The sequence below is a fragment of the Sciurus vulgaris genome (genome assembly GCF_902686455.1).
Source record: "Sciurus vulgaris genome assembly, chromosome: 1".
Taxonomy (NCBI): domain Eukaryota; kingdom Metazoa; phylum Chordata; class Mammalia; order Rodentia; family Sciuridae; genus Sciurus; species Sciurus vulgaris.
The window spans coordinates 97,428,380-97,546,763 of NC_136461.1; the positions used below are offsets into that span (position 1 = coordinate 97,428,380).

A 118,384-nucleotide genomic window follows, 5' to 3' on the forward strand; every position below is an offset into this window, starting at 1 on the left:
GGCTCAGTGGCAGGGTGCTTGCCTAGCATGTGAGAGGAACTGGGTTTGATCCTTAGCACCACATAAGAATAAAAAATAAAGGCGTTCTGTCCACCTACAACTACAAAAAAAAAATGATATAAGAAAAAGAAATACAAACATGAGAAAAATGTGTTGTGTGGTTTATCCAAGAAATACATCATAAAGATGACCCAAGATCTTTTATCAACCACCCTAGGAATGAAACATCCCACCACATAAAACCTAGAATATCTAGTGGTGTCAAGGGAAACTACTTACTCCATTTCTCTACCTGGGGACTCATATGCCTAGAAGTTGACTTCATATGACTATTGTCTAAAGTCAAACAAAGTGTAAGACAAAAACTGCAGCCCTGTTTTTCCTACTTTCAGAAAAAGCAGTTACTCTTCTTACAGGGTCTATGACATAGGATCCTGAGGATAACAGTGATAAAAAGAAGCAGAGACGATACACATGCAGTTTTCTCAATAACTAAACATAATAATTGTAACAGAATTTCTACTTGGAGGCTTATCTTGGTTTGTATTTTCCAAGTAATTTTTTCAAGCCCCAAAATTCCTTTAGATCTTTCCCAACTGATCAGGAGCTTCTCTTTCTCTCAGTAGTGAATAGCAGTTCCTGGTCAGTGGTGACTTCATGTTTCAAAAGTAAAACTTACCAAACATGTAGGAGACTAGCATAGTCCTAAATTATCACACACCTATTAAAATGATGAATGCCAAGTCTTCATCACATGCATATTATTGAAAATTCTACCAAAGCATTGCTTTATAATGTTTTATGGTAATATGCATTTTCTTTGCACTTTTTAATACAAATATTTTATTTGAAATGAACAAAAATGCTTACACAGTTTTCACTTGGAAGCAAACTCTTGCTTGACTGTATTACTGAGCAAAGACAAAGCAGAAGCACAAACACTCTTTTTGTTTGACATGTATTTGGAGACAGGTAGGAAGACACTACTTGGTTTAAAAAAAAAATTTTTTTTTTTTTTTAAAAAGACCTTCCCTTAAGGTCTGGTCATACAAATGTAAACAATGTAAATGAACCATTACCAGTTGTCCTATCATATCTGTGTCACCTGTGTATTCTGAGATCACACATACACCTGCCAATATACCTGGGAAGGGTTGCTATATCACAGTTACACTTGATTTCTTGGCAGACAGGACTGAGGAAGAGTAATTTGGAACAGGTTTCATATCCTATTTAGAAGAAAACACTAGTATTCCCTTAAACAACAGGTTACAATAAAAAGATACTGCCTGGAAGTTATCTTTTCACTTTGGTTCATCTTAAGTTTTTGTCATTTACAGAGTTGCTTGATTCATTTGCTTATAGTACAATCCTGCCACAAATACTGAAGCACAAGATGCCTATTATTCCTTCAGCATCTGCGTTTTTTCAAGTTTTATACTCTACTACATCCACAGTATGTCAGCAGTTCTTCAATATTTAAAAAATAATAAATGGATAAAATTCTCTTAAAAATGCAGATTTTTGTAACTACAATAGTACTAAATGGGAAGGAGAAAATGAGGGAATGAAAAAAGCAAACATGTCCTGTGTGCAGGGAATGCGGTTCAAGGCTTTGGATTTTAAAACGAGTTCTCCCAGAGAAGTTGACTGTCATGAAATTTCCAGAAAACTTCCCCAAAATGGACCTGAAAAGCCTCACTCCAAACTTTTGAAAACTGCAGTTATGAGATGCTATAAATGACAATCAAAGCAGTCAGAGGGAGAAGGATGAATGTGTCTTCCTTTGGGCTACGAGCTGTATGTAGCATAGCCTCCTTTGTTGGTGGATCAGAAGTGCTTTGGAGAACAGGGGTAAGCATATTGAGCATCTGTCTAAATCAGTAACAGGACTTCATGGCAAGAAAATTTTTCTGAATAGTAAAATGACTCCAAACTTTATCAATCTCTCTCCAACACTAAATGTAGCAGAATTAACCAAAAAAAGGAAAGAAAGAAAAGAAGAAAAAAAGATTTGCAAGTAGATATAGTGGTAACAGAAAAGTACAAGGAAGAGAATACAAAAAGATGAAGTCAATGCTATAGGTTCAACAGTATTCCATGAGGCTGTTAACTTTGAAAGTCCTAGCAAAATATCACTCTTGTTTATAAATCACTTATTTATTGTATGACCACATGTTGAACCCTTTTCTTTATACATACTGAAGAATCCTACAGTCAGCCTTTACGCATTCTGCATTTCTTTGCCAATCTTGTAGTTGAGTATCTTGTTCCAGTCAATTTTGATGAGGGTAACTGGAAGCTGCTGGCTCAAGGCCTTGAATGTGGTATCTGACATTGTTTGATAGTTTTCACTAATGGCTGTCTGATATTCATTTTCTGCACTCTCTATGATTTTAATAAACTCTTTGGAAATTTGGACTTCATTCAAAACAGTTACTGAATCTTGTTCATCTTTACGACTTACCAACTGAACATTGCCATCTTCATAATAGTGAATGTGAATCTTGAGCACTCCTACCACCTGGACTGTAGGTGGTGTGATAGTGAACTTCCCACTCTGATTTCCAATGACCATTCCAGAAATTTCTAGGTTGAAACTGGTGGTTTTCAATGTATGCAATAACAGCCTGCTGCCAATCTATAATTTTAGCATTAACCTATTTTGGGGAGAAATTAGACGAGAAAAACAAATTTTATCTAAATGACAATGCACAAAAGCAATGTGCTAAATCCTTGAGCTAGACAAAGACTCAGACAGAATAAGCTTAAGACCTAGCACTCACAACATAGATCCTATTAAATTCTTGCATTTTCTTTGCACTTGATGTAAAACTCCAGTTTGTGGAAAGTAACCATAACCCTTTCCTTTTCCTTTATTAAGGACAGCTAATCGTGTCTTTTCCTTCTCTTACTTCTCCTCCTCCCCTATCATTTTCCTCTTCCTCTTCCCCTTATCCTTCTTATCCTCTTCTTCCTTCTGCTCCTTCCTCTTTGTTTAAGCTGTCAAATAAGTAAAGATTGATGTCAACTTAAAGACCTACTATAGAATTAGTAACCACAGCTACAAAATTTGTCCCTCTTCAATTGAATTTCAAGAATGAGTTCTGAAGTGCAAGAACCCTCCAGATACCCTAACCCCTCTCCCATGCCTATTTCCACCCAAATAAGAGCATGTATTTCACTAAGGACATCCCCCAAGAAACAGGGATAATGCTGGCAAGTGGCAACTTTCACCAACCCTCTCTAAGTGCTCGATCTCCTCAGGCACCCAAGATTCCACGAGATAGAAAGTGATGTAGTGGCCAGTCAGTCCTTCCCCTTAACCACCTGGAAAAATCCCCTTTACCCTATGTACATGTATGATTATGCAAACGGTGTGACTCTACTTCATGTACAACCAGAGAAATGAAAATTGTACCCCATTTGTGTACAATGAATCAAAAAATAATTTAAAAAGACATATCAAAAAAATTCTCATCAACAAAGACTGCTCTTTGCTAACATGAAGCATCTACTGCTTCAATCTCAGCTGCCCATGCCAACTCTCTAGTCTGGTCCATGTATAGTTTATTACCTAAAATATAGAGGTACCTAGAATAGGATAGGATGGGATATGATAGGATAGTCAGCCTGTCACTCCTATCTATTTCTCAGGCACCCTCCAGTCATCTATCATTTTTCATATCAACTTATTTTACAGTGCTGTGGATTAAACCCAGGGCCTCATGAATGATAGGCATAAAGCTCCACTGAGCTACAACCCCAGTCCCAGCTATCATTTCTTGTGCTTTACCAGCACCCATACTGAGTCTCCTCCACACCCACCCACAAACTCAAACATTTTTCAATACCCTGTCACTTATCTCCCATCCTACTACCCCTCAGAATATTTTTCTACCTCTCCATTGCAACATTCACACCATTTCCCTTCCTAACATCTTCCCCAAGCTTTTTCCACTATGATACAAATACCAGTTGTATTTTATTCTATCCTTCTCGGTTGCTAATTTCTACTGATGCCAGGATCACAATCCCACCCCCATCTCACACTGAAGACTTCAGAATTTTGTCATCCTCATGAATAACTTCGAACTCCAAGTGATCCATTCAACTATGAGATTCAAAATGTGTTAATATTCTGACTTATTCTCACACAATTCTTCATTCACACACTACTTCAACTGACCACTCTAAAGAATATTCTGAATGAGCATTTGATTGTGAAGTTCTAGCAAAATAAAGTTCATGTCCCTTGACTGTATCCATCCTATCATTTTCAGGAACTAGATGGGGTACAAGGTGACAGGTTGATTACTCAGAGTCAGACTCATGACCCAAACAACCATCTCTCTTCCATTAAAGAACATAAATAATCACTTAAAGAAGATTCCTCCCTCTGGCCAACAGAATTTAATCAGTCACCAAAATCCTATTGAATGTTTCTATAACATTTTCCTTGTTCATTGTCTTTATTTTCATAGAATTAAGATCTCATTATCTGTTAATCTATACTACTTACATGAGCTTCTCACTTTTCTCTTGCCTCTATATTTCTCCTCAAATCTATTCTCTAATTAGCTAGAAGAATGATGCATCTAAAAGTAAATCTGATTATGCCACTTTCCTACCTCAGTGTTGTTCTGGAAAACATAACCTTTGCAATGAAATGAAGTAGAGAATTAAGAATTGTCAGTGCCTGCTGCCAGCTCCGGCCCGCCCGCAGGTTGCTTCAGAGACCAGCACAGAGCGCCAGGGACTCCCCCAAGCAGCCCAGCCCCCTCCGGTGGGAAGCGCCTCTCTAGGCTAGCTTCCCGGAGCAGACCGCCCAGTGAGAGCCTCTTGACGCAGAGCCAGCCACAAGTCCCCAAGCCAGTGGAGATATTCGACACGCAAGCAGCTTCTGGGACCAGAGCTGGGCAGCCAGAGACCTCTCCAGGCAGCATTGTCCCCCTCCAGCTGCAGGCTTTTTCCACAGGGCGATCCAAGATGGTGGACTAGAGGGTGACTGCATCTCCAGTTGCCCAGAACTCAGGATTCAAGAAGGACAGGCATTGAGAGACTCAGACTAAGATAGAACCACGGGGTGAGTCTCCCCTACCCAGCGAAGCTCAGCTGGGCAGCAGGCCTGGATTCGAGTGGCTTATTAGAGTGGGACAGGGCAGATAGCGTCTCCCCCAGGCAGCTCTGTGCACTCTGGCGGTGGGCTCCGCCCACTGGGACAGATACTCCAGCCTCTCGGAACAGGCCCCCCAGTGAGAGCCCTTCTGCACAGAAGCAGCGCGGCCAGCTCCGGCCCGCCCCGACCAGCTCCAGCCCGCCCCACTGCCAGCTCGAGCCCGCCTGCAGGTTGCTTCAGTGACCAGCACAGGGCGCCAGGGACTTCCCCAAGCAGCCCAGCCCCCCTCCAGCGGGAAGCGCCTCTCTAGGCTAGCTTCTTGGGGCAAATCACCCAGTGAGAGCCTGTCTACACAGAGCCAGCTACAAGTCCCCAAGCCAGTGGAGACCTCCGACCTACAACCAGCCTCTGGAACCAGGGCTGTGCAACAAGAGACCTCTCCAGGTCTCTCTCCCTGGAACCAGTAGCGGGCTAGGGGCAGCGTTCTTTGGAAGCACTGCATTATCAAATTAATCCAAGACTTCTGGCTACTGAAGGCTGGTAGGTGATACACTGGAAATCTACAGGGTCACTATATGCCAATAGAGGAAATCTACAATATCACAGAGTCCCATTGACATCTGACCAATATGAGAAAACAAGGGAAGAAAATGTCCGAAACAAACCTAGATACTATATCAATAAAACCCAATGACAGCACAGCAGAAGAAATGTCCGAAAGGGAGTTCAGAATGTACATAATTAAAACAATCAGGGAAGCAAACGAGGAGATGAAAGAACAAATGCAGGCATTAAATGAACGCACTAATCAACAGCTAAAAGAGCAAATAACGGAAGCAAAAGAGCATTTCAATAAAGAGTTAGAGATACTGAAAAAAAAACCAAACGGAAATCCTTGAAATGAAGGAAACAATAAAGCAAGTTAAAAAAGCCATAGAAAGCATAAACAATAGGATAGATCACCTGGAAGACAGAACTTCAGATACTGAAGACAAAATATTTAATCTTGAAAACAAGGTTGACCAAACAGAGAAGATGGTAAGAAATCATGAACAGAATCTACAAGAATTATGGGATATCATGAAGAGGCCAAATTTAAGAATAATTGGGATTGAGGAAGGCTTGGAGAAACAAACCAAAGGAATGAACAATCAATTCAATGAAATAATATCAGAAAATTTCCCAAATCTCAAGAATGAAATGGAAAACCAAGTACAAGAGGCTTATAGGACTCCAAATATGCAAAATTACAACAGACCTACACCAAGGCACATTATTATGAAAATACCTAACATTCAAAATAAAGACAGAATTTTAAAGGCCGTGAGAGAAAAGAATCAGATTACATTCAGGGGGAAACCAATAAGAATATCAGCAGATTTTTCAGTCCAGACCCTAAAAGCTAGAAGGGCCTGGAACAACATTTACCAAGCCCTGAAAGAAATGGATGCCAACCAAGAATTTTATACCCAGCAAAACTTACTTTCTGATTTGACGATGAGATAAAATCCTTCCACGATAAACAAAAGCTAAAGGAATTGACAAAAAGAAAGCCGGGATTACAGAACATTCTCAGCAAAATATTCCATGAGGAAGAGATGAAAAACAACGATGTAAATTAGCAACGGGAGGAATTAGCCTAAAGGAATAGCCAAATAAAGGAGAAACCAAATCATGTCAAAAAAACAAAAATGAGTCCAATGACTAGGAATACAAATCATATCACAATAATAACTGTGAATGTTAATGGCCTGAACTCATCAATCAAAAGACATAGACTGGCAGATTGGATTAAAAAGAAAAATCCAACAATATGCTGCCTGCAAGAGACCCATCTCATAGAAAGAGATACCCATAGAATAAAGGTGAAAGGATGGGAAAAAACATACCATGCACATTTACACAGCAAAAAAGCTGGAGTATCCATCCTCATTTCAGATAATGTGGACTTTAAGCCAAAACTAGTCAGAAGGGATAAAGAAGGACATTACATACTGCTTAAGGGAAGCATAAATCAGCAAGACATAACAATCATAAATATCTATGCCCCGAACATTGGCTCATCCATGTACGTCAAACAAATCCTTCTCAACTCCAGAAATCAAATAGACCACAACACAATAATACTAGGTGATTTTTACTCACCTTTCTCACCGCTGGATAGATTGTCCAAACAAAAATTGAATAAAGAAACCATAGATCTCAATAACACAATCAACAATTTAGACTTAACCGACTTATATAGAATATACCATCCAACAAAGAACGAATACACTTTCTTCTCAGCACCACATGGATCCTTCTCTAAAATAGACCATGTTTTATGCCACAAGGCTACTGTTAGCAAATACAAGAAGATAGAGATACTACCTTGTACTCTATCGGATCATAATGGACTGATATTAGAAATAAATGAAAGAGTAAAACACAGAAACTTCTCCAATACTTGGAGATTAAATAATACACTATTATATGATGAATGGATAACAGAAGACATCAGGAGGGAAATTAAAAAATTCTTAGAAGTAAATGAGAACAAAGAAACATCATATCAAAATCTCTGGGACACTATGAAAGCAGTACTGAGAGGAAGATTTATTTCATGGGGCGCATTCAACAAAAGAAGTAGAAATCAACAAATAAACGACTTAACACTACAGCTCAAAGCCCTAGAAAAAGAAGAGCAGAACAACACCAAAAGTAGTAGAAGACAGGAAATAGTTAAAATCAGAGCTGAAATCAACGAAATTGAAACAAAAGAAACAATCAGAAAAATTAACAAAATAAATAGTTGGTTCTTTGAAAAAATAAGCAAAATTGATAAACCCTTAGCCATGCTAACAAAGAGAAAAAGGGAGAAAACTCAAATTACTAAAATTCGGAATGAACAAGGAAATATCACAACAGACACGAGTGAAATACAAAACATAATTAGAAGCTATCTTGAAAATCTATACTCCAACAAAACAGAAAACCTCGAAGACATCAACAAGTTTCTAGAGACATATGAATTACCTAAACTGAACGAGGAAGACATACACAACTTAAATAAATCAATTTCAAGCAATGAAATAGAAGAGGTCATCAAAAGCCTACCAGCAAAGAAAAGTCCGGGGCCAGATGGGTTCTCAGCCAGTTCTACAAAACCTTTAAAGAAGAGCTCATTCCAATACTTCTCAAAGTATTCCATAAAATAGAAGAGGAGGGAACCCTCCCAAACTCATTCTATGAAGCCAATATCACACTGATACCTAAACCAGACAGAGACTCATCAAGGAAAGAAAATTTCAGACCAATATCCTTAATGAACATCGACGCAAACATTCTCAACAAAGTTTTAGCAAATCGCATACAAAAACATATTAAAAAGATAGTGCACCACGATCAAGTGGGTTTTATCCCAGGGATGCAAGGTTGGTTCAACATCCGGAAATCAATAAATGTCATTCACCATATCAACAGACTAAAAGTTAAGAATCACATGATTATTTCAATAGTTGCAGAAAAAGCATTCGATAAAATACAGCATCCCTTCAGGCTCAAAACACTAGAAAAAATTGGGGTAGTGGGATCATTCCTTAACATTGTGAAGGCCATCTATGCTAAGTCCATGGCCAATATCATTCTAAATGGTGAAAAACTGAAAGCATTCCCCCTAAAAACTGGAACAAGGCAGGGATGCCCTCTTTCACCACTTCTATTCAACATTGTTCTTGAGACTCTAGCCAGAGCAATTAGACAAACCAAAGAAATCAAAGGGATACGAATTGGAAAAGAAGAACTCAAACTATCCCTGTTCGCTGATGACATGATTATATATTTAGAGGAACCTGGAAATTCCACCAGAAAACTCTTAGAACTCATTAAGTGAATTCAGTAAAGTAGCAGGTTACAAGATCAATGCTCATAAATCCAATGCATTTTTATACATAAATGATGAATCTTCAGAAAGAGAAATAAGGAAAACTACCCCATTCACAATAGCATCAAAAAAAATAAAATACTTGGGAATCAATCTAACAAAAGAGGTGAAAGACCTCTACAATGAGAACTACAGAACACTAAAGAAAGAAATTAAAGAAAACCTTAGAAGATGGAAAGATCTCCCATGTTCTTGGATAGGAAGAATTAATATTGTCAAAATGGCCATACTACCTAAAGTGCTATATAGATTCAATGCAATTCCAATTAAAATCCCAATGATGTACCTTACAGAAATAGAGCAAGCAATTATGAAATTCATCTGGAAGAATAAGAAACCCAGAATAGCTAAAGCAATCCTTAGCAGGAAGAGTGAAACAGGGCATATTGCAATACCAGATCTTCAACTCTACTACAAAGCAATAGTAACAAAAACGGCATGGTATTGGTACCAAAATAGACAGGTAGATCAATGGTACAGAATAGAGGACATGGACACAAACCCAAATAAATACAATTTTCTCATACTAGACAAAGGTGCCAAAAATATGCAATGGAGAAAAGATAGCCTCTTCAACAAATGGTGCTGGGAAAACTGGAAAACCATATGCAACAGAATGAAACTAAACCCTTATCTCTCACCCTGCACAAAACTCAACTCACAATGGATCAAGGACCTCGGAATCAGACCAGAGACCCTGCATCTTATAGAAGAAAAAGTAGGTCCAAACCTTCAACTTGTTGGCTTAGGAGCAGACTTCCTTAACAGGATTCCCATAGCCCAAGAAATAAAAGCAAGAATCAATAACTGGGATAGATTCAAACTAAAAAGCTTTCTCTCAGCAAAGGAAACTATCAGTAATGTGAAGAGAGAGCCTACAGAGTGGGAGAATATCTTTGCCAATCATAGTTCAGATAAAGCGCTAATATCCCGAATCTATAAAGAACTCAAAAAACTCTACACCAAGAATACAAATAATCCAATCAACAAATGGGTTAAGGAAATGAACAGACACTTCACAGAAGAAGATGTACAAGCAATCAACAGATATATGAAAAAATGTTCAACATCTCTAGTAATAAGAGAAATGCAAATGAAAACTACCCTAAGATTTCATCTCACTCCAATTAGAATGGTGATTATCAAGAGCATAAGCAACAATAGGTGTTGGCGAGGATGTGGGGAAAAAGGTACACTCATACATTGCTGGTGGGGTTGCAAACTAGTGCAGCCACTCTGGAAAGCAGTGTGGAGATTCCTCAGAAAGCTTGGAATGGACCCACCATTTGACCCAGCTATCCCACTCCTTGGCCTATACCCAAAGGACTTAAAATCAGCATACTACAGAGATACAGCCACATCAATGTTCATAGCTGCTCAATTCACTATAGCCAGATTGTGGAACCAACCCAGATGCCCTTCAGTTGATGAATGGATAAAGAAACTGTGGCATATATATACAATGGAATATTACTCCGCCATGAGGAATGACAAAATTATGGCATTCGCAGGCAAATGGATGAAATTGGAGGATATCATGCTAAGTGAGATAAGCCAATCTCAAAAAACTAAAGGACGAATGATCTCGCTGATAAGCTGATGAGGACATATGGGGGGGGTAGGAGGGGTTAGTGTTAGGGTTAGGGTTAGGTTTAGGGTTAGGGATAAGGAGGGTGGTAAGAATGAGGAAGAAAGGAATGTATAGAGGGAAAAGAGGGGTAGGAGGGGAGGGGGGAAGGGGAAAAAATAACAAAATGAATCAAACAACATTGCCCTATGTAAATTTGATTTTTAATTAAAATTAAAAATAAAAAAAAAATTGTCAGTAATAGGATAAAGTAGTCACTACTTTCTAGTATAATTGTCTATTGAGAAATTAGAATCAACTGAACAACTATTATAACCAATAACAAAAGTCACTAATGAGGCCAATTATATGCATAATTTATAGAAATTAATAGCTTTCTTATATATCAGCAATAGCCAGATAGGGAAAAAAAATGAAAGTAAGGCACACTATTCGAATTAGCAAAATAGATTATAAAATACCTAGAATTAAATTTTTAACTGAAGGTGCATGATGTATATGAGAATATGAAAACATAAAAGTGTGTTTAAAAACATAACAGAATAGCCAAGTAAATGGACATTTAAGTACTACTTCAGGTTAGAGAGATCTGATATCATAGCAATATTAATTATTCTAATTTGCATCTACAAATTTCATAAAATTAAATCAAAATATAGATAAGATGGAGGGTGTGCTGCAGAAACTGCTAGTTTTCTACCCCAATGCATGTTTTCCTAACCCTCTTTCTTAGAAATAAAACTTCCAAACTTAAGCCAACCACATGGCCTCTTAGAACCAAAAATATATTTCCAGGTTTCAGGACAGTTAGTTGTAGATTCAGGACCAGGTTCTGCCAATGAGATGTTAAGTTCAAATCTCACATGTCAGGAACCAGGAAACTCCCTTAAAAGAAAGCTGGCCTGCTTTATTTGCCTTTTCCCCCCCCTACTTCTTCCTCCACAGGTTATGGTTGAAGCTTGAGCAGACACTTTAGACCATGGGATAGAAGCCAAATGTTGGGGATGTCAAAACCAGAGGATAAGAGATACTGGTACCCTACTAATCATGGAATCACCTGTCACCCTGGTCCAGTTTCGTTTGCAAGATAGGGAAATACCCTTTTGTCTAATTTGATCACGGCGGACTTTGGGCTTTCAGCAGAACATGATCCTGATTAGTAGAATGCATAAGAGTGAATGCACAAAAATAGCCAAAATAATTTTTTATAGATTTTTTTAAAGCATCATAATTATACATAGTAATTGGGTTCATTTTGACAAAATCATACATGCAAGGAATTTGATTTCAACAAATATTAAGAGAACAGGACTCATCATCTCAGGTGTTAAAATACACTCCAAAGCTTAAACAATGCCATGAGAATACAGAAATAGACAGAAGCTCAGAGAAACTGAATGCAGAGGCTAGAAACAGGCCTACATATGTGTGGGTATTTAGTGTGTGACAAAGTAAACATCTCCAAATAGTGGGGGGAGGGGAATCCAATAGGGAAACAAATATCATTAAGTCCACCTCTCATAACTTACTCAAGAATTTACTCCAGATGAATTTTTTTTAAAAATTTGTAAAATCAAATGGTACAAGAAAATATAGAGGAATATTTAAAATTGTGAGATGAGGAAGGCTCTTTCAACAAAATGTGAAACCCAGAAGTCATAAAAAAGTATATATAGATTTCACTAACTTTAGACTGGTAAAAGATACTATAAGCAAAGTCAAAAGACAAATGACAGACTGGAAGTAAAGATTTGTGATATGCTTAACTGGTAAAAAATAAATGTTCATAATACAAAAGAGCTCCTATATATTAATTTTTAAAAATTAAATAGAAAAATGTCCATGGTAAATAAGTAGAAAATTTATAGATACACAATGATAATCAATAAATACTTCAAAAAATCATTCTCACTTAATGAGGTAATATTCTAACTGAATGCAATATTTTTGCCCTCAATATTGGCAAATATTTTTAAAGATTGATAATATTCTGAAGAAGTCAGTGCTCACTCACTACTGATAAGAAGTAAAACTGATCTTTTTAAAAGAACAATTTGATTTTTTCTTTTAAAGCATTTGTATTTAACTCAAAAGAAATTTTCCTCTTAGAAATATCACCACAACTACCCCCAAACATGCATTTAAAAATATTCTCCACAACACTATTTGTAAAATTTGGAAGCCATGCTAATATATTTTGCATAGAAATGATTAAATACACTGTAGAACACTTATACCTTGGAACACCAGGCAGCAAGTCAACAAAATAGAACCACATGTTCTAATGCAGAAAGATGTCCAGGAAATATTACTTAACTCAAAAATAAAGCTGTACAGCAATATGTGTGTAACATAATCCCATCTTGATAAAATTATAATAAATATTTAAAATGTGGACTATGGAGGAATATGGGCTAAATGTTGACAATGGTCTTTTTTTAAATTTTTTTTAGATGTTGATGGACCTTTATTTTATTCATTTATTTATATGTGGTGCTGAGAATTGAATACAGTGACTCACACAAGCTAGGCAAGTACTCTACCACTGAACCACAACCCCAGCCCGACAATGGTTATTCTTTTATCTTTTTAAATATATTTTATTTACTTTTTGCTGTACCAGGAATTAAACCCAGGGCCTCACATATACTAAGCACACATTCCACTGAGCTACAGCCCCAGCCCAATTTTAAATTAAAAATTCCAAATGTACTACAGTTTTTAAAATTGACATTTACATCAGAGAATTTTGAATAAAAACAATTTTCTTCCTCGTCAGTGGGTTTCATCCAATCAATTGAATGTCTGAATAGAATAAGAAGACCAGCCTCCTCCATGCAAGAGAATTTTCCAGTAGACTGCCTTAGGACTGGAACCCCACCACCACCTCTCCTGGGTCTCCAGCCTGCTTCTTCACGCTGCATATTTTGCACTCATCAGCCTCAATGATCATGTATGCCAATTTTTGTCTTCCTATTGGTTCTGCTTCTCTGGAGAACCCTAAGATACAGAAAGGAACTAAGGCTTACCATCAAGTTTTGTTCATACCTTGGCAGAAGACTTCTTGCTCACCAGTCCTTCAGGGTTTGAGGTGCACTACCAAGGCCTAATGTACCAGCTGCATACCAGCTGTTGCCCAGGGCAAACCAGGAACCTTTCCATCATTGATTGGGCTTCTGCCACACCCTTTAATAGGCCTGACTCCATCATGGGGAAGGAAAGACCCTTGCAAGGGTGGACTTTTCTTGGGTACTCTCAGTCCTAGGGTACTATCTCTCAGTGTACTGAAAGTTCATTTTATCCCTGCTTGTTAATTCTATTATCAATTCAATTAATGATATGGCTTCTGTCTCCTGACTGGTCCCTAATATGGTATCTACTGTCATATTTCTATTATTTTATATTTTAAGTTTCTCAAAATAGTTAAAGAAATTTTTTGATTAGGTATTTTAAATATTTAAGTATTTTAAATAAAACAAATGACTTCGTGTGCTTCTTGTACAGAAGAGTGCAAGATTTACAACAGCAGTCATGATTATATATGTTTTACTAATGCATTGAGGGAGATCTACATTAATTATGCATTAAGAATATGCATATTACTTCCCATAGTAAAAACTTTGTTTTAAAGAGAATACTAGCGAGTAAGCACTATTGATGTGCTGTAGAATTTTCCTAAGCTCATAAAATACTTTAATAACAAATCAACCTAAACTTTTTTGGAAATAATTTCTAGTAAAGATTCATAATCTGCATAGTCCTTCAATGAATGTATAAGTCCATCCAATAGATAATCTCCTTGCATAAAAGTTTCAAGACTGGGCAGTGATTTGTGTATTCTGTGATCTGCAACTCGGTTCTGTGGAAAATTGTATATTCCTGTTTTCTCTGATCTTCCTTTAGTTCCAACCTGAATCTTCCTAGCACTGTATCTTCTACTTGTTTCTTCCTCTAGATGCATATTGTACAACTTTGCCCATAACTTTTTCATAGCCATCTCTCTATTTTTCAGTCGAGGCCTTCCTTGTTGACATTCATAAATAGCACCTGTTGGAAGATGAACGATCCGGACAGCATTGTCCATGCTGACCCCCAGCTCCACTGGTTTGCTTATTATCAATTCTCAAATCTTTAGGATCATTCATCAGATTAATCTCAGTGGGCTGGGGTAATATTGCCCTTGTCATGGTGCTAGTAAGGATGGCCTTGCTTCTCTGTCTTTGGCACTCTCCCTACTCTGTGCACTCCCCCTTCAAATTTCATGTCTTTATAGGCTTCTGAACCGCTAATGCTGGCAGATGCATGTCTAAGGCCACCTATTTCACTTGGAAAGTTGTATGCAGCATGCTGCTGATACACATCAAACATCTCTGAAGTAAATAACATTGCCTCCTGACTCCCAACTCCTGCAGTTACCTCCAGAATCAAATCATTTTCATCAGTTTCTTCTGAGGGAACCAAAGTAAGACAATCTGATGCTTCAATTGAGCTATTTCTTTTTGACACAAAGTTATTTCATTCTCTGCAAGTTTCCTTAAACCTTTATTCTCATCATGCTTGAGCAAGTGTTTGGTCTCCTACAGCTCCCACTCCTTCTCACTTAGGAATTTGGTGACCACTACCAGCTCTGGCCCTCTAAATCGCTCACTGGGCTTCTGGCCCTGCCTGGTGCTCAAGGATGGTCTGTAAGGGCCCATTGCAGGTGAACAGCTCCTCCAGCAGCCATCTACTACAGGTAGGGGACCGGTGGCCTGTGCCAACAGTCCAGTCAGCCCACAGACTACGGGCAGCGCCTCACAGAAGTCCCAGTGGTCACTCTTGATGGATCTTAACTTAGTGATGTGTTTTGCTAATGTTTGAATATTTGCCTGTGTGCTGTATTTGTACTCAGAGGGGAAGAAATGGCATGGCTTAGGAAACCTTTCATGATCTAGAAACTCTACCTTTCCAAATGTCTTCACTTCTCCCTGCTTGCCAATAACTGCTACAGCAATATGGAATTATATGTGGCTCCTCTTATGCAATCTGTTTCTTGCATCCTTACCTTTGTTGATGCAGTATGTCCCATCCTCCACACCATGAAGTCTCAGCTGCAAAAACACACTCAATTCTTCTTCATTACTCCATACTCATTTGAGCAGTGTCCATCTCCAAAAAGCCTCCCTTACTCCCCTGGCTGGCCTAGGTGTCCCTCACCAAAGCTATCACAGCATGTTTTTATGTTACATTCAACATTGTTTTATAATTGCCACTTAGTCTGTCAATCTCCCCCACTAGACTAGGAGGGCCTTGAGAGTAGGGTTCATAGTTAATCCAATCCCCAGCAATTTAGATGTGCTTGGAACTCCTAGATAATAACTCAGGAAGGCATGGGCCAAGGCACTTCACTACTATATCCTTGATAAATAATCCAGCATCTGGTAGACACTAGGCATACTGATGATTTAATAATATATCATAAATGAATCAACTGGCCACCTGGCTGCACCTTTGTAGTCCTCTCTTGAGTTGGCCTGAGTCAATGCCCAATCCTGATTCAAAAATTCATTTTTCAGGAATCTATGTGACAGACAATTCAGCAGAGGCACAGAAATATAAATGCACAAATATTGTTCAGAACAATATTTCAAATAATATGGTAGGAGAAGCACAGGTAATAAGAGAACCAAAATATCCAAACTTAGATACTGATTTCAATTGAGCCAACATTTCTGTTAAGTATCTATTCTGTAGCAAAAGATAAATAAGATAGAGTCCCTGAGATGGGTTAAGTCATGTCTTCAAAAAATATATGTTAAAGTCCTAACGCCACTATCTTGGTGACCTTACTTGAAACTAGGAAGGATGAAGAAGTAATTAGTTAAAAATAGGTCAAATAGGTCACACTGGTATCTTTATAAGAAGATAAGAGAAATACAGACTGACCCCCATGTGATGTGAGGAAAGAGGCAGAGACTGGAGTGATGCAGGTGTCATCCAAGGAACACCAAAGATTGCAACCACTCCCAGAAACTAGGGAGAAGCAAGGAAGACTTCCTTACAGATTCTGGAGGGAGTGTGACTCTGCCAGCACCTTGGTTTCAGATTGATAGCCTCTGAACCACAGGGAAATAAACTTTTATTGTTCTTAAGCCACCCAGTCTGTAGTACTTTACTACAGCAGCCCTAGGAAACCAGCACAGTCTCTAGCTCCAGAAGCTCATAGTCTGAGACAAACATACAAACATGGGTGATAAAAACCAATAAAAAATTAAGTAAAAGATTCAAGGTAATACAGAGTATGGGTACCTCCACTAGAGATCCAGGTGGAAGAGAATTCAGGTAGGACTTCACAAACACAGCGAAATTGACTTTGAGCACAGAGGATGGCTACATGAAGACTGCTGAATTGGGAAGGAGAGGGTATTTGTCCAGACACGAGATCTGCAAAACCTGAAAGATGTGAAATAGAATCACAGGTCCAAAACTGCAAATAATCACTACTGTTATAGTGCAAGTATAAGTGTAATAGGCTGAGAAAATTTAGAACAACAACAACAACAACAAAAAAGGGCAAGAAGCAAGGATCAGATCCTGTAGTACCTTGTGTGTGGTGCCATGGAAACTGAAATTTAGCCATCCTGTGATGGGGATCACTGAAATTTTGAGGAGGGTAGCATATTAGAAAGGTCACTCTGAGCAAAGCAAAGAAGGACTCTAATATTTCACAAGACACGAGATCTGCAAAACCTATTAGTGCCACAAGCCTGACACAACCCATTGCTAGGTTGACTTTCTTTTTTTTTTTTTTCCTATCCCTCATGACTCCCTCTTTCCATCCACACCCTCTGTCCATTCCCCACCCTCAATCCTTAGTGAACCATCATGCATCAGATGTACTGTGAAAAGGAGATTAGTTGTCTTTCTTTGTCATTCAAGGTTATAATTAAGACTAATTGGTGTGTGAGGGAAGATCCAAAAACAAAAATTTTACTCGTTATAAAAAGCTTTATGATTATTGCAATATTTTCCCAAAACCATCTCAGAACACTTCTGTGACTAGAGGGAAAAACATGCTCCATGATGAACTATTTGGATAATTCTGGATAAAATAAAAATTTTTCCTCCTCCTCTTTTATAGATCTCTTATTGTGCTAATTTATTTGATGGTTCTCTAAAGGGGACAATTTTATAGAATACTTCCCTAATGTATTGGAACTCAGAAACTTTCTGCGAATGATCACATCCCAAACTATAGCACAATTTGGAGGGCAGTTAGAATTTTTTAATGGTGAAGTTAGAATTTTTTAATGAGGTACTGATTCGTCCTTTTGCTATAATGCTTAGTAACAGATCAGTTCTCTTAAGAATGACATAAAAAGAGTTCTCTATTGAGTAGGATATTAGATTAAACTACTTCTGAGGTAATTTTAACTCAACATGCCATTCTCTGTGGCTCTTGATGATTTCCTCATGCCAGAAATCTGATTTGTTCTATCTTCAATATTTTATTTTACTATTGATTTTTTTTAAAGGGAGAAGTTTACCCATTAATTAAATGGCAAACCAAACTGAGCAATAGGGATTGGATTTTTCTCCCTCAGTAGTAGTCTATTGGATTCACTCCTAATAGACTACAAAGAGCCTTCTTAATCTAGAAATGCAATCCTTGCCCCAACAGAGAGATGCCTATTCCAACACCACACCCAATAGTGTGGTTTCCTTTCAGACCTACACCTCATAGGACTCACAGTAACTTTTGCTGCTCTTGATTTTTTTTTTTTTTTTTTTTGTGTGTGCAGAAATGAGAATCAAATACTTTCTCGAAGGAATATTGTCATCAGTGATGTGTGGAGAACTGGAGGTGGGGGCAATGAAAAAGATAGTCACCAACTGTGTGAGGGCATGCTGCGAGGACATACCTGTCCATGCCAAAGCAACCAGAGAGGATATAAGGATTGGAATCATCTAGAACTGAGGATGAGGGCACAGGAAGAAGTCAAGGAAGAAAAATAATTCCCTACTCAATAGCAAAAAAAAAACAAGGTGGTGTTGAATATACATGTTATTTTTAGATCATTTGACAATTCATGAAAAATTTTTTACTAATTTCTAATAATTCTCAAAACATTACTATGTGGTAGATAATATTCATCTCATTTATAGATTAAGAATGAAGAGATTTACCCAAGGTCCTACAAATAAGTATCAGAGTTGTAATTTGAACTGAAATCTTTTAATTCCAAGTCCAATGCGCTTTCTACCACACCTTAATATCTTGATAATGTCTATTGTATCAGGTTAAAGTTCACTGTCTACAAAAGAACATACTCCAGCTAGTTTAACCCCCCAAGATTTCTGTTTCCAAGTGTAAAAATATCTTACTAAATTCTAAATGTGGATAGGCTGAAGATGAGCTTCCAGAATAACTTCCAGCCCGAGTTATGCTGTCTTGGGGAAGCTGTTCCCTCCAACTGAAAGGACTCACCAAAAGAAGTCTCATCTGAGGAACCCTGATACTGCCAAGTCCCTGACAGCCCAGTGGATGTTACCTAGTGCATCTGATTGGAAGAACCTAAACCACAGCCTGCCGTGGCATGAATGTGGTTTGTCTCCAATGTCATGAGCAAGCTATGCCATTAACAGACCAAACACATTTGTGTTGTAGTTGGGACTACAAGCACCTGCCACCTCACCCAGCTTGTCATACATCCCTAAACATTGGGGCTACATTCTTAGAAATGCAGCATGAGGTGACTTTGTGGTTGTGTGAACATCAGAGTGTACTTCACAAATCCTGATGGTATAGTCTGTTCCACACCTAGGCTATATGGTATGCCTATTGTTCTTTGTTTACAAACCCGGAGAGCATGTTACTGTGTTGAATACTATATGCAACTAGTACACAGTGGTATTTGTGTATCTAAACATGGAAAAGGTACAGAAAATTATTAGGTAAAAGATAAAAAATGTAGTACGTACATTTCTTAAAAAGCTAGAAGAAAGGATTTTGAATGTTTTTACCTCAAATAAATGATAAATATTTGAGGACATAGATATGCTTACCCTGATTTCAACTTCCACAATATATATATATATATATATATATATATATATATATATATATATACTGAAAGATCACATTGCATCTCATAAACAAGTACAATTTTTATATATAATTCCAAAAAATAGGTTTAAAAAAAAAAAAACCTAGGTCTATATGTGTAGGGCACTTACCATTAATGGAGCATGTAGAACTAAGTTGCTCTGGGTGAATCAGAGAACAAGTGGTGAGTTAATGTGAAGCCTAGGATATTACCATATCTTTATAGAATTTATAAATACTGCACACTTAGGTTACACTAAACTTATTAAAAATATTTTCCTTTCTTCAATAATACATTAACCCTTAGTTTACTGTGACAGTTTTTCTTTAAAGGGTTTTTTTTTTTTTTTTTTGGTTTGAACTTTAAAGATTTTTTAAACTTTTGACTCTCTTATAATAACAACTGAAAACACAAACACCTGATAGACCATAGGAATTTTTCAGCTCCATTATAATCTTATGGGTCCATTGTCACATATGTGGTTCATTGTTGACCAAAATGTCCTCATGCAATACAAGACTGCACAAAACAAAAAGAGCTAAGTGACAAGAAATAATCCACTACAGGAAGCTCCTGGGGATTAATCCTCAGTCATGCTTTAGTTGAGACAAAGTAAGGATGGAAGATACATATAATATATATTCTTCTACTTTTTTCTTCCCAATTCTACAGCAGACATTGAATCAATCACATCACTTTTAGGCTAAAACTAGTTCAATTTCAGATTCCTTTTCAGAATAATGCATCAGGCAGCTAATAACAGTAACTAGAATTAACAGGCAAGCTGAAAACCCTTCATTTAGATTTACTTTAAAAACAAAAACCTGCTGATCTCAGTCTGCTATTGCCACAAAAATGCTATTTTTAAAAAAATTCAGTGCTTTAAAGCAACCCTCATTCATTACTGTTGACACAACTGCCAAGTAGCTGACCTAGATTAGGCATGGCTGTGGCAGCTCTGCTCCATATGTTCCTTGTGGGCTCCTGTACCAGTGGGCTAATCCAAGCAAGTTCTTCTCAAGGTGATTGGGGAGACACAAGAGGGCCTGCAGACACACACAAGGTCTCTTATGGTCTGGGTTTAGAATTGGCGCACTGTCACTTACACACATATGTCAGTAGCAAGAAATCACAAAGTTGAACACTAAGTCAAGGGGACTGGAAATACATGTTGACACCATCGCAAGGTAGCAAAAGCAAGGAGTAGTTAAGAACTGGGTCCAATTTTGCAGGTCCTCATGGAGAATCCTTGTCAGCCCATAATAAGATCTCTAATTTCCCTTGCCAACAACTTTGGAAAATTCTTCCCTACTTCAGAATACATTTGCCCTTGTCAATTAAAAATGTAGATGCACAGAGAAGTGTACACTTGACCTTGGGCACACTGAGGGAAGCATGAAATTTCACTGACTGTGGAAGTGGTACCCTTGGAACTCTCAGCCCACACATAGAAAGTAGCAGGAGTACATGAGTTTTTGAAAGCAGCCAAGATAGGCTGTGTGTATCTGGAGCAGCCGTTTGCTCCCAGCAGGTGCTTACCACATTAGAGGCATGTGCAACATCACTTTCACCCAGAGGCACCAATTTGCTTCCATTTTTCCATAATACACATGAAGGAGGTTGATATGTTTAAGTATGTGATTTTGATAGCCTTTTTTACAAATATAACAATGCTAATCATAAGTACTAGAGGGTTTATGGTGCTGTAATTTTGGGTTTACTGATGCTATGACTAAAAGAATCACTAACATAGAATGTTTTAGCAATATAATAATGTGAAAACATGGTATTTTAACCACAAATCTTTACAATACAAAAAGCAATTGTATATTTACAGTCAATTTTGTATTCACTGGCACAATTTTGGCACTAGTTAGAAGAAAATTGTGAATGCATTTGCTGGGTTCACCAATACGACAAAGGCCTTTAAAATTTTTTCTACCAAGGAAACTAAATTTTTTGAACTTATACCATAAATCCACACAATTTTTAATTGTCAATTTAAAATTTTTTAAAGAAAGATAAATTTCAAAACATTTGGTGTTCCCAATTCCTTTCAACAAAGCTTAGTCTCAGTGTAACTGAAGATTTTTCTTTCCTCTCTCTTCCTTCATGCTCCCATTTCTAATCACTAAAGGTCATGTAGGGGAGGAAAGGAAGGAGGAGAAAGATACTGGTTTGAGAAATTAGGCAACAGAATCCTTCTAAAAGAAAAAGATCTTTCATTATAACATCTAGACATGCTTTAAGTTGTAGAAAGATATAAGATGGGTTCAGGAAATGCCAGGAGTGAAGTAAAGACAACTAAATTGCTTTTTATAACAAATAAAAGTTTTTATAGAAGAGGAAGAGGGAGTCTGAGAAGAAGATATAAACTGGGGGAGGAGATAAAAGATGTAGAGAAAGAAAGCAGTAGAGTGGCAGGAAGCCGTGACCAGAGAAGACACGTGGCTATGGAGAAATTCCAACTTGTGGGCAAGGCTCATGATCTTGAAGAACAGACATAGCTAATGTCCTGTTTTAATTCCTTTCTGGGCTCTGCTTCAAGGTCACACAAACCTGACATCAACCATCACATCATCACTGAAGCCTACAACATAATTCAAAGCAATCAGAAAAAGAAACTGTTCTTTTCAGGTTGACCAACACAAAGAGAAGGGAATACCCATGAATGATGAAACAAGAGAGGAAGAATTTGATAGTAGCAGAAAATATGAAAAGAGATGACTAGGAGAGAGGTAAATAGAGCTGCTAGATAAAATAAGGTGTTTTCAGTTAACTTTATTTCAGATAATAGTGTTAACATAAGTATATCCCAAATGTTGCTTGGGACCTACTTGTGTTTTGGAAATTACTATCACTATTTGCTAACTCTGGCAACATTATAAGCAAGCCTTCTCCCACTCTTTTAAGAATCTTCAGCTCTATTGCAGGGAGTGTGTATTTCTCTATTTAATTTGAGAGGGGGTTTCAAACCATTTTATTTCAATTCTTTAAACACAACTTCCTATCTTCTAGCAGCTAGAAGGAACTAGGAAATCCCAGACAAATGACAAATATATAAATGTACCAAATCACCTTGTTACTAGCTAGTAATAAACATTAATCAATTTATCCACAACTAAGTATATTTTCCATTTCCCATGTCTTTTTTTTTTTTCCTCATATGAAATTCTTTTTTTTTTTTTATTGTAAACAAATGGGATACATGTTGTTTCTCTGTACATGGCGTAAAGGCATACCATTTGTGTAATCATAAATTTACATAGAGTAATGTTGTTTGATTCATTCTGTTATTTTTTCCCTTCCCCCACCCCTCCCACCCCTCTTTACCCTCTTCCCATGTCTTTTTGATGTAGTCATGGCACATTAAAATAAGGACTCTTCTCTGAGTGAGTTTTGTTTCTTGTGCTACAGGAAAAAAAAAAAAAAAAAAAGTAAAAACAAGAAGTAGGCTTCCTTTTGATATTACAAACAGAGTAGTTACCCTAAATAACTCTTCCAACTGAATCAACAACAATCAAGAATAAAATGGGGTTTAAAAATATAGTTTAAATTCATCACTGAGCTGGTAAAAAGGAATCCATAAAGTTCAAAAATGAAATGCAAGCAGGATTTTTGTGGCAAGCAAGTCCCAAATCCTACATCAAGGGTTCATGGTACACTCTAGAGACACATCTAGTAAAACTGAATAATGAACAGGCAGTGAAGATATTACCAGGTACTCCCCAAGGTAGGGAACCAAATGGGAGACTCCTCCATAAAACTGGAATCTCAGAGGGCTACCCTTACAGTAAAAGTAACGAAAAATAAATAACTCTCTGTAGAAGGAGAAAGTCTGTCTCCATTTGATGGTAGGTACAAGGGAAAAACCCAGAGGGATCCCATGGGGTTCATAGGCTAAATTCACACTAACTCTATGGTCCAAGTTCTCAGGGAGACAATTTGAAGTGGCCTGGACTTCCTGAAAAAGAATGATGACAGCAACATGAATTTACTAAAGCTCTCCAAAAAAAAAAAAAAAAAAAAAAAAAAAAAAAAAAAAAAAAAAAACATAGAAAACCAAGTAGACAAAAAATAAATGCTAGCCAGCACCAACCCCCAAAAGAAGACCCTAACCAAGTGAAACCCTGGGCAGCACACTTGAGGAGAACTGTTGAACTTGAGAGAATTCCTCAAAGAACTCAAATCATGGTATAACTTTTACACATGGGGATAAGAGGATCAACAGTATTATAGTTTTCTTCAATCCAATTTGCAGAAATTTGCCATCATTTCCCACCAGTGTCTCCTATTCGCAAACCCGTGAGGAGTCAGTTAATGTGGGAATCTGTGAAATAAGGTGTCAGCTCTCTGCATTATAGATCAAGGCAGTGGAGGGAAGAATAAGTGGCCCATGGGCAATCAGGGCACATGACCAGCATAGTCACCTTCTCCTCATTGCTATGATCATGGAAACTTGTCAAGGAGTAGCAATGAGCAGGGCCTCTGCTGACCTGAACTGAACTTGTACTGGTGTGTTAAGTCACTGAAATTTTGAAGTCATTTGTCCTACAGCACAATGATGCTTACCTCTATGGGTTCAAAATTTGGTATTGAAAGAAGAATTTGAGACAAAACTCAATTCTCCACTTCTGCTGTGGATGGGGTCTGTGAAGATGCAGACCTCTGCAGCCAGGAGAGTCCATTTTAATGTTAGTAGCTAATCACAGCAAGGGCTGCTTTCTGGATCATTCTAAGGATCACAGCCTGAAAAGTCAGATTCTCCTCCACACTATTGAGAAGCACACTGCAGTTATCAACTTCGCAGCTCTAAATGATGGGCTGTGCCTTCCAGTGCTGCAACAGCTTCCAGCAGCTGCCAACTTCCTTCTGGATTCTTGTCTGAATAATCCGAAAAATGAAATTCACAGGATAATGGAAGGCAAGAATGAAAGGAGTAGGATTTATTCAAATGTGAAGAATAGAAACAGAACTCTTACAGAGGCAAGAGGGACACAATAGCATGTTACTGCTTAAGTGTGCTAACCTATGGGTTTATATAGCACTTGGATCAAATTTATGCTAATCAGGGTTTGAAAAAGTACTAACACTCTTGGTTAACTCTCGAGTCTGAACTTTCGTTCAGGTCTACCCCACTTCTGTTTTCTGGTCACTTGCCTGCCATCCCAGCCTCCCAGGAGGTTGAGGTCAGTGGATTGTGGATGCTCAAGGGTTCACAGTTGCAGTGCTGCCAAGCGGGAGTTTGCACCAGGCCCCTGCTGGGCTGCCGTAGGGTAACAGAGACATGTCCTGACTTGCCTCTGCCCTGGCTCACCACACCCCAGGCCTGGGCTGGCATGGCAGTCTGTTTGCTGCCTGCACTCTAGCCCACCTTGGCCTCTATTCTGCAGCTGTGTGAAAAGGGCTTGGCTTTAGTGTTAGAAGTAGGATTCCACTATAACCAAAACTTTCAATGCATGACAGTGTCGCAGTGGTCTGCAGCAGGGAAACTGTAATTAGAAGCTAAAATGGCAATCCATGTTATACAGTGGCAAGCATTTGGTAAAACTGTCACTATATTAAGCTGAAAGATCATTTTTCTAGCAAATTTATAAACCTCAAGGAAGAGTTCAGAAACCCAAATGTTACTTACATGTTTTGATTATAATTGACTGCTTTCAAAAAGAAGCTATAGGGATAATATGAGTTGAGAGATTTAGTTGGCTTGCAGAAAGGAGGAAAAGAGAACAGAATCTACCAATTCAAGCAGAGGGCAATCATTTCCCAACCTCAAAGAGTAAAATATAACATTAAGGAAGGTTTTTGCACAAAAAAGACCAATTAAAACTCGGTTTTGAGGCAAAAATCTGGTCAGAGGTATGAACATCTGGATTCAGAGATCAATACCTTCAAATTGATTAAGGGGGCTGGAGCAGAGTTTGAATTAACAGTGTGATAACAAATAAATCATTTCACTGGAAAAGTGGCTCAGCACAAAAGTACTGTGTTTTGTGATTTGGGGCATTTTCTTAAAACACAAATTACAGACACATAGCATCCATGGCACCAACCCTCAAAATTAAGTGGAAAAGATCATTCAGACATGAATCTATGAATCTAAGTACCGGAAAGAAGAGTTTTTTGGACTTACCACTGAACTTGTAGTGGATAAAGCCATGAAGTTAAGGTGTGTGCCTGGCATCTATGGTAGAAACGTAAAACCAACTCCCTTTTTGTTTTTAACCTTTAAGATGCTTCAAACTCCACTCTACATCATTGTAGAATTTATAAAAAATGAAGACTTCAAGTATGTCCACATGTTTGGGTCACTTTACATGAGACTGATAGGCACTGAAATTGATTGCTACAAGTACTTGGAGACTTTGTACAATGACTATCAAAAAATCAAGAGAACAGACATGGGGAGTTTAAACTGATGCATGTAGATGAGTTTATTGATGCACAGTGAGATGATCTGTGATATCATTCTGTTCTGGCTACAGAAACACTATGTGCTAGAGGAAGATGAGCAACTGGAGCCTCGAGTTAGTGCTCTAGAAGAAGATATGGATGATATGGAGTCCAGCGAGGAGGGAGAAGAAGATGAGAAGTTGGAAAGAGTGCCATCACTTGACCATCACCGGAGAAGCTATCAAGACTTGGACAAGACCCTTCACTTTCCCACACTGTGATATAGGAGGAGTAGGAGTCAGTCTCCCAGAAGGTGGAGTAGATCTCCCTAAAGAAGAAGTCCCTCCCCCCACCAAGAAAGGCATCAGAGCAAGAGTCCAAGATGTCACTGGAGCAGGTCCCGAGACAGACGACACAGATCTCACTCCAAGACCCCAAGTCATCACCATAGTCAAAGACATAGAAGCCACTTAAAATCTCCTGAAAGGTCTAAGAAAAGCCACAAGAAGAGCCAGAGAAGGAATAAGTAGTGAACTCAGCTTGGTTTGGTTCAAATGCCTCCTGTGACTATGAGGGTATCTGTCCATGTGGAAGGATTAAGATCTGCTTTCCAAGCAGCTTTAAGAGCATTTTAGTTTCTTCTTATCAAGTTTCTCCACTTTTTTTTTTTTTATGAAAAAGGTGCTGAGTTTTCTTGTCTTTTCTTTCTTTCTTTTTTTTTTTTTTTTTTTTTTTTTTTTTACTGTAATCAATGTCTTTGAGGGGTGATGTTTTTTTCAGGTCAGTTTTTGACCCAAATAACTATAACTGTATTCAAATTTAAGAGGATAGAAAGGATCTGGGGATTGGGAATATGAATGAGAACAGAAGAATTTGGCCACCTGTTGAGTGATCCTTTCCATTTTTGTTATTAAACCTGACATAGCCATTTGCCTTTTTTTTTTTTTTTTTTTTTAAGTAGTTTAGTTTTTGGTTTTATCTGTGATTAGAACTACTTTGAGAGTCCTGCTGCTGTTATTGAAAGGTCAAATCAGTAAAATATAGTAACTTTTTTTCCAACAGTAGAAAGTTACAATGAACCTGAAAACTGACTGATTAGCAACAGTTTTGCAGGATTAGAACACATTCAAACAAAATTCTTTGTCTGGATCATTCAACCTAGTTTCATCAAACATTTCAACCCCTGACACTCTTTACACAGCACATCCCTTTGTGGTGACACTTATTGTTCCTCAAAAGTCTTGAATTCCAGGTTCAGATCCTTAGCCTTTATCCTATGAGTACTATTCAGTAGCAGGAGGCCTAGAGAACTGAAAAAGATTTGAAGGAGAGGAGAGTAGTAACAATCTTGGTTTTGACCTGAGTTGCTCAACATTGGTGCCATTCACAAAGTCAGAAAATACAGTAGGAAGACAGCTTTTTAGAGGGGCAAGGAATGAGGATAAATCAAAATGATAATGAAAATGATGCATTCAGTTTAACAAGCTTAATTTGAGGCATTTATGGTGTGTGGTGTAGCTAGATAAATTCTGGATGGTTTAGAAATAGGGACAAGAGTTCAGCATAGTAATGCAGGCCAGAATTGATGATTATATAATTGTGGAAGAAGTAGATGAGATTGCCCAGGGAGTGCATGTAGATAAAAGATGAGCAAACAACAGCACCATAGGCAATGCCAATGTTGGTGACAAGAAGTTCAAGTCACCTACATAAAACTGTAATGAATCATTCACAAAGAAGAATTAGGAGAGAGTAGGTCAAAGAAGACAAGAGACTAAGGACACAGAAGCAAAGTAAAGACTTTAAAAAGTCCCTATTGGCACTGATAGTCAACAGAGTATTAGGATGTTTGCTAGGAAATTTCCTTTTATTGTACTTACCTTTCCTCCTTTAAAAAGGAAAAATGAGCTCCGAAGGCTGAGACAGGAGGATCGTGAGTTCAAAACCAGCCTCAGCAAAAGTGAGGCACTAAGCAATTCAGTGAGACCCTGTCTATAAATAAAATACGAAATAGGACTAGGGATGTGGTTCTGTGGTTGAGAGCCTCTGAGTTCAACCCCCATATCCTCCCTCAAAAAAAAAGAAAAAAATGATTGAACGACTTCCTACCATTCTAGTCTCAGGAGGAATTGTGAAGACCAGCCACCTTTATAGATCTAGCTTCTTGGAAAGTCATACTTAGTCATAGAATAAACATTTCTGTTCCTCACTATTGAATTGAAGGACTTATATAGCAATATTAAAGCAGTTTTTTTTTTATCTACTTGAGTTTTCATATTCTTAAGTAATTCCTCTCATAATACCTGAATAAAAGTTGTCCATGAGAGTTGTTATGGCTTATGATACAACTATATATGAGACTGTTTTAAAATTAAATATAATCATCTCTACTTAAGAATATTATGGATTCCTAGCAGTTATTTCTTTACTAAGATGATCTAGGTGAAAAGAAATGTCTTCTGACTAAAGATCCATGGACCAACCAAGTCATTATTGGTATAGCATTAAAATAAAAATTTAATACCAACCATGAAGGTTGAGGTAGGAAGATCATGAGTTTGAGGCCAGCCTGGTCAACTTAGTGAGACCCTGACTCAAAATAATTTTTTAAAAAGGCAGATATATACACACACACACACACACACACACACACACACACATACTGGGGACATGTGTGTGTATGTGTGTATGTGTGTGTGTGTGTGTGTGTGTTTGTGTTTTAAGTGAAACCCCCACACTCACACATAAAAATCCCCACAAATTTTTAATAAAAAACAGCCTTCCCCAAATATAAGTCTTAGAGCACAGTTATTTAGACATATAATGAATTCGGGGTGCCATTTTATAGCACAGAGCAGAGTATCTCTACTCTTTAATTAGAAAAAAGAGATAAAAGTGAGTAGGATTTGTTGAACATATTTTTCAAGATCATTTTGACAAATCAAAACTGAAGTGTTAAATTGTTTTTGGCTACAATCTGTATTAAGAAATATATTTCACAACTTATCTTTCTACAAATGTATACTTTGGACTTAAACAAATTTTAGGAAAAAATTCTTACTCCTTATGCAAAATGCATATTCAGTATCAGCTTTTATTATTAGGTACAAACCACTGAATTGATTTCACTTTCCACAATTTGAAATAGTGTCTTAAAAGCTTTACCATCAGGTACAATGACCTCTTAATACTAAGAGATGAAGAAAGATGTGTTCTCAGGGACAAAGGAAATAACAGTTGGTAAGAGGGTTGCAATATAACAACCCAACTTAAAGCCCATTCCACTAATCTTTCCTGTTATTCAATAAATTTAGATAAGCATTAATCAAGAAAGAATGATCATAGATGACTGTCACTCCCTCAGGAAGTTTAAAAGTGAAACTACACACAAAAAAGTATATACTGTAATCATAGCAACTTTGAAGGCTGAGGCAGAAGGATCACAAGTTTGAGGGCAGCCTGGGCAATTTAGCAAGACACTGTCTCTAAAAAATAAAAAGGACTTTTGGGGGGGGCATAGTTCAGTGGTAAAACACACCTGGGTTCAATTTCCAGTACCAAAAAAGAAAAAAAAAATGTAGAAAACATAACCTGCTTACAAGTATATATGTAATATACATATATAGGCTCAAAAAAATTAAAACATAAGAGATGGAAAATAAGATTGGTGGAGCTTAAAGAAGTTAAAATTTTATAAATTGGAGAAATGAAAGCATCAAAATACAGTCAGGTGTAGTGGTGCATGATCAGAGCTACTCTGTAGGCTGAGGCAAGAGAATCACTTGAGTTCAGGAGCCTGAGGCCAGCCTGGGCAACAGCAAGATCCTGTCTCAAAAAAATAAAAAATAAAACAAGGCATAGAGAAAATAGTCCTAATGAAATAAAAACTAGAAAATAAAGCTACAGAAATAAAACCAAAAAACATATGAAAGGAAATCCAGCATTCTCAAATATCCTGATGAATTATAAAGGCAGTAAATTATGTTGGAATCCAAGCAGAGATATCAAATCATAACAGGGATAAAGGAAGATGGTCTCAGCTCATGTAACAAACTTATGGAGGCAGTAAAGCAAAAGGCTCCAAAGTCTGAGAAAAATATTGTGTCAAGAATTTCATATTTGGACAAAAAGTGGGTTCTTTGAAAAAAATCAATAAAATTGATAAACCCGTAGTCACACTAACAAAGAGAAACCTAAATTACTAAAATACAGGATGAAAAATGAAATATCATAATGGACACAACTGAAGTACAGAAGATAATTACAAACTATTTTGAAAATTTATACTCCAATAAGATAGAAAATATTGAAGACATTGACAAATTTCTAGAGACATGTGACCACCTAAACTGAATCAGGAGGTCATACACAATTTAAACAGAACAATTTCAAGTAATGAAATAGAAAACATCATGAAAAGCCCACCAATTAATGAAAGCCCAGGACCGGATTGATTCACAGCCGAGTTCTACAAGACTTTCAAAGAAGAATTAACACCAGTACTCCTCAAATTATTCCATGATATAGAAAAGGAGGGAACACTTCCAAACTCATTCTATAAGGCTAGTATCACCCTGATACCAAAACCAGACAAAGACACATGAGAAAATATGTTGTATGGTTTATCCAAGCAATACATCATAAAGATGAGCCAAGATCTTTTATCAACCACCCTAGGAATGAAACATCCCACCACACAAAACCTAGAATATCTAGTGGTGTCAAGGGAAACTACTTACTCCATTTCTCTACCTGGGGACTCATATGCCTAGAAGTTGACTTCATATGACTATTGTCTAAAGTCAAACAAAGTGTAAGACAAAAACTGCAGCCCTGTTTTTCCTACTTTCAGAAAAAGCAGTTACTCAAATCTCCTCTTACAGGTCTATGACATAGGATCCTGCGGATAACAGTGATAAAAAGAAGTAGAGACGATACACATGCAGTTTTCTCAATAACTAAACATAATAATTGTAACAGAATTTCTACTTGGAGGCTTATCTTGGTTTGATATTTTCCAAGTAATTTTTTCAAGCCCCAAAATTCCTTTAGATCTTTCCCAACTGATCAGGAGCTTCTCTTTCTCACAGTAGTGAATAGCAGTTCCTGGTCAGTGGTGACTTCATGTTTCAGAAAGTAAAACTTACCAAACATGTAGAAAAGAAAACTTCAGACAAATATCCTTGATGAACACAGATGTAAAAATTATCAATAAAATTCTGGCAACTTGCATACAAAAACATATTAAAAATAAAGTGCACCATGATCAAGTGGGGTTCATCCCAGGAATGCAGGGTCAGTTTAACATATGGAAATTAATAAAAGTAATTCATCATATCAATAGACTTAAAAACAAGAATCATATGATCATCTCAATAGATGCAGAAAAAGCATTTAACAAAATACAGCATCCCTTCATGTTCAAAACACTAGAAAAACTAGTGATAGTAGGAACATACCTCAACATCATAAAAGCCATATGTGCTAAACCCAAGGTCAACATAATTCTAAACAAAGAAAAATTGAAAGCATTCCCTCTAAAAACTGGAACAAGACAAGGATGCCCTCTTTCAACACTTTTGTCCAACATTATCCTTGAAACTCTAGCCAGAACAATTAAACATAAGAAATAAATTAAATGTATATAAATAGATAAAGAAGAACTCAAACTATTACTATTTGCAGATGATATGATTCTATATTTGGAAGATCAAAAAGATCCCACTGAAAAATTTCTAGAACTAATAAATGAATTTGGCAAAGTAGCAGGACATAAAATCAACACACATAAATCAAACATGTTCTTATACATCAGCAATGAATCCTCTGAAAGAAAAATTAGGAAAACTACCCCATTCACAGTAGCCTCAAAAAAAAAAATAAAATAAAATACTTGGGAATAAATCTAACAAAAGAGTTGAAAGACCTCTACAATGAAAACTACAGAACATTAAATAAAGAAATTGAAGACCTTAGAAGATGGAGAGATTGCCCATGCTCCTGGATAGGTAGAATTAATATTGTCAGAATGGCTATACTACCAAAACTATTATACAGATTTAACATAATTCCTATTAAAATCCCAATGACATTCTTCACAGAACTAGAAAGAGCAATCATGAAATTCATTTGGAAAAACAAGAGACCCAGAATAGCCAAAGCAATCCTTAGCAAGAAAAGTGAAGCAGGAAGCATTACAATACCAGACCTTAAACTGTACTATAGAGCTATAGTAATAAAAACAGCATGATACTGGAACCAAAACAGACATATAGACCAATGGTACAGAACAGAAGACACAGAGACAACCCCACATAAATACAGTTATTTCATACTAGACAAAGGTGCCAAAAACATTCACTAGAGAAAAGATAGCCTATTCAACAAATGGTGCTGGGGAAAATGGAAAGCCACATGTAACAAAATGAAATTATACCTTTATCTCTCACCCTGCACAAAACTCAACTCACTATGGATCAAAGACTTAAGCACTAAAACACAGATTCTACAACTACCAGAAGAAAAAGTAGCCCAAATCTTCACCATGTCAGCCTAGGACCTGACTTCCTTAACAAGACCCCTAAAACGCAAGAAGTTAAATCAAGAATCAATAAATGGGATGATATCAAACTAAAAAGTTTCTTTTCAGCAAAAGATACAATCAGTAATGTGAAGAGAGAGCCTATAGATTGGGAGTAAATCTTCACCACATGCACCTCACATAAAGCATTAATCTCTGGGATATATAAAGAACTCAAGAAACTTAACACCAAAAAGAACAACAACAAAAAAATCAATAAATGGGATGAGGAACTGAACAGACACTTTACAGAACAAGATATACAATCAATCAACAAATACATGAAAAAAATAGTTAACATCTCCAGCAATTAGAGAAATGCAAATCAAAACTACTCTAAGAGTTCTCACTTCAATCAGAATGGTAATTATCAAGAATACAAGCAACAAAAAATGTTGGCAAGGATGTGGGGAAAAAGGTACACTCATACATTACTGGTGGGACTGCAAATTGGTGAAACCATTATGGAAAACAGTATGGAGATTCCTCAGAAAATGGAGGAATGGAACCCACCATTTGACCCAGTTATCTCACTCCTTGGTTCATACCCAAAGGACTTAAAATCAACATGCTACCATGACACAACCACATCAAATGTTTATAGCAGCTCAATTCACAATAGCTAAACTATGGAACCAACCTAGATGCCCTTCAACAGATGAATGGATAAAGAAAATATATATTTTCATATATATTATATATACATGATGGTATATTATTAAGCTTTAAAGAAGAATGAAATTTTGGCATTTGCTGGTAAATGGATGGAGTTAGAGAATATCATGCTAAGTGAAATAAGCCAAACCCCCAAAGACAAAAGCCAAATGTTGTCTCTGATATGCAGATACTAATTCACAATAAGAGGGGGATAGGGAAGAATAGAGTTACATTATAGTAGGTAGAAGGGAGTGAAGAGAGGGGAGGGCATATGGTGGAGGGAATGATAGTAGAGTGAAACAGACATTATTACCTCATGTACATATATGACTGCAAGACCAATGTGATCCTAAAATATGTATAATCAGAAAAATGAGAGATTACACTCCATTTTTGTATGATCTATCAAAATGTATAAATGCATTGTACTGTCATATACAACTAATTAGAATAAAAAAATTAAATTTAAAAAATGGAGTAAAGCATAAGAAAATTTGAGAAAAAAAATAATTTCATATTTCACCAAAATTTCCTTAAACCATAAAGTCAATAAGGCAGGTGTTGTGGCACATACCTGTAATCCCAACTATTTGAGAGGCTTGGGTAGGATTACAATTTGAGGCAAACCTCAGCAACTTAGACTCTGTCTCAAAAATAATTCTTTTGTTAAAGTAAAAGAACTAGGGATATAAATTCAGTGGTAAAGTACCCCTAGGTTCAATTCCCAGTATCCACTCCCAAAAAATATGTATATAAAGGGAGCAAACATTCTTAAATATGTAATAAAGGTATATAGTGGGAACCTTGGGGGGAAAAATGACTGATAATAAAATTTAACCAAACAAGAAGAGAAAAAAAAAGGGGAATAGTAATAAACATTTTAGAAACTTGAAACAAAATAGTAAACAATTATAAGGTTCAAATTTAATATGACCATGCTCTTATGTAGAAATAATAAACAGAAGTAAAGAAACTCAAGTTGGCTGGTTTCATCTATCATACAGGACTCTCATGCAGTCTGTAATTAAAACACAAAGCTAGAAAACACACCAACCTCTTCAGTTTTTTCCATAATTGTCCTCAATTTTAAGAAGAATCTTTTAGAATTCAACTCTTATGGGGGGGTGGAATTTAAGTTTAGCATTTCTTCAATTTCATATTTGTTTTCATATGTTGAATTCAGGTGAAATTGATTTGTTGTATTTGTTAACTATAGTATATGAGTCTGTTTTTGTCTTTGAGAGAGATGCTAGAATGTATGAAGTTTACAAGATACTAATAGTACTTATTTCTGGTTGATGGAATTTTGAGTGACTTTTATACTTTGTACTTCTATATAAGGCTTTTTTCTTCCTCGATAAACACATTAAATTATTTTTTACAAGGAAAAAAACACAAATTACATACACACATATATTTCCTACACATACACATATATTTTGTTCAAGTTTGCAAAAAGGAAAGGCAATTACTTTTAAAAAACAGTTTGTTATTAGAAGGAAAGGAGGACGTTGTTGGAAAGAAGATTTATCTCAAAATACATTATAGTGTAGTTTCATTTTATAATCAAACTGTGTTATGTACTCTAAAATACATAAGTTGACAAGCAATTCCTATAAATGTAGCACAAACTAAAACAAATGATCTCAATTGTATATCAAGTTAGTCGTATAATAGAAAGAAAAGTATTTTTTCAGGTGACTAGAATATATAGCATTTTGATTGTAATTAGTAGAATATATTCTAGGAACACATAAGAATGCAGGATATCTTAAACTTCATTCATTCAATAGTATCATTGTTAGTATTGCTATTATTTGAAATTTATTGATATCTGTAGGATAAAGCAAATATAGACTTAATATTGTTAGTAATCAAAATTCTCACAATATTTTTAAAATAAAATTTAAAAAGTCGAAGAAGAAAAACACTGTGTAGTAAATTAAAATGAAAATATCACTTTGAATTTATATTTTTCATTGTATTTCAAGAACACATTTTTCCTAGCTGGGTCTTTTAAATTACCTAAAGTCAGTAAGACGTTAGTAGCAATATGCATGCCTGCACTCAATTACGGCCTCAATACTATACCATTCCAGAGAAAATTGAGTTCCCTAGAAATACAACTGATTTCAGACCTAAGATAGGAAATATGAAGCTACTAAGAGGAAATGATAAGCAAGTATTTATAAATTTGATCACCAGTTGAAACAGATAAATCCCTAAGGGGGGAAAAATCCTTATCAACAATAACTGGAGAAACAGAAATTCTGAATATTCCTACAACCCTTAAATTTACAATCCATCTTCTTGTTTCTTTAATTTCTTTCTTCAATGTTCTATAGTTTCCAATATGATTTTATTCACCTCCTTGGTTAAACGTATAACTGGGTTGTGTTTTTGTTTTATTTTGTTTTTGAGGCTACCATAAATGGGATTGCTTTCCTGATTTCTTTCTCAGCAAATTCAATATTGGTCCATAGGAGAGCTATTCATTTTTGTATGCTGAATTTGTTTATTAGTTCTAGCATTCTTCTGAGGATAGGATCATATCATCTGAAAACAGTGATAATTTGATTTCTTTCTTTCCTATCTTTATTCCTTCTATTTCCTTCTCTTGCTTAATTGCTTTTGGCTAGAATTTCTAAAACTATATTGAATAGGAATGGTGAGAATGGACAGTGTTGTCTTATTACAGATTTTAAAGTAAATATGTTTAGCTTTTCCCCATTCATTATGATGTTGGTTTGGGGTTTGTCATATAATGTTTTATGATGTTGAAGAATGTTCCATCTGTCCCTAGTGTTCCTTCCATCCCTTCAGTGTTCTTATCTTGAATGGATACTGAATTTTGTCAAAGGCTTTTTCTGTTATCTATTGAGATGACAAAGGGATTTTAATTCTATTAATGTGGTGAATTACACTTATTGATATCTGTGTTTTAAAACATCCTTGCATCCCTGGAAAAAAAAAACAAATTTGGTCATGATGTAAAATCTTCATAATATGCTGTTGAATAGGATTTGTTAATATTTTATTAGGTATTTTTGCATCTAAGTTCACTAGGGATACTGGTCTGGCTTTCCTTCCTTAATGTATTCTTACCTGGTTTGGATATGAGTGTGATACTGTCTTCATAGAATGAATTTTGAAGTATTCCATTCTTTTTATTTCATAGGATAATCTGAGAATCATTCATATTAGTTCTTCTTTAAAAGTTTGGTAGAATTCTGATGAGAGTTCATCTGGTACTGGGCTTTTCTTTGTTGGAAGACTTTTATTACTGCATCTATTTTATTGCAGGTTTTTGGTCTGCTTAGGTTTTTCATATCCTCTTGATTCAATTTTGGCAAGTCACATGTGTCTAGAAAAATATCTATTTCTTCTAGATTTTCCAATTATTGGAGTAAAAGTTTTCTAAATATTTCCAGCTATCCTTAGTTTGGCTAAGGTTTTATCAATCTTATTTATCTTTTCAAAGAACCTACTCTTCATTTTATTGATCCTTTTTATTCTCATTTTCACTGATGTCTGCTCTAATCTTAATTATTTCCTTCTTTCTACTGGAATTTTGCAATTGGTTTGTTCTTCTTCATCAAGGGCTTTTCATCATTAGGTTGTTTATTTGGAATCTTTCTGACTTTCTTACGTAGGCACTCATAGGTATAAATTTTTCTCTTATAACTGCCTTCACATGTCACAGAGATTCTGGTATGTTGTACCACCGTTCTCATTTGATTCTAAAATTTTTTAATTTGCTGCCCTGATTTCTTTTACCACCCATCCATCATTCAAAAGTGTATTGTTCAAACTCCATGCATTTATATAGTTTCTGCAAGATTTTTTGGTGTTGATTTCTAATTTTGTACCATTGTGATCTAATAAGATGCAAGGAATCATATCAATTATTTTGGTTTTGCTACATTTTGGAGAAGATTCCATGAGACACTGAGAAGAAAGGATATTTGACTGTTGTTAGATGTGACAGTCTATAGAAGTCTTTAAATCCATTTGATTTTTAATATTTTTCATATCCAAAGAGACTTTACTGAGTTTATGTCCAAATGACCTTATCTATAGTAGTAGGGTCTGCGGGTCTGTAGAGGGTCTGCAGTAGGGTCTGCAGTAGGGTCTGTAGAGGGTCTGCAGTAGGGTCTGCAGTAGGGTCTGTAGAGGGTCTGCAGTAGGGTCTATCTGAGGCTCTGAGTACTGTCACTTTTGTGTAATTAGGTGCACCAACATTTGGGTTATAAACATTTATTATTGTTATATCCTCTTGTTGAATTCTTCCCTTTACCAGTATGAACTGACCTTCCTTGTCTCTTCTGAATAATTTTGGTTTGAAGTCTGCTTTTTCAGATATGAGAATAGCCAGTCTTCCTTGTTTTTAGGTTCCATTCCCATGGTGTATCAATTTCTATCCTTTTCACTTTCAGCCTATAGTTGTCTTTGCCTGTAAGGTGAGTCTCTTGCAAACAACATATAGTTGGGTCTTGTTTTTTAATCTTTTCCTCCAGTCTATGTCATTTAAGTGAAAATTTGAGACCATTTATATACAATATAATTATAGAGAGATGTTTATTAATTCTTGCCATTTTGACTTATTTCTAATGTTTGATTTAGTCCCATTTCTCATTTCCTCAGCAAATTTTCAAATGAGATTTGTTCCTTTGTGAGCTCTGGGGTTTGTTTTTTATTTATTCTGAATGAAGTATTTCTTTGAGTGTCTTCTGTAATGCTGGTTTAGGGGTCATAAATTCTATTAATTTCTGCTTAATCTCAGAAGGTTTTGTCCCCCGCCCCTTTAATTCTGAAGAATAGCTTTGCTGTACATAACACTCTTGGTTGACAGTTATTTTCTTTCAGGGGTTGGAAAACATTATTCAAAGCTCCCCTGGACTTCAGAATTTATGTTGAGAAACCAGAAATATTTGTGATTGGCTTGCTTCTAAATGTGACTTGTAATTTTCTCTTGAGGCTTGTAAAATTCTATCCTAGTTCTCTATATTAGGCATCTTAATTATAATGTGTTATGCAGAGGTTCTTTTTTGATTTTGTCTATTTGGGGTTCTGAATGCATCATGTATCTGAATGCCATATCTTCTCAAGGCCTGGAAATTTTTCTGTTATTATTTCCCTGAAGAGGTTTTCCACGCCATGCCATTAGACTGCATCTCACTACCCTCTTCAATTACAATTGTATCTAAAGTTGGCCTCTTAATGTTGTCATTTATGTATTTTGGTTATATAAATAACCAAAATATTGTTATCTTATACATTGTTATCTTGTGTGTGTGTGTGTGTGTGTGTGTGTGTGTGTATTTTTTTCTTTTCTTTTCTTTAATATTTCTTTAATATTGGCTGGCCACTTTGTCTTCCAGCTCTGAGATTTTATCTTTAGCATGGTCTACTCTATTAGAGAGACTTTCAGCTGAACATTTGATTTATTATTCCTTTCATTTCCAAGGTTTTTGTTTGTTTGTTTTTCAATATCTCTCTCTTCTTATTGAATTTCTCACTCATATCTTGTACTAATTTCCTTAATTCATTCAGTTGTTTTCCTGCATTCTCTTGGAACTCATTGATCATTTTTTTAAATCATTCTTTGGAATTCTTTATCTGATATTTAATCCATTTCTGTGTCTTTGGACTCAGTTGCTGGTGAATTATGAACTACAGGAAGTGTTATGTTACTTGTTTTTTCATATTTCTTGCATTCTTCTGTTGGGTTTTATCCATCTGTTGGGATGGATTTCTCTTCCATGCTTATGTGTGGGCCTTTTTAGGGCACAGACTTCTCTTGTCAATGCATCCTACAGTGATCTAGATTGAGAGAATTCCCATAGGTGTGGTATCCATAGCCCTTATGTTAATTCTGGTTTTGTTCTATGAGTGAATGATGATGGAGACCTGAGACCTTCCCACCAGCCATCCCTACTTGGAACATGGTTAGTAGTTTGGGGTTTTCATCTCTTCTCTTCTTTGTATTAAAGTATTGCTGAAGTTTGAGTATGGTTAATTTGTGTGTGGAATAAGATGCACTGTGTCTCGGTTAGGTTTAATTTGGTGGCAGATACCCTACCCTATGAACTTGTAGCATCCTTGTTAATCCCCAGCATCTCATAGAAAAGGGGGAAATGAATAACAACAACCAAAGCAAACATAATACAGAATTAAAATAAATACAGTGCCTACTATGCCATCTACAATAACACTAATTATCACAAAAACAGGAATAGTGAGTTCATCAATTGTCAACAGCAAAAACAATAAATAGCTGTGAACTGTATCTGGCATTAAAGTAAATAGCAGGTATCAACTATGAGACTTGCTGTACTAATAACTGCAACAACATGCCTGGTGGGAGCTTTACAAACCAAAGAGTTTTAAAAGCTGGTAAAAGTACAGTTTGTTAAAAGATATGAAAATATGATATGAAGGTAGAAGAGAATTTACAATGTTCAAAATGTGAACAGGGAAAATTCAGAAAAGACATTACAAGTGATGGTTACAAAGAAGGAGGAGAAAAACAGAGAAAACAAAGTAAAAGGATAGAAAAAGAGAGAACAAGAGAATTTGACATGAGAAGAAAGAGAAACAAGCAAACAAACAGACCAAATAATAAACAAACCAAAACCCCCGACCCTCAAAAGACAAGGAAAAATAACTACATTTTAAAATGCTAAAAATGATGGGGGGGGGGCAAATAAGTATGTGTGTATACATCCATGAATGAATCAGCACAGCAAGAACATTTTTTAAAAGGAAAAAACAGTCAATAAGAACGGCTGAGCACCACTTATGTCAAACTGTTCTTTTTGTTTCTTCTCGGGCTATGGGGGTGTGGGGGCAGCTTAAGGGTGTTACCCCCTTCCTCTTTTTGTGTGGCTCAACCAGCTGCCAGTTGGAGTGGCCTAAAACTGAAACTGGTTGAAATAGTTCTTAGTTTCCCTTCTCATCTGTGGACGGTAGGAAGGGATGGGAAATACTATTTTATCTGCACAGATAAGATAGATGCACTCCTAGGGTGGGGCTATTGAAGAGTTCTATAAGGGGAGTTCTGGTGCTGGGGCTTAGGTCTAATCAGGTCTTAAAAGCTTCCTTGAATGTAATCTGCTCTGGAGAGATTAGATCAACATAACTCTAGAGTCTGGTAGATGCCAATCTCTGCCAGGAGCATAGCTCTCAGGAGACACCCAAGAATTCTACTCACTGGGCATGGGAGCCAATACTTCACACACACTGCTGCCCATGAGCATAGATGTCCCAGGCTTAGTCCCTGAGTGTATTCACACCCACCTATGCAGAAACTGACCCTCTTCAGTTAGTACACGAGCCACAGACTTAAAGGGAAAGCAGGTTCAACTCCCCTTCACTTTTCTGACTTGAACCCCCCTGAATACAATCTTCCTTTTGCCTGTTTCACTCACATTCTGCTAAATGCACCCTAGGCCACAAGTTAGGCTCTTGCCAGAGCAGTATGGCAATGTTCGCTACAATCTCCTGGGTTCCCACAGCAGCAAGCCCCCACATGGCCTCCAGAGAACAGCTCCCATTTAACCAGTTGAGAAATACAGAGCAGGCTTCTAACACCAGTTCAGGCTGCTCTTCTGATTCGTAGGTTTTTCTGTGCCAAATGTATCTGTTGTGTTTCATCTCTGTATTATCCCTCCCATCTGCAATGAACAAGCAATGCTATGACTGCCACAACTGTCTTATTCAATGTATTCTTTGTTGTTCAATACACCCAAATTTCTGATTCTCTAAGAGACTCTGACTGTCTAATTTTGAATTTCAGTGAATTACCACTTTCACCCACCCCCTGAGAAACAGTACTCCCACTGAATGAATCCTGAGAAATGAAGAAACTAAAAATGTAATCAACCTCTATTCTGCTACCTTTAATCTCCATCAGATTCAGTTTTATAAGCAAATTTTAGGAAATATTCAAGTAGAAATAATTAAAATCTTATGTAAAGTCTTCTACAGAACAGAATGAAAACATTTCCCAAGTGAAATTATGAGGCTACCCTAATTCCATACTCAAGTCAGACAAAACCAGCACAAGAAAGGAATTTATCCCCAGGTCAGGTCCTACTCAGAAACATAAATGTAAATATCCTCAGGAAATATTAGTACCCTGAATCCCAAAGCATAAAATGATAATGCAACATAATCTTGATGGTTTTTACTCTTGGGAGTGAAATATTTACTTAAAATTAAGCTTTGGTCAATCTAAATAATCATTTCAATAGATATGGAAAAAATGTTCAAAAGATTTCTATATACAAAGATAAAAATGAAAAAACTTCTTAGCAAACTAGAAACAGAAAATCCCCAACTTATTAAAGGACACTTAAAAACAACAGATAGCAAACTTCATACTTGAAAGGAATGTTTTTGGCATTTCACAGTCAGACACTATTGGGCACCAAAAAGTTCCCATTCACCACTACTTTTATTTCGTGTGGTACTAGAGATCTTAGCCTATATAATTAGACAAGAAAAATTTACAAAAAATAAAAAGACAAGAAATTTTACATTTGCAAATTATATGACCAACTACACATAAATTTTAAAAACTATCACAAATTACTAGGGTTAATTACAGTTTAGAAGTTGCCATTTACAAAGTCCACATGAAACTGTTAATTATACTGCTTTACATTCTAAACAGTCAAAACTAATAACTTTAAAAAATACATTTAAGACACTTTTTTCTTAAAAAAAGATATATTTTACTAGAGGAAAAGCTTTCAAAAGATGTAAAACCTTTTACAGAGAAAAACATAAAGCTTTATTGTAAGAATTTGTGGAAGGCCTAAACAAGTTAAGAGATATGTCATATCATTGAATAGACAGATTTAATATAACAATGTTAATAAATAGATGTAATATCATAAGAATGTGAAGAAGTATATCACATTAAAGATTTCCAAAATATTGTGCAGAGACATACAAAAGGAAAAGAACCATAAGAAAGAAAATTGTTAACACAACTTATTAACTTTATTATGAAATTAATCTTTCTATTCAATAATATAAATAAAATAATTATAAAATGATAATCAAATGAGGGGGAAACCAAACATGTATACACATATACATCAATTTGTTTAGGTCTTCCATGATTCTTACAATGAAAGTTTATGTTTTATTCTGTAAAAGGTCTTACATCTTTTGTTAGTTTTTCCTCCAGTGAAATACTGTAAAGTGAATTAAATTGGGAAGGGTTTCCGGGAGACTTCTAAGTTTTAATAATGTTCTGTTTCTTAGACTGAGGCATGGCTATGCAGGCATGTGCTTTATTATTTAACTATTCACTTGGTTTTATATACTTTTAACTCTACATTTCAAAAGTAGATATTATGAAAATGGTTATGAGTAAACAATTTACCCCAACTATCCACTAGCCCATGATTGTCTAGAAAATTGGTGATTCGTGTTAGCTTTTTAGACTTATAAGTACCAGGAAATGAGGCACTAGATTTTGTTCTTCATGTCTTTTTTCATTGCCTTGTACAAGTACCCAGAATGGAAAACAGCTCCCTAAATATTTTGAAATGAGTGATAAACAAGGCCTCATTAATTCTTTAAAATGGCATGAATCCAAGCCAAACCCGATTATTCTCATCTTTAGAACTATACTTTTCATGCTCATGTATCTCTAAGCCCTGCTGGTGTTCCTATTTTTCCTGCCCACTGTCTTCTGGATTTCCTTTCTGCTGAAATGCTTGACTCACTTCCTCATATATGTTTAATGAAGTTGTCAGTGAAACCCTCTCTCATCAGTCGGCCTGGCTTGTGTTTCACTTACGGTCTTATTAGGATGCCTAATTCTATTTGCAGAAAACACTGTTAATTAAAATTCCAAATCTGTGAGAATGGCCTGGTATCACTCTTGGCATTTAGTTTGCATTTATACATCTATTCCCGTTCCTGGGACTTGAGTAGCAAGACCCAAGCACTGGGACTTTTCCTCGGGGTCCATGGTCAGAGTACCAAGGAAGAATAGGGTCCGACATGAGGAGCAACAGTGATAGAAGCCCATTCACAGCAGCTCCTCACCTCAGTCAACTCCTGGGCAACACTGAGGCTCAGGGCTCTGAGCTCAGTCCCTATGAAAAGCTGACATAGTACAGAGTGTTTTCCCCCAGGAGGTTATTGAATTTTTTTAAAAGAACCTACATTCATATCTCCCTAGGACTCATGCTCATGAATGACTAGCATAAAGTTTCTTTTGGTGACTTTGAAAGTAACACTAAGCAACTTGGAGAATTCTACACTGTTTAGGAGGAACAAAGGTTCTAGGGACATGAAACAGAATTGACACACAGCCAGCTTGGCCACTCTCAGGCATCCCAGAGAGCCTGTGACTCTGTCACAGCCTTGTGACTCTGCTAATTAATAGCGGTACAACCTAAAACAACCCTACAACTCCATACCATTCTACCCTCCAGGGTTCAGGCCCACATATATAAGTTGAGTTCCTGCACTGGCCCAGAACTCCCTAGGAAAGATATTAAGTTAAATTCTAAATGTTATTCTGGGATATATGTATATAAAACAAATTCAGAGTTGAAAAGCAATAGAGATCTAGTTCTTGGGTCTCTGCTGTTTCCCAAGGCAGCTTGTGGAATCACAAACTTGAGTCAATTCCTGATTTTGAGGACATTTCCTGTAAACAGCACCAGCACATAATGGCCCTGGTAACAGGGAAGTCAGATGATATCATGTTGCCTGATAATCAGGCAGCCTTCCAGACTGTGAAGCTTGCATGACTGTGTGTCACACAACCTCTCTCAGCCTCACTTTTCTCATCTTACATGGGGATCACATAGCCCTCCTTCTGTAGAGAGGGTTAATAATATGACATAGATGAGACAGGATTATAGGATATCAGAGTGTGCCTCAACAAAATGTGGAACCTAGACAAAAGGAATATTTTGACCTGAAAACAAATATGAAGAAGCACACAAAATAAAAGCTCTCTACCTCCTTTTATTTGCCTAAAAGCAGGACATAAATTTACAGAGATGTCCCTCTTTCTCTCTCTACCATGAAGGACAGAAGTTAATCACCAAAGACAACTTCAGACCATTAACAGCCTGGAGATGGCACTGAGGGATCTATATAAACTTCACCAACAAGCCTCATCTACCATTGGTATTCCATGTATTTACCTTCAGGCAATTTGCTTCCCTTAGAGCCTCAAGGTACTTTGTCTATTATTTCTTTGAGTTTATCATTCCTTTGCTAAGATACTCTCTAAACTCAGGTTACTCTGCGTTACTCGTCTCTGGGTATGTCCACATGTTACATGTGATACACATTATTATTTTTCTTTCCTTGTAGGTTGCATGGAGACACAGCCAATAAACCATAGCTACCTATATTCTGTATCACTGCTAGGCTACTCCCCTCTCACACTGACTCCAGCCTTCCCTTTACCACTACTCCTATGATCCCAGAAGTGTTCCATGAGCTAAAACATAGACTTATGGCATCAGAATATCCTGAATTCCAATTCTGGCTCTGCTCATTAATAGAGGTACAACCTAAAGGAGGTCATGTACCATCTCCAAACATGATGAACCAATGATAGCACGCACCTCAAAAGATGTCCATCATGGAAACTGGTCAGTTCTGCACTCAGCAAACAATTATCATTATTAGTTCCTCAATTAGCTCAAATTTCTAGTATCTCAATGCTTGTCTTTCAACAACTGCAGTTTCAAAATTAGGAAAACTATCCCATTTACAATATTTGGGAATAAATCTAACAAAAGGAGTGGAAGACCTTGACAATGAAAACTACTGAACTCTAAAGGAAGAAATTGAAAAAGACCTTAGAAGATGGAAAATTCTCCTATGTTCCCATGTTCCCGGATAGGCAGAATTAATGTTGTCAAAATGGCCATACTACCAAAAGTGCTACACAGATTTAATGCATTTCCTATTAAAATCCAATGATAGTCTTCATAGAAATTGAAAAAGCAGTCATGAAATTCATTTGGGAAAATAAGAGAACCAGAATAGCCAAAGCAATCCTCAGTGAGAAAAGTGAAGCAGGAGGCATCACAATACCAGACCTTAAATTATACTACAGAGCTACAGAAACAAAAACAGCATGGTATTGGCACCAAAACAGACATGAAGACCAACAGTACAGAATAGAAGACACAGAGACAAACCCACCAAATGAGTTATCTCATATTAGACAAAGGCAACGTGAACATACACTGGAGAAAAGATAACCTCTTCAACAAATAGTTCTAGGAAAATTGGAATGTATATAACATAATGAAATTAGACCCTATCTCTGACCCTGCACAAAACTCAAAGTGGATCAAGGACCTAGCCATTAGACCACAGACCCTGTACCTACTAGAAGAAAAAGTAGGCCCAAATTTCCATCATGTCAGCTTAGGAACCAAAATCCTCAAGAAGACTCCTCAAGTAAGAAAATAAAATTGAGAATCAAAAAATGGGATGGTATCAAACTAAAAAGCTTCTTTATAGCAAAGGAAACAATCAAGAACTTGAAAAGAGACCCTACAGAATGGGAGAAAATCTTTGCCACCTTCATCTCAGATGAAGCATTAATCTCCAGGATATACAAAGAACTCAAAAAACTTAACACCAAAAACACAAATAACCCATTCAATAAATGGGAAATGTAACTCAATAGACATTTCCCAGAATAAGAAATAAGATTAGTCAAAAAACATGAAAAAATGCTCAATGTCACTAGCAATTAGAGAAATACAAATTAAACTACACTGAGATTTCATCTCACTCCAGTCAGAATGCCAATTATCAAGAATACAAGTAACAAGAAAGGTTGGCAAGGATGTGAGGGGAAAGGTACACTCATACATTGCTGCAAATTGGTGCAACTACTCTGGAAAGCAGTATGGAGCTTTCTCAGAAAACCTAGAATGGAACCACCATTTGACCCAGTTATCCCACCCCTCAGTTTATAACCAAAGGACTTAAAATCAGCATACTACAGTAACACAGTCACATCAATGTTTATAGCAGCTCAATTCACAATAGCTAAGCTACGAAACCAACCTAGATATCCTTCAACAGATGAATGGATAAAGAAAATGTGGTACATATACACAATGGAATATTACTCAGCCACAAAGAAGAATGAAATTGTGGCATTTGCCAGTCAATGGTTGGAACTGGAGACAATCATGATAAGTGAAATAAACCAATCACAAAAAAACAAAGGTCAAATGTTCTCTCTGATATGTGGATGCTGACTCACAATAGGTAGGGAGTGGGGAGGAGTGAAGATTCACCAGAACTAACAGTGGGAGTTAGGGGAAGGGAAGGGGGAGGGGAATGGGAAAGACAATAGAACAAATCAGACATACCAGAACTATGTTCATGTATGAATACATGATCAGTTTAACTCCACATCATGTACAAGAAGAATGGGAAGTTACACTCTGTGTATGTATGTCAATATATTCTATTGTCATGTATAACTAAAAAGAACAAATAAAAAAATTAAAGTTAAAAAGAAGAATCAGAATGTTCTTCAAACTAAGTATTAAAAATAAAGTTCCTTATGTTCATACTTGAAAAAAACCTTCAAATTATACTAAGAAATATATTAATAACAGATTTAACACCAAGATGAGGTTATTTATTAACCAAAGCAAATCTCTGCTGAGGGGAAAATTGATGTGAACAGAGGAATTTTCCTGATCCCCCTCTCTATACCATGTTTTAGAGCAGTTTAATAACTGTTCCTGACACCCAAGGGCCCAATACTTGCCCTGAATTCTCAGATACCAACAGGAGAGTATTCTGTTCATATTCTTAAAACAACACAACAGGATGGGGTTATTAAACAATTATTTCCTTGTGATTCTGCTTCGATTTTTTTTTGGCAATTGTTCCCTCATCTCTTAATTTGGCATCTCTAATTAAAGATCCTCTGTAACCCGGAATCACTATTGCATATCTATATTTGCATATCTACATTGGCTTATCTACATTGGGGTATATAAGGACATTGCTGCGACTCACTTTGCCTGGGCATCCCTATGCCTTGTGGGAAATGGGATGTGGGGGTGGGGCATCTTTGAGGCTATCTGAAGACAAGCCAATCTGGCTAAATAGCAATGGTGACTCTTATGGCATTCTTACTGCATAATTAGTTCCTTAACATTTGTAATAAATTAATTGGGGAACTGTTAGACTCTCCCATTACACTCACACACTCTCACACACTCACCCCGCCCACCCCCCCCCACACACACACACTGGACAAGTAGCTCCAGGAAGCACCTAGCAGTACAACTTAGACCTAGCATGCATCTAATAAATACTTGTTGAATAAATGAACACATTTAAATTTTCCTATGGAAAGAAATTCTTTGGTTTTTTTTTTTTTTTTTCCTTAGGAATAAAAATTATTTTGTTGCTGGCATCTTAGGGGTCAGTAGTTCAGAACCACTAAGGAGGGGGAAAAAGGGAATCTGACAACTTTATTACCGATAAAACTGGGCATATGACTTAGATGTGTAGTAACAATGAACTTCATAACACTTACCCCAGGTGAGATAAACTTACTGCACCAGAGACCCCCCTGACTGTACTGTGGCAAATAGCAGATCAAAATAAGCCTGTCCTGTGCACAAGTGGCTCCAAAAGAAAGCAAAAAGAGGAGGGGACTGGTGGAGCCTCACATATCAACTCCTCCCAAAGTCAACCAAATGAGTCACCCCTGCTCCCTGCCATACACACACACACACACACACACACACACACACATGGGGAGCGAGCTGAGCAATGGACTAAGGACAGGGCCAGAAATGTTATACAAGTTAAAATATTCCCACTGGAAAACATGAAGCCCTAAATTGGAAGTTCTCCCGAACAAAAGTTACCAATAACCAAAGTACATTTTCTCAGAGATTATTAAGACCTCCCACAGCTGTGGTCAGCCTCTGCTTTTAGTCTAATGGATAAAGACACATTTCATATAGAAAGGTCTAGGCTCATTCAGATCACCAATTAGACAACAAGAGTGTGGGGAGCCCCAAATGGAGGTTATACACTCCGCCCACCAAGAGCAGCCAAGGCAGTGTTTCATGGGACCCAGAGAGAGCCTTCAGACTAGACCTGGCTGCTCCATCAGGGGGACAAAGGGATAAGGTTTTCACGTTGTAAACGTGGTGACGGCCTGCACAATGCCATCAGAGATGGAGAGGCACACTAGAGTGTACTGGAACACACACACACACACACACACACCACTGGACAGACTAGGCCTCTGTTCTGCCAGCTTGGGAAGATACCCAGGTTCCATGTGCATGGCAATGGAGTCGCTCTGTGAAGCAGGTGAGAAAATGGATTCACCCTAAGGTCAAGTGACAGCTTAGGCTTGTCTGGAAATGGAAGCCATCAAAAGGACACGAGGATGGGGACAAAGCAGCCCTACAGACTTTGTACTGCTCATTCCTCGGCCTCTTCCCCTCATACCTCTCTCTCATTCCCGCCCTTCTGACGGTATCTTCCCACCCAAAGTTCCCAGTGCTCTTACACCTCTTTCTCTGGCTGTCCAGTCCCCACCCAGAAATGCCTCCCCAAATTTCACATCCCAAAATTCATAAAATTAAGTCTTCCTTCTTCCCATGATTATATCCCCAAAACTCCATCCTCCTCAGAGAAGCTAAACTAGAAATATATCCTGTTAAGTTTCATTGCCCCAGATATGGAACACCTACAAACCTAAACTGAGCAACAAATATATCACTTACATAACTTTTTAAATAAATACTATGCTACTCTTTTGAGAAAAGAGGTGAATGATTAAAATGTATGTATATATACATATGAAAAAATATATTCACTTGCATATATATATATGTATTTCACATATCATATGGACATATATGAAGGATATAAAGTTATAGATTTTTATTTCAAAACTATTTTAGTTTTAATACACTTGTGCCAGTTTTGCTGAAATATTCATAAGACTAAACACATAGAACTATTGGGATAAAAAGAAAAATATCTTCCTGAGTTAATTCACATGAAGATAACTCCTCTTCATTCTTTTCTTTTTGTTTTTGTCCAAAACAAATTTAATGTTCACCAAAGGAGTGAATGGAGACTAGAAAGCCTTCACCATAGCCCTAAAGACATAGTATGTGTTTCTCCCTTAAAATGGGTAGGAGAAAAACGACCATCTTTGAGGTCCCTAAGTTACCTCACTGCCAAGAGCTTTCTGCAAGTCTCTTAGAATTTATCCCCTTAACTTCCACTGCACTGCCCTAAGCCAGTCACGGCCATAGACGATGTGTACCAGCTTGAGGACAAGTATGCCTATCAAACTGAACCACCTGGGCTGGGTGCTAAACTTCAGAGCCCAGGACCCACCCTCTTCCTCTGTTCTCCTGAGGTGGAGCCATGACCGAGACCAAGGGTCTCTGTCAAACTGGTACCCTGGGAAACCATCTTTACCCCAGCCTGGTCCTCAGTGGATTATATATGCCAAGGGAGTTGGTGAAGCAGACAATGGGAATTCCTAACAAGTTATTGGTATGCCATGGCATACTAGAAAGGGTGCAAAGTTGAAAATCCTATAAAATCTGGACTTGAATAGCTGCTCAAGTCTTGTTTGCTCTTTCATCTTACGTAAAGCTGTGATTATTTAAAGACTGCTTCCTCACATTTAACATGGGGTAATGCCCACCTCTTAGAACTTCTAGGATTAAAAAAAAATTATGTAAAGTGACCTAGAACAGAGCAGGACTTCGAGAAATCCAAATTTATTAAAGCACTGAATGTGCTTGAAGATGTACCACGATTCCTTTTAACATAAGATGAAGTAGAGGTCAGCCCACTTTTACAAAATATTTTGAATGACCTAATCTTTGGTCTTTCCTCTACATCTCCAACATCTAGCCCTATGTCTCTTACTAACTAGACACTCAATAAATGCATGTTGAATGAATGAATGAATGAGTGCATGAAGTTAAAGACCCCTATAGAAGAAGATTCCATATGACTTTTCTTCCTTGGAAATCAGATACATTTTAGAATAAATTCTTCTCTCAGTCAATGAAACAATCCCAAGCACTCACCTCAGTCATAATCAAACTCTCATTAAGTGTATACAGCTGTCTGGCCAGCTTAAATAATTTAATTTAAAACACATAAAAATCCTGCTTAACAAGTGTGTAGGTTAGTTTACCTCCCTTAACCTAAGTTTCTTTATCTGCAAATTAGGAAATATAAATACCTGACCATGTTTTATGATGATTAAATGAAATGATGGAATGCAAACTGAAAAAACATGAGAAGGAAAAAAAGAGGAGGTTTCATATTGTCAAAAAACCCCACAAAGGTGATGTAAAAGTCAGAAATATGTGTAACAACATAGCCATAAAGCACATAAAAATAAAAAGGAGTCAAGGAGAAATAACCCTAAAATAATAAAAGGATATATATGTTCAGAATTGACAGTTAAGTACATGGAAAAATAAGTATATAAAAATATATGAATAGCATGCTCTATATTATAGACATATATAAAATTCTGCACTGAACAGAGAAAAATATATGCACACATAAACTTGTCCTTATTCAAGATTGCAAAAAATGTCTCAGGAAATTCCAAAAGGATATTCAGTTCACTGACCCAAATTGGAAAATGAAAGATAACAGCCCCCTCACATTTATTAGAAAATAAGAAAGATAAAAATGTAATAAACTAGGCTTTCCATTTAAGAAGTTAGAAAAATAACAGTGAAACAAACTCAAAGAACATCTAAAGAAATAATAAAGATAAAAGCCAAAATTAATTAAATGAAACAAGAAGTAGAAGTATCTTTTTAAAAAAAAAATAAGAGTTGGTTCTCTCAAATGACGTCATTAGTATAATATTTAAACTTTTACCAAGATCAACCAAGAAAGAGACAAAAAGACCAGCAGAGAGAAGGGCAGGAGGAGAATGGCTGTAAGAAACAAATAGGACAGTATGACAACAGACTCGGGAGGTGTCTTTTTAATGATAATAGAATACTGAGAATAACTTTATACCAATACACTTGAAAACCCATCGAATGGACTTTTTCTAAGATATAATTTACTAAAATTAGCCCCACGAAGACATATAAAACCTAAACTGACAGCAATTGTCATCAAATAAAGAGAAGCATTAATCAAAACTCTCCTTCTGGGCTGGGGTGTGGCTCAGTGGGAGAGCCCTTGCCTAACCCATGTGGGGCACTGGATTCGATTCTCAGCACTACATAAAATAAATAAATAAATATATACTGTGTCCATCTTCAACTAAAAATATTTTTTAAAAAACTTTCCTTCCAGTAAAGATGCCAAACATGAGTGGTTTCATACCAAGTTACCCCAAACTTCAAGGAACAGGTAATATCTGTTTTATACAAACTATTCCAAAACACAGAAAAATGACTAGCCCAAAGACTTTGCAAAATTGGCATAACAATGATAATAAAATTAGAAGCAATTTAAGAAAATGTTATATCCATCTCATTATGAGGCTAGATGTTAAAAAACCCTACATAAATAAAACAGCAAATTGAATTCCAATAGTTTTTTTTTTAATATTACACCAAAAACAGGAAGGATTTATCTCAAAAGCACAAAAATGATTGAACATTAAGATATCTATCAGAGTCAGGCACAATGGTGTAGCCTGCAATCCCAGCTACTGAGGAGGCTGGGGCAGGAAGATCACAAATTCAAGGCCAGCCTCAAGCAATTTAGTGAGATGCTGCCTAAGATAAAAGACAGAAAAAAAAAAAAAAAAAAACCTGGAGATGTAGCACAGTGTTAGAGAGCCCTGAAGTTCAATCCCCAGCACCACCAAAAAGAAATAAAAGAAGCAAACTAACTCAGTACATGAATAGGTATCAGCACAAAAATAAATAAATAAAATGTCACAAAAAAGAAAGTCCTGAAACAGATCCATGTATACATAAGAATTTGATATATGATGGACATGTACTCAGTAGGGAAAAAATGGATACGCCCTACACACCCACTTCCTCCTTGTTTAATTCTTGCTTAATTAAGGAAGGAAGCCCTATGTCAGAGCCAGTTTCATGGCCATGTGACTTGTGCAGCTCCCCACCCTAGGTTTAATGCTCTGTTGCCACCATCTTAAAATTCTTAATTCTTCAACAAGGTGCTTACACATTGTCATTGTGCTAGGCCCTGAAAATTATATAGCTATCCATCCCCACCCTATTCATATACCAAATCAGGGGCATATGAGTCATAGGAGCCCCCTTCCCCTTGGAAGGGACCAGGGAGGATAGGCAAGGAATTCATTTTTCTAATAACTATGAGGGGAGGTCTTCCAAGGAAAGGAAGAGGAATCCTCCTCTTTTTGTCTCTGGGTGCAATCACCTCTAGATGTGATTCCTAGGAGTTTTGGCAAGTTCCAACAGCACAGAACCAGCCCGGCTGAAGCTAATACTGAGACGGCAGGACAGAAGAAGCAAGGGACCCAGTCCTTGATGTCTGGCACCTGCCCTCTGCTTTCTGTGGATTTCTCATCATGCAATACAGCCATTCCTTCTTGATTAAGCTCCTGGGCAGGGTCAGGATTCAGATGAGGTGAATGAGGCAGGGTTGAGCAAGCATGGAACAGGATTCTGTCTTCAGTTAAAATGTTGCTGTTTTACTCATCATGGAATTTTTGCATTCATTTTTATTTTTCATGTACATGTATGACTGCATGACTGATGTGATCCTATAATCTGAAAAATGAGAAATTGCACTCCATTTATATATGATCTATCAAAATGTATAAATGCATTCTACGGCCACATACAACAAATTAGAACAAATTAAAAGATTTTAAAAATTCAAGTATGGAAATATTTATCTTTCTTGCTAAGTTTATTGGTACCTTCTTAACTTTGCTCCTGAGCCCCTCACATGTCTCAACCTGGGTTTGGCCCTGGTACTTTCAGTTGCAATTTTTCTTAAAATCAAAATCATCTGCAGGGTAAAATAAAAATGGTCACGTGGATCAAAGGCTTTAGGTCACTCACATGGGATAAGTGTTGAAGTGCAGTTCTAACTGTAGAACAGGCCTGAGGAAGAGCCTGAGAGCTGACACTCCCTGTGGGAAGGAGAGCAAGTGACCCGGGGAGGTGGAATAGAGAGTGAGTCTGCCACCAACACAGCTTGTTGCCGGGTCACACAGGATGTCTCCAGGTGCCATATGAAACCGCAGTGTCTTGGAACACTGTGGGAGGAGCACAGGCAGGCCGTCCAGATGCTGGCTTTTTCCTTCCCCTCTTCTCTGCCAGGGGTAGAAGTGCACCTGCTGGGGCTTTACCACCCTCCCTCCCTGGTACCTCCAGGAAGCCACTGGACACTCAGAGCCTCCAAAGTTTCCATCAAACCAGACTACAGGTGGCCCATTCTCCTGTCAGTGCTGCACAAGGGACTTCTCAGACTGCACATTAAGGGCCATGACTTTACAACAATCGTGGCAACACACTGAGCCATTGCCAGGGTTACTCTGGTCAGGATGCAAGGCAGGAGGCCAGGATCCAGGGGAGTAGACAGAGCCAGCAGATCAGGGGGCAGGACATAAACTGGGTCTGCTACCAATCCACACCTCCCATTTTACACAAAAATTAATTCCAGAGTATTAAAGACCTGAATATTTTAAGATCAATGAACTATTAAAGTACTCAAAGAAAATAAGATACTGCTGCTATTTAAGCATAGAAAAGACTTTTTGAAACAAGACACAAAAAAACAGAATCATAAAGAAACCTTTACCAGCTTGATTGCACTAACAATAAAATGTTTTATAAGTTAGTGGTTCTCAAGTAGGGGCAATTTTGCTCCACTGGGGACATTTGGCCAAACCCAGAGACATTTTTGGTTGCCAAGACTCAGAAAGAGGGGCAGTGTTCAGTGGGCATTAAATGTAGGCCAAAGATGATGCTAAAAAAAAAATCCTATGATACACAGTTGCCCACATCAATGAATTACGCAACCCAAAATGTCAACAGCACCTAGGTTGAGAAATCCAGTCGTGCAAAGTTAACAGCATCAGTAAAGTTCTGTGTGCCACTTTGAGGTCCATTCCTGGGCTGAGCTCCTCTGTGCATTTTCTTTCCTCCTGATAATGGCATCTGGAGCTGCCTCTGACTCCCTTCAACAGGTGGACAAGGCTAAAACAGAAGGAGGGGCTCTGATTGGCCACGTGGCTAGAACCATCTCTCCTCTGCAATCCTGGAGACCGCTGCCTAAGAAAATAATTTTTTCCTTAGTCAACTGTACATGGGGCTTTTTTGCTAAAGTGGCTTGCTTTTACCCTAGTGAATACAATATATGTGTGAGCAGTGGGTGTAAAACTATAGAGAAAGATCTGGAAGTACACATACAAAACTCAGAGTGGTGGCGTCTTCTAAGCAGGAGGATAGGTTTGGGATGGGTAGTCAAACAACTTCTCTGTGATAAAATAAGTATTCATATAGTGTGCAATTTTTAAGATTAAAAAAAACTGAGATTATGTTGCTCAAGCACATTCAAACAAATGATAGCTACTCCTAGTAAGAGTTCTGCACAAGATAACTAAGAGCCCACGGGTTGTTCTCAGGAGACCCAACACTACAGGACTTTTCTTCTGTGTTTGTCAAATGGCATTATCTCTGAGGCCAAGTTTCTTCAAAGATAAAATAAGGATAATGATACCTCCCTCACATGGCTGGTGTGGGGAATAAAGGAAATATATCACATATTAAGTTCTTAGAATTGGTGCCTGGTCCAAATACTCAACAAATGTAAAATATTATTATTATTATTAGGATATGAGTGAAAGCAAAGAAATCTATTTCACTGGAAATCTATTTTTGAAAATAAAATGAAAGAAATGAAAATAAAATGAAAGAAATAACTGCTAAACAAGGAAAGAATAAGACAAAATTCCATTCCACTTACCACATATGTGTTGAGTATCTCTACTGCTGGATACTAAGATACACAGATGAGTAAGACCTGCTGCCCCGCCCCACAGATGTTCAGAGTCTAATTGTGAAGGCAGATGAAAGCAAAGCTACAAATGCAATGTAGAACTTCTCACCTGTGCAACTAGAGGAGTGGGACAATGAAATTATCAATCCCTTCCCTGAGTTGATTGGAGAGATTGGGCTAGAAAATTTCAAAAGGAAAGAGACATTCAACATGCACAGAAGTTCATGAGAGGCAGAAGCAAGCACAACTAGAGAGATGGACCAGAACCACCACGGTTGGTGAGAATCCAGACATGAAAATGGGAGAGATGAGAAAGAAGATTCTAGAGGCATCGGAGGCCAAAACTGGACCTCAAGTGACCCACTCCACACCTCACCCTGGCAGCAGGGTGTGGATATGAAGGAAGAAGTGTGGGGGTGGGGGGGGAGGCTGTTGTCTGTGTAGTTAGAGCAATGAGCATAGCAAGAGCATGGGGACCCAGGAGAGAGGCTGTGTTGGTGGCAAAATTCAAACAGCTGACACTCTGGCAAGAGGAATACAGGAGATGCTGAGGATGGTTATCTAGTTTCTGGTGGGTGTGACTGGTTGAAGCTCTGAAATAGAGAGTCTGGGAAGTGGAGCCGCATCACAGGCTGGACGACAGAGCTGTGCATGGCTCTATCCATAAGGCCAACATGATAATGAGCCAGCAGTCCCTGGTCAGCCAGGTCTGAAGCGGTAATCACCCAGGTGACATTACCAGGTCCTGTACAGTGACAATGAGGGGCAGAATTAAGAAGACAGAGGTGGGGAAAGGCAATTGCTGGTCTCAGTTCTCCATGGAAACCTGGAAAATGGCATCCATTTCATAAACCAGCAATCACATCCTTAAATAGGCCCCAGAATAGCCCAAACCCACATCTAAACTCATACTCAATCTTTCACAAGCATTTTGGTTTCAGCTTTATAGGCTGCAGGTGCTACAGAGATGAAAGATGAAAATGTGTTATCCTGTATTAGATTCCCTGGTATCTGTATGCTTATTCTTCAATATTTCCAATTAAATCATGAGGAAATAATTATGCAAACCATAATTTCACCATCCACAGGAAAATGATTAGTTTATTATCCTTGAGAGGTTTGTCCCAGAGCATCTAAAAGCTTTAGATAAGGAGCTAATTTAATTTTGGTTCCCCTTCTGCTAAGATTTCATACTCTGGAGTAATATATACAAAATAGGGAAAACATGTGCAGTCTCAAGGTCAAGAATATTAGCATGATTATTAATAACTAGAAATGTGGCTTTCATACTGTTTTACTTCTTAAGTCTCCAAAGTTCTGTCTTACATACTAATCTCCTTTATTCTCAGAGATAATATAAATAAAGCAAGAATTCAAAAAAGTACCTAATTTATAGTTGAGGCAAATTACACTTTGGGAAGAGTCTCATTTTTATATGTTCATGGCTGACAAACTTAAAATGCTGTGAATCACAGAATTTTATTGCTGAAAAAAAAAAGTCATTCCATGGAACTTCACTTACTTTCATGAACAGATGAAGGCTCAGAGCAGATCCATAACTTGATGATGTTCACATAGTTAGTGAGCAGCAGCACAGGGGCTAGACCCCAGGTTCTCCAATCCAGCATGCTCTCCTTCACCTTATACCCACCTACCGTCATCTGTTCATTTTTTAAAAATCATTTTTCAAATCTAAAACTAAAAAATAAAGCTAGATGTCAATTGCCCATATTCAAGCCTCTCTGTTATTATCTCTCTGCCTATTGGCTTTATTTACTCTCTTTCCTCTACTGGTTTTTCTCAAGTTCATAAATCTGCCACCCTTTAAACACTCACACACACACATACAGGCACACACACACACCTTTGATCACCGTCCCTCTCAAGCTACTTCCGCACTGTCTTCCGCTTGTAGTTAAACTTTTTAATGTCTCCTCTAAAGATCCCCTCTTTCTTCCTTCCCTTTCTTACTCAGTCCACTGCTGACACTGCAGTGATCTCTTCTCACCAAAGTCACTCGAGATCTCAGCCCTAAGAAAATCTTTGCCACCTGCATCTCAGATGGAGCATTAATCTCCAGGATATATAAAGAACTCAAAAAACTTAACACCAAAAGAACAAATATCCCAATCAATAAATGGGGAAAAAAAAATTGAATAGACACTTCACAGAAGAAGAAATACAAATGGTCAACAAATATATGAAAAAAATATTTCACATCTCTAGCAATTAGAGAAATGTAAATTAAAACCACACTGAGATTCCATCTCACTCCAGTTACAATGACAATTATCAAGAATACAAGTAACAATAAATATTGGTAAGGGTGTGGGAAAAAAGGTACACTCATATTGCTAGTTGGACTACAAATTGGTGTAACCACTGGGGAAAGTTTTCTGAGATTGCTCAGAAAACTTGGAATAAAACCACATTTTACCACCATTTTACTCCTTGGTATACCCAAAGGAATTAAAATCAACATACTACAGTGTCACAGCCACATCAATGTTTATAGAAGCTCAATTCACAATAGCTAAGCTATGGAACCACCCTAGATGCCCTTCAACAGATAAACTGATAAAGAAAATGTGGTACATATACACAATGGAATATTACTCAGTCATAAAGAAGAATGAAATTATGGCATTTGCCAATAAATGGCTGGAACTGGAGGCTATCATGTTAAGTGAAATAAACCTATCACAAAAAACCAAAGTCCGAATGTTTTTTCTGATATGCAGATGCTGACACATAATAAGTGTGGGGGTGGGAGGGACAGAAGTTCATTGGATTAGACGAAGGGAAGGGAGGGAAGATGGGAACTAGAAAGACAGTGGAATGAATTGAACATAACTTTCCTATGTTCATATATGAATACACAACCAGTGAAACTCTACATCATGTACAACCACAAGAATGAGATCCTAATTAGAATAAGTTATATTCTATGTATGTATAATGTCAAAATACACTCTGCCATCTATATGTAAAAAGAACAAATAATTTTTTAAAAAAAAGATCTCAGTCCTAACAAAGCCCTAGTACCTCGTTCTTTGAAGATACCTCTGCTCAATGAGACGAGGTTGGCCACCCCTTCTTTATTGAAACTCTTCATTCCTTGGCTACTGTAATGCCAGTTGTTTGGTGTTTCCTTCTCACCCTCCCTGTTTACTTTGTTTTTATGAGCCAGCAGGGTCATGAGGCATGAGTTGACTAATTTGTCAGGGGGCAGAAGACTGCTAACCCCAGATGAGGATCCTCCCAACATCTTGCACCCAACATCCCAACCCAGAAATCACCATTCCTTCTTTCATTTATTCATTCAGCAATACTTACCAAGTGCCAGCTATGTACCAAATAAAGCACTTGACACCCTGGGCATAGTGGTATGAAAGGTGAGAGCTTCACCTCTGCATCCAGTGCGCCCACCTCCCACCCACGCCCCTCCAACCCTTCCATCTCTGGGAAAGATGCAGCAGATCATGTCATTCTCCTTTGATTAAACTCTTCTTGTGGCTCTCTTATGAAACCTGGCTCCTTAGAAAGGCACAGAACTGGTCTTTATGTTTCCAACCAAAGCTTTTGCTGTTCTCCCCAGTGAGAATCACGCTGAACAACTCTGTAATTTCCCCAAACATGCCCTTTCCTCCTCCTTGCCTTTATATATGCAGTGCCTCTTTCCAGAACACCCTTATTTTCTGTGTAGAAAATTCTACTCTTCCTTTGTGTTAGTCAGCTTTTTCATCCCTATGATCAAAAGACCTGATGAAAACAAATTTAAAGGAGGAAAAATTCATTTGGTGCTCACGGTTTCAGAGGTCTCAGTCCACAGATGGCCAGCTGCATTCCTCAGAGCTTGAAGTGAGGCAGGACATCATGGCGGAAGAGTGTGGTGGAGGAAAGTGGCTCAGGATGTGACCTGAGAAAGACTCCCCTCACCATGGACAAAATATAGACCTGAAAGGCACGCCCCCAATAACCCACTTCCAGCCATACCTTACCTGCCTACGATTACCACCCAGTTAACTCTTCAGAGGATGAATGTACTGATTAGGTTAAGGTTCTCACAACCCAACCATTTCACTCTTAAGTTTTCTTGTATTGTCTCACACAGGAGCTTTTGGGGAACACCTCACATCCAAACTATAACATCCTTCAAAGACTAAAATTTCATCTCCCTATGTGACACCTTGTCAACACCCCTGCCTGGTGTACTCACAGTTCTTTGAACAAACCCAGGTTATAACACTTAACAATTTATATTGAATCACTGTTTTTTTCACTTCAGCCTTTCCAGTAGATGGTGAGCTCCAAGAGCAAAACAAGATGTTATGTAACATTGCATATGCCTGAAGCTTGGCAAAAGCTCTGGTACAGTTAGCAGGCATCAAGAAAAACTTTTTGAACTAATTACTATCTTTTCATGGGCACCATGAATATGTGGTGCTTGTGTATCCCTATCAACATCGGGATTTTCTGAGTTGATTTTATCTTCTTTACAACTATCTACACCTCACTGCCTCTTTCCATTCTATTTATGTACTTCAAGTGGAAAAGATAAAACCTGACCTCTTTTCCTATCCCTCAGGCTCCTCTTCTTTATTAAGTTGAAACCAAAAATATTAAACCACAAAGAGACTTTTCGTTTAAGCCCCTCCTCCTGGAGATAGCTAAAGAGGCCAGATTTCCTTTACTGGATTTGATTTATTCCTTCATAATGGAATAAAAATCAACTTGAGGGAAACAGTACATAGAGCCAGAAGTGATGCAACGATTAATGAATGAGTTATTACATAATAAAGCAATTTAATTGACTATTCTTAATTTAAAAGGCACAGCCTCTATATTCTACCCTGTTTAATTTCCCTTCATTCTTTCCTGTCTTGTCATTGTGGAGTAATTACCACATAACCCTCTTTGAAAGCCCTGCCTTCCGCTCAGCCTATTCCTGCCCTTTTAAACGAGCCACGCCCACCCACCCTGGAGCTCATTGGGATTGAATTAAAAAGTCAGCACACACAAGTGCAGTTCACGACTCCGCCTCCAGGGTGCCCCCCAGCTCCCGCGGCTGGTCCAGCCCCCTCCAGCTCCCGCCGCTGGTCCAGCCCCCTCCAGCTTCCGCTCAGTTTTCTGGATTCCTCCGCCCTCTCATATTTGGGGTACGTACGTGGCTCTCATACTTTCTTAGTAACCTGGATTGATGAATCAGTTTGGACTTTCTGACCCGCTGACCTTGGCATCCCTCCAGGATGGAGGTTCCAGGACTGCTTTCTTGCTGCTGAGCAAGCAGTGCCCAGCCTCAGGCCACAGAGAGCCACCCGTGGGGAGCATGGCCTCCGGCTGACCAGTTGTCAGTGCCGCCTCCCATTCCTATTTTTATTGGTCTTTCCCGTGTTCTAAACTCTCCCTTCATTAGATTTCCTCATGTCTTTGCCTCATAAAGTTCTGTACCCCATGGCCTCCCTGCCACCAGTTTTCCCTTTCCTGATAGGCCTGTGTCCGCCACGAGGACACCCCTTGCCCTCCACAGGGTGGCAGGTGGGATAGTGTGCTCCCCGCTGACCACTTCCCACGCATACATACCATCCTGCAAAACCCTGTTCAACCACCGGTCCTGCCTTCTGCCCACTCACGCCTCCTGTGTGTCAATTTCCTGGTCACCCCCTCTCATTCATTAAGGACTTTAGGTAGCTGGGTCACCAGAAATTGACTTCAGCCCAAACTATTTCTCTGTCCTATTTATAACTCAGAATCCCTATCCCAACTTTCTCCTTCCAGTTTATTCCAGTCATCCCCTGACCCTCGCTTTTCGAATTCTTTGGGACCTTCCATCCACGGACCCATGTACTTGTCCTCGCATCAGTCTCTCCTTTCCCCCAACGCCACTTAGATTCAATGACCTTTCAATTCAGGTTCCTGCCCCAGGGCTCTCAATTTTCTTTCCCCTCTGCTTACTGTAACTTGCCAGTTAAACTCTGGGTGAATCAAGATAGCTGCTCTCCCTGTGCTTACCTCGTGCATATCAACACTGCTGGAGAAAACCAAGCATGCTGCAGTACAAAGTCACCCCTTCTTTTCTTTCTCTTCTTCCTCGGTGACCTCCTCAGATCGGCAGCGAAGAATCAGTCCTCGGTTCTTACCTCAGCTAAGGGGAACGCCCCCACCCCAGCTTCTCCCTCCCATCTTCCATGCCTCCTCCTCCTCTCTCCAGCCTCCTGCTGAGGGTCAGTTTTCATCTTTTTCTTCTCTTTCTTACCTGTATTCACTCCTTAATCTTCTGACCTCGTGACTTTAAACACCCCTAGATGCCACTGACTGTGGAATGTGTATGTCTGGCCTAGTCCTCCCCTGGAATTCCACAGCTACCTACCTGAATTCTTGAGCCGGATATTTCAAGAGCATCTCAAATCTCATGGGTCCAAAAGCTAGTTTTCCCCCCTCCGCCCACCTTGTTATTCAGGCCATCTTCCCATCTCAATTAAAAGCAAATTTATCATTCTTTCTTGGGTCAAAGACTTAAGTCATACTTGGCAATTTCTTTTAATCTCCTGTCTAATCAGTCAGGGCACTGGAAAACACCACCTTTAACAGTTCATTAATCTCCATCATTAATAACATCATTTGTATGCAATGGTCAGAACAAAACCAGTTTGCAGTGGTTCTCAACTGTGACTGCACATTGGAATCACCCTGGGGGACTTTAAAACATATAGCTGTGTCCCACCCCCAGAGACTCTGATGCAGTTGGTCTGGAGTGTGAGTGGAGACTTAAAAGCCTTCAGGTAGTTCTAAGTTACAGCCACGATTGCAAGTCACTAAGTTAGGACTTTAAAATAGAAAAGACCTAGTGAAACTCATTATTGTTAATCAGCATTTAAATGTCAAGTAAAAATTGGTATCACACACTAAAAGCAATATCCCAAATATTAAAATAAATAATAATTAAAACTGGGAAGCTGTATAAATATACCCTAATCTCTCCAAATGAGCTTTATTATTTTAATCTTTTATAATCTTTGGTTTCTCATTTGGATAAAAATCTCTTTTATTAGTTTTAAATACTGATTGTTTGGTGAGAATATCATACCACTGCCTAAAAATTGAACAGAAAATCACTAGGTCTCAGCTGTAGCTTCTGTATTTTCTTTTCAAGCACAGAATTGTTTTTTCTGTGAGTTTTGGGGGAAATGAGCTGAAAAGAAATGAAACTGAAAACATCTCGCTCTCTGTCAGGGTTGAAGGAGTTTAGCAATTGAACAAGGCCAGTTTCATCACCTTAACTTTCTTTTTGTATTTTCTAGCATTTTTCCTCCAAATGCATTCAGACTATGGCATTTTCACAGGTGTGACCACTTTGTAGTTTTTTTAATGGTAAGTTAGCAGACCAGGGACAAGAGACAATTAGGAAATCGAGGCTGGGGACTGAAAACAGCTCACAGAGCAGTGGGTGAGAAGGAGGAAACCAGAGGCAGAGGAGGTGATGGAGGACAGCCTCAAGCTCCTTTTTCGGGCTCTTGCCACTGCGTGGGAGACGAGAGAACAGACCAACAGCTAATAGATTGGGAGAAGTTTCCCCACATCATCACCAGCATTTCCCTTCCACTACCTAAACTCTATTTTTTCCCAATTGAAATTTCTATTTCTACTTGTTTCTTGAACCAAAAGGATATTCCAGATTAACGCCCAAATACAGACTGAGTTGCCTGATTTTCCTATTAAATTTCTCTTCTGATGCTTTTTGTTCCAGAAATACGACTAAACAAGCTGGTTTTAATCTGAACCCCAATTTTACTTCTTTTAAAATATGTCAACCAGGAGCACCCCACAAATCAATAGTAACAATTCCTATAGAAAAGTCCCTTAGAGGGACTAAAACACTAAGTCTTGTGGTGCATTTTATTATTTATTTATTTTTTTTAGCCCTTATTTCACCACTCTGTACCACAAGCTTGAGTTATGATAACACTTCTCAAATTATTTTAAGCAAATGAAAAAATATTCATTACACTATGAAAACAAATATCCCAAAATATTTTCTACAGCTACAGTTTTCATGTCTGAATATTTACCTATGACTATATGAACAGTAGTACTTGTTCTTTCAATCATTTCTAATTTGACTTGTGAAATGTGGAATTTTTCTATTTTTGAAAAATGTCTGAAAAAGTAAGAACAAACCCTTCTCTTAGCACTACACATAAGGGGCCTTTTTAGTCACTGTCTGTCCTGGATTAATAACAGGCTGACCCTAGTTTCACTCCTCTAAACAAGGTGAGGATGGTTTGTGCAGGAAATCTAAATCTGGCCTCAGAGGTAGCCCAGTGATTTTCCAGGTCAAGGCTAAGCGAGAAAGCAAAGCTACGAAGCTCTGCATTCTTCCAGATAGCGAAGACTGCAGAGCTAGCTAGGAGAAGTCTGCCACCTAGTGGGAAATTGTGGCCACTGACGGTTCCTTTATGTATTTATTTATTTACTTCTTTCTTTTTCTTTTTTCTTTTCTTTCTTTCTTTCTTTCTTTTTTTTTTTTTTAAGATGGCTTGAACTTGACTTTTAATGCTGTTGGGAATTGGTTTCTCCATGCAAGGTAAGATTCTTCCTTGAAGATTTTTGCTGCCAGATCACTGATGGAGGACCTTGATTTGTGTGCTTGGGGACTTGTAATGGGAATTCGATGGCACAGCCCATGGGCATCAAGTGCTTCTATACATGTATTAAAAACCACATTGTACTGTATAAATATGTATAATCACTGTAGGTCAATTTAAAATAATTTTTAAAAGATGTTTCTATACACAGTTTTTGTGGTCATGGCCACAGCTTCCATTGAAGTCAGGGCAGACTAGTAAGAAAATATGCAACAACCACTTACATTCAAGGCTGAGACACAAAATGTTCCATTCTACTAATTAAAATTGTGCAGTAGTGTCGTGTATGAGGTGTTGCTTCATAAACTAGTGTCATGTAAAGTGTTAAGTGTTTTATTTCACAAATCCCTTCTCATTTCTACAGTAATCATTAATGTATTCAGTGTGCTTTTTCCTCTTCCATGGTAAAAATACAGGGTGGGACATACACTCTACCCCATCACAATGACTAACATCATACAATTCTATACAGAGAATATTTTCCATTTGTTCGGATCCACGTAAAAATCCACCCTAGTTTATGGTCATCTTTTGAAAATGATTGACATATTCAGGTAAAATTAAGTTGGTAGCCCCTCAGATCTGTTTCTGCACTTTTCTTTATCTTTGTCACATTATTCCACTTCAATTTACATTTTAAATGATTATTTTTCATTTAAAGGAGCACAAATAAAGGTATTATACACAGACCCCTATTTCACCCTTTCTCACCTCCAGTCTTACTTTCCACTTGTAGTTTGGTTGGCTGCTTCTTTAATTCCTTCGTAATCTCTAAATAAAATACTACTACTGCTATTCCCAGATCTGTCTCTAGTGGACAGTCTTAGTTTGGGTTCTCTCAGAAGCAGACCCTGAGAAGAAATGAGGATAAAATGGGGAAGTAAGATGAGGGGAAAGCAATCCATAATGGGCAAATCATCAAACCAGCAAAGATTTAGAAACAGTTCTAGACTACAAAGTATCATCCTTTTCTACATTACAACTAATTGTTCCTTCTCCTACACATCCCATCTCTTCCTCAAGCCCTTGAAAAGTGTCAACTTTCAATTATATAGTTAACTTTTCAATGGTAGGTACTGTTTATTTGAACTGTCTGGTCATGAAACTACATTGCCACACATCAACAAAGTTTGGGGAATTTGGAGATTCAGCAGGTAGAATGATCTGGTGTTTATGTTAAAACAGATGAAACAAACAACCACTTCCATGTGCAGAGCTTACACCTAAAAGACACAGAGGTTTAAGAGCCTATGGCAAGATAACCTAGTGGAACACTAATTAGCATTTATTCCCCTTGTGTTTTCCCTTTCATCTCCTTTCAAGCAAGGAGACAAGCCTTTAGCATTTCCTTCCCTCAGTGATTTTTAAAAGTAGAAAACAAGTCACTTTAGATCAGAGGCGTCTGTGTCTTTTGAAAACTAAGCTGCCTTCAGAGAGGACACCAGGGGTCCTGGAGGGAAGAGTAGAGAGGTGCTCTTGATATCAAACAGGAAAAAGGGGGAGCCCAGCAGTTTGGAAGGAGACAAAAGTTAGTGGGTCCTAATTCCTCACCCTTTCAGGATGGAAAGGCTAGACCCAAGGTCAGATGTCCCATGTCTTCCCAACTACTAACTGCCAGGCATGCACAGCTACTGGAACCAGAGACCAGACAGGATGGAATAAGGGACCCCTGGGAAGTGACTAATGTCCAAAGGGGTCAGGACCCCAGTCACTGGCACAACACTGGGTAGTATAGGGACTTCCAGCTGTATTTGAGTTGACTTAAAGGAAATAAGGAAATGTCATGTTTTGCACATCCCAGTTGGTACACCAAGATTCATGTGAGGACCACCTACAAGGTGGAAAAGATGGCCTGAGTGGTACATGACCCCAGTGAACACTGATTAAGAATGGTGGGGTTCCTGAGCTGTGGCGGACACTGTGCAAGAGAACCTGTGTGGAGATAACTGAAAACTTTTGGAAGACTTGGCTGCTAGGAATAATGTGCTTAGGTACTTTAGAACATTTTAAAATCCCTAAACAGACCAACCCCTCTTTCAGGAACAACAAAACATAAAGCACTTGTTTGTTATTGTTTTCTGACTTTGGGGAAGTGAAAGAAAAACAGGACAATATCAACCAACAAAAATAAATAAAATGATTATTTCCCCAACATTGCAAAACATACATAAAGACCAACAAACCCTGGGTAGAGAGAAGGCAATCAGGAAAGGAAGCGAGGACAACTGTATCCCGGTTAGTTTGGTAATATTAAAGTTCTCTGTAATTCCTAGAAAAAAGAACTGAGGTCTCTAAATTAATTCTCTTTTTTTAAAATTAAAACTCTTCCTAGATAAGCGGAAGCCAATAAATATGTTGCCTGGGAATGAGTCAACATGTTGGGACAGCAACCGGAAAACTATTCTGGCTATGCTGGAAATGATGGTCACCAGAAATGTACATATTCCAAAGTTTCCAATAATGAAACTCCCATCCCTAGAGGAGAGATATTTGAATCTTATTTAGGGAATATCACCAAGGAACTGGTGCTATTGCAGAACTAGAAATCGAGAAGAGGAATGCACAGTTAATATACCTCCCTGGGTACTCTACTTCTTCCCCTCCTCTCCAGCTCCCTCCTCCAGCCACCCTACCTGGTCTCCTTGCTGTTTTTCCCACCTGCACCCATCGCACCTGCATTCCCTCTGTCTGTCTGAATGCTCTTCCCAGACCCCAGTGAGGCCACCTATGCACTCCTTTCGCCAGCATCTTCTCGGCGGGGCCTACAGTAGCTTTCAAACTGGAGGTGCCACCCGGGCACCGCCTTTTGAACTTAGCACCATAGCAACGTGACTTATTCCCTTTGTTTACTGTCTGTCTCTCCCGGCTTGATAACCACCAGGACAAGAGATGCTGGGTCATTTACTCAGTGCTATGTCCTCAGTCCTTAAGAGTGTCTGGCACACAGTAGGTGCTTAATACTCACCGAAAGAACAAATGAGTTAGTACAGATGGAGCAAATGCGTAAACGGCCTGAGCTTAAGGCACTCCAGCTTTCACGGCTAACCCGCCTCCCTCCTGAATTCCCAGCGGGCTGGGAACCTGCCTTCCTTCACACTGCGCTGGGAAAGCAGCAACCCAGCTGGTCCTGCAGGAACCCTGAGGCGGACGCTCGGTGGTGGGGTTGCTCCCCAGAGCGCCTGCGCGTGCTCCTGCCGCTGAGCTTCTCCCAAGGGAACCGGGAAAAAGGAGAGGAAGGACTGCTGGTGCTCCGCTCCATGAATATCAATATGGATGCTCCTTTCGTGCTCTACTCCAAAAAGGAAATTCCCTGAGGGCAAAGGGGCCGGCAAAATTTCTGTTCGGGGATGAGGAAACCATGCCACACTTTCATAAACGTGACCTGATATGAACCAATTACTATAAAACACAATCCCTGCTTCCATGCCTGTTCTCTTGCCAGGGAGAGACGAGGCTACAAAGAAATCTGGCAGCATGTTCAATGCACCAGAGGAAGACATATTATTTCTGGTGTCTGGATAGCACTGGGGTTGGAATGCAGAATTTCTCTCAAGTCTTATTCTAAATAGAATTTTGTACTTACTTATAATTTGCATTAATTACTTACCAGTAAACTCAGATATTTTTTGCCACGATTTCAACACAAACATGCCTACACCAAGATGTCCCAAGCTAAGCCTGGGACCTTTTTGCACTGTGAACACTCCCACCCCTCCTGTAACCCTGACTGATAAATGAGGAGTTGGGATGTGACCAAAAAAAAAAAAAAAATCCTTTCATGGCAAAAAGCATGCCACAGACAATAACTACTATGGTGCTCAGGAAAGGTCAAAATATTTAGAAAGACAATGTAGTGCCCCATGTGAAGAGCATTGTTCAAACCACCACCTTGGATATAAGCTCTTTGACATAGACCATTTTGCTTTATTTTTTAATTCTTTTAAAAATTAGGAAACAAGTCATGTTAAATATAAACATTTTTTAATATAAATGGAAAGTAAATATGCAGTAATACCAAAAATACTCGATCTTCAACTGGGGGCTTTTTTCCAAAGATACAAAATCATTTTTTCAAAAGATACAAGATGCAGATAAATCACATTCACACCTTACAAATGTTCAACATGGAACAATTCAAATTCACAATGAAGTCTGAATATTTTCATATTTTTCACCAGCTTGAAATATAAAAAATGATAATGGAATCATTCATTCTCATATTTTTGAGTAAAAAAAGAACTAATCATGTACGTTAATATTATCATTTTATGTATCACTCAAAAGTACAAATAACCCTACAGATAGAATGCCATGCTTATAGTGAGTGCAGTATGAAAATACTCAGACATTAATCAGGCATTTGTAAATGAACTGTATTTTAGAATATGTCACACAAACACAAGTCCATCTTTCTCTTTGGTTCAAAAAATAAAAGAGGTAGGTTCAAATAACATAAATACCTATTATATCACTAGATTTTCATGAAAGTGTTGTCAATTTATAACAGAAATTACTAGAAATTAAATGGGCACAGGAGCTAAATGAAAAAAGTATTAAAAATCACTTCAACTAATAAATTTTGGTTTTTATCACAAATCAGAAAAGATAGTTGACTACAAAAAACGGTTTTAGTAAGATTTTAGAATGTTACCAATATTATAAATCAATTTTTCTATCATGTTCCTAAAACTATCATGTTCTAAATGAAAATATGGATTTAAATGTTTACAAATTGTGTCTTTCAGTTAAATAAGTAATCTCATGTGTAAGATTAATATATATTAATACTAATGTGTACTACACCCTTTTAGCTTTGGGCCACCCAAACTGAGAATGGCTGGTTCAAAAATATTCAACAGTAAGGAAGAAATGAGCATGTCACTCATCCATGATCAACTCACTTCATGTCATTAAGAAATTCCAGATTACTAAGAATTGTCCAAAGGAGCCTTCCTGATTAAACAGAATCTGACTGAAAGTAGGAAACCAAGGAGAAACAAAGTAGAGATGCTCTTCAGAAACTGATATAAGAAAATGCTTTTGTCTCCCTGATGTTTTTCAAAGCTATGACAGAATAAATGGACTCTTTCAAATAAATTGCCTATGTTGATGATTTAACAGTATTATATGACAATCAGTGTATAATCCCAGGAACCAAATAACAGTGTAAGTAAAATGGAAATGCGCCCACTGAAATAAATATTATTTCATTGTTCCTCCTTACAAATTCTGCCACTTATGTCCATTTCTACTCTGATTAAAGAAATATTGGGTTATAAGCCCTATGTTTATTTAACTGCTATAAAATAAACTTTAAGTATGATGATTTTCTATTAATGATTCTATGAGAAAAGTTTAAGTCTATAAAGGCATTTAAAATGTAGAACAATTTAAGTCATAAGATTTTCTGATAATTTTAAAAAGACATTTAGGTATAAAGGAATTGCATAAATTTGAATCAACTAGAATAGAGATTAGTGATTTATTAATTCTACCATGCAAAAAAAATTTAGTTCAAGCAAGTACATTTTCAGTTTTAGGAGTCAGGGCACAGATCTGCAGAAGGACTAATCAGAAAACACAAAGTTCAATTTTGTGACTTTCTTAAAACTTAATAAAACTATGATTTTTAATATTTCTGTATACATAAAATTGAGCCCAAACATCTTAGTAATCACTGATATACTATTGTGAAAAAAATATATGCCACTTCCTTTGCCATAGATTCATCACAATTGTAGAAGTCACTCCAGAGACTGTTGAAAATTTCAATAGGCCAATTTTGCGAAAGCAAAAACTTCAACTTGTCATTTCTGGGTTACTCCTAAAGTTTGCTTCATGTTTTCATACACCACATAACTGATGCCTACAGCAGGGAGCACCTTCATGAAGTTTGGGGTGATGCCTCTGTAAAGTCCTGGTATTCCTTCTTTGGAAATTATTCTTCGAAAGAGGCCAACCATATTCAGCTGTGAGGCTCCTTCAACCATGGCTAGAAAATTACGAAAAGAAACAAAAAACAAACCAGGCTAATTTAGTATTTAAGCATGTTTAATTATATTATAATAAACAACTAGATTCAGAATCATATTTAGAACATGAAAAGATAAAATGTATTCCCAAGGGCCCAAGAAAATACCTTTTTAAATAATTCTTTGTATGACATCTAATAGTGAATGTTCTGACTATAATAATGATGGCAAAAACAGTTCTTTATTGAAAATTACTATGTGCTAGGTATTGGGTTAATTACTTCCCTTGCTAATTCTACAAGGTAAACATAACCATTTTATAAATGAGCTTGGAAAGATGAAGAAATTTGTACGACAACACTCAGCAAGCAAGTGGTAGAGCCATAGTCTGTTGACTCTGAAGCCATATGCTTTCCACCTCAATACTCTGCCACCTCCTACTCCCTCATTAGCCATCCACTCCACAGCAAAGGGTTAAATTTTGTCAAGTGGAGGAAGTATGGAGAAACTTTGAGAATCTTAGGAAAACATAGGGGACTTGGGCCTTGAAAATTATCTCAGTAGAATAGAAAAGGATGCAAGGAAACCTCTTCTGCTGCACAACAAAGACAAGGACAGGAACCAATACATTCTAGGGGACACAGACAATTGTTGGATGTGGTCATTACATAGTTGGTACCAAGAGGCTGAAATGGGCAAGGTCGGGGTAGGAAAATGCAGATGAAGCTAAAAGTGGGGCCAAATGACTAAAGGCTTTGGGGTTCCCACTAAGAAATTTGGAATTGACTCTGAAGACATCGAAGAGTTACAAAGATGTCTGAGCAGATGTGAAATGATCAGACCTGACTTCGGAAACCACAAACATGGTCGCCATGCAAAAGTCTGTGCTGGAGTTAGCAGACAGGAGGGGTAAGCTCATTAGGCAAAGGTGTGAATCAGACTGCCTGGGTTTGAATTCTAGTGCCACTATTACCAAATGTATAACTTTGTAGAAGTTCCTCTCTTTGCCCCAGTTCCTTATCTGCAGAATGTGGGTAATATCAGTGTCACCCTCTCAAAATTATTACAATGGTTAAATGAGAAAACACACAGAAACATTTAGTTTACTACTTTGCATTCACACGATTGGCTCTCAGCTCCTCCAAGGTGCTGTCTTTGCTCCTGCCTCATTAACTTTACACATACTTTTCCTCGGGCTGCAATGCTGTTTCTTGATCCACTCCATCTGCCTTTGCCCACCCAACTCCCACATCTTTCCAGTATCCAGATGGAGTTAGCTTACAGCCTTCACTCTATGCTCCCCTAACAAAGGGGAAGTGATTTATTAAGGTTGTTCACTTTCTGCATGTGTTCTGCTCCACTCTACAATGACAGGAACCACATCTTACTTGTTGAGTGCTCTGACCTAGCATCCAGCAATGTCTAGCACCCAGAATTGGCTCAAGAAGCATTTTTCAATTAATGACCCGCTTGCTTGTGAAGGAGAAATGGATGCACTTGGAAAAGTGGTTGGGGATGGAATTGTAGATGCACTATTCAAAGAAATTACAGTGGATGAGATCAAACAGGGAAAAAAGTACAAGGAAAAGAAAGGTATCAAATGCATACTTCAATAAAGTGAGTATAGCAATAAAAGCCAGCAAATAGTAAGGAAAGGATAATCAATGAGTGGGCAGAAGAACCAGGACAGTACAGTATAATCCAAGTCAAGGAAGGAGTTAGTAACACAGTGAGGAAGAATCCCAGTTCAAAGGTTGTGAGGTTCAAGTAGCAATAACAACAAACAATTTCAGTCACTATTTACTAAAAATTTAACAAGTGCCATGTGCTTTTCATATATTTCTGCTAATTCTTTTCATTCCCATCCACCGAATAGAAAATGGAAACCAAAAGAGATTTAGGGCAAGGATATAAACCCAAATCCATCCAAATGCCAAAACTTATACTCTTAAAACATGCATTCAACAGAGTAAAAAGAAAAAATCTTATTCTGTTTAAATATGAATCATACATATACATGTAGTTTATATATGACATTAAAATAGTCCAAAGAAAATAATCTTATTCTGTTTATATATAAATCATACATGTAAAGGTGATGTATTCATGGCATTAAAATTTCATGAAGTAGAGATACTAAGAACTTCTAAAATGGAAACTTAAGGAGACAATAATGGGGAAAAATTCAAGAAATTCAATTAAAACTACACTCAGCTGTTTCAATTGAAATTGAAGTTCCCAAAGCATGTTACTGATGCAGCACTTTTATCGGTTTTATCCTTTAATCAAAAACTCAAGAGGTGAAAAACCTATAATAAAATTTATGTAACACTGAAGAAAGAAATTAAGAGAGATACTAGAAGATACAAGGACATCCCATGTTTATTGATAGGCAGAACTAATATTATTAAAATGCCCAGAGTATCAAAATATACAGATTCAATGCAATTCCCATCAAAATATGATATTCTTAATAGAAGATACAGAAACAAGCCCACACAACTACAATTATCTGATTTTTGATAAAGGTTCCCAAACCATACACTGGAAAAAAAAAGACAGCCTCTTTAGCAAGCAATTCTTAGAAAACTGGATATCCATATGGAGAAGAATGAAAATAGATTCCCATTTCTTACCCTGTGTAAAAGTCAACTCAAAATGAATCAAGGACCTAAGTATAAGACCAGAAACTTTGCAACTATTAGAAAAATAGTCAAAACACTTCAAATAGAACTACCATATGATCCAGCTATGCAGCTCCTTGGTATTTCTCCAATAAAATTAAAGTCAGCACACTTTAAAGATACAAGCATGCTTACTTCAGCACAATTCAAGTTATGGAATCAGCCTAGATGTCCATCAACAGATAAAGAAATGAACAAATAAAGAAAATATATATATATATATATATATATATATACACAAATATATATATATATATATATATATATACACAATAGAGTTTTATTCAGCCATAAAGAAGAATGAAATTATGTCATTTTGTAGAAAATAAATGGAACTACAGAGCAATTTTGAGCAAAATAAGTCAGATTCAAAGAGAAAAGTATTTTATGTTTTTCCTCATATGAGGGAAGATGGAAAATATGGAGACAAAAAGGATACCATGAAAGCAGAAAGGTGACCATTAAGGTAGGGAGGAGAAGAGGGTGATGGCATATTGGGTAGTGAAATTTATCATATTGTGTTTTTATGTATGTGCAAAAGTGCCACAATGAAACACGTAAATCTATATAATTGAGATGCACCAGTGTAAAAATAAATAAATAAACTTACCTTGGGCTTGCATGCGAGTCCTCACCAAAGCCAAGGGGTAGCTGGCCAGCTGGCCACAGGTGCTGGATAAGGCACCACATCCCAGCAACACCACAACACCAGGGTTTACAGAGTCCTTTGCAAAATTATCAAGCCAGTGGGACTTCAAGAGCTGCCCCAGAAAAGGAGAAAAGAATAAAAATAATGACATGCCTGACAATCACTTTCACTCTAAGTAAACATTTTCACAACTATCCTCATCCTTATAAGAGACTGCCATTTACAGTGAGAGGCAGGCACGTGTTCCTGGGGGCAGCAGTCATGGCAGGAGGCAGTAGTTCTACAGAGAGGCAGAGAAGCAACTAGAGATACAGAACATGAGGGGTATGCCCTGGTTGTTCATCTTCTTTTAAAGTAAACACAAAGATCAATAACACACCTACAAAATATTGTAGGATCCAAAGACTATTTCTTATGGAAAATACTAATAAAAACATTGTAACACTAATTATATCTAAGTTTACACTCTCGACACATTTATTATTTCATTTGGTCCTTACAGAAACTCTGACATGGATCTATTATTCTGATTTTAGAAATAAGGGAAATTTATTCTGATAGAAATTTTTAAAAAAGGGCTGAGAATCAGGTGTGCTGGTCCCACCACAGAGCCATCTTCTCTCCCCTGTTATTCTAGGCCCCAGTATTTCATTAGAAGGCAATACAGAGGATAAGTTGTATTAAATGTATATGTTAGTTAGCTCTTTAAACATAAAATATTTTAAGTATAAAATTTACACTAGGGCTGGGGATATAGCTCAGTTGGTAGAGTGCTTGCCTCACATGCACAAGGCCCTGGGTTCAATCCCCAACACCACACACACACACAAAAAAATTTACTCTAATATGATCTATAACTAGTTCAAATCATTTGGTTTTTAATCCTATAAGATTATCATAAGATTTCTCAATAGAAACTTTGCAAGCCAAAAAGAAGTGATATGTTATATTCAAGGTGCTAGAATAAAAAGCTGTCAACCAAGATACTATATTGGCAAACTTGTTCTATAAATATGAAGCAGAAATTAAGAGCTTCCCAGATATATGAAAGCTGAGAGAATTTATCACCACTAGAACTGCCCTATAAGAAATGATAAAGGGAATCCTTCAAGTGGAAACAAAAGGACAATAAACAGCAACACAAAACCATATGAAAATATCAACCCCTGGTAAAGGTAAATATAAATTATAAAATACTATAGTATTGTACTATATGATATAAATAACTTCATTTCTACACTTCTGGTGTAGAATTTAAAAAATAAAAGCATAAAAAGTAACTATAGAGCTGGAGTCATAGCTCAGTGATAGAGCGCTTACCTAGCATGCATGAGGCCCTGGGTTCAGTTCTCAGCACCACATATAAATAAATCAAATAAAGGTCTGTTGACAACTAAAAAAAATTTTTTCAAAGTAACTATAAATCTGTTAATGGGCATATAATATAAAGAGAAGTAATTTGTATCATCAACAAGTAGAGAAAAGAGGTCAGAGTTGTAGAGGAATGGAACTTTCATGTAAGATTGGAGTTACATTGCAATTAGTTTAAAAGAGATTGTTATAGCCTTAATATGTTTCATATAATTGCAATAGTAACCACTAATATTTATAGTATATACACAAAAGGAAATGATGACAGAATTAGAATATGTCACTACAAAAAAGTCAACACAAAAGAAGGTAATAAGAAATGAAAGGAGGAACAAAAAACTATAAGACAAACAGAAAATGATGAACAAAATGGCAATAGCAAGCTCTGTCATTAACTGCTTTCCATGTAATGGATTAAAGGTCTTCATTAAAAGACATAAATCACTGAATGGGTAAAACATACAGGATCAACAATATCCTATCTACAAGAGGCTCATGTTAGATATAAGAACACATGTCAGTTAAAAGCAAAAGCATGGCTGGGAAAACTGGAAATCCATATGCAACAGAATGAAACTAAACCCCTATCTCTCACCCTGCACAAAAATCAACTCACAATGGATCAAGGACCTCGAAATCAGACCAGAGACCCTGCATCTTATAGAAGAAAAAGTAGGTCCAAATCTTTACCTGGTTGGCTTAGGATCAGACTTCCTTATCAGGACTCCCATAGCACAAGAAATAAAAGCAAGAATCAATAACTGGGATAGATTCAAACTAAAAAGCTTTCTCTCAGCAAAGGAAACTATCAGCAATGCGAAGAGAGAGCCTACAGAGTGGGAGAATATCTTTGACACTCATACTTCAGATAGAGCACTAATTTCCAGAAATATATAAAGAACTCAAAGAACTATACACGAAGACTACAAATAACCCAATCAACAAATGGGCTAAGGATATGAACAGACACTTCACAGAAGAAGATCTACAAGCAATCAACAAACATATGAAAAAATGTTCAACATCTTTAGTAATCAGAGAAATGCAAATCAAAACTACACTAAGATTCCATCTCACCCCAATTAGAATGGCAATTATCAAGAATGCAAGCAACAAAAGGTGTTGGAGAGGATGTGGGGAGAAAGGTACACTCATACATTGCTGGTGGGGCTGCAAATTAGTGCAGCCACTCTGGAAAGCAGTGTGGAGATTCCTTAGAAAAATTGAAATGGAACCACCATTTGACCCAGCTATCCCACTCCTCGGTCTATACCCAAAAGACTTAAAATCAGCATACTACAGAGATACAACCACATCAATGTTCATAGCTGCTCAATTCACCATAGCCAGATTGTGGAACCAAACTAGATGTCCTTCAATTGATGAATGGATAAAGAAACTGTGGTATATATATATACAATGGAATATTACTCAGCTATAAAGAATAATAAAATTATGGCATTTGCAGGCAAATGGATGAAATTGGAGAATATCATGCTAAGTGAGATAAGCCAATCTCAAAAATCCAAAAGGCGAATGATCTCACTGATAAGTGGATGATGACACATAATGGAGGGTGGGCGGGGGGCAAGAATGTAGGAAGGAGGGACTGTATAGAGGGAAAAGAGGGGTGGGAGGGGTGGGGGGGAAGGAAAAAATAACAGAATGAATCAAACATCATTACCCTATGTAAATGTATGATTACACAAATGGTATGCTGTTACTCCATGTACAAACAGAAACAACATGTATCTCATTTGTTTACAATAAAAATAAATTTAAAAAAAAATTTTTTTTTAATTTAAAAAAAAAGCAAAAGAATAGAAAAAGATGAAGCTGTGTGCTGCTTAATGATGAGGACACCTGAGAAACGCGGCTCAGGTGTTTTACCACCATGTGAACATCGCAGAGTGCACTTACACAAACCTACATCATGCGGCCTACTTCACACCCAGGCCATATGGTGCACACATATGGTGCAGCACATTTCCCCCAGGGCCAAGATGAATTGAACAACATGAGATTAAGTCAAACACAAGAGGAAATGCAGTAATCAAGAGACTCAATAAACATGAGATGTATAAGGCTGATATAACACAACACACTTATTACAGTAGACATTTTTTTTGTACCAGGGATTGATCCCAGCAGGGAGCTTAACCACTGAGCCACATCCCCAGTCCTTTTTTATATTTTATTTAGAGACAGGGCCTCACTGAGGTGCTTAGAGCCTTGCTAAGTTGCTGAGGCTGGCTTTGAACTTGTTATCCTCCTACCTCCACCTGACGAGCCACTGCCAGTTCATTAGACATTTTTTAAAAATAGGAGCACACCATGTATGTATAATATGTCAAAATACACTCAACTGTCATGTATATCTAAAATAACAAATTAAAATATTTTTTAAAAGTAGGTATACACTCTAAAGTAACAATAAATAGTACAGTAAATACACAAACTAGTGACATAGTCATTTATCACCATTACTGAGTATTACATACTGTACATAATTGTATGTGCTATACTTTCACACAACTGGCAGGAGGATATGTTTTTACACCAGCATCACTCCAACTCATGAGTAGGGCCGTGCACTGATGATGTTAAGGTGCCTGTGATGTCACTAGGCAACAGGAATTTTTCAGCTCCATTACAATCTTGTAGGACCATCATCACATATGTGTCCTTCATTGGCCCAAACATTGCTATATGGTGCATGATTGTACCATATATACACAATGGAATAGTATTTATCCAGTAAAAAGAATGAAGTTCTGACACATGCTACAGCATGAAGGAATCTTGAAGACACATGCCAAGTAAAATAAGTCACTTATGAAACCTCTAGAATACACAAATTCATAGAGACAGAAAGCAGATTAGAGGTTACCAGGGAGTGAAGGGAAGGTGGAGTAGGGAGTTTACAACTTCCTACTTGGACTGATGAAAAAATTTCAGAAATATGCAGTGGTAAAGGTTGCACAATATTGTGAATGTGACTAATGTCACTGAATTGTACATTTAAAACTGTTGAAATGGTACATTTTATGTCACGTTTTATCATAATTTTTAAAAATTAATAATGTAACATACTAAAAGTCTTCAAATTATATGCTTTAAGTGAGTAAAATATATGGTGTATCTCAATAAAACTATTAAAATTAAGAAGTGGCAAAGTCCTCTAAGAAAGTTTTCTTTACATATCCCATCTGTCCCCTCAGCTATAGATTGGGTCTCCTCCCAATATGTGCACTGGCTTATGTCTGTCATGACAAAACTAACCAACCATGTGCTTTAGCTGCTAGCTTGTCTATGTTCCCCCATCAGACCTTTGGTTTCTTTGTTTGTTTGTTTGGTTGGTTGGTTGGTTGATTGGTTGTTTGCTTAGTTGTGGTGATGGTGGTACTAGAGGTTGGATCCAGGGGTGCTCTACCACTAAGCTACATCCCTAGCACTTTCTATTTTTATTTTGAGTCAGGATCTCACTAAGTTGCCAAGGCTGGTCTTGAACTTGTGGTCCTACTAACTGAGCTTCCTGAGTCACTGGGGTTACAGGTGTGCACCACCACACCTAGCCAGACCTTCAATTTCTGAAAGGCGGACACTGAGTCCTTTCGACCCCCAAGATCCTGTATCTAACCCAGTGGCTGGTACATGGTATGTACTCAAAAAATGTTTGTCAGATTCATAAATGATCAAGTGATTTAGGTGGCAGGGCTGATCCAAGGTTTGTATTCTGAATTGTCTCTAGTACAACAAATACATCTGTATTACCCAAATTGGTCACTTGGCTTCATCAATGTCCCATCTTAAAAATCAAAGAAAATGTGATGTTTTTGCTTATTTTTCTCTCCTCTGCCCCAAGAAAATCTTTTATACTATCTTCTAAGCTGAACAACCATATCTGAATTTGAGGCCACTCTTTTGTAGCAAAAATAATTCACAAGGAAATCTAATATGAAAGTTACCAACACAGGTGGGGTTCATATTCAAGGTACTTGAAAAGAAAGATCAAAGGACACACTCTAGATAGCATAGTCAGAAGCTGTTTTCTGATATATATCTACTTCTTTATATAAAGTCAAATTCTAGCATTAAGAGCAATAATGATTACATTTGCAGATTCAAAACACTTACGTAAACGTACCTCATACACAGCTAGATCTATGCCTGCATAAGGTATGATGCCTAATAAATTGGGAACGTAGCCTTTGTAAAAAGCTCCAAAGCCTTCATGTTTCAAAATCTTCTTGGCACAGTCATATATTCCAGAGTATTGTCCAGTTTTGCCCACTGCCAGCCTGGTTTTCATAACCTGGACATGAAAGAATATAACAAAATATCATTCATAATAACACTAACATCATGGAATTCCAAAGAAGCAACTTCATGGAGAACAAATAAATAACACGCAATGTTATTCAAATGACTGTTTAATTTGCCAATATGTTCTCCTTTGTGTATTATTTCCATTTAAGAGCTAAGACCACAGCTAGAAAGACCCATTTACTGCAAAGAGGATATGAATGAGGGTAGGGATAGAGTACATGAAGACAAGATCATCTACTGAGGTCATAATATGACTGGTATGGATGGTATGAACTGGTATGAAGGAAACAGCATCCTGAAGGCTACTCCAGCTAGCCTGGAGCACAGGAGTGGGTAGAAGAGAAGGGGAAGGTGATGCTATTAATTGAGATGGAGGATGTAAGAAGAAAAATAAGTACTAAATTAGGATACCTTTTCTGAGGGGTGTGCAGAGTAATGTGAACAATATACATGGACATACATACAACAAAGCAGTGGAAGTTAAGGGTCTTATCAATTATTATAAACTCTTTGTTACATCAATAAAGATATCCACATCTACAATATTATTTTTGTTCTAAAGCAGGAGTTGGAAAATATTTTCTATAAAGGCCGGATAATAAATATTTCAGTCTTTGCAGGCCTAAAATGTCAGTTCTCTGCTGCATAGTCTTTGTTTTTCTTTTGCTTTGTTTTTACCTGCCTTTTAAAAATTATAAAAACCCATTCTTAGCTCAAGGCTACATAAAACAGTCCACAAATCCATGGTTTGGCAGCCCATGGTCTAATGGAAGAAGGGCTAGTTAAGATCACCATCAAGCAATCAATCCTGAGGTTCTGTTATTATGTTTATGGTACTCTTAGGAGAGGAATGGGAGTTCTCATCAACATGGGGCCGCCAACCTCTGAGATGACCCCACTGATCCTTGACTCTTGGCAGGCATAGATTTGTGTGATCTCTACGACACTCGACCAGGGTTGGTCTGTGTATTGGTTAATTTGAATTGTCGACTTGACTGGATTAAGAAATGCTGATGAAGATTAAGAGGCTTCTAGGTGGGTCAATGCAGGCGTGTGTCGGAAAGATTAGAAAGCAGGATACTGAATTGGAGTGGAGACCCTCCCTAAATGTGGGCAGCACCACCCAATAGGATGGACTAAAAGTTGGAACAAGGAAGCAGATGCAGTTGGAAGCTCAGCTCTTCTAGAACAGGTTCTTGATTGATGCTTTGATCATCTGAGGATATCAGACTCTTGCTTCTTCATTCTTCCAAAGCGGACTCTGCCAGTGATTCTCCAGGTAGTTTCCAGAAGCTTTGGTCTTGGAGGAGGATAGCACTCTTGACCTTTCTTATTCTGGGGCTTCTGCATCTTGGGTTGTGTAGTTGCTGGTTCTTCCAGCTCTCCATCTGCCATTGTGGACTCTCCAACTTCTGGTTGTGTAAACCAATCTAATAAATCCTCTTTTTATAATCATACTTCCAGTTGATTCTGTTCCTCTAGAGAATCCTGACTAATACAGTCTGTGTGACCAACAGGATACAGCATAAGTGACAAAAGAGAGCAGTTTCTCTCTCTCTCTCTCTCTCTCTCTCTCTCTCTCTCTCTCTCTCTCTCTCTCTCTCTCTGCCCCCTCCTTTCTCATCACTTTCTCTCTTTCACTCATCATTTTCTCATTCCTGTAAGGGAAGCCAGCTACCATGTTGGGAAGATACTTGGGCAGCAATAGAAAGGCCTACATGATACAGAACTGAGGCCTCCAGCCAGTGAGGCCTGGCAATAGCGACATGGTGAGCTTGGAAGTATATTCACCCATAGCTGAGCCTCAAGGTGACTGCAGCTCTGGAGGACACCTTGAAGATAGGCGGTGAAAAACCTAGAGCCAAAGGAGCATAGCCAAATTGCTCCCTGATTCTCAGTCCATAGAAACTGTGAGATAATAAATACTTGTTGTCTAAAACTATTACACAACAGATACCAATGCAAACACCACCAAGCAGTCCAACTTCACTATGGGGTACTTACCTCCATGGGGTAAATGAAAGTCTGTGCAGTTGCTCCAGCCATGGAACCAGAAACAAATCTCTCAAAGGTTCCTACTTTTTGTCCTTCCTCAGTAAGCAACTTCTTGTACTGTATAAGAAAGTTTTAAAATGAACATTAGTACCTGCTATCGACAGAACCATGCTCCCTAAAATTCACATGTTGAATATTAACTCCCAACATGATGGTAGTAGAAGATAGGGTCTTTGGAGGCAACGAGGTTAGATGAGGTGAAACCTTAATGATAGGATTAGCATCCTCATAAGAAGAGACAACAGAGAGCTTATTCGCACCAAGGAAAGGCCATCTGAGAACATGGAAGAAGGCCACTGTCTGCCAGTAAGGAAGAAGCTCTCACTAGAGATCAAATTGGCTGGCCTCTTGATCTCGGACTTCCCAAACTCTGGAACTATGAAAAATAAATTTCAAATGTTTAAGCCATACAGTCGGCGGCATTTGTTCTGGCAGCTCAAGCTAATTAAAATAATACCAAAATACAAATCTGCTCCTAGAAACAAATTTGCCGACCATGTGATAATGTGTCTCAAAATGTATATATTGCATTAATAATACCTAGCAGAAAAATAAGGCTGAAATGCTAATACATTCAGTATACTGAACAGAGGTTCTCAAGTTAGATTTCCACAGAACACGAATATTCCACAGGCTGAACCAAGTCATTCCTTTGCTAAAATAGAATAACAGAATTCTTTTCCAAATACAGGAAAAAAATGGGATAATAAAGTTTTCATAATTTTTAGGTATTTTCCCCTACTTTTTTTTAAAGATGAGTTTATTTCACCAGTACAAATAAAACCAATAAGTGACAACCAAATATTAACAAAATGATGTAGAAAACAGTTTTTGTCAATAATACATTTAAGTACACTAACACACCAACCCTAGCACTCCTCTGGCCCAAAGCAATCCAACATGGCTGATTGGAGCAAGGGTGGAAATATGACCTACATGAAGCCAAAATATTAATTAGTCAGGATGTTAATGTCATGCGTTCCAGAGTCAGGTGGACCTGGGCTGGAACCTGAGTCATATGGCCCTAAGCAAGTTCATGAACAAGTCCAGGTTGCGCTCACGGGGCTGCTGATCGGACTAAATAAAATCACACAGGCAATGTAGTTAACATTTGTACCAGGCACTTGGCAAATGCTCAGCAGTTGTTGTTGTTATTATTATTAACATAATAATAATTACAAAAACAGAGACAATGGCAATTAACCAGGCAAACCCAATTCCTTCTCAGAAATGTGAGGTATCTAGAGGTGCGAGTGGTAAGTCTACAGAGAGAAGCAGACCCATGGGTGGAGAAGGAGGTGGGTCAGGGAAGTTCCACTTCCAGGGCTTCTCTGAGGATCCTTCCCTCATGGCCATGTACACTCCACAGTGACCCCCCAGTCCTGAGCATGCTTATTGCCTATCCTTGGGATCTAAAAAGCCCAATACACCAAAACAATATTTCTGCTAGCAAAATTGTGTTTCTCTGCTCACATAAAAATTAAATGTAGTATTATTTCATGAAGTTCCCCAAATAGCAGATATTCCCCCAAAAAAGATATCAAATATTTTCAAAGGCTCTGTTCCCTGAACTACCAGAATATTACATAAAACTCACCTTCTGCATAGGTTCTATTAATTTTCCTTTCAGATTGTCATGATCATTAAATCTAATTTGTTTAAACCCTTTCTACATAGGAGCTGTAAAGGCACACTTTGCATCTTGTATCCCCCAAAGCACCAATCAAAAGCACTCACTAAATATTTAGTGAATGACAAATAATACATATTCAAAGGATAAGTGTTTGGGGGTTTTCATGCCCCAAAACCTGACATACATACAAAGAGAAGAGTGAGGACAGCCTGTGAAAGGTCAGAGGCTTAACAAGTCATAGACCTTAACCCCCATCTTAGAGATGAGGGAACGGTCACAGAGACCTTAGGTAGCTTGCCAACGTCACAGAATTTGACTTTCCTAAAGCAGATCCAACTGGGCTTTGCACGTCTCCCTGGAATCCTGTCTATCTCAGTTCTCTCTCCTATTTGTTATTACATCTGCTTCAATCTCCCCAACTCCTCCAACCTCTGACACCATCCCCCAGGAGAGAGGCTTTCTTGGGAACTCAAAGAATAACAGAGAGGCCACCAGAAAGAATATTTTGGTATTCCTACCCACCACCACAAAATTATTCACAACCACTCTGTCCTCTTTCTTCCCAGGTTGGCATTAAGAGTCCGTGCAGTCAAAGACTGAGCCTTCTAACAGTCTCTGCTACTACCTCTCTTTCCCACATCCCCTTCCTACCTCTCACCCCCATTCCCACACACTTCCTCTGAACACCTGCTGTATTAAACAGTCTCTCACACTACATTTTTATCTTCTTTCTTTCTATTGGTATGCTTCCTCTGAAAATGGACATATTTAAAAACAAAAAGAAAGAAAGAAAGAAAGCCCTCTCTCCACCCTATATCCAAATCCACCACCCTGTCCCTCTTTTCTTTTCTTCCCTTACCATCAAACTCTCTGAAAAATGTGTCTACACTGTCCAGTTTTCTTCACCTTTCATTCACTTTAGCTCATTTCAGTTTCTCATTTCATTGTGTCACTGAAACATTTATATTAAGCTTACCTATCTCCAGGTTGGTAAGTCAATAAGTCCTAGAAGACATTTTTCTTATTGCACACACCACGGTGTAGCATGAAACCCTACTCTTCTAGGTCATCACTCTCTCTGAATTTCCTCCTGTCCCTCCAGCCCTTCCTTCTCAGTCTTCCTTACAAGTTTTTCCTGCTGCTCCCATTGGGCTCATTCCCAGGATACTTCTCATTCTATATATGTTTTTCTGCCCATTCCAACCACATCAACTCATCAAACTTTCTGTCAAAGATCTGTCTCTTCCTTTCCAGATGAGATTCCCACCGGCCTACTGGACAGCTCCCCACACACATCACAGGTGTATCTTAAACTCAGAGTGTCCAAAATGGAAACTGACACTGTATTCTCTGTGCATATAGTTGATCAAATTAGGAACTAGAATATAATCCTTGACTCTTCTCTCTTTCTTACTTCCATATCAAAGCAGTCAGTGAGTTCTCTTGATTTTATTTCCAAAACATTTTTCAATTAATTCATTTCTTCTCTAGTCTCTACAGTCATTACTGCACTCATCATTTCTTACTTGAATAACTGAAATATTGCCTTAAATAATCTCCTTCCCTCTAGTCCAGTCTCACCGTCCTCTAATACGTTTGCCATTCTTTTTCCAAGGTGGTCTTCCTTAAATGTTAGTATAAGATTCTTAACTGCATAAGATCCTTCAAAAGACCTCCACCACACTCAAAATGAAACCTAGACTCTGACACAGCCATTCCTCCCTAGCTGTCCAGGCTTCTTACATCATTATCCTTCCAGAAACACACCACACTCCAGTTGAGGCATAGGTAACTGCCTTCTTTTCCCTCGATGAGAGATGCTTTCTTGTGCCTACATTTCTGTCCACATATTGCTCCTATTGCTTGCAATAACCAACTTTCCCTTCATCTTAATGAGCCAGAAACTCAGGTAGACTTGGGTTCAAATTCCAGCCCTGGTAATTTTTGTCTTTTCACTCATTTAGTAAAGATTTAGTGGTGCTGGGAATACAAACCTGAAAACAAATAGCCATTGCCTTAAGGAGGCTTGCAGTCTCACAAACCAGACAGGATTAAATACAGAAATCATCAGAATTCAACATGAAAGAACTGTAACAGGAGGAAACAAAAGGAACTATAACAATGTAGAATGTTTTCTAGAGGAAATAATTCCTGAATAAAGTCTAAAGGGGCATTTACCTCTGCATGACATACAGAAAGAGGAATATTGTGTGTGTGGGCTTTACTGGAATAGAGAGTGGGTATGAGGAAAAGAGGAAGGAGGACTATTGCATTATGGACACATTTAGTTTGAGGATGTGCAAGCAGAGATGCAAAGATACCCAGGTACGTACAGGGATGCATAGGTATAGTGAGGAAGAGGAAAATGTTAGAAGGAGGTCAGTGCAGATGGTAGCTGAAACCATGAGAACCTACATTGCCATCCTATCGATGAAACAATGGCACTGCTGTGATCATGACAACAAAGACAAAACGTAACTTTATTCCAAATTGATGACATGTTTGAGAGAGTTGCATGCCAGGCTGGATATATCCTTTTCTTAGTTTTCTAAACTACAAGATATTCCATGATCAGAACTTGTACAAATCTGGAGGTGAGATATCTCACCCACAATAGAAAACTGGATATTCTGCAGTTTGGCATTGTAAGGATGCTGGGCAGGGGTAGCACGGGTCTTTTTTTGGGATGTCGAGGAAATGCTTCTCACAGCAAGATGGTCTTAAGAGAGCACTAAGGGAGGAACAGAACTTCTGCAGGAGGGGAGAAAATGGAACAGCATCGAGGGCCCAGAGATCATAAGAACTATATGCTCAATACCTAGAGAGCTTTCTCTTTATGTCTAAAAAAAGCTAGCATGCAAATATCAGAATACTGGGACAAGGGCTTAGGGAGGAAACTCGGTGGATAGAAGCCTGTTGGTAATATCCACAGTAAGAAACTGATAAATGGCATAAAGTGTAATGCACCATTTGCTTGCAATAACTATGGACTTTCCAATATACAAAACATCCTGTATATTGAAATAATGGGATTATTTTTGAATACTTATTTCTTTTAGGCTCTGGCTTTCCTATTATAAAAACAAAGTATGTGGTATCTAAAACACCAGCCCTTACTTAGTCATGATTTGAATGGTCAAATATTCACATAAGGAAAATACCTTTCCCAAAGGTGGGTTCTAATTAAAGTCCTGGAAGCTAGATGTTCTTCAACATTTTTTTCTTTGCTTCTCTATTTCCTAATCCAACAGCAACACCACTGGACTTGGTAATCTCCTCGAGTCCGCTGTTGAACAAATCACTCTCCCGAATAATCTAAAATCCATTTAAAATAAAATAAAACAAAAAATGTAGGGTGGAGTTTAATTTCAAGGCCCTTTATAGTCCATGATAAACAATGATGGAATAAATGATGGAAAAAAAAAACTTCAAAGACAGTACTGCTAATTATCATAAAAAGAAACCAAACTCACTGTGTTTCCTGTTACTGCCTCATGAGGCTGCAGCAATATCCAAAACAATCAAAGTCAACTACAGCAACAGAGAAGTGATGCGCTCCATTATTACCTCATTCATTCATTCAACAAATAGCACTTATCATGTACGGGGCTCTGCCTAGATGCTGGAGTACATAGGGAAGCCAAGTCTGCCTCAATGGAGCCTTCACTCTAAGTTCAACTCCATTTCACATCAATGTTAAATTATACAAAGGACTTCAACTCAAAAGTTCTCTAACCAGAAATTAGACTGGAATATTTGCATAAAATTTGTGCTAGCATGTTGTCTTTCCCAGGAATTCACAATAAATAAGTTAAAATCCTACCTTTCCTTTAAGAGTTCTTACAAAAGAACACAAAAGTCTTTCTCTATAAAGAATATTACAAAATTCAGAATCCCAGAATTTCTTGAGTTTATCTAGAAAATGATCTAGTATCATATATACCTAATATATGATAACTGAGTATATGTGAAAAGTTATCATGCATTAAACAAGAATTCCAAAAGCATTATATGAATCTTTATTCAGTTTACTAACTCCTCTTTGTGAATAATTTCCACAGATGATTACCTGTTCATATGCCCAGAACTTAATAGCTGTCTCAGGAGCAATTTTAATGACATTTGTGCCATTTCCTCTCCAAAGAGAACGGACGCCTCCTTCTTTTATCATCTGTCGAAAGCCTCCAAATATGTTCATTGATTTTGAACCATGAACCTAAAATTAAAAGTGAAATAACGTAAAATGCTACTGGCATATTACTGATATTATTTCTAAAATAACCATACAATCTCTTTTCAATACTATTTACAATTACCATAAGATGTATTTGAAAAAGCATATAGACAGTTGAGAAAATATATAGTGATGGGATGGATTATTATTATTATTTTTAGACAGAAGTCTATATCTGGCTCAAAAACTAAGAATAGTTGGTATCTTTGGCATGGGAAAACAGGACAAGCTCGAAATTTAAATTATTATATACAAAGTTCCTAAGATAACATGAACCAAATGATGTATTAGGCTAGAGCAAACCCTTTGAAACATGAGAAATAACAAAGTATGCTGCAGGTAACAGATTACTCCCAAGAAGTAGAACTGTAATATACTATAAATAGGTACAAATGTGATTTGGATAATATGTAAATCAGAGGTGTAGACACTGGAATACACTGGAATACAGCCTGGCACCAAAAAGAAAAACTACCTTCCAGGGCATATCTTGAGGTCTTTCTAAGCAATAAATTCATGACAACGTGTACCAACAGTCTAACCCAGAAAGTGTTGATGGATTATTTGATTTATACTAGAGAGGTGGTAATCATTTAAATATATTAGAACTTGTGATTGGTTGTATATGGAAACTGATTAATAAACTAAAAATAATTAAAGAACCCAGCTATTCTTCTGGTTGTTTCAGTTTATACAAAAATGAGTGAAAATCATTAAGGGTGGGGGGAAGATGGAAGGGGTTGAAGACTAAGGGTCAACCATGTGACCAAAATGTGATCAGGCCCCAATAAAAACACTGGACCCCAAAGGCTCAGGAGAGCTTCCCTGATTGGCCTGCAATACTCTGTGCTTACTGTACACATCAATGACAGGAAAGCAACCCACTGAGACTCCAGGGAGGGGACAACAGAAACTCCACCTTGGTACTTTTCAGGACTCAGCCCTCTGTACTTCCTTTTTTTGACTGATTTTAATCTTTATCTTTTTCCTGTAATAAACCATAATCACAAGTATAGCAGCTTTCAGTTCTTTTGAGTCCTTCTAGTGAAATATTAAACCTAAAGGTGACTTTAGGAAACAGCCTGAATTTATAGAAACTAAGGTTCTATAAATTCCATTTCATTTTAAATACATAAACTTCACAATAAAAGATGACAAAGGAAAAGATGAATGCTTAATCAATTTCTGTCAAAATCAATTTGCTGTTGCTCCTAAAGAAAAACACATACATACCAATTCCCTCACACCCCCTACTTTTTTTAAAGTACTATGTCTCTAAATATATTTTGGAATTTGGGTGAATTCTGAGGGAATGGTAGTTAAAATATTGTCAGAAATCTTTTTGTACAGAAATCTAAGGACAAATATAAAAAGCATTGGCCTAGGTGTCACAAACACTACTTTTGAAAATATTTTTAAGCAACTACTATGTTCCAGTAAGTTATTCCAGTATGTCAGGTGTCTTCACAGTCTTTGCATTGTTTAATTCTTACTCCCATTCCAGAATGAAGGAAAATGAGACCTCAGAGGTTTTATGCAGTTTGAGAACCATAAGTTTTAGAGGTAAAGATACCCTGTTCCTCATCTAGTTTGTTATAAAGGAAAAAAAATTTAATTCTCATAGCTTTATGAGTCCCAAGGGTAAAATGAGGATAAAATACCTACTTCACTAGGCTACTATGAGGACTCAATGAGTTACCATTATGTGTGACAAATAAATATTAATCCTTTTCCTTTCCTTCCTCCTTTCTACTCTGACCAGCCGAAGGCTACACTGTTAGTAAATAGCAAAGTAAGTCCATAAACCAAGGTCTTTTCTGTTAACCTCAACTTTATAATAATTTTAAAAATTACATTCTTATCCTAAGATTTTGATAATCTTAAAAAAGAAAAAGAAGCGAAATACAAATAAATTAAAGAGAACCCTTCAAAAATGTCTAGAGTTTTTTTTTAATTATACATTGAACAGTCATGGAGTGCCATATATTTAAAGTTCATTATACATGTACCAAAAACTTAAGGTTTGGTAGAACACTGCCAATACCTACATGGACTGAATTTTCGATTAGTAGCAATTAAACATTTTTTTATTACCGTTTGTTAAGAGGAAGTCATCAGTAGCTTTTGATTAATGTTTCCTTATTTAAAAAGGAGGCAGGGGAAGCAGGAAGGAGTATGGATAAAACAAAAACCTTAGGCTTAAAAGAAACTTTAGTCTTTCACAAGAGCCTGGTTGAAGGATTCATATTCTTACAGAAAAGAAATAAAATCCAGATTTCTCTAGAGAACTATTGAAGAAAGACTATTTGGGTAGGGGGAGCTATTTCCAAGGCTCAAAGTGATTTGGGGAGGTGTCACAGTGCTAGGTATCCAGTGGTTGGAAGGGATCTTGCTGTCACAATGCAGGAGAAAGAGAGTGGGAAAATAAAAAGTCATCAAGGTGCTAATCAACATTCTTGGACCAAGTACTCATCATGAAAGTTCAAAAGCTATAGGCACAGGCAGTATTGGGGTAAAGGTGTCACAGAGGCTATCAGCCAGTCACAGCCTACAGCAACTCCCCAAAGTCTTGGCGCTCCTACGGAGTGAACTCAGCTGTTCAGTTTTCCTCTGTGTGTGTCCCCTGGGGTTAAGAAGGTTAACTTCTTGAACTTCTTCATGAAGTCCCCCCATAGCACAGGGGCTTGCTGAAGCGAAGTTCAGGCAGTGACACTGCTAGTATTCCAGTCGTACCAGACCCCTGCCTGCACTAGGTACATAGGCTGTTGCCAGGGCAACTGTGTCAAATTCCACCTCCATCACCTGGCCTTCCTGATCATGTTCTCCTCACCAATGCCATAAGAGACTTTGCGCAAGCACTGGCTGGAAAGTAGACCCACACCACCTTATCCTTCCTTGTCGGAAGAAGCTGACAAGTACTGATGAATAGTCCAGGCAGTTCTTGAAGTTTGGCTAGCAGTTTGTTCTGGCAACTTTTGGTCTCTTGGAGGCACAGGTGTCTGGGGCTTCCTCCTTTACCGGTTCTACACCTTTCTTCTTAATCCAGGCTTAAAGCCTATTCACATTCCAGAAGCAGGTCTTGAGTGTGGCAGATTTGCCACTGGGCAAAGTTTTCTGATCTAGACGATCTTCATATAGGACTGGGCCCTCTTCTGCCTCTTTTTTATTTTTTCTGCTCCGACTTTATTCTCATTGACCTCTGGCGCTGTCTTGGGCTCTTCTCCATATTCTGCCACCACTTCCTTTTTCCCACACTTTGGCATCCCTGTAAGGAACGCCCTTTGGCACATGCACCACGTCACCCACCCAAGCAGTATATATTTTTTTAACTTGTCTGATTCTGTCCAAGTACGGTTCCTCCTTGAGATCTTTTTTAAGGTATTAAAGACTATTACTGAGAAAACTTTAAACTTCTATTTCAAAACGCCCACACTGCTCATTAGTTTAGAATATCTACGACATGCTTGGATGACGCTCACCTGCATCATGACTTTCAGGCGATCCAAAGGGGCGGTGCTTGTTCGCGAGACCGCACCCGCGATGCCTCCTGCCAGAAGCTGCCTCCACCACTGCCCTGACTTTTTCTCATCTTCTGTGAATTCATCTGGAATAGTTAAACTGTCCCCTATGTCAATTCCCTGCGGAAGTGGAGAAAAGGTTACTGTGTTCCTTCAATTAAAAAGGCAATCCCATAAATTATTTTAAGACAGTCTAGTCATCCTAAACATAGTGTTGGTTCACAAGAAATTAAAATTAACAGTAATTACAAACTCCTAAAACCAATAATGCAACTTTTTATAGATCCAATGACTTCTATTGGGCTAAACCAGAATGAAAGGGCATTTTATCAGTTACAGTGAATTATTTCTAGTTACAGCCACTTTTCATAAGACTAGAAAACCATATCCAATTGGTGATGATTTTTTTAAGAATTTAGTTTAGGGGGGCTGCAGTTGTGGGTCAGTGGTAGAGTGCTTGCCTGGCATGTGTGAGGCCCTGGGTTCAATACTCAGCATCACATATAAATAAAGATCCATTGACAACTAAAAATATATTTTAAAAAAATTAGTTGAGGGCTGGGGGTGTAGCTTCGTGGAGGAGCATTTGCAAAGCATATGCAAGTTCCTGGGTTTGATCCCTCTCACCACCAAAGAAAAAAATGAAAAAGATAAAAGAGAATTGTTTGTTGCTGGGCATGGTGGCACATGCTTGTAGTTCCAGCCACTCAGGAGTCTGAGGCAAGAGGATCACTGAAGTCCCTGAACTGGAGGCCAATCTGGGCAACAAGGGGAAAAACTGTTTCAGAAATAACATCTACCTTGTACTCCATACCACTATACATGGTTTAAACATGTAAATGAAACTATGTCTGTGAATATCCCTAAACTCCTTTCTCATATTGACTATGAATATTTTTGTATGTCTGACTTGTCATTTAAAGCATGCAACAGAGTCAATTTAAAATTTAGCTAAGAGGAACATATATTTCCAAATGATCACTCACATTGATTCTAAACATTACTGTAAGTTACAAACATAGTTTAAGAGAAACAAAGTTCTATTTTATCTTCATTTCTAAATGATTTTGTTGTAAAAGATTTTATAGGCAGGAGTGTAAGGTGAGGAGCTATGCTACAGTTATAACTCTTTTCCTTTATTTCACTATCAATAAAACAGATACATGATTGTAGCCTCAACTTTTATCATACTTCTCCAAAGATACAACAAAATAGTCATGTAAGTATAAAATTTATCTAGGCAACTGAACTACTAATATGGCATTATTTATACTCATATTTGAAAAGGTACTAGCTATCACTAATTTTATAATACTCTACATAAGATTAGGCATCGTTAATGGCAGCAATGTGAACTCAAGGCTTCATTTAGTGCATATTAAATTTATTAAAATTCATGAATAAGTACAAAAGACAAGCCCATTAAGAAAAACAAATTCCAGGGCTGCAGTTGTAGCTCAGTGGTAGAGCACTTGCCTAGCATGTGTGAGGCATTGGGTTTGATCCTCAGCACCACATAAAAATAAATAAAATAAAGGTATAAAAAATAAGAAAACATTATAAAAAAAAATTCCTTCATTGTTCCCAATGGTTTCAGGGACTAAATACACAATAATAGAACTTCATTTGTACCAGCATATTTTTTAAATCTTAATCAAAATTAAAATTGCAAAGTTTTGTGAAATACAAACAGATGTGAAATACTAAGAAGATGAGCCAAAAAGATCTTGCACATTCAATAGTTATTATAAATGCCTTAGGCCAGAGGTAAATGGAGGGAGTCTAACTGAACAAGCCCAAGTTTCAGAAAAAAAAATCATGAGGTGTTGAGATCTTTAGGCAACATAGTATCTATGAAAAGTAAAGGTCTATGATTTTCAGACTTCCCTGTGGCAGAATACTTAAATGCCATAAAGGCTGGGCAACTTATTTATGAAGATGGTACTTCTTCCAAATTTTGTAAATGACTGTTTCTGCAATCCTAGGATTTTAAAATATTCTACAAATCTTTGCTACTGGGATTAGGCATCCTGGTCCCATAAGTATTCAGAGTGCTTCTGGGTGCTAACTATATGGCTTATAGCTCCAAACAAGTACAAAGTGCACTTACAGTAGAATGTTTCCAGAAACGGATGATTTCCTCAATGTCTGTAACAGGGTTAAAGAGGAAGTAGTCCCTCCATTCATTCCAGTCCACTGTCATTGTCCCATCAGCATCAATGCTGAAAGTTTTAAAAAGTGATTAAAGAACAAAATGAAATTGATAAATAAACCTAACATTATCAGTCATTTTACAGAATAACAATTTCTGTTCCAACTTGATATTCTCATTAAATTTTTTAAAAATCCCGCTCACAATTATAGGTTGTTGAAAATAGCAGCAGGCATTTTATGGTCCTTTTAGTTAATTTTAAACTTTCATAGATAAACATGGACCCCCAAATTACAGAGAGTTCATTAAAGACTACCTTCAGTACTCTATCAAACTCTAAGTTAATAAGCTATAAAGCACAAAAACTAGATGATAAAAATAAAGGGAATGTTATGGTTTGGATATAAGGTGCCCCCCACAAAGCTGTGTTAATACAGGAATATTCAAAGGTGAAATAATTACATTATGGGAGATACAACCCAATCAATACATGCTAGTTTGAATGGACTAACTGGGTGATAACTGTAGACTGATGGGGCATGGCTGGAAGAGTTGAGTCACTGCAGGGATGTCCTGGAAGGGTTCATCTCCCCTGCAGCCCGACCCCCTCTCCTTCCTGGCCACCTTGAGTGGAACAGTTTTCCTCTGCCACACACTTCCACCATGATATTCTACCTCATCTTGAACCCAGAGCAATGGAGTCAGTCAACCATGCTGAACCTCTGAAATCAGGAGACAAAATTAACTTTTCCTCCTCTAAGTACTTCTTGTAAGGTATTTTGGTCACAACAACAAAAAACTGACTAATCACTACCTGACAGGGAGGTAGTACTAAATGGGTTCATGATACATTTTTTTCTTGCCCTGGCTCAGGAGATATATATTTTTATTAGTGCGTTTAATTATACAGAGTAATGGCTGCCATTATGGCATAATCATATGTTCAAATAACAAACTGTGACCATATTCACCCCCAACTATCTTCCTTTACCTTCCTCTCCACTCCTTCCCACCCCTACAGAAGATATTTCTTAATGTTTTGTTACAACATTTGGTATGATTTTGAAATATACTCAAAATATGTTCTCAATTTCTTTCACAATGTCCACCATGTTAAGAAGATTAGCAATGTTGTAAGAAATCAAACTCTTGGGACCTGGGCCTTTTGAGTCTTAAGGAATCCTGGTACCTTTTTTTGGTGGTGGTGATGGTAATGCTGGGGAATCTGGTACCCCATTTTTAACTTTAAAATTAACATTGTAATCCTAAACATTTCTCACAAACTTTTTGCTTGTTTTATAAGCTTCTTGAAATAAGGCCATATGTATTTGTTTTCTCCTCAGAATAACACCAAATTGTGCCAGGATTTTGACTGTCTTGTTCCCTAAGGTTCCATAGCTCTCAAAGTGGCTGGCAGAGAGACAGTGCTCATTTATTTGTTGAATTAATTGAAGTTTCTGAAAAATAAAGTTTTGGTATCCCCTCTTATTTTATTCTATAATTTATATGGAAATGATACATAAAGATGGTAGTCAAATAAAATGCAATTTTGAGATATTTATTCTTGTGTTTTCTACTACCATTGTGTATTTTGAGCTTCATATGTGAAATTACATTTAAACTTTCACTTGTCTCAGAATATAAGTATTAACACTCCAGGTCTAATGTAGTGAAACATGCCTGTAATCCCAGGGTATCGGGAGGCTGAGGAAGGAGGATGGTAAAATCAAAGCCAGCCTCAGCCACTTAGTGAGGCAAGGCCCTAAGCAACTGAGTGAGACCCAGTTTCAAAATTTGAAAAAAACAAACAAAAAAAAAAATCTTTTTTAAAAGGCTGGATATGTGGCTCAGTGGTTAAGCAACCTGGGTTCAATCCCTCCTACCAAAAAGGAAAAAAAAGCATTAACATTCCGTATCCGTATGGCATGAAAACCCTAGTAACTATTTAGAACATTGTTCTGGGTTGAAATGTCTGTAGCCCTATTTTTATCACTATTTTCTTCTATCATACAATTATTTTGTCTGATCCTACCTCCCAACCTCCCACACATGAGTATCCTCCACAAAGCAAGAATTTTTGTTGATTTTATTCACATATGAAAACAAAATATCTAAAAGAATGCCTTGTACAGGGTAAATATTTATTGAAAACATAAATGAACTTCAAATTCTGTAGTTTAATGACACAGAATAGTTAGTGTTAACAAACTTCTTAGGTAAGATGTTCTCACTGTGGGTTGAAGTTGTACTTCTCTTCAAATTACGAATGAGGCCAAGCATCTGTTACCATATTCATTTACTGTTCATGTTTTCCCTGCATGAAATGCCCGTTCATGTCTTTTGCCCATTTTTTAATGAGTTTGTCCTTTCCTCATTCACAGTTCTTTATATAGTTGATTCCAGTCTTTCAAGTTATAACCTGGCAAACACCTTCTCTTTGTTTTTTCACTGTATTTGTGGTACCCAAGTATAGATGCTCTTGATTTTATTTTATTTTATTTTTTTAAGCAGACTGTATGCATTCTTTATTTGAGATGAGTTTCAAGGAAGTAGAAGAAAATTCTATAACTTGTGAAATTCAAAATTCTAGAACCAAAAGGAAATAGAGTTTGGGGTCACGGTCTAATAAAAACTGACTAAAATGCTATACATGAAAATAAGACAGTATTTCAAAGAAACAGTTAACCAGAGAGTATATTAGTAGAGGTAGAGAAAGACAGACTGTTAAATTAAGGTGGTCACATTAAGCATGTGCCCTGAGGGCCCATGGATCTCTCTCCTTTCAACATTGTTTGGGATAAACAGATCCAGGTCTCCCTCTCTTTCAGCCTCCAACTGCCATCTCTTCTCCACTCACAACCTCTATGATCATCTTTTTGCCCATTTACTTCTTCCAAGACCAGCAACAGCATTTTTTATGGTTAGTTCCTTATTGACAACCAATCATGAACCATCTTGCAGATTCATCAGAATTATCTAGGTAGTGAGAGGCTGATGTCAATCATTTGATCAGTTTGCATCTGGGGCCTCCTATGCTTCCTTTTTTAGGGGCTTCTGTTTCTACCAAAGTGATTTGGCTCTGGAGAGTATGGGCCACTTCTTCCATGAGTTGACCAAAGAGAAGCATGAAGACAGTCCCTTGAAGACACAAGATCAGAACAGCAGCATCATCCTCTTCTAGATACCATCTTTAGATGAGTAGGGTAAAATCCAACATGGGCACCATGGAAGCCAACATGGCTCTGTGGAAGAATCTGATTTTAATGCTCTTGATTTTAATGCAACTGAATTCATCAATCTTTTCATTTTTGACTACTACCTTGCCTAATTTTTGATAAAGTCTTCCCTACTCTGAGATAAGGATAATCCTTTTCATCTACCCCTAAAGGTGCAATAGTTTAACTTTCATGTTCCAGTTGATATTTGTGTAGTGCGGGAGGGTAGGTATCCAATTTCAGGTTTGTCTGGATACCATTCATTGCAGTCTCTCCTTTTCCCAGAGATTTGCAGTTTCTTCTCTGATATGACAAATACAAACTATGGATGGATCTGTTCCCAGAATTGCCATTATGTTCCTCTTATCAACTTGTCTATTTCAGTAGCAATATCATAATTATACCTTAATAATAGCAACTCTTGATATCTGACAGGTCGGCTACCAGTTCCCTGTGGTTCTTCTAGGTTATTCTTTAGCCTTCTCTTTTTGATATAAATTTTAGACTTAGCTTGACAAGTTCTTCCCAAAAAACATGTAAGTTCTGAATATTACCAATTTGGAGGAACACATCTCTGTACTAACTCTTCTTTACTGTCAGCTAATAAAATTTTTATCAGTTGTTCATATAAATGTATTGATTGAGGCACATTGATTTTTACTTACAGCCAACTCAGTGTGCTAATATTGTCTTTAAATTTTTACATTTATGACACAAATCATAACGTCCCATAATTTCCCTCTCTAACTTGTTTGCTTTTGATATTATAGTTATAATGGTTCACAGAGAGGTCAGGCGAGTGCACTTTTACACTCTGGAGAGGTTTGTAGATCTGTTCTTTTATAGTTTTCAAGGACTATCTGGGACTAAATTTGCTTTATGAAAAAAATTTTAATTACTGATGCAATTTCTTGAATTGTTTAGGAAATTTTGGCTATTTCTTCTTGATATAGTTTTGGTAAGTTATACTTATTTTTCTAGATATTTATTTCATACATTTTCAAATTTATTAACATAAAATTATTCTTAGTATTTTATATTTTTAAAATTCCTGATGTATCTATTTGTGATTAAACATATTTTTTTTTTGTGATTCTTGTTTTTTTTTTTTATTGTAAACAAATGGGATACATGTTGTTTCTCTGTTTGTACATGGCGTAAAGGCATACCATTTGTGTAATCATAAATTTACATAGGGTAATGTTGTTTGATTCATTCTGTTATTTTTTCCCTTCCCCCCACCCCTCCCACGATTAAACATATTTAAATCTCACTTTTCTTTTTTGCCTCAGTCTCTCTAGAGATTTCTTTTCCAACAACCAACTTTTGTCTTTTTTGATCCTTTCTATCTAGTTCTACTACTCTTTATTATCTCTTCCTTTTTACCTTTGAGATTATTCTGATTTCTTTCCCCTAACTTAGTATATTAATTTTCAGCCTCTACCCATTTCTAATAAAAGTTTTAAGATTATAAAATTTCCCCTAAGTACTCTTAGAAATATCCTTCAAGCTTTAATGTTTTCAAGTCAGTGTATCCTTGAATTTCCACTTTCCTCTTTGACTTATAAATTATTGAGAAGTATATAGTAACTGAGGGATTTTGTATGGCAGCCCAAGCTAATACACATTGATCTACTCTGCTGCTTGGACTTAAAATTTGCATTATCCCTAAAGTTACCAAAGGGCATACAGGAATATATTATTTCTATTCTTAGAACAAGAGAAAAAGCCTCACTTTTCTTTGCGAATGAGACTTTAGAAGCAGATTTTTATATGCTCAATATTCCATGGTCAAAACTCTTTTTATCTCGTTTTCATGTGTTAGTTTTTCATTTATTCAGGAAAGTCTTTCTTATCCAGTGCTAACAAAAATAACTCCATGCTCAACCTTAAGATTTCAAACCTTCCTATTGGGCAACTGCTTATAAAAAGAAATTCTAAACAGATTGAAAGGAAGAAAATGCTACTGTATTTTCCTGTAAGAAATATTATATTTCTATAAGGCAATACACAGATTCAAAAAGAGATACATTTGATAATAAGCCATTAAGAAGAAACTTGTAGATAGTGTGAAGACTGAAAACATTCATGAGAATATTAATATAAGAATCTTTTCTTGTTTTCTGTTATCATGAAAAAATTGGTAGCTGCAGTGTGTTTATAACAAAAGAGTATTTGAAAGTCCCTATACTTCAGAGGTCATGGCTCCATTCTGTGAAATAAAACATTTGAATCTGTAAAGGTCTCTCTTACTAAATATTTGAACTGACTGCCCTGGATAACAATATTCAAATTGGTATGTCTGTGTTCTGCAAGTTTAAATTAGCACTTCTCTGACAACCAGGAAAGCTTTGGAATCTTCCTCTTATCCAGTCACATGTAGGTTAAATAATCTGAAGAATCTGCTAGGGTACTTATCTTGAAACAGCCAGTTCTATTGTCACATTAAGAATCAAATGGAGAATCAAATTAAGAAAAAAAAGAAAAAAGAGAAATGCAACACCCAAGCCCTTGGCTCCTCATCTCTGTTTAATACCTTATTGCTGTCCTGCTGTCCCTGAGGCCTTGCAAGAGTCTACTCTGAGCATTCCTCTTCCATTCCTTCATCGTAGACACATACAGTGCATACAAATGAACAGGTAGGAAGAGGAATGATGCGGGGTATACATAATGAGGAACAGTGAGGTGCAGGAAGGTGTTTTAAAACCACACTTACAAATGCAGTATATTAGCATGAAAGTCAAAAATAAATGTCAATGTGGTAAAGAGCTTACCTTCGAAGAATCAACTCTGCTTGTTGTTCAGAAATAGTTAGACCCAATATCTTGAGAGACTGGACAATTTCTGAAGCCTCAATTTTTCCTTTAAAAACATTGAAAAGATCAGAAACTCAGAACTAACAAGGACCTTAGAAGCTTTGAATTTCAAATCACTCATTTATGAGAAAGCTTTGAAAAAACAAAGGCAAAACTATGCATTAGGTAACATAGATTTGCTTACATACATATTATAACATTGATATGCAAAAGTTAACAAATACATTGAACAAGTGTATTCACACTATTTCATCCAGTAATCACAAAGCCTTGTAGATAATAATGATTTTCCTCTGAAAAAGAAGCCAGGCGCTCAAGTGGTCTTAGCAGGTGAAGTAATCAAGAAATAACAGAACTGAGATTCAAATCAAGAATTTCTAACTCTCAGATAAATTCAGTTAAACTAGGATTCATTTACAAAGTGTCCATATCCACTTTTTAATAAATGACTACACATTTATTATGCATAAAGTTGTATTATATGAATGAGTTAAAGACAAGTAGAAAATGGAGTATTTTTTGAGAAATCCAACAGTAAAAATAAAGAGAGAAATGGGAAAGAAAAGTTTTAGCGTTAGGGAATCAGACCTATTTATGGGCAGGAGAACAATCAGAAGAGAGAAAACAAAGTATAAGCAATACACATAAGCAGGACTGAATTTCCCTTCAACAGCTCAGACCGAGGATCTGGAGACAGATCTATATGAACTCAGACAACAAAACAGAGGTGCTGCTGTCAAAGCAGCATTAGCAGCAAACTTCTCAGGAAAGGGGAAGATGAAAATCATTGTTAGTGGTGTTAGTGGTGGAAGACTTCATCTAAGACAGGGACCCTGAAGGAATGACAGGATTCTGAGAGAATTCTCCTGGAGAGAGGAATCTGGACAATAAAAGGGCCATAGAAGTCATCAACTGTAGCAGTGAAATTCTTCAGATATCACTCTGATCATTCTCTCTGACAACCACACTCTTGAAGATTTACATTCAATTCTTGTTATTCCCAGTAGTCACTGGTGAATGCTGAATTAGCAACTATTGAACCATTGTTCCTGTAGGAAGTTCAGGGTTAAGCTCCTATCAGCCCTGATCACATCTTCATCAACTGACCAATACTAACCTTGTCTCATGTGTGTTTCTGTTTAATAACACCCCATTTAGTGGGAAGGAACCCAGGGGCTCTTAACCACTGAGCCACATCCCCAGGACTTTTTTATTTTTTATTTTGAGACAGAGTCTCACTAAGTTGCTTAGGGTTTTGTTAGGTTCTGAGGCTGACCTGAACGTGTGATTCCCCTGCCTCAGCCTCCTGAGCCATTGGGATCACAGGCACATGCCATCGTGCCCCAGTTACACTGAACTCTTGGAGAAATTTATCTAATATTCATTTTCTCCATAAAGTCTACCATGGCCTTCTGGCAGTTAGGAACACAAGACAGTGCTTCAGCACTACTTTTGGGAAACATTTTGAAAAGCAAAAATATCCCCCTAAAAAGTATAAAAACATAAAATACATTACTCAAAATAGACTTTGAAAAGGACATGTTTACAGTCTGAATTAAAATAAGAAGGCAGATGTCACCTTACTCTACCTTAACTAGGAATGTGCATATTGAAGAGCTCAAAACAATAGTCCACTGCTTTGCACATGTGCTCAAATGGCTGGGAGTGCTGTGAGTATACATTTTGAGGTTACTTGTGAGGTTAAACTTTAGCAATAGGCAAATTCACAAATATAGAGTTCATGAATAATGAGGATTCACTAGATGTGCTTTGCTTTAGGAAGTCTAATAAATAAAAATATGAACCTATCATGAGAAATTGTTTCAAAATACACCAAAAAAAGATAAGTTAAGGGACCCTTCACATTTACTACAATTGTATTGTTAAAATTTCATCTTTATTTTCTCTGGTTGACTTAGAATTTTCTGAAATGGACAACTGATATGTGTATAACTTATATAATGGGATGACTGACTGTGGATTCTCAGAAGGTTGATCCTATAGAAGTTCCATCTCCCTCTGGGTTCTTACTCTACATAAAGAAGCCATAAGCTTTACCAAAAGGTGCTTACCTAAAGGCCTACATGCTATGTTTCTTTGTAATTTTCAGGATTGGAGCGCATCTTCTCTAAATTTTTTCTTCCAAAATGACTATCAAATGTAAGACAATCCAAAAGTTTTTCAAATTTAAAATATACAATGCTCATGTCTACATATGAACAAAACTATTTCTCTACTATTGAGAAGGCAGAAATCTTATTATTTTTAACCCATACCTTTAAATAAAATTAGCATAAAGTTCCATAGTTAACATTATACATCAATAGACAAAGTTATCCACAAGTTTTCATCAGTAAAAATATGAGTTCTACATAAAAGTCACATTATGAAAATAAATATTTACACAGGAAATAATTGATATCTTAAAAGAAGAGAGGCTAAATACATATCACTTTAGACTCTTGGAAACCTGAGAAGTAGTTGGTGAAGAACAGAAGAAAAAGACACACCATCATTATTTTTGTCCAAACTCTTAAATGCCAATTTCATTTTTTTCTCATGGTCTTTAAGGTACTTCATAAATTCTTCAAAATCCAGCTTCCCATCCTTGTTGATATCTCCAGTAACAAAAATTTTCTACAAGAAAAAATTAAGAGATATTTTATTGCCAATATGAATTAAAGTACTAAATTAATTATATACATACTTCAAGCAGATTGGTTCTTTTCCTATAAGACTAAAGTAAGAATTTTTTGTCATCTATGTCATTATCCATTATGGCATAACCCGTAACAAAAGCAATTATTCCACTTGATTTGAAATTTAACATGGAATTTAAATGTCTCACATAGTATTTTTCCCTTTGCTTACCAAAATTACTCTTTTCCTAAAGATGACCTTTATAAAAGCTGTCAAATCAAGCTGTCCACTTCTATGTTAATAGAAATCATTGTTTTTGATTAAAAAAATAAGACTTTATGCTATCTGGTATCACATGTATACCCTCCCTACAACCAATTAAAATATTCACAACCGACCACACAGAGCTTACAAATTTTGTTGTGCTGATAGTCATGTTCTTCTTGGCAAATAATGTTGCATTGTGGCAAGACAGTATAATGTTCAGAATAATAACCCTAAACTCAGAAAGATCTGAACTTGGGAACCACAACAAAGCTATGCTTACAGGGAGATTTATGGTTTAAAATGCATAATTAGGAAAGAAGAAAGGCTTCCAAGCAATGATTGATCATTGACGCTCATCTCAATCTCAAGAAACTATAAAAAATAAAATAAAAAGAAGGTGAGGCAATGGAATATTACTCAACCTTAAATAAAAATAAAATCATGGCATTTGCAAGTAAATGGATGGAACTGGAGACTATCACACTAAATGAAACAAGCCAACCCCAAAAAACCAAAGGCCAAGTGTTCTCTCTGATACGCAGATGCTAACACACAAATGGGGGAGGGAAGAAGTTCATTGGATTAGACAAAGAGGAATGAAGGGAAGGGGGATGGGAATGGGAAAGACAGTAGAATGAAGCAGACATAACTTTCCTATGTTCATATATGAATACATGACCAGTGTAACTTCACATTATGTACAACCACAAGAATGGGGTCCTAATTAGAATAAGTTACACTCCATGTACGTATAATATGTCAAAATACACTCTACTGTCAGGTAGAGATAAAAAAAAAATTGAAAAAAATCAAACTAAAAAAAAGGTAAAGGAAAAAAATTAAGAATGAAAAGATCACATTAGCTAAACTATGGAATCAACCTAGGCGGTTTCAACAGATAAATAGATAAAAATGTGATACATATGCAAAATGGAATATTACTCAACCTTAAAGAAGAATGAAATTATGGCATTTGCCTGTAAATGGATAGAACTAGAGAATATCATGCTAAACGAAATAAGCCAATCCAAAGACCAAAGGCCAAATGTTTTCCCTGATATGTGGATGCTAATTCACAATAAGGGGGGGAAGGAATGACAGTAGAATGAATAAGACATTATTACCCTATGGGCATATATGATTACATGACCTGTGTAACTCTACATCATGTACAACCAGAAGAATGGGAAGTTATACTCCATTTATGTATGTTGTATCAAAATGCATTGTCATGTATAACTAATTAGAACAAAAGAAAAAAGAAAAATATTTCTTTCAGTTTTAAGTTGCCCCATCCTCTAGGTGCCCCTTATTTCGAGCATTGGCAGTCCTCCTAGGACAGCAGAAAAACAAGATGAAAAATCTCTTTAGCAACTGTGGAGTACCACCAAAATCTCATCACCTCCTTCATGGTCTCATTTCTAGTTTGACATTTTCTAGGCTATCATTCACAGAGTAGCCTGGGTGATTTGCTTGGAATACAAATTTGACAATATCAGAAAAAAAAATTCTACTGCGGGGTCAGCAAGGTCACAAGGTAAGCTCTCTGAAAAGATTGATAAAGTCAATAAACTCTTGATATTGGCAAATAATCAGTGTAGGAAAATAAAGGTAGAAATTCCTAGACACGAGAGACACTAGAGTCACTAAAAATATGATGAACAGTTTTATATCAAAGAAAATATAAATGAAATAAGAGAAAAATGCCTAGGAAAAAAAACTTATTAAAAACTGACCTAAGCTAGGCTTGGTGGCATATACCAGCAGCTGAGGATCACAAGTTCAAGGCCAGCCTCAGCAACTTAGCAAGTACCTTATCAACTTGATGAGACCCTGTCTCAAAATTTTTAAAAAGGGTTGGGGATGTGATTCAGTGGTTAAACACCCCTGGGTTCAATCCTCAATACACACACACACACACACACACACATACACACGCACAAAATCAACCTAAGACAATAGGAAATTTGAGTAGTTCTATTAAAGAAATATTAATAGGTTAAATATTAAAGAAATTTAACCTATAATTTTAAAGTATTCCCATGATGAAAAATTCAGGCCCACATGTTTTGAACAATAAAACCAATGTCTACCAAACTTTCAAGAAAGAAAGAAAAACACCAATTTTCCAAGAATTGAAAAGGGGGGAATATTTTCGAATCCATTTTATGAGGCAGGTATACCCTTGATAATGATTCTAAAACCTAATGGGGACATCACACACACACACACACACACAAAAAAAAAAAGAATCAAAAGAAAATTAAAAGCAACATCACTATTAAAATAGATGCAAAGCTCCTAAAAATATGTTAGCAAGTCAAATCTAACAATAAATAAAATGGAAAATACATTATATATGTATGTGTGTATACATGCGTACATATATTTTTATAGTAGATAGATAATGAACAAGGTAAATATATTCCAGTAAAGCCAGGTAGAGTTAATGTTTTTAAAATTTATCACATTAACAGAAAAAGAAAAAAGTCATATGATCATCTTAATAAGCATTTGATGAATTCAACATCATTCCTTGTTAAAAACTCTAAGCAAACTAGGCTGTTTCCTTAGTCTGATAAGGATATCTACAAAGAATTCTAAACTTTTTTTGATTAAGCTAGTTTGGGGTTCTCTTATCTACATCCTAAATACCCCTGATTAAGATAACATCAATTACTACTAACAGTCTTAAAAGCAAATTCATTTCTATTATGTCACTGGAAAGTAATTATTACAAGTTAATTCATTTTACAAATTAGATTGAGAATGAATATTCATCTAGAAATGTTTTCCTGATTACTTAAAACATATTATAAGATCTATATCATCCAAAAGAAAATGTTACAGCATTTAGGAATCCCACCTGTGTATTTAAGTTTCAATTAAGAAGTTTATAATTTGGTCAAGGGAAATATTAGTGAACACCTATCATTTGGAAAGGGGATTGAAACTGCAACCCTTCTTATGGTAAGTAGACTTTCGGAGTTACAAACACCTGATGACTCTAATTTAACAATAATGTGAAATGTGTTTCAAATAATTGAATTTGTTTATGGCATAATTCAGAATTTCTTATGAAAGGCTATTCTGTATCAAATAAGCAAATACAAGTCATATTTTGCAAGTCTAAATACGAGTAGTTTTAAACAAAACATGAAGAACATTCAACTTTAAAAAGAAAATGAAAAATACTTCAGAGTTTTGTTTTGTTAGGAATTGGGAAACCCAAGTGAACTTTATAGAGAAAATGTTCTGGTCACTGAACTGTTCCAGAGAAAGCATCCACTACAGGCCTCTGTGATCACAAAAGTATTAGTCAGCTATCAGCACTGTGACAAAATACCTGAGATGGTCAGGGTGGAACAGTTTATTTTGGCTCAGTTTCGGTCCACGGTCTCTTAGCCCTGTTGCCTTTGGCCTGTGGTGAAGCAGCACATCATCAAGGTGTGTGTGGCAGAGTAAAGCTGCTTACCTCCTGATGGCTAGAAAGCAAAGAAAGAGGAGGGACCAGGATCCAAATATCCCCATCCCCATATGGGGGCACACCGCCATATGACTGGAAAACTTCCCAAAAGGTCTCACCTTTGAATGGTTCTTCCACATCTCCCAATAGCACCACAGGCCAAGACGAAGTCTTTAACACACAGGCCTTTGGGGGATACTTATCTAAACCATAGCAAAAGTTGAAGAAACCAGGATGCAGTGCTTGGTGTATGGAATGTGCTCAAAATACAACTGGTACAATTAAATGGATGTTTAAAAAAATAAAGACTCCCAAAGTTCACACAGTTAATAGGAAGAGTTTTACTAAATCTTAACATGACAGAACTCAACGGATAGTTTTGTGATCACCAGTTGTCTGAAATAAATTTGTAGTCTTTAGCCTCATGGATCACCAAGTCTACTTGGTCAAATATCAAAAGAACAAATATAATCAACAGTAATATAGACAATAATCATTTCCAGAGAGAAAATAAGTTAGAAATACTGTGATAGAATTATCCATAAGGCTGTACATATTGAGAAAGAGACTGTAACTTAGCCTGTTGGAAAGAGAAGGGTTCACAAAGGAAATGATGTCCAAGCTGAGTCTTGGTAATTAAGATCTGATCATTAAGGCATGATGTGGTGAAAGACCCAAGAACATAGCCAATCAGACTGTTCACCTTCCAGTAACAGAAACCAAAACCTAACATAAGAGAACTTCCAGCAACCACTCCACTGGCCACAAAGGTAGAATGATTCTTCCAGTTCCCAAGCCCCAAAGGGAGCATCCTGGGACTAAATGCCCACCTAGGCTACCAATGTTAGGTGACCACATGGAACAAGTTGATAGCCAACAACTGGAAAGTAATCCCAAGATGGAAATTTTAGTATAACCAGGGAGGAAACTGAGAAAGATGCTTGAGGAAAGTATTGGCTGCACTGGGTTATTCTTAATAAACAGTAACTTTGATAAACCCCAGGAACACTAAAGGCTCTGGTCGAGCTTGGGAACATGGAAATTTGGCTTTACCACTCTGCCAGAGGCCCCCTCCAGGGCTCCCAGCCACAGAATCTCTCTGATCAAACCCCCAATGAAGCCCACCCTCCTCCTCCTCCAGGGATTGAATGACCCCTGGATCCTCCAGGCCCTTCTTAAGTTCAAGGATGTCCGGGGTCCCGTTATCATTGTAGTCCAAGTACCCAAAGAGATCACCATGGAGAGCACCCATCTGCTGTGTCTCAGGTGGCAGAATGGTCCACACTTCAGCTTCTGAGTCCCCCAGAGGCAGAAGTCCCCAGGAGTGGGACAAAGAGGATCTCTTTCCACTAGGAGTACAGTGGGAAGAGACCTAAGGTAGCAGCCTCCTGGGAGGTGCCAAAGACAAAGCACCTCTGCATGTTCCTGCAAGGCACGTGCAAGGTAGGAGTCTGCCAGGCAGTGCCAGGGGCCGACAGGAAGGAAGGCCATTGGAGTTTGGGCCACACTACCAGGTGAGCTGACCACACGCTCTCTTTCCACTCCAGGTACAGCTGAGAGCAGGTAGAGCTGAGAGGGTTCAACTCAGCCTCCTCCAGGATCCCAGCACAGAACTGTTGGAAAGTAGAGCTTACTTTTTATAAAAAGTGGGGATGAGTGTTGGGACTTCAGACTGGCTGGTGGTGGAAGTTCGCCAACTTTTTTCTTTTGAGTCAGTAGGTTGCAACTGTCTAGAAATCCCTTTAGGGTTGAGGCACTGGAGAACTGCTGTCAAAAGATTGGGAATTGAATAAAAATCTGCCCTGTGAGCCTTTCCTTCTGTGAGTCCCCCACTCCCCTCCTCCCACCCCAAAGAGTGGTGGTGGTGTTTTCTTCTTTCTTTCATCTTCATCCAATATCTACATGGTTTCAGGCGAAGCCACTCTGTCCTTAACAGCTGTTAGAGCACACTCGGGGGATAATCTCAGAATGGGGAGAAGTTAAGTAAACTGGGGTCCAACAGAGTAGGCAGAGATACTCATAAACAACATCTGTGGCTTTTCAACCCCCACCCTTCAGAATCACAGGGACCCTGGCTTCCTCTACACGTTCCCTTTGCATGCTCCCCCATCCTGTTCCACTGGAAGTGTGTGTGGGGGGGAAGAGTTCACTGTAAAAACTCCCCACTTTTGTGTAATTTATTTTCCTAAATATAATATACTCTTTTAAAAGCTGAATATTAAAATTCATAAGGAAAATTTAAGACAGCTATTCTGTTAGCTCTGGTTCTATACCACATATCATGTCAAGTACAGAGAACACAAAGAGGACCACTAGTGTCCTTGAAATACTGGTGGGTTTCCCTTTAGGAGAAGGTTGCACTACAGTTAGTCATAAGTACCACTGTAGGCTGCGCAAAAAAACCTTCTCCCAGAACTGTGAGCAAATGGCTAGTTGTTCCACAAGATGTGCTGTGGCCCAATCAAGAGCCGATTCTTCCACAAAAGAGGAGCTTATGGTCCACAGGGAACTCTCCTTCCCTGTGCTCTGCAGGGGATGCAGTCAGTGACCAAGAGTTATAGATGACATGTTCAGATAAAGAATAAGCCTCTAAAGGACCAAGAAGAAAACACAGAAGTCATGGCCAAGGTAACAAGGAAAACAGACTGACGGCATTTTCAGAATTGATAGGAGAGAACAACCGTAAGGCTCACAGTCTCATCCAATAATAAACAAGTATCTTTGTTGACTAGCTCTTTCCACTTTTTGAAATTACCCTGTTCATTATTTATTATTCTTTAGTCTCCATTTAACCAACTAATACACAGAGACCTAGTATAGGGAGAGTTTCAAGAATACAATGATGGACCCCTTGGTCTTGTTCACCACTACACCCCCAGTGTATTGAATACTGTCTGTCACTATTAAAAAACATTGATTGAATGAACTGAATATATGCACTGTTATTGGGTGAGTTATATGTGAAGCTTCCAGGCATCAAATATCCATTCCTAATTTATATGTGGAGCTTCCAGGCATTAAATAACTTGCCCAAGGCCACACATGAGTGATACAAACACTGGGATCCTGTTCTAACTGTGCAGCCTATAATATAACCACCATATATACTGCAACAGTTAATGTGTAGTAAACATGATGATCCATGTTTCAAGGCTTCAAACTCTCTCAACAAATCTTTTTGTTTTTTTCATAAATCCTGTCAAATGGACTCTGTGGACTCTATTTCAACCTTAAAAAGATAAGATTTCTGAACTCAGAGTAATCAAAGGAAGTCAAACAGCACCTTCCAGAATGTTTTCTTGTGGAAAACATTTATCTGTAAATGTCATCACTGTAATACTGATAAAGCAGATAACTCTGAATGGGCTAGGATAAAATTATAAAAGTGACATGAGGCCTTAAACAATGATAAAAATCTACTAGGTGGAATGAGAGAAAGCCCAGGCAGAGAAAAGAAAATAAAGGGTAAATGTACATAGTTGTGGCCCTGACAGGAAACACAGAATGTTGGGGGTTTGGAAAAGGGATGAAAGGTTTAGAATGCTGTCCAGATGGAAAGGGCAGAATGCCTTAATATGGAATTCCCCCCCCACTTTTTTTTTAAATTTTTTTTTAGAAACTTTATTACCACAAGGAAAAAAAATCAGATTTTAGAATACAAATCAGGAGAAAAAGGAAAAGACACAGATTTTATATATTCAGAACATCTGACATACATGTAGTTGGAATTCCATTGTTTTTCTTGTACCACAATCCCCCTGCTAGGAAGCCCTAAAATGCACCTCTATGACTTCTGTATCAGGTTCCTAGTATCATGCCAGAAACTAAAAATGTTCTGTTGATACATTAATGGAACAAATCCTCCTTGTTAACGCAAGTATTACCTCAAGGAAAGAAATGCTAGACAGAATTTCCATTCAAAGCAATACATATTTGCTAAGTTGCTGTTTTTGTACACGATTCTATTCCATTTGGGGTTGTAAAATATCTCTTCTTCAGACAGATAATCAAAACTTGTAGAATATAAGAATTAGAAGAGCTCCCAGATCAGAGTACCAGTCCAGCTACTCTGCTGACACTGCCTAATCATTCGGCACGTACCATCCCCACGAGAACCCAGAGTCCTCAGGGAGTTTATTGTCTAGTACATGTGATACTACATTTTTTCAAAAAATTTTAAATATTTTTTTAATTGTTGATAGACCTTTATTTTATTCATTTATTTATATGTGGTGCTGAGGATCAAACGCATGCTAGGCAAGCCCTCTACCACTGAGCAACAAATCCCAGCCCTGATACCACATTTTGAGGGTTTTTTTGTTTTGTTTTGTTTTGTTTTGTTTTGTTATGTGAACTTTCATACCCCATCACATATGCTTTTGTTAAAAGCTCTGTCCAGGAGGTAGGGGTGATATCAGCATTTTAAGAATAAGAAAAATAAAGCCTGAGTAAAGTTTAAAAATTTGACTATGGCTACATGGTCAGTTCACATAAAGTATGGAACTCTTTGAGCAAGCTACTCCCATTCTTGCTCTTAGCATCGATCTTAGTCCATTTGGACTACTATAACCATATACTTGCTCAGACATTTATTGGTCACAGTTCCAAAGGCTGAAGTCCTAGGATCAAGACAATGTCAGAGTCAGTATTTGCTGAGGGCATGGTAGAAGAGGCAAGGGAGCACTCCTGGGTCTCTTATAAGAGTTCAAATGCCATTCATGAGGGCTCTATCCTCAGAAGCTACTCACCTACCTAGGACCCGCTGAGGACCATTACCTCAGGGGTTAGCATTTCAACACATGAATGGGTAGAGACAAATATTCAGCCCATTAGTTATATTCTCAGTTCAAGCATCCTCTGCCTCCTACAATTCTGCATCTCCCAAGAAAGTCACAGTAAAAATGGTGACCATGAAAATAAGGCAAACAACTTAATTTTAAAACTGCATAGAATTTTCCAAGCTAATTGAACACATTTGTTAACTAGCAAGCACAAACTTGAGTAAAATGCTCAGTTGTTCACCATCATTTTATGTTATGATTTCCCATTTTGGTACATTAAAATTCAGATTATTTCCTCCAACTTAAATATCCTAAACTATGACTTTTTTTTCATCAGAGTACTTCAAATGTCACCTAAAAATTGGGATCATCTTTTAGAATGTTCAAATGTAGTGTTTGATCAAAAAGAAAGAAAGAAAAATGAAGACTCTCAAAAGGATAATTAGATAATTAAAGAAAAATCGGTAGTGGCCGAATACTGATGTCCTTGTTCCTTATACTACATTGTACCCTCATTCCATGTTCTTATATTCCTGCATCCTAGGAGAAGTTAATGTGTATTTTCTCTCTTTTATACATTAATTTCACAGTAAGGAGATTTGGAAACACACAGAAAAGAGGGGTCATATCAGCAGAAACTTTAATGAGTTTACTTCCTGCTAGTTCTTAATTTTGTCTCAGGACTTGCCATGAAGTCTTTCCCCTGGACAATCTTGGAACACTTAATAATGGTTAGCTATTTCTTCCTTTTGCTATTTTCTATATTCTTACTCTTAATGAAATATATTCATTTCATCTAAGGTCTAAAGAAACTTAAAGAGAAACTTGTGCTCTTTTAAAGGCTAAATTCATTACAAAATCTTGGAAACAGGGAGAGGAGATCAAATCAAACAAATTTATAGGGATTTCATCTGAAGTATTTGTCTTAGATGCAAACTATTATCTTGAAGCCTTCTGTTGAAGAGTCACCCCATAGTTCTCACTTTTTTATATTTGATTAGACAACATCATCAATCCTTGACTTTACACAAACCCTTGATCTGTGTCTTGAAAAATTTTTCCCACAAATATTGACTGTGTAATCAAGTTGAAGTATTGGATTAGTTACTGTTTCCCAGGTATGAAGGTTAATCTTATGTGTCAAAGGATATCCAGCTGGCTGGTAAAACTTTATTTCTGGCTGTGTCTATCAGGGTTTCTTTGGAAGAGATTAGATTTTTAATCAGACTGAGTATAGATTGCCCTCACCGATGTGGGTAGGCATCATCAAGGCCAACGGAAGTCCTGAATAGAACAAAAACATGAAGGAAATTAAAAGAAATTTTACTTTCAAAATAGAAGACTTCATAAAGATTGATATCCTAAATGGATGGAGTGGTGGAAAAGCAGACTGTCAGTCAACAGAGAGTTGATGGCAAAGTTTCTTGCAAGGCAATACAAATCTCTATTTAAAGTATGTAACCCTCAGACTCAGCTATTTCCACTCTCCAAAATTTGTGCTATAAAGATAAGAAGGCCAAAATGAAAAAAAAAAAGAATCCCTGTGTAGGGATTCCACTGCAATTTCACTTAGAATTACTTTGGAACTATCAATAAAATGATAAACAATAGAGAATTTGTAGTACATGATACAACCATGAAATGGAATATCACAAAAATCAATCCAAAATTCTCAAAATTCTTGGTATCAAGATAGTTTTACTATCTTAAAAATTATTAAGGACTCCAAAGAGCTGTTGCATGTCATAGGAACCATAAAGCCATAACCCACAGATCTTCCTTCAAGGGGTCCTTCTCTGGAGAACACAGTTGACTGGCATCCTCTAGTCTCTTGCCTTGGCTCCTGCAAATGCACCACTGTGAGTTCCATGGCCTTCCTTTCCCTGGGTTGCTTCCAGCCAGTGAGTGAACATGCTGAGGAACTCAAGCCGGACCATTTCTGGACTTCCTCACAAATAACTTTTGACTGGCTCCCTATCAACCTGGTCTAAACTTTCTCAGAACTTCTCTGTTATTTGAAGTTCTTCTTACACAGTCCTTCAGGAAGGAGATCTCTCCTAAAGCTGTGCAAAGAAGTATATCTCTTTAGCACAAGGAGTGGTCATGGTGGTCAGGGACATGAGTGGCTCAGCAAACTTTCCAGAAAACCTGGCTGTGCAAGCAGAGTTGATGGACAGCCTACCCCTGCACATCTTTGAACCTGCAGTATTCATGCTAATTTTACATTTTCCCTGAGCTCCTCCAACAGATGTCTAGGCACACCCGGGCACACTAGTGCCCACTAGCACTGGGCAATGCAGGACTGCCCTAACTGCATTTCCTTAATCACTATCCATTAACCTACTTGAGACTTTCTAACAACTATGTTTGGGTCTGGAGTTCTTCCTAAATTAATTCTTTCTCACATTCTTTTCCTAAATTTGCATCATAGGCCTGGTGATACAGCTCAGTGGTAGAGCACTTGCCTAGCATGCCTGAGACCCTGGGTTCAATCACAGTTCTGTTTTAAAAAACAAACAAAACAAAAAGTCTGTATCATGGCCTAAATCTAAAGACTCCCCCCTTGTCTTACTATGGTTCCCTCTTATCCTTCACAGGCACAGGCATTTCTCCCAATAAATCTTTTACACACCCAATCCCATTTTGGTTCTTGTTCCTTAGAGTGTAAGAACTGATGCAGTTAGTACCAGGAGAGATCAAAGACAGAGGCAGTGACAAGGGCTTGGGGACTGGTTCACTCATTGCCCACAGGCAAAGAAATCCCACCCTGAATAGAGTATGGTACACATACTGTCCTTTGCACAAAGTGGGACCCAACTGCTGAAGTTTCACCAGAATGACCTGGGAAAACAAAATGGCTAAGAGAAACACTCTGGTTCATGCAGATTCAGGCATATTAAAAATATGGGGGAACTATGCTCTGAGGGTAGGAAAATGATATAATGATAAAAGGAACAATTCACCAGGGAGAGGTAGCAATGCCATATTTGACTACACCAGCAGCATAGCCTATAGAAGGGAAAAAATTGGTAGAATTGTAAAGAAAAGTTGATAAACCCATATAGAGGAAGATGCACACCTGTGTTTCAGTAGGTAATGCAGTAACAGAATCAGATAAAGGCTCACAGTTATTGAATATTTATGAGATAACAGGTGTTATTCTCAGTACTTTGTGTATTTTGATTCATTTATTCTTAAGTATAACACTGTGAGGTGGTATTATTGTTAAGAAAATTGCCTCAAGTTAACTAGTAGAAGTAACCATCATAATGAATTTTCCTTATTTTCTTACCAGCTTGGTTATGCATGTAAAAGGATGTTTATCTGATTTTACCCAAACATTCTAGTGATCATACAACATGTTTGGCTATATTATCCTACCTATGCTGGACATAGAAACTCTAATAACTGATTTAAACTTTTATATTTTCAAAAATGGGCCACTCTTTGTTAGTCAGGGTATTTCAAATTATAGCCTTAAACCTTTTTGTATTACTTTGATTAGATGAATAAGACAGGATCCTTACCCATCCTCAAGAGGGTTGATCTCAGTGGAAGCCACAATATCAAATAAAAATAAAACCACATGAAATTTATAGCAACGGAGATATGTAAGACTAAGGACCTACACACAGCAGCAAGTGACCAACTCTTCCCTGGAGGGTGGCCCAAAGGCACATCAAAGAGGAAATGATATTTACCCAAATAAAAACAATTTTTACCTAATTATAAAAATCGCATTGCAATCATTTTTCTAAATTGAAATAATACAAAAGTTGTAAAGAAATAAAGTAGAAAAAAGTAACCTAACTCCCATAATCCAGAAATACCCATGAACTTTTGATGGGAGTACATACCATAAGAACTCTGAGAATGGCTAGTAATGCCTGGCATGCACATAAAGAGTGATCGATGTATGAATAAAATACATTTTTTGCATCTACATTAATTATACACATATATTACAGTGATAAATGTGTCATTCTAATCCCTATGGCTGCATATACATAGTTTTATATAACTTATTTTGTAATATGCTATAAACTTTGGGAAATTTAACTTTTTTTCCAAATTTAAAGTTCACTTAATCAATCTTGCCAGAGATTTGCTATTTTTATTCACAGTTTCAAGGAACCAACCCCAAAACATATATTAGGAAATTAAAAGCACACTAAATAATTTGTGAGTCAAAGATGAAGTCATGGGCTGGGGAGATAGCTCAGTCGGTAGAGTGCTTGCCTTGCAAGCACAAGGCCCTGGGTTCCATCCCCAGCATCGCAAAAAAAAAAAAAAAAAAAAAAAAAAAAAAAAAAAAAAAAAGATGAAGTCATGTTGGAGATCAAAAAGTACCTGAAACTAAATAACAAAAATAAGTAATTCCAAAAAACCTTGTGGGACCCAGCAAAATAAGCTATTAAAGGGATATAATATCTCAAAATTCATGAGTATTCATTCAATTCAAGAAATTAGAAAACAGGCAAATGAGTAAGCCCAAAGAAAGCAGAAGGAAATAAACGGAAATTAATCAAAGAAAATAATCAGGGTCAGTCAGCAAAAAGGATCAAAAGTTGTTTCTTTCAAAGTGTGAATAGAACAGCCAAATCTAGGGCGAGACTGAAGGGGGTGGAGGAGGACAGACATCAGGAATTAAATAACCCATCTATAGATATAGTCATGAATTTTATAAAATCATAGTTAATATGAACCTTGGGCAAAATGGGCAGTTTAAAAAAAAAAGTTTGTAAATAAATGTAAGTCAAGAAGAAATGGAAAACAGAGTTCTATAACCACTAAAGACATTGAGAGAGGTGTTTAAAATACGAGTACAGAACAGTTGTTGGCCCTCGAAGTAACCCAATCAATCACTTTCCCTCTTTGGTAGGGAATGCCACAGTATCCTCTTGCACTCTGGCGGGGCTGGAGAAGTTCCAAACATTGTATCTCCACCCAGCTAAGGGGACTGAACCTCAGGAACACGATTAAAATGACTCAGAGGTGAAACTACTCAGCGACAGGCCAATCCTTCAGACCTATCCATATACTCAGGGGATTAATTCAAGAAAGTCTTAAATAATGGAATGTCGCCATTCCTCCTCAACAAGTGGGGAGAACGACTGGTTTCCAAACAGATTTGAAATAGTAAATATCACTGGCTATGTAACAAAGCTGCATCGAGGAGACACAGTGTATCTTTTAACTGAACAAGGGGCCCACTTAAGTCTGATGGCTGGAAAATGATTTTAAAGTTTGCAGAAGTACGACGGGTAACTAAAGAACCTGGGATTCATTCAGAACAAACGTGTGGTGGGATTGGGTTTAAATGTAACAGCGCCCGTGGGCCAGAGTGTTCAAAACAGTAAAGTTTTCAGGAAAAATACTCGCAGCCTTTCGATCCAGACCCTCTTCTGCTCTAGGGCTCACAGGCTGTGCGCCTCTTAGGAGTCTCTGAACCCATCCGCGGGTTGCAAGCCACGGTGCAACCTTCTTCCTGGCAGAGCCTCAGGCCGCCGCCCTCCTGGATTCTGGCAGCGTCCCCAGAGTGCCTGCAGCCCTCCCTGCGCTCGGGCAGCGCCCCATCAGGGACCCACCTCCTCGGCGTCCTGGCCCAGCGGGATGCCCAGGCTCTTGAGACCCTGCTGCAGCTCGCCGATGTCCACTACGCCGTCCCCATTGCGGTCCAGTGCCTGGAAAAGGGTCTCGTAGCGCGTCGGCGGCTCCGCGTCCTGGCAAGCCGCCATGGGCAGCACAAAGCCCCTCAGCCAGCGCAGCATGGTCCTGGAGGCTTGGGGCGGCCCAGCCCAGGAAAGTCACAGGAGGCCGAGGGCTGCCCGGTTGCGACCAGAACCAGCGCGCGAGGCCTGGCTGGGAGGGGCCCGCGGCCGAACAGCCTTTGGGGCGTCGTCGCGGGCGAGGCTTCCGCGCGGCACCCAGGGCGCAGGAACCCGAAGGCTGCCGGAGCAGGCTCGACGCGCAGGGAGTGGCCGGCCAGCTGCTGCTGGGGGAGGAGCTCGCCTCGCGCGGGCCTCGGCCAGAGACGCCCAGGGACAAGGCTGGGCTGGGCTGCAGGCAGGCAGGAAGTGAGAGCGCTGCGGGGTGGGGCGGTTGGGGGAAAGGTGTCCTGCTCTGCTCTGAGTCCAGCCGTAAGGAAGGAAGCCCCAGAAAGTCACGGGCTTTCTCGTCAGCGTTTTCACAGCTCGAGGGTAGCAGGGTGACTTTAAGTGCAGGTTACTCATCTTAAAGTTCCCCTCCGGCTTGGAGGCTTGACAAACACTGCCCAAAGGTGGCTCTCTGCCTGGAAAATGGGCCACGTTGGTCTCGTCTCACACGGATCTCTAACTTGTAACACATCTCTTAACACATCTGGTGGCCCGTCTTCCATTCACAAAAACAATAAAGTGGCCGCATACCCGGGATGGCAAATCTGCGTTATGAAGCAGAGGAATCAAATCCGAAAACATCTTTAAAAAAAAAAAAGAAGAAGAAGAAGCACATGCAAAGTCTTTGGCAGAAAAGACAGGTATCCATCCACAGGTGAGCAGTGGTGAAGAGAGGCTGCTTTAGTAAACAGCTTGGTTACTAAGTAACCACGGGTGACCTGCCCGTGATAATGCATGGAGAGGCTGCGCAGGGCCTGTATCAGAAAACCCCAGGTCCCTCCCTGTCAAGATGGGTGTGGTTCTGAGGTTTGGCATTTACTACCCAGGTTGAGTCACAGCTTCCTACCACATAACAGTGGATTTAGAGACAATACCAGAGTCCTAGTCCTTTAGCTGTGTGATCTGGGAGATGTGGCGTAACTTCTCTGAGCGGCCTCTCATAGGAAAATAAGAATATGAAAAGCTGCCTCACCACGACACGGTTACATAGAGTAAGTGAAAGATCTTATACTCTAAACCACCAATAGTGACATGCCCTTAATGGTAATAATTCTCCAATCATAGATGCTCAATAGAAACTGTGGTTGTAGTCCTCGTCTGCAGGAGTGAAAACGAATCTGTACTTGAGGATTAGACTCTCCCACATCCTTTGAATCACTGAACAAAAACCAGTTATTCGGCAAAAGTCAGGAAAGCAGACCCTGACTTTTACTCCCCTCGCACCATTTTGTACATTAAAGACATATTCTTCTTGACTCTAGCATTTGTAGTTAAAGACTGCCAAAATCATCCTGAAACCAGTTTATCTGCTTATGTTGCTTCCAACTTGTATTGAGGATGAGAGTGAGGCTTGCTGTCAGAGAAGTGTTACAAATATGGAAACTATTTAGCTACAATAAACCTGTAGGGATTGTAATTAGTGATGTTGGTGTGAGTTCATGGTTTTAAGTATTTTCAGATATAAAAATACGAAGTTAGGGTGTGTGTGTGTGTGTGTGTGTGTGCATACACACACACCAGCTCCGCCCACTAACAGGACCTAGGAGTAGTAAATTCATGTAACACTGAGCACATTTAGCACCAGAGGTTCTTTCTAAATACTTTTCTCCAAAAGGAACTAGAGGACTTAGGGAAAATAACTGATTTTATAGTTGGGGCAACAAAGGTAGCGATGAGCCTGGAACATCTTGTTTTACCAGAATGTAAATGCTCACAGAACAGATGTGATAAAAGAACACAGGGTCAGCTTAAAGGGGCTCTCCTTGGTCAAATCTGTGACAATTTGAGCATCAAAATAAATGGTGTTAGCAGATTATATCCCATTAAATAAAACAGGTATCCATTAGTCCACACAGATGTTCATATAAGTGAGATGAGGGAATTATTTTCTATGATTGAACACCAACCAATAAATGTTGATGGAATGATAAAAGTAGAATGTCACTCATAGGGACAATGATTAATTCAGGCAAGAAATATCAATAACACCACTGGATGAAAGGTGGATGAGAAATGTGATATTTACCTTGTTTCAAACTATCTCCTGATAAAATATTACAAATGGAAAATGAATAAATTTTGGTAGAGAAATCTTACAAACACTACCTTATTCAAATCATCAGTGAATGCCATTAGTGACAGACATATTAAAATCATGGACCACCTGATGGGATGAAGAGAGAACATGGCATCTCTTCTATGCTGCTCCCAACAGAATGATCTTAATCTGAGTCCAATCATGAGGAAATAAATAAGCCAAAATTGGAGATTTTCTTTAGAATAACCAGCCTGTCACCTTCAAATATGTAAAGATAATGAAGATCAAGAGATGACTGAGAAATTAATCTGAGTTGAAGGAGACTGAAGAAATATGTCAAGGAAGTGCAATACCCAAAGGGTAGTATTTGGACAGTTGTTAACACAGGAACCTTTCCAGGCTTATGGACTTCACTGAATTGTGCTTACAACTTTTTTAAAATTGGATTTTTAAGTAGACAAAGTCCTGACACCCTTAAAAAGCCCTTCCTGTCTTCCTCAGATGGTGAGCTCCTTGGATACCCACAATACATTTTCCCTTTCATGAGCAAACTAAACAAAACTGACTCTGCCATAATCAAAACAATAACAAAACAAACTATAATATTTTATTTTATTTGATCATCAATGCAATATAGTAAAAGTGGTCCAGATAATGCTGACCAGAAAGAATAAAAGTCACTGC

General features: G+C 37.6%; 1 protein-coding gene, 1 long non-coding RNA gene and 2 pseudogenes across 5 annotated transcripts; 1 reads left to right on the forward strand and 3 right to left on the reverse strand.

Moving 5' to 3' along the window:
* Positions 1 to 14,224: 14,224 nt before the first annotated feature.
* Positions 14,225 to 16,437, reverse strand: LOC306656858 (peptide chain release factor 1-like, mitochondrial; annotated as a pseudogene). The gene has a single exon. The product of its transcript is annotated as a peptide chain release factor 1-like, mitochondrial (transcript).
* Positions 16,438 to 19,537: 3,100 nt separating this feature from the next.
* Positions 19,538 to 26,638, forward strand: LOC306654227 (pre-mRNA-splicing factor 38A-like; annotated as a pseudogene). Its single transcript has 2 exons — positions 19,538 to 19,546; positions 25,745 to 26,638. The product of its transcript is annotated as a pre-mRNA-splicing factor 38A-like (transcript).
* Positions 26,639 to 55,316: 28,678 nt separating this feature from the next.
* Positions 55,317 to 61,683, reverse strand: LOC306657380. 2 transcript variants are annotated; one of them, XR_013762780.1, is made up of 4 exons: positions 61,315 to 61,683; positions 58,405 to 59,293; positions 56,882 to 57,057; positions 55,317 to 56,104 (listed from the first exon to the last, which is right to left on the reverse strand). It is a non-coding gene; the product is annotated as an uncharacterized lncRNA (long non-coding RNA). The 2 variants fall into 2 exon arrangements; XR_013762781.1 differs by having other exon boundaries at positions 55,317 to 57,057.
* A 6,673-nt stretch (positions 61,684 to 68,356) lies between these two features.
* LOC306657234 (mitochondrial adenyl nucleotide antiporter SLC25A24) lies at positions 68,357 to 115,652 on the reverse strand. Its single transcript, XM_079133037.1, has 10 exons — positions 115,375 to 115,652; positions 101,143 to 101,269; positions 98,591 to 98,678; positions 92,560 to 92,671; positions 90,411 to 90,569; positions 86,767 to 86,913; positions 81,014 to 81,121; positions 78,828 to 78,995; positions 73,271 to 73,421; positions 68,357 to 69,996 (listed from the first exon to the last, which is right to left on the reverse strand). Exons 1-10 carry the CDS (start codon positions 115,555 to 115,557, stop codon positions 69,812 to 69,814), a joined length of 1,428 nt encoding a protein of 475 aa, XP_078989163.1. The 5' UTR covers positions 115,558 to 115,652; the 3' UTR covers positions 68,357 to 69,811.
* Between the last annotated feature and the right edge of the window lie 2,732 nt (positions 115,653 to 118,384).

Excerpts from the sequence above, each read along its gene's own strand:
- LOC306657234 (XM_079133037.1), bottom strand. The coding sequence starts at position 115,557 with ATGCTGCGCTGGCTGAGGGGCTTTGTGCTGCCCATGGCGGCTTGCCAG. Across the intron at positions 92,672-98,590 it reads GCAGAGTTGATTCTTCGAAG|CATTGATGCTGATGGGACAA; the intron begins GTAAGCTCTTTA and ends TAAAACTTTCAG. Across the intron at positions 90,570-92,559 it reads GTTTCTGGAAACATTCTACT|GGAATTGACATAGGGGACAG; the intron begins GTAAGTGCACTT and ends CCACTTCCGCAG.